This window comes from Phodopus roborovskii, unplaced genomic scaffold (genome assembly GCF_943737965.1).
Source record: "Phodopus roborovskii unplaced genomic scaffold, PHOROB, whole genome shotgun sequence".
NCBI lineage: Eukaryota > Metazoa > Chordata > Mammalia > Rodentia > Cricetidae > Phodopus > Phodopus roborovskii.
Genome location: NW_026126625.1, coordinates 7,529,281 through 7,652,889, shown reverse-complemented (window position 1 = coordinate 7,652,889; position 123,609 = coordinate 7,529,281). Strand labels below are relative to the sequence as shown.

The 123,609-nt window shown below is 40.5% G+C and overlaps 2 protein-coding genes and 1 pseudogene across 3 annotated transcripts; 1 reads left to right on the top strand and 2 right to left on the bottom strand.

Moving 5' to 3' along the window:
• Window positions 1-36,699: 36,699 nt before the first annotated feature.
• Hdgfl3 (HDGF like 3) lies at window positions 36,700-93,796 on the top strand. Its single transcript, XM_051206653.1, has 6 exons — window positions 36,700-36,885; window positions 74,520-74,596; window positions 79,474-79,612; window positions 80,068-80,223; window positions 85,549-85,695; window positions 93,117-93,796. The coding sequence occupies exons 1-6, from the start codon at window positions 36,802-36,804 to the stop codon at window positions 93,120-93,122; spliced, it is 609 nt and encodes a 202-aa protein (XP_051062610.1). The 5' UTR covers window positions 36,700-36,801; the 3' UTR covers window positions 93,123-93,796.
• Window positions 69,983-70,690, bottom strand: LOC127238178 (high mobility group protein B1-like; annotated as a pseudogene).
• On the bottom strand, window positions 75,764-118,767 carry Tm6sf1 (transmembrane 6 superfamily member 1). Of its 2 annotated transcripts, none has more exons than XM_051206649.1 (10): window positions 118,444-118,767; window positions 114,737-114,840; window positions 111,838-111,935; window positions 108,846-108,949; window positions 106,417-106,499; window positions 105,698-105,819; window positions 103,509-103,613; window positions 101,810-101,902; window positions 101,543-101,662; window positions 75,764-75,856 (listed from the first exon to the last, which is right to left on the bottom strand). In XM_051206649.1, the coding sequence occupies exons 1-10, from the start codon at window positions 118,533-118,535 to the stop codon at window positions 75,836-75,838; spliced, it is 942 nt and encodes a 313-aa protein (XP_051062606.1). In that variant the 5' UTR covers window positions 118,536-118,767; the 3' UTR covers window positions 75,764-75,835. The 2 variants fall into 2 exon arrangements, with proteins under 2 accessions (XP_051062606.1, XP_051062605.1); XM_051206648.1 differs by lacking the exon at window positions 75,764-75,856 and adding an exon at window positions 94,180-95,813 and having other exon boundaries at window positions 118,444-118,763.
• Window positions 118,768-123,609: the final 4,842 nt, after the last annotated feature.

Below are 123,609 nucleotides of genomic sequence, written 5' to 3'. Positions count from 1 at the left end.
CCCAAAATGGAAAAATTTGTATGCAATGTTTTCTATGATTTAATAAAGATATATGGCATAACTTTTGTTTAAAAGGCAAGTATTTGTAACAATGGTTTTGTTTATCTGTCTTTTTTTTCATACATACAGATGCAGAGACACTGCATTTGAGAGCGCTGAAAGCCCACAGATGACAAGACATTGCAACACCAAAATAGATAGTAGTAAAGAGGTCAAAGAGATGAAGTGGGTCATTCATTGGCAGGATGAGCTGAGTATTGATCTTTAAGAAAAATAGATACCGTGATGTTTCATAAATACAGACTGTCCAAGATAAGCCCAGACTGACACTTGAAGAACATTTGTCTCAGCAATGATTCTCTACATTAGCCTGAATATCAGAAAAGCCATTTAAGCCATTTCATCACTTTTTGCCTACCCTCACAAATCTAGTGTCCCAGTTAAATTGGCATAATTGAAGTATCTGGCCCCTCTATCAGTGCAGGAAGGTACAAGTCCATTAGATAGTGAAGTTGAGAACTACGTAGTCCCAGTTTGCATCCTGTTGAGTTTCTTGGTCGTCATAACTCCTGAAAAGCAGTGAGTGACAGTCCATAAAGAACTTGAACCCATTTATTCAGCCAGTCTCCCTCCCATATTTGATGCCCTTCATATTTTACTGAGTAAAAGATGTCATTAGAGGGAAACTGCTATCATTTATACTAGTCCCATATTAAGCCATTTCATCTTTCCTGGGTGGCAACAGTGGCATCCTAAATGATCTGTTGTTTCTATTCTTACACCCTATAGCAGCTACAATGATCTTGATCAAATTAGATCATGTAGTACCCAAGCTCAACCAGCCCCCAACTTCTCCATCCTCTTGCCTATTACCCTGCCTTTTGCAGTAGCTTTTCCAAAACTTAATTTACAAGATCACATTCCAGCTAAGCTCACTTCTTTCTTTAGATAACTAGATAGGTATTTGTCTACCCCTGCCCTTGTCACCATGTCCATATTCATATCCACCCTGTATTATCCTATCAGCCTAGACCTGCAGAAGAGCCACCTAGTTTTTGGTGTGTCACCAGAGTGACCTTCAAATCCCTATGAGAAAGTGATCAGGATCCTTCACTACCCACTTTTCTGTCACAACTCAGTCCCATCTCAGTCTCCCAGAAGATCCAGATTTCCCTAGCTCTACCTGTATAGGGTTTTTTGTCTTTTGTTGTTGTTGTTACTATTCATACCACTTAAACAGTTATATAGGTTTGATTCCTTCATGAAACAGATTTAAAATACAGGAGGACTTTATCATGAGGAACTTCTTTGAGACTGAAAATGGATGAGGGAAAGCAGGACAGACGACATATATGGTGTAGTTTTGCCAAGGTGCATGTTCTGAAGGGAGAGCAAGAGGGAAAATATGGAAGTACCCACTTTACAGTCTAGGCAGCCATGGGTGCTTCATTGTAAATGTAGCCATGACCAGAACACAGTGGTTGGAGCCCTTGGCCAAGTGTCACCTCTCTGAAGTCCCTATGTCCTGTTCAAAGTGAGTTTAAACCTATACTTAACTACACTCCACAGAAGTGTTCCTCCTCTCTGAAGGCTGTCACTCCAACTTCCTACTTCTGGATCGAGATGTGAGTTCTCAGCTGCTCCTGTGGCCATGCCTTTGTACCCCCATCATGGACTCTCACCCTCTGAAACCATAAACCAAATTAAATGCTTTCTTTTGTATGTTACCTTGGTCATGGTATTTTGTCACAACAATAAGAAAGTAACTGAGACACTTCTCTTGCAGAGGACCCGAGTTTGGTTTCCAGCACTCCTGTCTGGCAGCTTGCAAGCTTATGTACTTCCAACTCTGATGGATCTGATGTCCTCTTCTGGCTTCCAAGGGCACATGCACTCACATGTACATACCCAAACACAGAAACACGCATATACATAAATCTTTTTTTGTTTAGGACTAGGTACATAAATAACCCCACACATACACGGAGCTTAAGTGTTGTCAGTTGCCTATAGTTTCTTGAACCTCCAGTCTTCTGAGGCCATCTTTCTACTTACATTTATTTTAAATAACTGAGTCTCCACCCAACACTTGAAGAACATTTGTCTCAGCAATGATTCTCTACATTAGCCTGAATATCAGAAAAGCACAAACCTCATTCTGAAGACAGACTTTCAAGTCAACAAAATTTCAGCCCCCAGACATCTTTGCTCTTAATCACAAGATCTGACCATTTACACTTCAGTCAAACTCCAAAAGCATTTTACTCCCTATCTTGGTCAAATGTTCAAAAACCTCAGGAATACAGCTATGTCATTTTGTCTGTCAGGATATTTTCCCCTGACTAAGCTAATAGATTAATGGTTCTAGGATGTTCCTGGTTTCTTAAAACCTTTATTAAGAAAGCTGACAAAACACTGATGGGAGTTTTGTTTGTTGTGTGTTTTTCCTTTTGAGACAAAATCTCCCTAACATAAAATTTTCCATTTTAGCCATTTTAAAGCATTCACATCATTGGCATCAGTAATGTCGATAATCAGTAACTCCAGAGCCTACACACACAACACAAAGCCCTCCTCAAATTCCGGTTGCTTATATTTTCTAATACGGTTGTTTTTGTTTTTAATTAAAATTTTCTTAAAAATTTAGAGCAAACATGTCCGTAGGTCCTTCCTTTGGAGACTTCCTCCTTATTGGAGGTGAGCGGAACCTGGGAATCTAAAGTGTCCACAGGCACTTGGACAGTGTTTCACATAGGTAAATTTGAAGCAATGTCTTTGATTGTTCTCAAAGCGCGAGCCAAGACAAGGACCAACCACTACCTGAAACCTGTAAGAAAAATAAGTTCTAATAAACTAACTCAGACCCTATATCATAATAATTCTGCAGAGACAATAAGCAAACCAGCTTAGAAGTATGTTATTAAACTACCAGCCTCACTGGGCGGTGATGGCCCATACTTTTAATCCCAGCACTCGGGTGGCAGAGGCGGGTGGATCTCTGTGAGTTTGAGGCCAGCCTGGTCTACAGAGTGAGTTCCAGGACAGGCTCCAAAGCTACAGAAAAACCTGTCTCAAAGACAAAAAAAAAAAATCTATCAGCCTCAGGCAATCTATACCCCATTCAGGTCTCTCAGCTTGAGTAGCTCATCTGAAAGACACATTGCAATACAGCTTCTGATATTGTAGGTCCAAGGAAGGGCCCTGGACTGCAGGTGTGTAGTATGTCCTCAGGTGATGCTGACATGCTGAGTCTTGGGACCACACCACACTTTAAAAGTCACTAGTTTAGACCACATTTTCTCAAACTCAGCAGTATTTATGGTTCAGATCAAGTCATTCTGCCTCTGCCTGGGGAGGTGGGGGTGGGGGAACAGTAACTGTCCTACGCACTGTAATCTTTAGCTGCTTCCCTGATCTCTACCCACTAGAGGGCAGTATGTTCCTACAACAATATGACTACTAAAATGCCCCTATCAGGTAAGACAGGCATGAAATGGAGTGGCTGTGCCATTCACACCTTCAAAAGGACAGTGAGTGAGTGGGTACCTGGCTCAGGCAGCCTCTCTCTGCCTGTCCTCACACCATACAGATCATGAGATGTCTACAGATCTCCCCATGAAAGGAAATGAGACCTGGGCCCAGCAGCCTGGCAGTGGTGAGTAGGAGAAATGTGTGTCGATGAGTTTCTGGACACCAGCTGTGTCTTCCTGAGTGGCCTCCTTGATCCCTATCATCTTCCACCCCTCACCCACAACTTCCTCTGAAGCTGTCAATTAAGCCAGCCAGCTTTGCCAAGAATCTTTAAAAGTGGCTGTAGGGAAACTACAGAGGAAGGGTTCCTCCTGGCCACCTGATACTTTTACAAAACACTGTCATTGTATGTGGTGGTACATTTCATAAAGACATTTTCAAAAGTATATCATATTCTTGGACTGTAGTCATGCTCTGCACCTCCTTCCCTTCACTCTAGGGCCTTTCCTTCCCCCAACCTCATGTCTATTTTCTTATATGCGTGTATAATATCATTTGTTATATCATCTACTCTCATGTTTATATATGTGAAGAGTGTGTGTGTGTGGGGGGTGTTAGGTATCTATATAAAACCTAGGATCCGCAAATGAGAGAAAACATGTAAAATCCACCTTTCTAAGTGATGCATTCTCATTAGTCATAATAATGGTGCTTTATCTTTACAGAGAGGGCCAGGAATACCGAGGTCAGGAAAAAAAAAAGAGAAAAAAAGTGTTTAACAAAGAAACAGTGTGGCTTTCCAATCAAAGCTGTTAGCAGTTCAGATTATTAGGGAGGAGTGCCCTCTGCTGGAAAGTATAGGTCACTGCAATGTGCACTGTGCTCTACACTGGAGTCCTCCAGATTTAGGAATGTGAGTGGAAAGTTCCCCTGAGGCTGCCACCCATGCACTCCAGCTCCAAGGGCAGCTGAGAAGAGGACATGTCCCCCACATGATCTTACTCCCTCTTCCAGGAGTTAAACACCTTAAATAAAACTTTAATCCAGGACTCCAGTCACTACAGTGTTTGCCATTTGCCTTGCAGGGACAAAAGTAGACTCTACGATGGGGAGAAATACATTTGTCTGGAACCTATCCTGCTTACTGACCCTGTTCCCAGGTGTCATCCTCAGCACATGGTGATATGAGGCCTTAAGCATTTACTCTGGAGTCCCCATCCCCTTATCTGTGACATGGTGGCTTCAGATTACGTGTTGGGGAATTCTAGAGAACCTCGGAAGTGCCTCACACGGCATTATTGAAAGACAAAAAGAGGAGGCAGAGGGCAGCTGCCATCCAAGACTTCCCTCGACCTCCTTCAGATAGAATTCCCTCAGTCTCCATCTGACTGGGGCTTTATGGGGGGGTGGGATTTCCTCCTTTGATGGGGTGGTAACTAAGTATTTTAAATTGGGGTTTTGCTTTTCCATTGTGGTTTTCTTGTAGCTCACATTGCCCTTCAACTCTTGATCCTCTTGCCTCCACCTCTAAGTGCTGGGCTGAGAGGCATGTGCATTGTATTCTCCAAGGCTGGTTCTTTAAGGCGGTGCTGATATCGTTTGTTTGTTTTCCATGTCTGTAGTGAGAATTCCTTCACTGTAATATGTGTACAATGTCTGCCTGCTCCTCATAAGGTCCCAACAGCAAATGAACCAAACTATGAACCCACCAAAGTTCAGCCTGGAGAATCAGTGAGTTTATTGGGTTTACCGACAAAGTGTGAATAAGAAGCATAGGTGACCTCAAACAGTAGCACTGGGAAGTCTTCACACACCATTGATGATGGCATCCTGTAGCCCCATAGAAAGAGAAGCCTTTCTTTAACTTCTGCATGCCTCTTCTAGTGCCTCCTAAGACCGAGAGACTCTAAGGCTGCATGCACCTAGAACAAATCTAAATACAAATGGCTAGGAAGAGTAGCTAGGATCTCAGTAAGGCACTAGTGATGCCCCACTCTGTCCCATCAGTCATCAGGCTAGATCTTCGGGGCTTCTTGGAAGCAAGCACAACTGATTTGGTGAATATGGCAGTTGTTTTGTGCAAAGGACCACGTTCTAGAATACATAATTGCACACATGTGTGGTCTAGTGTGTACTATTGCAATGCAGGCATATGGCATGCAATGACCTAACCAAGCATGTTCCCTCCTTAGACATGGATTATTCTTGTGCTAGTGACCTCTGAACTTGTAGTTATTTTGTAATGTATCAGAGGTTGTTCTAGACAGTAGTTACTCTAACTCCTACCTTCCCATCTCCCCTAGTCTTAACTGGTTTTATTCATAGATGCTTTTCAACTTATGATGAAGCCATCTTCTTCTATACCATTTAACCTAATAAACAGCACAGGTGGCCTGTCCCACCTTAACTATGCTCAGAACACCTGAGTCAGGCTAGCGGGACATCCATCTTCTGACATGCCTTTCCATTATAAAGTGTTGACTGTCTCGTTGTATGAGTAACCTTTAGAACCATCATAAAAGCCACAGATTGTTTACTGTTTTGTGTACTGAAACTAAAAAGGAGACTTTTCTCTCCAAAACCACTCAGAACATATATCTAAAGTCCCTTGTTGTCTGATCCCTGCCCTACACTTCCCTCTTTCCTGCTTTTCAAGCTGTGCTGTAGAGAGCAGGGAGGGCAAGGGCGACCTACTTTTCCAATGAGCTGCATCCAGTTGCTCAGTGTGTGGTGACACTGGCTCCTCCCAAAAGCCATTTCATGACAAGCTCACTAACTTGTCCTAGACCCCAGAGTTGCTCTGCATCTTCTGGGAAGAAACTGTGGTTCAATCAAATACAACCTCACTGGAGCTGGTCAGTAAGACTTGTGATTATAGCATTTGGGGAGGCTAGCACACTCATAAAACATCTCTAAAGTGTCGCCATACAAGCATGAAAACGAGTTCAAATCCCAGCACCTCTGGATTCTGGGTAGGTGTGAGGGCACACGTGTAGTGCTGGTACTAGAGAGTTGGAGACAGGTGGCTCCTTGAGGCAAGCTAGATAGGTAGACTACCTGAGTAAATAGGGAGGGGGTGTTAAATTCTCAGTTCCCACCAGGTGGCAGGCGAGAACAACTCCTTAGACTTGTCCTCTGACCTCCATGGAATGTGAGCACGCAGGCATGCACATGCATGTGTACACACACACACACACACACATACACACACACACACACACACACACACACACACACACACCCCTGCCTGATAGAGTACTTTCCTAGCATGCGTAAAGTACTGAGTTCAGTTCCAGCACCAGAAGAAGTAAGAGGTCCCACAGCTGAAATATAGTGGCCAGCTGAATCATAGACACTGAAGCTGGGTCTGCACTCTGTGTAATTGGTAGTTGTGCTTCATATGCGGGTTTGCAGACCACACGAATATACATGTGCCACTGGAGATACTACTTATTTTCTTCCTTAATGTTAAAATCCGAGGATTGTAAAACAGATAAGATTTTAAGTTCTCACTAGGTCTAGTGGAACCCTTTGGATAAACAGTAGCTGCTGGGGAAAATCCACTTTTCATATACTTGAGAGGTTCCAGAGCTAACATCACTGTTTTGTGATTAATTATAAACTATCAAATTATTCCTTTGGTTTTGGGAAAGTACCAAGTAATTTGCAGGGCACTTCACATGAACTCTCCACCCCCATGCCAGCAAGTATCTCAAGAGACAGCAAAGCTGGGACTGCAAACCCAGTCCAAAGCCCATGGCTTGGGAGGTTATAGGCCCTAGTTGGAAACTCATTATTGTTATTTAGCTAAATTGACATGGAAACCCCCCCCCAAAAAAAACTGCTGTCTAAATATCAATGTTGACACAGACGAACACCACTCACATTCTTAATCAGGGAAGCTTGTCTTTGCACTGAATGCAGAGACTCACAGCTGCTCAGCGTGCTCAGAATATATGACGGTTGAGCACTGGCCCTAAGCGGGACATTTGTGCAAGCCCCTCTGTTCAGGAAACACTGCAGAAGAGGGAGAAGAGTATTCGAGCCTGAAGCTAAGGAGAAGCGCTGCAAAATGCTATTTTCAGGGCATGGAACAGCCATTGCAGACAGTCCCATAGCAGCTCTGGTTGCTTGCAGTGGGTCAGCTCAAGACTGGGGCCCTAGCCTTCATTGACAAACTATGGGCAACTGATGGGTTCTGGGAGTGGGAGATAGCCATTGCCTTCGGTGAACTGCGTACGTACTCAATAGTGACCCACTCAGCTCCAAAGGGTAGTTCCAAACCCATGGCCAAATAAAGGGCCCAGTTTAAAAACCAATGTGTCACAAAACAAGAAGGCAAGACTCTGGGCGGGGACCTATGGGGCACAGGGAATGGAGTAACAGGGTGTCGCGCCCGAGTGACCAGGGTACAGAGCTGGCAGAGGGTGTCGGGATTGAAAAACTTAACAGACCACCACGAGAAGTGAAGAGGAAGCTGCTGCCCTTTATTACAGAGAGTAATGGGCTTATAAACCCAAGCCAGGGGATGGGCTAAGCAAAGGAGGAAGTCATGCACCACCCACACCTGGGGTCAAGGCACGGGCACTGCACACCGGAAAGTTATGAGAACAACCTTGTTTGATCAACCTTGAGAGCACGAGAGTTCTACAGCTGGGTGGGGAGGAAGAGAGCTGTAAGGGAAAAGTACTTAAATTTCCCAACAACAGGGGTGGGGAGAGACTAGGAGAAGGTGTTGAGAAAGAGGCAGCAGAATGCACAAAATACGTGTATGACATTGTCAAGACCGAATTCAGTTTTTAAATTGACTTCCTCCTAACCTCATCTTGGGTTATCAATCTGCTGTACAAGGCCAAGATTATTTCCAGCTGTGTACCTCGGTGTAATCTCTGTGCAGCTTCTTTGGCTGTGATTAGCCACTCTGGACACAGTGCATACTGTATCAGAGTTGGAAAATCCCACTGTCCATCAGTGTCATGTGAACTTTTCCTGGGGAAATGTGAACAAACCCTCACCCCAAATAGGACACCAGCTACAGACCAAAGTAACAATTCCACCCCGGTCTAGTTGGATGAACCAATGAGTTTATTAGGCTTATCTATAAGTTATCCCCAAATAGCCATATCAGTAGAAAGCTTCACCCAGCAAGGATAACTTCCCCATAGCTGCAGAAATGGCATCTCCCCACACCCGCTCAGTCAACCTTCCACATTCTGTATAGTCTAGGTCCTTTTGAAACACATGCCACTGGGGCAGAATTACATCTAGCTGGCAGGGGCTTGAGGACGGGTGGCTGGGATGCCAGGTGGGTGTTTAATGACTCTCCCCCACCTTCTTCTAAGCAGACAACAACGAGCCAATCTTGAGAGTCATCTGTGAGTGGTCACAGCTGCCCTGAGGATGGTGGTGATAGGTGTCCTTGGAGGAGAGTTGCCCTACAATGGGTCTTGCATAATGGAGACTCCGTAACTCTTCAGGCAGGGGTGGAGTAGAAGAGTGAGGGGGCTCACTTCATCTGTCTACTCAATAAGAGCAATGGAAGTTTCCTTAGGCATAATTGCCATTGGGTCTGTGAATAGGTCACTAGGATTGATTTATCCAGTAATGGTAAGGTGCCTGGAGCGCTTGCCTTCTGGTTACACACTGGTTGGTGGTGGGTCCAGGTGCTCCACACAGGGGGCATCGTTACTTGTCAATAGCACCTGATGAGACAAGGCATGGGGCATCCACTGTAGGGACCCACATAGATTCACACAGTGAAAAATGAGGTTACTTCTCCCTGCCGATACCCACAAGTGACCTCAGGCCTCCCTGGTGCTTATGCTTGAAAGCAGAGTATTAGCTAGAACCTTCTCTCCCTGTTTCTTTCCTCTTAGCATCCTCTAGGGTCAACAGTGAATAGGCTGCAGCTGGCTCCAGCCGAAATTCCTCTCAGCTGAGGATCTCTCTGAGGAGACTGAGGGCAGAAGCTACCAGCACAGTTCCTGGATCTTCTTAGGCTGTGCATTTGAAGAAGGCTGCAGCATCATAGCTGGATGTATTAGTCAGGATTCTCTAGAGGGACAGAATTGATAGAAGGAATCTATAGATATATAGAGAAGGGATTTATTAAAATCACTCACAGGCTGTGTGGGCTAGCTATCCAATAATGGTTGGCTGTTTACCAACAGAAGGATCAAGAGTCCAGTGGTTGTTGAGCCCATGAAGCTGGTGTCTCAGTTGTTCTTTGGTAGATGCTGGAATGCAGTAGGCTCTAATGCCAGTGAAGGAATGGACTTGTCAGTGAGAACAAACAGGCAAAGAGGGCAGGTGTGACCCTGATTAAAGGTCGATCTTCCCACATCAAATGGTTTGATTAGGAAGAAAATCCCTCATGAGTGTGCCCAACCACTTGGGTTTTAGTTCATTCCAGATGTAGTCAAGTTGGTGGCCAAGAATAGCCATCACATTGGGTATAGCTCCAGCACTCCATTGTGGGCTGGGAGTAACAAACAAATAATTCCTTCTCCATCTTGTAGGTGATATAGACACTTCTATTTGACATTGGGAGAGGGTTTTGACAACAGCCTCTGTCCTGATCCTGGCACTCACGGGGAAGTGGCCCCAGCCTCAGCCAGCGGGAAGCTCACCTCCTCGCCACTTGGCTCCTCTAGATGGCAGCCTCCATCCCTTCTGTGTCACACGGAGCCTTCCTGACAGTAGCACTCTGAAAGTCTGTGTCAACACACTGAGCCACACAAAGCCAGGTCTGGTTCCTGGGGCTGCCACCTGTAAAGCCAATACAGAGTGTTGGGGGGGGGGCGTCATGGGTGTAGGGGTATGCAAGGATCCTAAAGTAGCCTACATTCAGCCATTTAGGGTCCCTCTTAAGAGAGGTCCTCCGAACTACAGCACCCTCAGGTGAGAGCCCAGTGGGAAATGAAGTCAATTCCTTTTCAGAAATAGGCTGCCATGCAGATTTCGGGTCGCACCCATCTATTCAGGCTGTAAGCCTTCGAGGAGGCTGCAAAACTGTCCATATGTAATCTTAGCGCCGCTTGCAATGACTCTTTCGCCTTGACTCCTTAAGAAAGGGGACCCCTCCCATCCTGGCTTTGGATCTGGTGCAGGGAATGCTGGGATATTTTGTTTCTCTTTTTATGCTATTATCCATTCTGGGGTTTTATTTGTTTGCTTGTTGTTTTAATTTTTATAAAATATCCATTTTCTGGTCTTTAATGCCAGGGTTGCTTTTATGATCACTAGAATTTCTGATTCCCATTGCCTCCCTCACTCCACTCTGTCTCCAGAAACAGCCATTCTCAACTATTTTAAAACACAGTAATCTATTTCCAGGGCCTGGAGAGATGGCTCAGTGGTTAAGAGCACTGGACAGACTTCCTGAGTACATGGGTAAGTTTGGTTCCCAATACCCACACAGCAGCTCATAATTGTCTGACCTCCAGTTCCAGGGGGATCCAGCACCCTCTTCTGGCCTACAGATCCTAGGCACATACAAGGTTCACATACATGCATGTAGGCAAAACATTCATACACGCGGAAAATAAAGTAAATCTTTCTCAAAAACCAATAATTTCTTTTCCAAGTGAAGACATTTACAGAGTCCAGAAGAGGCTTTGGGTCCCCCTGGAACTTGAGTTACAGGTACCTGATAGCCACCCAACTACCCACCGCCAACAAATCCCAGTCCTCTCCAACAGCAGCAAATGCTCTTAATACTGAGCTATCACTCCAGCCTTCATTTCTTTTCATATTGTTATTAGAGGACTATGTATATCTTTGTATATATTCTACACATATACACATGGTAGAAAGCAACATATGAAGACAAATAGCACATGTCTGTAATTACAGCATTCAGACAGAAGGGTTACACATTGAAGGCCAACCTAGGCTACTCACTGAAACCCAGGAGAGGCCTGGGGTGGGGATGAGAGGGAGATCAAGCTAATTATTATATTCATAACTCAAATAGTGATTACTTGTTTGCAGTAGCAGCATTTGAAATTTTCTTCAGCAATTTTGAAATACATAGACCATGAAGTATCTGTCTCCCTATGCCTGACTTCATTCACTAAGCAGAGTATTTTCTAACTCCAACTCTGCTGTCATGAGTTGCAGAATTTCTTTCCTTTGAATGGCTGAGTAGTATTCCATTGTGTGTATAATACACATTCTCTTTAGTTACTTGTCTGTGACGGATACTGGTTGATACCATGACTCGGCTATTGTGAATAATGCTGCAACCAACATGAGGTGTCAGTATCCTTTTGACATTGACTTTTAACCTTTTGGGAAAATACTCTCTCTCAAGTGGGATTACTGGGTTATATGGCCATTCTACTTTTAGTGTTTATGAATCTCCAAACTTTTCCATGCCTGAGTTACTTTAGATTTCTACAATGTACAAATGTTTCTTTTCTCCACATTCTGACCAATATCTGTTACCTCCCACCTTATGAAAATAGTTGCTCTGGAAGGCTTAAGATACCTCACTGTGTCCTCTTTCTTTCAGACCTTCACTGTCATGGGTCGCAGGTACACTCCCTGGAAGGACCTGTCCCAGTCGATGCTACCCTATCTATCCTCAGGGTCTGTACCTGACTGAAGCTGACATCTGATGACTTGAAGGAACAGATGTACACACTGGCCAAGCAGGTGTGATCCTAGGGACTCACATAGTGGCACAGGTCCATTTCTTGACAGGTAATACAATTTTGAGAGTCCTTAAATCCAAAGGCCTTGCCCCATCTCCCTGAGGATCTCTACCATTTGGTTAAGAAAGTGGTTGTTGCCTGCAAGCATTCTGAGAGGAAGAGAATGCATACAGATTCTAAATTCTGTCTGATTCTGAGAGCAGAATTTACCTGTTGGCTCCTTATTATAAGGAGTGGGTCCTGCCCAACTGGAAGTGTGGGTTGTCCATATCCTCTACTCTAGTGGCATAAATTCTCTTGTGTATATGAGCAAAAAATAATATTAAACCAAGTGTGGCTGATAGCACCTGCCTGTAATCCCAGCATTCAGGACAATTAGGGTAAATTTTTGGATAGCCTAGGCTACAAAGTAATATTCTATCTCAAAAAAGGATTATTACTTAAATTAGATAAGATCAAATTAAATTAGAAGGCCCTTAGCAAAACAAAGAAAGTGGCCTTAAAAAGTTAAAGGAGACAACACATAATAAAGGCATGGCCACCATGAATTTTTGTACAGGAAATGCAATTCGCAAGGTTAGACTACAGGAAATTATGAGCAACCCACAAAAGACACGGAAGCAGGAGGAGATGGTTTTCATTTCTCTCAGCACGTGACATGTCAGCAAGCAGGACATGAGCAGGCCCATGTAGGCTCTGCATTTTATAGTCAAGATTGAATTCAACATCCTCAGTGAACACTGATATATTTATAAAAATTGGCCTTTTATAAGGCCCCAAATAAAACCTGTATAAATAAAAAAAAAGCATGAGAAAACCCCTCCCAGTGTGTTCCAGAGTGTAGGAGGTATAATAAGGAAAGAGGTGCAGTAATGGTGGAAACTGGGACCCCAAACATCCCCACATGCCACTGATGGGATGTGAAATGGTACCACACTTAGCAGTATAGTTTGGCAGTTTCTTAATCTGTCAGGCATACATCTGTGTGTCCAAATCTTTCACTCAAGACACTTGTTGAGGAGACAGTGAAATTCTTGTCCATATTATCTAAGTACAAATATACATACAGTTTTGTCTAGGATAGCTAAACACTGGTTCTCACTGCTGGGGCTTGACAATGGCCTATCTCCTAGAACTTGTACAGAAATCCCCAGATTGAATGTTAACAGTATTAAAAGTGTATGAGATGAGGATTTGGCTTCTGCCGGTAACCTCAACACCAAAGATGCAGAGACAGAAGGACCACAGCAAGTTCAAGGCAATCCTAGACTAAAAAGTAAATTTGAGGCTAGTCTTGGCTACAGGGTGAAACCCCATCTAGAAAGAAAAGAAGAAAGGAAGGAAGAAGGGATGAAGAGAAGGAGAGGGGGAGAGAGGGAGGGAGGAAGGGCAAGCAAAAGAGGTACAGACACCAGATACAGCCATGGATATGTACTTCTCTATGCCATGTCCTGTTTCAGGGCCCTGCCAACAAGAAAGCCATTATCAAAACTGAGCCAATGTCAGTACCATGATCTTGCTAAATAAACTACAAGCTAAATAAACCCATTTTACTTTATAAAGTAAACCTGCCTTGGGTATTTCATTATGGTAATGAAAAAATGATGAATATGCCACCCTAATTCCCTTTAACAGATGAATGGATAAACACGTTGTTGTGTATTTATATAATGAAATTCAACTGAGCAATAAAATAATTAACTGTATAACATGAATCCTAAGAACAAATCAGACAAAAGAAGTACATTTTGTATGGTTCCATTTGTATGAAATTCACCATTAGAAAATGCACACTGATTGTGACAGAAAGCATATCATGGTTGTCAAGGAGATGATTATTATACAGAAATTTGGAGACTTTGGGTATGTCCATATGTCCTCTTGGTTGTATTGATACTTCCATGATTATATAATTTGGCAAAATGCAGTAAATTACATGCCTTAAACCCATGTAGTTTATTGACTATCTATTAAGCCTCAGTTATTTAAAAACCCAACCCAGTGAAAACTACATGGAATTTACACGAAGAAACTCTTAAAAGCTTATTTTTTTACTTTTTAAAAAACACATAAAATAACTATAGTTTGATAGACAGTTAATCATTGATAGGGATACAGTATTTTACAAATTGGATGAAGTAAAAATACCAGGAAATATTTAGGAGGTGATGGCACAGGCCTTTAATCCCAACTCTTGGGAGGCAGAGGCAAGAAAATCTCTGAGTTCAAGGTCAGCCTTGAGCAAATTCCAGGACAGCCATAGCTACACAAAGAAATCCTGTCTCAAAAAAGTGTATGTATATATATATATATATATATATATATATATATATATATATATATATAATTGTACATATGGTTATTGATTTACTTTTTATGTGAGGTTGAAAAGTGATTCCAAAATTACTGTAGAACAATGAAACATGTGAAAACATCCAGGATGTCCAGAAACAGAAGAGCAACATCTGTACGGGAACAAATATATGAGTCAAGCACACAGGTAAACCCAAGAGTAGACAGAACCTGACATAGGCTAAAGGGTAAAGAGGTGGTAGACCAGAAGGAGGAAGCAGTTGGCTCATAGGACTGTCTAACAGGCTGACTGCTGGTTACTTGGCTTTATCAGTACAATTGGCGAATTGGACACTGCAGCAGCAAGGGGCCATTTCCAAGGGCCAAGTGGCAAGTTTGTGCTGCTGTTTGCTGGCAAAGGCTTCAGTTTATCCCAAACTATTGGTAGGTTAGGCTGTTACTCTCACTCCACCAAGAATGAGAATAAAATTTAATAAAAATTAAACTGTCAAAGGACTACAGCAAAGCATGGATGAACATTTTCATATTTATGGAGTGAAAAAAAGTAAATGAAGAATGAAAATTTTAAATGTATAATGGGAAAGACTGGTCAATTTCAAAATTTAAAACTTTGGTTGGGGCCAGCAAGATGGGTTAGCAACTATGGGAGCTCGATGCCAGACTGATGACCTGAAACTCACATGGTAGAAAAAGAGAAATGACCCCTGCAAATTGTCCTCTGACCTCTACATGTCACACTCACACACACACACACACACACGATAGACAGATTGGTAGTAAAATGTAATATATATATAAACTAAAAATGGATGCAAAATATGTATAAGCAAGAAAAGACTAATTTCCTCAGTTTGCTAAAAGAAAATTTCTTACATATCACTAAGATAAAGCTAAATAAACAAGTAAGTCAAAGGATAATGCTCATCAAACCTGTGAGGAAGCAGCCAAACCTTATTAGGATAAATGTGAATTGAAGCATGATTTTAATGCCTGACAGCAACTGTAAGGATTCGTTTGCTCTGACAGTTTTTACAGATTGGAAATTCTGAAGTTGCTGAACTGGGCAGGTCTGGGTGGGGCCCACCAAGAGGCTGCAGTTTTTTGACAGAGGCTACCATCATTGAAAACTCCACTTCTTGTAGATCAGTTAAGTTCCCTGTATTGGTTGTTTAACTATATATGAGGTGTATGTCATAAAATGTTTATCACCAATAAAGTATTCCTGAATATGCAACAATCAAAAAAAATCATTCAAAATCAAATGTGCCCCGTCATGAATCCAAGATGTGATTGACAGTACTTGCCCACCTTACATGGTGCTCCATGCCACCCTGGTTCAGAGCTTAGGGTTATGTGCTCTTTACATTAGCACATCACATCGTACAAAGCCCTACTTCATTTAACAACTATTTACATAACAGTTCCCTATGTGTCCAGTAGGTATAAACAATAACTCATAATGACAATATGGAATTGATAACCTTAATTCTGTAGAAGAAATTAAGACATAGAGACATTAATTAACACTAAAACTCACTCAGTATGAAAGCGAGAAGGCCTAGCCTTTCACTAGAAATAATCTGCCTCAAATTTTAGTGTTTCTTATTTTTGTTTTGTTTTGCTTTGTTTTTCTTGAACACACAGAGATCTGCCTGCCTCTGTCTCCCAAGTGATGGAACTAAAGGCATGCCACCGCAACCCAGCTTAAATTTTCATGTTTTTAAAGCCACTAAAATGAAATGGTTTTAATTGTTTATTTTCTTGGGAGATCTCTTTCCTACTGTATATATTCTCTTTTCAGGCAAATTACCTACACTTAAGATTAGGTCCAATCACTTGGATCTCCATGGGGGGGGGGGTTGGAGGCAGGTGGGGATGAGAACAGGGAAGATTAGGTGGGGAGGGGATGGAGGGGGAGAATACTGGAAGAGATGGCTGGAAAAGGAGGGCATTTTGGCATGAAGTAGAAACCCAATACAAGGGAAATTCCCAGGAATCTACCAGAATCACCCCGAAAAAGACTCCTAGCAAAAGGGGATATGTAGCCTGAACTGGCCATCTCCAATGACCAGGCAAGACTTCCAGTGGAGAGATTGGGACATCAGCTCAGCCACATAACCTTTGACTCACAGTCTGTCCTGCCTATTGGATGCTCTGGGCTTGGTGCCCTAGCCCAGTTGCTGTCAGGGAGGCTTCATCCAGCAACTAATGGAAACAGATGCAGAATCCCACAGCCAAACATTAGGCAGAGCTCAGGGAATCCTGCAGAAGAGCAGGAGGGAGGCTTGTAGGAGTCAGAGGAATCATGGATACCACAAGGGAACCTATAGAATCAAGTAACCTGGGCTCATAGGGGCTCACAGAGACTGAACCAATGACAGTGTGTGGTAGTTTAAGTGTAATTGCCCCCCCCCATAATCTCACAGGGAGTGACACTATTAGGAGGTGTGGCTTTGTTGGAGTGGGTGTGGCCTTGTTGGAAGAAGTGTGTCACTGTGGGGGCGGGCTTTGGGGTTTCATATATTCAGGATACAGCCCAGTGTGTCAGTTGATTTCTTGTTACCTGCACCATGTCTGCCGGTATGTCATCATGCTCTCCGCCATGACAGTAATTGACGGAACCTCTGAAACTGTGAGCTTCCTCAATTAAATGTTTTCATTATAAGAGTTGCAGTGGTCATGGTGTCTCTTCACAACAATTAAAACCCAAACTAAGACACAGGAAGCCTGCGTGGGACTGACCTAAGCACTCTGCATATGTGCTACAGCTGTGTAGCTTGGTCCTCTTGTGGGACTCCTAACAGTGGGAACAGACGCTGTCTCTGACTCTTTAACAGGCCTTTGGGACCCTACTCCTCATATACGGGTCACCTTGTCCAGCCTTAATACAAGGGGAGGTACTTAGTCTTGCTGCAACTTGATATGACATGTCTTGTTGATAACCATGGAGGCCTGCCCTTTTCTGAATAGAAATGAAGGGGTAAGGTGGGGGCAGTAGGGATGTAGGGGAAGGAGCTGGGAGGAGAGGAGGGAGGGGAAACTGCAGCCAGATATAAAATAAGCAAATAAATAATTATAAAAGATTAAGTTCAGTCTATTCAATGTGTCCTTTGAAAATATGATTGGAAGTGCCTTTCCATCTGTCTCACCACATGGCTGGGGCACAGAGCCACCACAGGAAGCAACAGGATGGATCTGCATTACTACTTTCGAGTGATGCTCTTCTCCTGGGCAGGAAGAGAGCTCGGAGAACCAGGTCTTCCATGCTGCAAGCCTGTCTTACATCGTTGTCTGTTGACATGATGTGGGTAGTGATACTCCAACCAGCCCTGTTGGTGAATGACACTGTGCCATTAGGAGACAGCCACATCATGAGACTGATTCCCACTAGTGACATCATGTTACATTCCCAAGATGTTTTCTGTCCCAACAGTGCCTACCACAGTGGTCAGGGCAAGATTCATCCACCCTATGTCATCTGCATACGTGTAGGTTCTCTCATCCGTGCTTAGCTGCTATCAAGTAGGGCAAATTGTCTTGGCTCACACATGTTCCTGTCACAGCAGAGGGAAAAGTCAGCATGTAAAGGGGCTGAGCAAGTACACAATCAGATATGAAAATGCCAGCAGCCTCTTTTCTTTCTTTTCTCAGGCTTCCTGACTTGTCTTTGATAGGTAAGTAATAGAAAGACAGACCACATGGCCCAGGCAGTACCTTCTGTCTTCCTAGACTGCTGTGGGTGGGAGACCCTGTGTCTCAAACTATCCATGTTTTGTCCAACTCTGCTCCCTGGATTGCAAGTTCTTGAACTGTTTCAACAGTAAAGGATACTGTGAGTGAATTCATTTTGAATGAGTGCCACACTGCTTCTCCTGAAGACTCCCTTTTCTTAGATTTTTCCCACTTTGATTAGTTTCTGTGAGCATATTAAAGGCTCTGAGAATTCCTAAAGATGTCTCATCTGTGTTTTAACTTAGCATTTCCAAAACTAATTTGACTATGAACTTCATTTATATGCCCTCCTGGTCATAAGCCCTAGCAACAGGAATCTTTGTTCTAGACCCCACATGTAACAAATATTCCTAGGACCTACAGAAAGGTAGCATTTATTACTTTTCCAGCATTTGCATCTGCAAACACAAAGGTGACTGTGTGAAAACATAATGAAAGTGTGTGGGTGACTCTTCTGAGAGTGTGGGTGATTCCAGCTGGCTAAGAGTCTGCAGGAGAGCCAAGTGGGCAAAGCACTTAGGTAAGAGAAAAGGAAAATGCATGTACCAAATCCCTTCTCAGCTAGCTAGAAACAATCCATCTTTATATAACTAAGTACCTTTTCCTGGTAGAGAGACTATCTTTTTCTCTTCCTTCTTTGTATTCCAAGTGGGCAAGTTATTCAGCAATAGGTGTGCCCAGAGTGGTTGAAAACCATTTTTCATCCTCAACAATTCAAATTACGTCCTAAAAACTATGTCTCATCAATACCCTGAACCTTAACTGGATGAGTATTTTGTGCTAAAAAAAAAAAAAAAAAAGGCAAATACTTTCTTTTTCATAAAAATTATGTCTAACCCTATAGGTACAGTAATGGCACACATACCTTGCAGTAACCAATGTCTCTCTAGTTGGGCTTAGAACCCTCAGAACAAGAGGGATAGCATGTGTGTTACTGGAAACCTAGCTAACTACTCAGTGCTTGTGAAGTCATGGTTATTGGAGGAGACTCTACAACCACTAATTTATCAAACCAGCAGAATCCCTATATAACAGTCTGTAAACATTTATCCTGATACCCACAGATAAATATAGTCCCTCATCAAGGAAGTTTCTCTTTGCAATAGATTTACAGACATACACAGACACATCCCCAAACACACATATAATTAAAAATAAATTGCTAGTAAAAGGGATTTATAAATGTTGTATGGTTCCAGATATCATTTTAGGAGATAATAAAAGTCACTATCTAGAAAATAATACATAATGAAACTAAAGTATTTTGTAACATATTCTGTGGTAATGATCATTTACAAAACTAACTCATTATAATGATATGCATGGCATGTAAATTGCTGGTCTGTTTCTAAATCTTATTTGAAAATGTTATTTGCAATTCAAGTTTTTACAGCTCAGAAAAAGCAGTGTGGTTTTCTTTTAATTTTTTTAAAAAAATTTATGTCCATGAGTATTTTGTCTACATGTACATCTGTGCACTGCATGCATGTCTAGTGACTGGAAGAGGACATTGGATCCCCTGGAACTGGAGTTACAGATGGTTGTGCGTCTTCTTGTGGGTGCTGGAAACCAAATCCAGATCCTTTGGGAGAGTAGAAAGTGCTCTTAGCCACTGAGCCATCTCTCTAGCCCATCATTTAGTTTTCTGTCTTTGTTTTTAAGGAAAGGCACTTGCTTTGTTGTACAGTCTGGCCCTGAACTCCTGGGCCTAAGCGGTCCTCAGCCTTCCAAATAGCTGAGAATCCTGGTGTGTGCTCCTGTGTTGCACTCTGAAATAGCTTTTGAAAAACATCTCTTATGGTTTGTGTTCCTCAACAGTCCATGGTGATTAAAGAGCTGGTTCCAGGGTGCACACTGCCACCACTGCTCTGTGCCATGATGGGTCAAGCCAAGAACTGACAGTCAGAGCAGGCCTCCTTTTGCCTATGAACAGCCTAGAGAACAATCTTCCCTGGACCGTATGTCTTGGAGAAGTTGATGTACAGCACTGTTTCCTGCCCTGCTTTCATTTCACTTTGACCTACCACCAATATCCTTCACGATTCTTTATCTTTCCATTTTTCTCCTCAGTAATTGTATGGGTTGGTATGCTGACTTTTCTGACATTATATCCAGTATCAGCCCAACATCCTTTTGTTTCTACTGTGAGCTCCTGGACCAACGATGCTTTCATTTCAATGTTCTGCATCATCCACCAGCATCCTATGATTGTGGAAATGTAGGTTCCAGATGGCTAAAATGGCCTCATGCACCACTGTTTTGCTGAGGAGACTATTTCCCACTGATCTGTGTGTACTCTCAAGATGCATTCTTCTATAACATTCCAGGTATCCATTACCAATGGTTGGAACTGGCACAGTGGATAAAATGTATTTGCCTTCCCTAGCCCATAGCTGGGTCAGTTTATGGTAGATTCTCAGCATACTTATGTGAATAAAACAGCCTTTCCTTTGGGGAAGTTTCAATGCTATTAATAAGTGACCTTTGATGGCCTGAACAAGTATCATTGAAGCATTCTCTCTCCCATTCCTGGAGTCATTTTGAAAGCTATAAATGCCCTTCACACTTTAGGGACTTGTTCAAAGAAGGAAACATTAGACATATAAGCTCTTATGTGGAATTCGCCTCACATTTCTTTATTTTTAAAATAATCTTGTTTTAATTTTACATACCAATCCTAGTTCTCCCTCCCCTCCTCCTGCTTCCCCCACCTGTTCCCCCCTCTGTCCCCATGTCCCACCTCCATCCACTCCTCAGAGAGGGTGAGGCCTCCCATGGGGAGTCAACAAAGTCTGTCACATCACTTTGAGGCAGGACCAAGCTCCTTCCCTCTGTATCTACACTGAGCAAGGTATCCCTCCATAGAGAATGGGCTCCAAAAAGCCAGTTCACGCACTAGGAAAAAATCCTGGTCCCACTACCAGTGGCTCCATAAACAGAGAGCCTAGTTCAGTCCTATGCAGGTTCCCAAGCTGTCAGTCTGGAGTCAGGGAGCTCTCACTAGCTCAGATCAGTTGTTTCTGTGGGTATCCCCATTGTAATCTTGACCCCTTTGCTCATATAATTGTTCTCCCTCTCTTTGACTGGAGCTCAGCCAGTGCTTAGCTGAGGATCCCTGCATCTGCTTCCATCAGTTACTTCCATCAGATGAAGGTTCTATGATGACAATTAAGGTAGTCATCAATCTGATTACAGAGTAAGGCCAATTCAGGCACCCTCTCCACTATTGCTTGGAGTCTTAGCTGGGGTCATCTTTGTGGATTCCTGGGAATTTCCCTAGTGCCTGGTTTCTTGCTAACCCCATAATGGCTCCCTCTATCAAGACATCTCTTTCCTTGCTCTCCCTGACTGTCCTTCCCTCAACAAGACCATTCCCTCTTGTTCTCTTTCTCCCCTCCCGTCCCCTTTCCACCCTCCGCACTCCACATTCCTATTTTACTCAGGGGATCTTCCCAGGGATCTATGTGTGTCTCTTAGGGTCCCCCTTGTTTTCTAGCTTCTCTGGGGTGTGGACTGTAGGCTGGTTACCCATTGCTCTATGTCTAATACCCACTTATGAATGAGCACAGACTGTTTGTCACTCTGGGTCTGGGCTACCTAACTCAGGATGTCTTTTTTTCTAGTTCCATCAATTTGCCTGCAAATTTTAGGATATCATTGTTTCTTACTTGCTTTTCCCTCTTGGCATAACGTTCCAATATTATGAAAACTAGTCCCCAGATGTGAGGGTTCCACTTCAGTTCCTCCTGGATTTCTCTAAGCCCTCTGTCTGAAATGTGTGGTGTCTTCAGCAATGGGATCTTAACTTTCAAGTCATAGAAGATAAAGAATTGTACTGCCCTATATTGTTTTGTGAATCTCTTGGATCACTCTGCCAAACAAGTCTGAAGGAAGATTTTCCATTTCATTTGCGTGGTACCTTCATCTCCTGCTCTCTCTCTCTGCGTCTGGCTGGTGTCTCCTTTCTCACCTCCTATTTTTTAAGTCATGGTTCCAAAACTCAATAAATGCTTTTATTTTGAAGTAAACTTTACTCAAGAATAATAGTTATACTGTAGAAAATCTTGTGACAAGCTTCATGAATTAGTATAAAATGAACATACTTGTGCAGCCAATCCCCCATAAGAAATAAATACCACTTAACAGCCCAAAGCCTCCTATGCCCTTCCAAATTCCATCTTCCCTCCCAAAAGCAGCCATTGAATGCCACAAACAAATTCTGAACTTGATGTTAGAGAAATTACATGGGGTTTACTCTTTTACAAGCCTGACTTCTTTCCTCGATAGTCTAATATAATCCATGTTACTGCATGCGGTGGCCATTTGTTCCTCATTTCTATATGCTATTATATGATAATCTCACTGTGTGTTTTTCCACTCTGGTGCTCGTAGACAGCTGGTTTATTCCAAGGTCTTGACTGCCATGAATAATGCTTTTAATAAACCTGTTGTGCCTGACTTCTGTTGCACACATATTCACAATTCACACTTATAAACATAAAAAGTAAACTATTTCAACTGTGGTGGATAGCTCCAACTTTAGCAAAAATTGACTGGATTATTTCAAATTTGTTATGGGGAGGTCTTTTTTTTTTTTGGTTTTTTGAGACAGGGTTTCTCTGTGGCCTTGGAAGCTGTACTGGAACCAGCTCTTGTAGACCAAGCTAGTCTTGAACTCACAGAGATCCACCTGCCTCTGCATCCCAAATGCTGGGATTAAAGGTGTGCACCACCACCACGCTGGAGGAGTCCTTTCTTAATCTCAAGGTTTTGTGACACTTTTAGTCATCTGTGGTTGAAACCTTTATCACAGCATAGTGTTATAATTATTCTGCTCCTGTTTGGTCTTTGTTAATTTCTCACTATGTCTAATTTATAAACTAAACTTTGTCATAGTATGGATGTGTGGGGAAAAATAAGACTTTGTGCTGATATCCAAAGTGTAAGATGTCACCCCAAGGATAAAGGGCGACTGGAGTGAAGGGGCGTTTCCATTGTGCCATACCCTTACCAGCACATGGTATTTTCCCTCTTATAACACTTTTTGCAAAGAATTTGCTCAAATTCTCCACCCATCTTTGTTTTGATAGTTTTCTTACTAATCTGCATTTCTTCATACAGTCTGGATATAACACTCTTAGTACTTCCGTCTTGAAGATACTTTCTTACCCTCTGTGGTATCTTTCACTTACCATCTAAATTAATGAAACTTATACTGTATCAGTCCTTTCCTTTATGGTTAGAGAGCTTTTGTATTGATGGACATATGCCCTGTTTTAGAAATTTTATCTTCCTTGATATCATTAACTTGTTTGTCCACATTTAAACATAATATTTTTCATATATTATATGAGATAAAATTCAAGATTTGATGTCAGAGAGGTTACACACACAATATCTCACCCACATGGCTGCCAAAACAAAATCTGAACAAGGACACCACCAACAGACATGTCAACATAGAAGGGGAAAAGCTTAGAAGCCCCATCAAAGAGCTATAGGCATCTAAAAAATGTTGAAAGCAGAAGAAATAGTCTTCCTTAGGGAAGGGAACATGAATTCACTCTCTAATAGCAAACAGCCAGTCTTGAAAACATATACAAACAGAAACACTATACAGATTGAGCAGGTTGTATTTATGTATTTAGGAATATGCATAAACATATACATTTATACATGCAACAACAATTGCCAAAGGCTATGAATTTAAGAAAGCAAAGTGGGTGCATGGGAGGGATTTGAAAGATGGAAAGTAGGGGAATGATGTGATTATGTTATAATCTTGAAAAGTTTAAAAAATGCATATAAAGAACAAATTCAAGATTTGAGAGAGGAAGTAGCAGCATCTCAATTGATCCTGAATCATTTATTTAAAACACAGTACTCTTTCCGAAGTGCCATCTTTATCCTTACAGGTTGCAGCTCGTCATCAAGGGAAGTCTGGGTAGGAACTCAAGCTGGAACTTGAAACAGAAATCATAGAGGAACTCTGCTTGCTGACTTACTCACAGGCCCATCTTCCTAGCTTGTACACTCCAGAACCAGCTGCCCAGGAAGTGATGCTGCCCCTAGTGGACTGGGCTCTCTGACATCAGGTAACAAGATAATCCACTGCAGACATGCTAACAGGTCAATGTTATCTGGGCACCTCAACTGAGACTCCCTTCTCAGACGACTCTAGGCTGTGTTAAGTTGAGAGTTAAAGTGCACTAGGGCATCTACTTTTTACTACGTAGCTCAGGCTGGCTTCAAACTAGTGGTAACCTTCCTATCTCAGCCTCCCGGTTGTATATACTTAGGTTACAGGTATATGCTACCACACAGGCTCAAAAATTCATACATGTGTGGATTAGTATCTAATCTTGCAATTTTCTCTCATTGTCTGTTAATCAATGTTCATGCTAAAACTTAATGTCTTGGTCACTGTATATTGAACTAATACTGGAAAAATATCAATACCTAGTAGCACCAATCCTACAAATGTGTTCTTCAATATTTTCAAGCTTCTTTTTGTACTCCACATTTTATATAAATTTTGGAAGCAAAGATCTGCATACCCCCAAAAAGCCACTGGGATTTTAGTGTGGCTTAATTAGAACCCATATGTCAGTTTAAGGTGGAATGACACATGTATAATATTGATTTTCAGGGCCGTAAGATGATTCAGCAATTAAGAGTACTGGCTGCTCTTTCAAAGGACCCGGGTTCAATTCCCAGCACCCCCATGGGAGTTTGCAACTGTTTGAAACTCCAGTTCCAGGGAATCCAAAACCTATGGCAAAACACCAATGCACATAAAAAAATATTGGTTTCCAGGCTATGTATATGAAATTTCTCTGATATGTTAGTATTTTCTTTAATTTCTCTATAGAATGTTGGGTAGCTTCCTATTTAGGATTCTTATAATCTTTGCTGTTATAAGTACATTTACTTTTTCTTTAAAATAAAAAGTTATGTTTATGTGTATGAGTGTTTATTTGCATGTATTTCTGTGTACCATGCGGATGCAGTGCCCACAGAGAACAAAAAAAAAACAAAAAACAAAAAAAAAACACCAGATCCCCAAGTGGGTGCTGGGAACTGAATCAGAGGTTAAGAGCACTGTGTGCTCTTCTAGAGTAGCTCCAGCTTCTACAATTTTTTTTTTGAGTAACATTTTAGAAATAAACTTGCTGAACTTACTTCTTAATTTTTCTCTTCCTTCCTCCCTTCCTTCTCTCCATTCTTCCTTCCTTCCTTCCTTCTGTTCATTTGTTTTTGTTTGTTTTTTGAGGCAGTTTTTCTCTGTGTAGCCTTGGCTGTCATTAAACTTGCTCTGTAGATCAGACTGGCCTGGAATTCAGAGATCCAACTGATTCTGCCTCCTGAGTGCTGGAATTAAAAGTCGTGTACCACCACTCTCCAGTTTTACTTATTTGTGACAGTTACTGGGCTTTAAAAAATTATGACATGCATAATTACATGATCAGTTTTTTATTTAAAAAGCAGATTTATTATTTTCCAACTCTATTTTTTCTTACCATATTTCATAGGACAAGAACTCTAAAATACAAGTCTCAAATACAAGAAATAGAGGCCTTTTTTGTTCAAAAATCTAAAGAACATTTTTAATTTTTTACCACTGAGTGTGATATCTTCTGCACATATTTTATAGATATCGTATTTGGGAGTAAGAAAATTGCTATTTCTAGCTTGATCTAGAACTTAAATATTGAACTTAAACACTATCCCTGAATCCCTTTAAAGAGTCAAGATTTTCTTCTCCTATAATCTATTAATGTAATGACTCTGGTTGTTTACAAATGCTGGCTTGCTTTCTAGATTATATGCTAACTTGCTGTGATGGTTTATCTTTTTATATATAACACAATTTGGTTTCATATTTAGTTGATTTTCTTTCACCTATATTATGAGAGGCTGGTGTGAAGTTTTCCTTTCTTGTGTTACACTTGTCAAATGTTGTTATTAATATCATACTGTTTCATTAAACAATTTGGCAAATTCACCCTCTTTGTAGGCTCTACTTTTGTATGGTATTGGCATTGTTTAAGTCTAAAAATATTTAATATTATTTACTAGTGAAGATATATAAGCCTGGATTTTTCTTCAACAGATTTTAGATTAGAGATGAATTTTTTTCTCTGGGAGATAGAGGACTATCTCACTTTTCTTTCTTCTTGTGGCATCTTCGGAAGGTTTATTTCCCAAACATTGTCCATTTCAACTAATATTTCAAATGTATGGGCACCAAGTTTTTCTCAATGCCCTTTATGTTGAATATCCACAAGATTTGAAATTATGTACCATTTTTTATTTATCATATTTGTTATCTTTGTACTTTATCTTGATCAAATTCTACAATGGCTTTTGCATTTTATTTATCTCTGGCTTTGTTGACTCTCTGTATGATACATTTTATCATATATTTTATTATTTTTAGTTATATTTTGTTTTTTCCTGGCTTTTTGAATAGATCATTGCTTTTCAGTCTTCTTTCTATGATAATGAATTTAAAATTCTCTAAATAGTTTTAACTTGAGCTTACAAGTATAGATGCATTGTGTTTCCACTATTATTCATTCAAATATATTTTAATTTTCAATGTTATTTCTTCCTTGAATCATAGATTATTTAAAATTGGAAATAAAAATATTGTCTAATTTCCAAGTTCCTAGGAATTCCCTAATATTTTTGTTATTGAATCATAGCTCTGTGATCAGAGGCTATAACATGCATAATTTTAGTAAGCTAAAATTACAAGATATTGGAAATTATGTTACTACCCAGCATATGGTCAATTTTGGTCAATGTCCCATATGCATATGAAAGTGTATACTTGATAGATATTTGTCACTGTGTCCCAAATACATCAATAAAGTTACATTTATTACTTGCATTTTGTGTGTGTGTGTGTGTGTGTGTGTGTGTGTTTGTGGTATATGAGTTTAGGTACACATCTGCAACTCATGGCAGTCAGACTTTGACAAGGTCTCTCAGTGTTCATCTATGTATGAACTAGGTAGGTGGCCTTCAAATTTCCAAGGATTCTCCTATCTTCACCTCCCATCTAACCATAGAAACATAGATGCATGCTACCGTATCTGGCTTTGAATTCTGAAGATCTGACCTCATTTATTCTTGCACAACAAGTGCAAGTGGGCTTTACCCACTGATCCGCCTTCCTAGCTCTACTTGTATTACCACCTTACTAGTGTTTTTGCAGTCCTAGCGAGTAAACCCAGGCCATTTACATGCTAGGAAAGTGCTCTACTCTTGAACTATAACCCAGCTCTGTCACAGATTTTATAAAACCTATGTATGCGATGGTTGTAAAATTTTCTGGTCTTCTTTATTTTGAGAGATGTTATTAGCCTATACAAACCAAGCATTTCATTTACTGGTTCTTTTGTTTTTGTATAATATCTCTTTGTGGCAGTATTTCTCTAATATGCATATTAATATTTGGGGGTAGGGTAATTCATTGCTGGATGGGAGGTTCTGTTCTATGCACTGTGGAATGTTTGATAAAAACTTTTTCCTCAGTAAACTACATGGTAATAGCATTCTCAACCCAAATTTTGAAGATCAAAAGTGTTTGCAAGCGAAGTCACATCTCCATTTTGTGGTGGATACTCCTGGTTACGCACTACCAATTTATCGGAATGTTTTGTGCCTTGCAGTCTATTTTGTTTGATACAAATAAATCTACTTTCTATTTGAATCCGCAACTGCCTTCTTTGACTATCACTTCACTTTTCAATGTCTTTATTTAAACTATTTCTCTTGCTGGGAGTGGTACTTTATATCTATAAGCCCAACACTTAGAAGGCTGAGGCATGATGATTGCAATTAGTTCAAGTTCAACCTGGGTTACAAAGTAAGACTTTCTCAAAAAAAAAAAAAAAAAAAAAGAGAGAGAGAGAGAGAGATAGAAGAAAAAGAGACATCTGTTAGCAGTAGAAAGTCTTTTTAATTCAGTTTGACAATCTTTTAATTAAATTGTTACTTTATCTTTGGTGTGATCATTGATACATATGAATTTATGGGTTCTGTGTAATTATTTCTTATTTTGTGATATTTTTCTCATTTCTTCCCATTTATTAGTTTGACCAATCAATTATTATTAACTTAGTAATTGTTCTAAAATTCTTATGTGTCTTTGTTAAAATGTAGTATCTTAATACCTTTGTTAATTCTTCATGCCCTAAGAATGTAGCTTTATTTTATGTGCTTTGGTGTGAAGATGTCAGATCTCCTGGAACTGGAGTTATATATAGACAGTTGTGAGCTGCCATGTGGATGCTGGGAATTGAACCAGGGTCCTTTGGAAGAACAGTCAGTGCTCCTAATGCCTGACCTATCTCTCCAGCCCTCGAATGTAGACTTCTTTACTTCATTTATCACACAATATCTTTAAGATTTACTTTTTAAATCTCTCTCTCTCTCTCTCTCTCTCTCTCTCTCTCTCTCTCTGTGTGTGTGTGTGTGTGTGTGTGTGTGTGTGTGTGTGTGTGTGTGTGTGTGTGTTCACCTCAGTACGGTATCCATGAAGGCCAAAGACATCAGATTCTCTGGAGGTTGAGTTATAGATTCATGTCCTCTGCAACAGCACTACACACCCTTAACCACTGAGAAATCCTTCCAAAATTTTAATTGCTGCATAAAATTACATATGTTATGGGTTACCGTGTGATATTTTAAAACTTTTATCCTTTGCTCTTATGTGTCTCAGTGTTTTTGTCTGCATGTCCATGCAGCGCATGTGATAATGACTTCAAGGGCCAGAAGAGGGTGTTGGATCCCCTGGGACTGGAGTTACAGGTTTTGAACTGCCTTGTGGGTGCTGGGAACTGAACCTGGTCCATCTGTAAGAGCAGCAAGTACTCTTAATTGCTGACTCATCTCTTTAGCCTTCCCTACTCCTTGTGGTATTTTGATTCAGTGTATACATTTTATATTTCTTATGAATTATCTTCTGTGTGTATTCTCCTGTGTGTGGGGTGTACATAGAGGTGTATGTGCATGCCTGTGGAGGTCCAATGTTGATGTTGAGAGTATTCCTCGATTGCTCTGTAACATTCATTAAGGCAGGGTCTCTCAACTGAACTTAGATCTCACCTTGATGATATTGCTACTGTACAAGCTGGCTTGCTCAGGGGATCTGTCTCTATTTTACAAGCATCCCCTGTTAGCAAAGAACTACAGACAAGCCACCAAATTCACCCAGCATTTATGTAGGTCCAGGGATCTGAACTCTGGTCCACAGGTTTGTACAGCAAGTGCTTTATTCACTGAGCCATCTCCCTGGTCTTTCTTAGGAATTCTTTAAAAATATTTTTAAAGTTAGTTTTATTGATGTGTATAGGTGTTTTGTCTGCATGAATGTGTCCACATGCTTTTCCTTATACCCAGAGACTAGAAGAGGGGATCTGACACTGGAGTTGCAGATGGTTGTGAGCTGTTGTGTAGGTGCTAAGAATCCAACCCGGGTTCTCTGCAAAAGCAACCAGGTCTCTTAACCACTGCATCATCTATCTTATAGGTCACTTCTTATAAATTCCCAATTTGCTATACATAGCTCAAATAAGTAAATATTGACTAATTAAGATACTTCATTTTTATCTTGATTTAATGCGATATTATTTGTTCTCTCAATTGTTATCTCTCCTGCATCTTCCTGCCTCACTTTAGCATCCTTTTGGTTTTGCCTGACCATCTCTCATAGTGTTTTGTTTAGTGTAAATTTGATGGTGATAAGTTCTCTGGATTTCTTGTCCTACAGTTTTTATTTCTCCTTTATTTGAAAGCTAACTTGATTTAGAATTTTAGGTTGTGACTTTTTTCTGTTGATAAATCAGCACTTTGTCTTGTTATCTGTGAAGATAATGGAGTTTTGTCCATCTTCTTTATATGTATTATCTATGTGTTCCAGTGATTTTATGATATTCTTAAGTGAAATTGTCTTTGTATTCATGATATTGGCATTCAAAATGCTTTTTAATCCATGGCTTCGTATCTATCTAAGTCAATTTAGACTACTATAAAAAAAGTACTATAGGCAGATAGGTTAAACCATAAACATTCATCTTCACAGTTCTAGAGGCTAGAAAATCCAAGATCAAGGTGCTGCCAGATCCAGCATCTGGTGAGAGTGCTCTTTCCGGTTCACAGATGCCGTCTTTTCACAATATGATAGAGAGAGGGGAGTGAAAGAAACTCTGGACTCCCTCTTCTTGTAAAGGTATTATTAATCCCTTAGGAGATCCACCTCATACCCTATTCACTTCCCAAAGGCCTTGTTATGTATCCTTCCCTGGATACATATGTCTTGCCTTGCACAAATGTCTATTCACCCCAAACAGGAAACGAATGACAGACAGATCAATGATTCCACTCAAGTGTAACTCAGTGATCAAACGAGTTTATTAGGGCAGCTGCAACACTGAAAAGCCAAACCTGCTTACAGAAAGCCCTCACCCCATTCTCCCATCCCCATCCCTACCCCCCACCTCCCCACCCCTGCAGCGTTTTTTAACCACAAGAGGTCTTTGTGATTTTTGTTAGTTTCGGGAGCTTCCTAAGACCAGTAAGTTTCCTTTACTTCCTGAGTCTTCAGGAGCCTCTTTCTAAGAGGGAAATCCTCCAATTCAGAAGAAAGAGCTACCTACACAACAGGCCCCATCACCAATTGTGATCACACTGAGAATTTTTGTTTCAACATGCAAATTGAGGAGGGAGTGCACACATTTATTCAATCCATAGTGATATTTCTGTTTTAGAAAACTCCTGGTAACAAACAAATACTATTTCTACCTCATTCTCATTTTGTCTCATCACTTGGGACTCCATATCAGACTACAAAAAAATATCTCACAGGTACTTACAGATACTAGCAACAGAATGCTGAAACGACTATATAAAATTCCTCAAGTTTTCTTTTTATTTCTGAGCTCAACTTTTTCTTCTGACCATTTAGGTCACTAACTCTCTTTGACTGTATTAAACTGCTATTAAACTCTTTGTTATCTTTTCTTAAATTATTTGTTCTCACATTAAAAATTATATTTTTAGGACTAGATGGCTCAGTGGTTAAGAGCACTAGCTGTTCTTCCAGAGGTCCTGAGTTCAATTCTCAGCAACCACAGGGTGACTCTCAACCATGTATAGTGGGATCCAATGTCCTCCTCTGGCAAGCAGAAGAACATGCAGACAGAGCACTCATATATACACACACACACCTTTAAAAAAATTACTTTTGTATGCAACGTGTATGTAGGCCAGAGGTCAATCTTGGGTGTTGTTCCTCAGAAGTCCTTCAGGAGGACCCAAAGCTCACTCATTAGGCTAGTCTATTTAGCCAGCCAGCCCCAGAAGACCCCAGCACTGGGATTACAAGTGCATGGCCAGGACACTCAGCTTTTTACAATGGTGCTGGAGAACTGAATTAGGTCCTCGTGCTTATGTGAGGCCCTTCCATCTCGAACTTTCATAACTTAAAAGAACTGCCACTATTGTCCTGTTTGTGATTCTGTAATTGATTGGGGTATGGTTCAGTGGGTATAGCTTGCCTTCACACTACCGTACGACTATCTCCAGTATAGATTATCTAGGGTTAGAGAATCCAGTATTGCTTCACCCACACAGCTGGTCACTCAAATGGGGAGATGGTAAGAGCTGGAAACTGATTGGGTTTCTCTCTTCTCACTCTATCACTTTGTCTTTTCAGTGTTTTACTCACCACCTGGCCTGGCTTCCTTTCTATTGCTGTGATAGGACAATTTGGCCAAAGGCAACTAAAGAAGCAAAATATTTCTCAGGTGTATACTTCCAGGTCATTCTCAGGCATACACTTCCAGGCCACTGTCTATCACTGAGAGGAGTTTGGGGCAAGAACTCAAGCAGGAATTTGAAGCAGAAACCATGGAGGGATGCTGCTTTGATGGCAGCCTTATTCTTAATTAGCTTTCTTATAAGTCCCAGAACCATATGCCAGAGAAATGTTGCCACCTATAGTGGGCTCCCTCCCCCAAACAAAGTAACAATCAAGATAACTCCCCACAAATATGCCCACAGGCAATTTGATCATATGATCCATCAGTTGAGCCTCCTTTCTCAGGTGACTGACGAGGCTGTGTCAAGTTGACAATTTAAGCTACCCAGGACACCATCTCTCCATATGCCCTACTCCCTTCCCACACCAGCAAAATAGTCACAATTCTTGACATGGTATTGGGACTCTAAGAGGATTAAAAATAAAAGCAATAGGCCCAGAACTATCAAAACATCACTTCCTTTACATCCTCCACTTCACATCCCCTCGAGAAACCCAGAGTCAGGTCTCCCAGCCTCCCCAGAATCCTGCACCCCTACCTTAATGGCTTTGCATCTGGCACTATCACTCTTTGCCCTCTGTGGTCCCGGGTCTCTAGAAAATGACTGGTGCCCACCCGTGTTCAACAGATATTCACTGAATGAATGAATGGATACTAATATTAAACTAATGCTTTCAGCAACGTGTACACCAACATTAGCACAATACTAACAAAAATTACAGGAAAATTTGTAGATGCGCTGAGCATTTAATATGTTCTATATCTTAGATCTCCTCTCTTCAAGTAGCAACAAACTCATTAAACCTATCCACTTTCTTCCTCTGGCTGGAAAAGGACAGTGAACAAGGAAGAGTGGAAATGGCCTCAGATTCCCCAAGACCTGCAATAATCTCAGGCAGTCCAAGCAGCAGCATCTGCAGTTTTACTCTGCCCTAGATTATTGTGAGAGCATCCTCTGCTTCTCTACTTTCTGGCCTCCGTGTTGTTGATTCTGTTACCCATCCCACTCTGCCAATGCTGCCTGGCCCCTATCTCTCCAATTCTAGCCCATGTAGGCTTTATGGTGCCTTCTGCCCATCTGACACTGCCATCAATGCACATTAGATGAGAGAGTTCTCTCACAGCTGTTTGCTAATGACTTTCAAGAAGATGTCAGTGTCTGTAAGTTCATCCTCTCTCAAGGGTGGTAAGACCTTGGGATTGAGTTGCAGGTATTTAAGAGATGCTTCAAGGAACAAAACCAGTTGAAATGGACTCATGCAAGGTCACAAGTACTCTCACCTAACACAGTGACTGTGTGTGCTACAATAGACTCACCTTTCCCAGAACCCCTTCTCAGCTACTTTCAACCCTGCCAATTAATGAGCAGTTACTGTACCGTACACTCAGCATTGTCTAAATTTTAGACACACAAACACACACACACACATATTCCACTTCACACAATCTCAGGCAAAGGAATAGATTTTGAGTAGTTGGAATGGGTGAATTTAAGGGCAGGATGTGAAGGAACTACTGGAACTTTACTGGTCGCTAACTTAAGATATGAAGGAGAAAATGAAAGCAGAACCAACCCAACAGAACACATGGATGGATAACAGTGACATAGGATTGCAAAAACAAACCATGGAGTCAGAGGTAGAGAGGAGTATTAGCCCAGGGGAATTTCTGAATACTGAAATTAAAAGTGATCAAAGAACTGTAGAGATAGACAGGCTCTCAGCCAGGCACATCATGACAGTCCTGATGATCATCCAAAGACACCCCATAAGGGGAGTCCCAGCTTTTGTGTCACTAAGTCTGGCTTGGTTAGGGCATGAGAGTCGGGCCAATGAAAACAAGAAACCAAAAGACTGGGAGAAATGTCTGCCTTCTCAAAATGACCAACAGCCTGTCACTTACCCTGTTTACATTGCTTCCAACTGCTTGGTTAGCTGCTTCCCCATTTACAAACTCCAATTTGTCCTGTCTTTAAAAACTAGCCAAACACCATACAGAACAGCCCTCCTCCCTGCTCTTTTACTGTCTTTTCTCCACTGGTGTTTGTTTAGTATTTATTAGAACCGGATGTATTTATTTAGTGAGAGTGAGCTGTCTGCACTTTCTGCTCCCACATTTTTGCCTCTGATGCACTTCAAGTCACCACTCTGGTTTCTTTCCCCTTCTATTCAAACAGTTCCCAAAAGGTCACCAATGACTTCCCAGTCGGCATAATAAATGGGCCCATCTCCTCCAGCAGCTCACTTATCCTCTCTATGCCATCTACTTAGACGTTTCCTTTCTTCAAAAATGCTTTAACTCTCTGGATCCTAGGACACTGAATGTCTTCTTCTTGACCCCAAACTTTTGGTGACCTGTCTCCAAACTTGGCAATTGAGTCTCTCATTCTACATGCTCCTGGACTATGCCGTGGCTTCAGTCACCACTTGTATACTGTATCACTGTAATCTCTACATTCTGCCTTAACCAACAGCGCACTAAATATGACACACAGAAATCTCAACACATCCAAAACTCATACAAGATCTTCTCTGCAAAGCTGCCTATTCTTCACCTACTTCCTAACCTCCCCCAATGCTGACAACCCTGTCACTTAACCTATAAATCAATGAATCCCATTAGTCTCCATTCTTCCTACCTACTTGACACTCATGAGTCAGCAAAATGTCTGAGACCATGTCATCTCTCTCCTGGTCAGAGTCCCTCAGTGAGGGTCCTGGTCCAGTCTCATCTACAGATCCACCTCTATCCTGGCCACCTGAGTGAGTACTCTGTCTAAACCAACTGTGATCATGTTATTTCCCAGCTTAACTTCCTTCTACAGCTTTCATACTGATAAAGTCTCTCAATTCTCTGTTCTACTCATTACCACCCTAAGCCCACCAGGAGACTAGGCGATTCTGGCTTTGCACAGTTAGGGCTTTGGTGGCCTGTCAAGAGATGTGGATTTGACAAAAGAATCTAGGAAACACTCTACAGGAACCTATGATAGGAGTGACATGATTTCTAGAAGTAAAAAGCACATCATCAGACCATCACAGCTAAGGTAAAAGACCTAGACTAATTTTGCATTGGAAGAGAAGGTGAGCCCATAGAAAGATTGGGGGTGGTGGATGTGGGAGAATTACGAGATACAAAAAGGAAATGCACTAGCAAAGAAATGGCCACATGAACAAAGTACGAAGAACAAAGTAAACACTCCACAGAGAAAGTCTATAGACTCTACATCCCTGGTCATTGGAAGGCTTTGTTAAAACCATTCTACAGCACAGGCAAGTAAAGCAGATGGCAGATGCTTGGAAAAACCACCTTCTACAGAGGGGAGAAATGGCAAGGAGGATAGTCCACAAACCAGAACTGTTCTCTAAACTAGGTGCGGGCCACAACAGCATCAGTGGACCCTCTCAAGTAGGTATGTTCATGGTGACGGAAGAGGCAGCGTTCATTCATTCATCAGGCAAACTCAGAAAAGGGTGAATTAATTTATTTATCTCTTACAAAGGAGGATGTTATAAAGATTCTGGCTCCCAAAATGTCTCTGAAAGCTGTCAGTTGATTCCAAATAAAATGGTGAATGCACACATTTGTTCTAGACCTACTGACCTGTATAAAGAAATCACCAAAAGCTGCTGTCCAGCATGCTGCCAGAATCGAAAGCAAGTGACTTGTCAAGCTAAGTCCTTTCCTCCAAAACAGTTGGCCCCTGAAGCTCCCACACAGAGAAGCATAATGGCTACAGGCACTGAACCATAGGTCCATGTTCAAAACCTGACTTTGTCATCCTGTCGGTGAGGACCGGCCTTGACTCCAGTGAAGCCGCTGCCCTAGGTGGGTCACACTGCATTGTTAAGGCAGACCTGGGGCTAGAACCTAACGAGTTCGCTTGCTCTTTCCAGCAGCCTAGAGACCAGGCAGAGTCCCCTGCGCGGCCATCCCCATGCCTGGGGCGCCTTTGTCGCCCCCCCCCCACTCACCAGATAGCACCCGCGTTAGTGGCCCGTGGGTGGGGGGCAGCCGGGAGAGGGGGGGGATGCAGTCCGTAGTGGGTGGGCGCGGGCAGGAGGGAAGAGGGACGGCCGGGTAGTGATTGGCTGGGCTACATCAGGCAGCTCCGGGCCAAGAACAAAAGAGATCAGGCGGCGGGCATCCTCGGAGTAGGCGCTCCCACCCGCCGAGCACCGGCACCGCTGCTGCGGGAAGACGCGCCCACCACCAAGCCCGCCGACTGAGCCGGGCGGCGCGCGCGGTTTCTCCGCGAAAGCCGGCCGTGCACCTAGGAATTAACCGGCCGGCGCGCAAGGGGAGGGAAGCGGGGCGGGCGAGTGGGGGGGGGGATGCTGAGCGCGCGCGAGAACAATAATAAGATCGTGTTTGCGGTCGCTGCCCGAGGAGGAATTCGGAGGAGGCGCGAGGCCCGGAGCTCGCAAGGAACCCAGAAAGCTCGGCGGGGAGGCGGCGGCGGCATGAGGCTGGCGACGCGGCTCCTGTGAGCTGCACGCGGCGGCAGCGGGAATCGGTGCGGCCGGACGCGTGCTCCCCTCCCCCGCAGCCGGGCGGGGATCTGCGGGGCCTGCGGTCCCCCCGCCACACACACTCACACTCACACACACTCACACACCCCACTCGCACGCACACACCGCTTGCCTCCGCCGCTGCCTCGCTGCTTTCTCTCGTCGGAGCGGCCGGCTTCAGGCCCGCGGGGAGCGCGGCGCGGTCCGTCGGCCCGCGCAGGGAGGGGGCGGCCTCCCGGCATCTTCGCGGCGACCAAGGACGAGCGGGCAAAGGGAACGACCGGGATGGCGCGTCCGCGGCCCCGCGAGTACAAAGCGGGAGACCTGGTTTTCGCCAAGATGAAGGGCTACCCGCACTGGCCCGCCCGGGTGAGTACGGCGGCCGCGCGCGCGGGCCCGCCCGCCCACCATTTTCCCTTCATGATGGCGCGCCCGCCCCCTTTCCCCATCACCTCGGCGCGAGCCCGCCACACGGCCGGCAGCGCCTGGGCCGAGCCGCGAGCCCCGCTAGGAACCGGGCTCGGGCCCGAGGCGAGGGTTCCGCCCGCTCGGCGGCCATCCTGACGCCCACTTTCGAAGGCGGGTCCGGCCGGACAGGCCCGACGTCGCCATCCTGCCCGGGAAGCGGGCCCGGGGTGGAGGCGCCGGCTCCCAGCACGGCCCTGGGTAGACGTCGAGGCAGGTAGGGGAGCAAAAGGCTGTCCCCCAGCCGCCGAGAGCCGTGGGGTCGGTCCTGGAAAGGGGTTGCTAGTCGTGCGGAGGCCAGCGGGAAGCTCGAGGCAGCATCTTCCACCTCGGTGCATCCTTCACCTTCCAGACTTGTTGAGTTTTTCCTGGGCGCGATTCCCTGTGCCCCGCCTGCCCTCTCATTGTCCATGTGCCTCCCCGGTGCCCCTCGTTCTTGGAAACTGACATCAAATAGCCTGTCACAGGCTGCTGAGTTCAAGAAGCGCCTTGTGCCTTTTCACCTCCATATTTGTTTTAGGTCAGTTTCCGAACCTTATTCTTGGCCCCGAACCACAGCTCTCTTCCTAAATAGCAAGGCTGTCGCTGGGTTTTCTCTAGAAAGCATCTGCATTTGATACCTAGCATTCGGTATTTTTATTACGCTCTGCTCTCTGACTGAGAAAGGAGCACTACCGGGTGTGTGCGCGCTTTATGTTTTAAAAATAAATCACTTTTACCCTTCATTTTGTAATAGTTGGCAATTGGCAGCCTGAAATAAATATAGTTAAAGGATAGCCAGGGCATTTTGAAGACAATGCTGGTATCCTTGAGGAACAAAAATAGCCAAGGGAAAAGCTGACATGAAGTGTGAATTCAAGTGTTGTGTGGTAATAAAATGAAGATAACGAGACCACGGGGGAAACACACTCATTCACAAGAGGAAGTGGCATCAAGAGACGCAGGCTGAAATTTAGTGAAGTGGAGGGAATGGGTGGACATAATCGTTTTTGTACACGTTTGTTTTGGCATGGTTTTAAAATGGAAAGGACACTGGGCTGGGAATTTAGGGGATCTGGTGTGTGGTTCAGGCACTGTTAGGAAGTAATCATTTTAACTGCCCGCACGACCATTTCTGCAGCTGTAAAATAATCATCTCCAGGTCCTCCTAACACTAACAACTTAAGACATCAAGAGGAAAAAACAGCATCACTCAGCCTCCATTAGGCTGTGAGAAGTTCTTCTCGTATGAACTTAAATGTCGAGGTAGAATTACTGGTTGTTTTGTTTTTGGTGTTACTAATACAAGGGCAAGATTTGTGACTTTAGGAGTCTTTTAGAGAGCCCCATCTGTGTGCTTGCCAAGTAAGAAATACCGATTTAAGGTTGTAGGTACATGCTCAAAAGTGAAAGGTCACGGTCATTCCTTACAATCTTGCCTGTGGAAAATATCTTCTCGTGGTCCAAAAGAAAATGCTTAGGATCTCATTAACATAGTGCTCTCACAGGTTGGCCACTTGTGGTAATCTGTGAAACAAAAAGTGCTACGGAAGTATCTCTGGTTGTATATCTAGTTGTACAAAAACATTCCTGGAAGATAGAATTCCAAACTGAGATGAGAAAGAAAAAGCCCACTAGGTTTTCAGGTTTAAAACGATGTGTGGAAAAAAAAATCTGTTCACATTTAACTCTAAGAGAAGGTTCTAAGGCTATGGAAATTATTTTATAATAAGCACCATTTCGCATTCTAAAAAAGGTAAAGATTGGGAGAAAAAGGTATTTTGAGGTCCTATTCTCGATTACATAGGGTTGATCACGTGTATTCTTATCTCAATTTAATGCAGCATTATCCTACTTATACCTACTTAAAACTTTGTTAGTTGATATTTAAAAATACTAACTGGAAAAGGAATCTTACATTTCCAATGCTTTCGCCTTCTATGAAATGTAGTGATGTGGGGATTGCAGTGTGTGAGGCCTCAAAGAATCACACCTACAGTGGGAAGAAAGTTTGGTATTGTAGGAAGGAGTGTTTGAAAAGTCAGAGCTGGTCTGTACAGGGATGGAGGAACAGTTTCCTTACCTGTGAGGAAGATGTTTGGTTCAGGAGGACCCAGAACTTGAGGAAAGTTGGATTCCCCCTCCTGCCTGGTCTTGACACTTAATGTCTGGTTAGACTTATATTAACTTTCTGAATTTCGATTTAGTAGTCTGTAAAATATAATTCTCACAACATAAAGAGTTTATTAACTGTGCTTTCCTTTCTCACAGTTCAGAAGCACAGTGTTATATATGGGAGACAGGGAAAGAACACATTCAAATGACTTCTTTTAACAACATACTGTTTTAATTATTTTCTATTGTTAATCTCTTTATGTAATTTATAAGTTTAATTTTTTCATAGTAACATGTATTTCAATAAAAGAATGTTTACAGGCTATGGTACTGTCTCCACTTTAGACATCCACTGTGAATTTTGAAATATACCTTGAGGATAGGGAACTTCTATATCCCAAAGCAATGTGCTTGAATACTCCTACTTTTTCCATTATAAATTTATAACTTACATTGTACCATTACACCATTTTAAGTTAATATCTGTCAATTTGCAGCTCTTTAGTAATGTGTTTTCTCAGTATTTTGCCATGGAAAACTGCAGAGATGTTCAATTACTCAGTGAACAACCATGTATCTTTCCCATAGCTTTTTATTAATTATACTGTATTTTACCACATAACTGTTCATATATCAATCCTTCTATCCATATGGCATTCTATCTTAATTTGAAATATTTCAAAGTAAGTTACAGACACTATTATAATTTACTCTCAGTTAAATATGCTTGTCATTAATTACAGGTTAGCATATTTAATGAATCTTTATTTTTTAAATGTGATCAAATTTACACAGAAGGAAACTTAAATGTACATTCAACAAATTTGAGTAATATATGCACAGATACAATACAAATACCTACCAAGATGTAAACTAGTACCAGTAACTAGGAAATTGCTCTTTTGTCTCTTCTTGGATAGTTCCTGTCTTCTTCCCTTCTCTCCTACTATTTGTCTGTGTTATTTTAACATTAAAGGCAGCTAGGTATTTCTGTGGAATATTGTATATGGCTTTACAAACTATAAGTTCATCTGTGCATAAGTTATTTCCAGGCATGTTAGCCCATGCCTTTAGTCCCACTGCTCAGGAGGCTAACACAGGAGGATAGTTTGAGTCCAGAAGTTCAAAGCCAGTCTGGATAATATAGTGAGCCCCCCCATCTCATAAAGTGTCAATATATTTTTATGTGAATTCTAAAAAACACTGTTGATAAGTAATTGATATACTCACTTTGAAAATCTATCATTAACTACTGAAATTGAACACAAACCTTTGTGGCCTAACAACCTGTTGTCATAGAACCAAGAAAAAATAAGTGTTTTATGTCTACCAAAAGATGTGTATAAAAGAGTTTGTACAAGCCAGGTGTTGGTGGCATGTGCCTTTACTCTTAGCACTCAGGAGGCAGAGGCAGGCAGATCTCTGTGAGTTCGAGGCCAGCCTGGTCTACAGAGCTACACAGAGACATTCTGTCTTGAAAACTCACACACAAAATAGTGCTTGTACAAGCAACTTACTCACACTAGGCTAGTAGAATCAAACAAATGTCCCCCTCACAGGAGAAGGAGTAGACCACTATGTTGTGTATTACTGATACCCACAACAAAAAAAAAGTCAAGTAAAGTTGAGGGAAAGAAGCCAGGCATGGCAGAATATTGAGTATAAATCTGCTTACATAATGTTCAGAAACAAGCAAGCTGGCAGTGGTGATGAGCATGCAGTGGGAAGAAGCACTGTGCCTGCCTTCATCTGTTGGTGTTGGATAAGCTAGCACTCACAGAAAAGCTCATCTAGTTGCACCCTTTAGACTCATGCAGTGGAGTCCCTTCTTCATTTTTAGAAACACATTTTGGGGCAGTATGTGGTAATGTGCCCCCTCTCTCACTGATCCTGTAAGCTATATGGATTTGATTTCACCATTTTTAGTTTTCAGAGTTTGGCTTTTCTTCTGCTGCTAGCGTGTGCTAGTGTTCACTTAGCTGTGTGAAGCCCTGGACTTCATCCCTAGGTGCTGGAAGACAGAAAGAAATAGATTTCCTTTGCTGTTTTAGAACTTTCTCCTAGGAATCCTTTCAGTTCTGGTTTCAGCTTCATATGTTTACCTGCATCTGTCTTTCTGTTCCTTTCTTACTAAATCACTTTTGGTCTTGTTTTGGATCTGTCTCAGCCTCTCTCATTTTACCTTACCCTCCTATACTGCTTGAAGTGCTCAACTCTTACTGAAATTTTGTTCTGTTTGAGGCACAATGCTAGGTACAATTTAAAATTTAGATTAAATTTGTGGCACGTTATGAGCATAAATATAAAGTATTTTAATATAAACATTTAGGAACAATTAAGTTTCCTCACTGTGGCACTGTCCAGGTGGTGGTGTTCATATAGTTGCTTGTTTGCCTTTGGCAATAAAGTACTAGAATTAAGACTTTATTTCTGGAAAGCAGGCCACCTATTTTCAAGAATTTAAAATCTTTTAAATCTCAAAGTAAAATATCCATAATGTTCACTACTTTGGCATGAGTCCAGAACAGTTGTCTTCAGGTAGAAAATAGCACAGGCTCTTTAAGCCTCTTCCCCAGAGACTGCATTGACTTTGCCAAGAAACAGGCAAATTGTCTTATTTCTTTTACATAAACTAAGAACAAATATGCAACTTAAATCCTTAATACCAATCTGCGAATTAATTCTCTGTTGTGAAATATTTAAGGTATTGTTTATGATTCTTTTGTAAGATGACTGATAGTTTAGAATTATATACAACGTTATTGGAAATGTCCTTTAGTATTAAATCAGGCTGATAAACAGGAGAAAGTTTTCTATTGTATCCAAAGGTTAGATCAGAACCCAGTCTGATTTGGTTATTGGTATAGGCCATGGCAAAATACCTTTCTGATCACTTCAAGCCCTGCTACTAAAAACATGGTCTCCAGGTTGTCAACTGTCACTAGTGAAATAGGTAAAGAAATTATGAATAAGAATTTGAAAATGAAACCTGGCAGTGGTGGCACACTCCTTTAATCCCAGCACTTGGAGGCAGAGGATATGAGGCTAGCCTGGTCTATGGAGTAATTTCTAGGACAACAGGGCTACACAGAGAAGTCTCATTTAGAAAAACAAAATAAACAAAAAAAAAAAAAGTAAAAATAATTTAGGCTACTTTAGTTTGTGAATCTAATTATTTTAAACCAAGGCTTAATTTTGTGTGTCTTAACTTTTACTTTCTAATTAGTTATCTTTATTTTATTTGTTTAGCATTTTTTCACTTTTTTATGAATTTATCTTTTGCATTCCAGTACCCATTTCCCCTCCTTCCTGTCCTCCCACTCCCCCCCCCCCACCTTTCCCACCTCCCATCTGCTCCTCAGAAGAGAATAAGGCCTCTCCTAGGAAGTCTACTAAGTCTATCCCATCCATCATCTCATTGAGACAGGACCAAGGCACGCCCTCCCTCTTGTGTCTATGCTGAGCAAGGTATCTTTCCATATAGAATGGGCTCCATTAAGTCAGTTTGTGCAGTAGAGTTAAATCTTGGACCCATTGCCAATGGTGTCATATATTGTCCCAGCAGCAACATTGTCACCTATATTAAGGGAGTCTAGTTAGGTCTTAATGTAGGTTCCCCTTTGTCAGACCTGAGTCAGTGATCTCTCACTGGCTTGGGTCAGCTGACTCTATGGGTTCTCCCTTCATGGTCTTGACTCCTTTGTTAATACTATCGCTTCTCCCTCACTTAGAATGTACTCTAGGAGCTTGGCCCAATTGCTAGTTGTGGATTTCTGCATCTGTTTCCATCTGTTTCTGGAAGAGGGTTCTAGCTTCTCTGGAGTTGTGGATTGTAGGCTGGGTATCTTTTGCTTTATGTCTGGTGTCCACTTATGAGTAAGTAATACTATATTTGTTTTTCTGGTTCTGGGTTATCTCCCATAGAATGTTTTTTTTTTTTTTTTTTTTTCTAGTTCTGTCCATTTGCCTGCGAATTTTAGGATATCATTGTTTCTTACCACTAATAAGTACTCCATTGTGTAAATGTACCACATTTTCTTTACCCATTCTTCAGTTGTGGGGCATCTAGGTTGTTTCCAAGATCTGGCTATTACAGATAATGTTGCTATGAAATAGTTGAGCAAATGTCCTTGTGGTGTGAATGTGCCTCCTTCTGGTATATGCCCAACAGTGGTGTTGCAGGGTCTTGAGGTAGGTTGATCCCTAATTTTCTGAGAAATTACCATACTGATTTCCATAGCAGCTGTATAAGTTTGCACTCCCACCAGCAGTGGAAGAGTGTTCCCCTTTCTCCACATCCTCTCCAGAAAGCTGTCATTGGTGTTTTTGATCTTATCCATTCTGATTGGTGTAAGATGGAATCTCAAAGTGGTTTTGATTTGCATTTCCCTGATGACTAAGGATGTTGAGCATTTCCTTAAGTGTCTTTCTGCCATTTAAGACTGTTCTGTTGCAAATTCTCTGTTTAGATGTGTACCCCATTTTTAATTGGATCATTTGGTAGTTCAATGTCTTGTTTCTTGAGTTCTTTATGTATTTTAGAGATCAGCTCTCTGTCAGATGTGGGGTTGGTGAAGATCTTTTCCCGTTCTGGGGGCTGCCTTTTTTTTTGTTTGTTTGTTTGTTTGTTTGTTTGTTTGTTTTTTTAACCACGTTCTTTGCTTTACAGAAGCTTCTCAGTTTTAGGAGGTCCCATTTATTAATTGTTGTTCTCAGTGTCTGTGCTACTGGTGTTTTATGTTTTATTTAGGAAGTGGTCTCCTATACCTATGTGTTCAAGTGTATTTCCCACTTTCTCTTCTATGAAGGTCAGTGTGGCTGGATTTATGTTGAGGTTTTTGATCCATTTGGACTCGAGTTTTGTGCATGGCAACAGATATGGATCTATGTGAAGTCTTCTACATGTTGACAGCCAGGTATACCAGCATCATTTGTTGAATGTTTCTCTTTTCTCTTTTTTATTTTTATCTTCTTTGGCAAAAATTAGGTGTTCATAAGTATGTGGGTTAAAATCAAGGTCTAAGATTCGATTCCATTGGTTCACCTGTCTGTTTTTATGCCAGCACCAAGATGTCTTCATTACTATAGCTCCATAGTAGAACTTAAGTCAGGGATGGTGATGCCCCCAGATGATCCTTTATTATACAGGATTGTTTTGGCTTAATTGTTTCGACTTGTTTGTGTATCTTAATTTTTACTTTCTAATTAGTTGTTTTTATTTTATTTATTTGTTTTGGTTTTTTTAAACAGGGTTTCTCTGTGTAACAGCCGTGGCTGTCATAGAACTCTCTTTGTAGACCAGGCTGGCCTCAGACTCACAGAGATTTGACTGCCTCCAACCCCCAAATGCTGGCATTAAAAATGTGTGGCACCACTGTGAGGCCTGTATTTCATAAACACCAACAGAGTTTTTTAATACCAAGCGGTCCTTCATGATAGGCAAAGTGCTACTTATAAAGGATTCTTGCAAGTTACTAGTGGTCTTTTCATCTAATACAGTTGACTTAATACTTCAAACTATTTGAACTATTATCAACTTTTTAAAAAGAAAATGGATTAAATTTCAGGTGGTAGATACTAATTTCTCTTGAGTAAAAAGTTGAATTGTGTGAATAATACTCATTATGGAAAGATTAATATCACTATACCTAGTTATAAACAACATGAATATGCATTTAGTATGCTTATAAGTTGTAATCGTTCCTGTTATATAACACAGGTTATTCCAATTTATAACTATAGAACAAGACTCAGGAACATTGTTTTTGCTAAATCATTAATTATCTCTTTTGATGAATATCTAGAAATTATACTTTTGAGTCATGGGATATGTATGGCATTTAGAGCTTTGGATTTATAGTACTAGAATTGCTTTAACAGAGAAGTTTTGGTTCCCATATGTTTACTAGCTAAGAAAAAAAAAAGAGTGCCTGTTCTCTTCCTAGTTATTAAAAGTACATGACTCAACTTTTCAAGAATGTCTAGCATGCATGTGGCTCTAGGCTCTATCTTCAGCACAAATAAATAAATAAATCTATCAGCTTAAATGTACACATTTCCCTGAATTAAGTTATTTAATTATGGTTAGCTTAATTATCTCTGAGAATGTATATATTACATATATATCTTTATAATAGAGTAAGGAAAATATAATACTTTTTATTCCCAAGACTTTAGCTTAAGAAATGATCTCAAGATTAACAATTAACAAATATTTTTGTCCTTGTTTTCAAAGAGTCTGATATTTCCCATGCTGACCTCAACTCCATTTTGAAATAATGATAACTTTAAACTTCTGATCTTTCAGTGAATACCCTCCAAGTATTAGGATTATGGATATTCATCACCATGACCAGTTATAGAGTGCTGGGAATCAAACTCAGCGCCTCAAGATTCCTAAGCAAATACTCTATCATCTGTCTTAATCCCTGACCATTAAGAATGCCTCAAGAATTTATCAAGTGTGACATTAGCTTAGATGAAAGGACTGAAGAAACATTTGGCAATATGTAAGAACATTGTGTAGATGATTCCTCGGTAGATAGAAAGATCCTGCATCTATGAAGCTGCCAATCTTAAATCAGAGAACATTTATTATAGTGGTTTGTATTATATCTCTCTATCTCTTTAAAAGCCCTTTGATTCAAGGGAATATAAAAATAAATAAGACAGTAGTTGTGCATTTAGAAAAATCTGTGAACTATTAAAAATCAATTCTGAGTTAATTGCACAATATTATTGACTTATGTGAAGGATTTAAACTCTGTGTGTACAAGAGAACAGATACACTCCAAACCTTGGATGGTGGTAATTAGGAGTTTCTAGTTTGCCAAAACCTGTAAGTTCAGTTGTAAGACTGACTTACTAGCCAGTATAGATTCTAACAATTTATTGCATTTCTGACCCTGAGGACATTTTTCTGAATTTCCCTGTGTCTGTATGGTAATCTTTTAACTTACTTAAATAGAGTTAGTAAATAATTTTTTTTAAAAAAAAAAAAATCTCTTCCCCACCCAAATAAGAACTGATTGCAGTTAGTCTTGTAAATAACTGTAATTACAGAGAACCACATGGAAAGAAGGAAGGAAGGAAGGACAGAAGGAAGGGAGGGAGGGAGGAAGGAAGGAAGAAAGGAAGGAAGGAAGGAAGGAAGGGAAGAAGAGAAAAGGAAAGGGAAAGAAAGAGTTTATCTGATAACTGTATCTTCAGAGGGGCCTTAGACTGGGCTCTAAAGACAAGCCTCTTACCTACCACTGTTCAAGGCTGTTGGGTTGGACATACTTTTACAGTAAAAAGGATGATAACTTCTCAGTTCTTTCCCCCCAGGGATGCACTACTGACCTATGCATGGAAGAACTACTAAGTGATTACTCAGGTACCTTCTAAAAGCATCAACTTACATAATGCAAGAAACTTAGTAAAAAATCTCAGTAAATGCTTGCATGCCTTGGTGGATATGTTTTGGTTTGTTCAACGGACTCCTTTTAATTTTGTAATAATCATTTTGGCACTAGCTTCTGGGAATTGTAGGGACTTCCCAAGTGTAATGAACCATTTCTAGAGATTCCACATAGCTTCAGAATTTGGGGGGCCAAGTTATATGACCATGTTGATGGGTCAGTGGATAAATCAACCTTTCTGTTTGGCCACTGGGGCTCAAACTTCATGAAATTCTGATAATAGTTAAAGGCTACCCAGAAGTGGAAATGCCAGGTTTCCACAGAATGGTACAATCAATAGTAGCAACAGTGTTTCTTGTATGGACAGTAGAAAATTATTGATACACAGTAGTAAATTTCTAATGCAAAATATGCTTAAGATTAAAGTTGTTAAAAGATTGGTTCAGTAGTGGTTAGCACATATAAAAATAAGTTTCACAGAAGATTAAAAAAATTATGTAGGCAGGAATGTCAGAAAATAACTCAGCTTTAGAACTCTTCTTTTTTGATTCTGAAGTAGAAACTTGTACTAATGACATCTTTAATTTTAGAGGAAATGCAAATCTAGGGGGAGCAGTATTATAAATTTTCAGTGAGGTTTTTGAATTCACATATTGAATGGATCGCAAATAGATGTTCACTCTACCTGTCTTTGATTCTCAGTATGAGACCAGCTGTTTTCAAAGTAAAATTTTCTACTTCATTGGACTTCTATATGAAAATTAACTCACTAATTTTGAAGATTTAGAGTCTGAAAAACGAGTAATTGTCGATTAACTTGGCAATTTTTTGTTTGTTTGTTTTTGCTATATTCAACAGTAAAAAATAAGTACTAATTCCCAGCACACACACACACCAGAATTTTTTAAACCAAACCATAGTTCTATATGTGATGCAGCTTGATAATTTTATATTTAGTTTGACGTAAAATTAGGTTGAATACCAGTAAACCAGTTTTTACTGATTTAAAAGCATGATTTTGGTCTGTTAGACTAAAGGAAGTTAATCTAGTGTGTATTATATGTGTTTATATGGAATAATTGTTTGGTTTTAGAAATAATGATGATTTACACATTCCTTAACTTTGTATTTTGAAACAGCTACAGTCTTACATGAAAGTCATGTGACTATAAGAAATGAAAGTGTTATTGTGTTAGATACTTTAATCATTTAGGCCTATATATTCCTTGTTTTCAAAAAGCTTTAAAATACAAGCTGAAACTTAAACTTTTACCTTCCTTCTAATTTTTGAACTGTAATACATCTGTAACTACCTTGAAGCTATTATAATTTCATGTTTGTGACTTGTTAATGTTAGTAAGTACCATGTATTTGCTAACTGCAGATTTATTTACAGTGTGACTATATAATGTTCCTTGGCTGATATTCAGGCTCTGGAGTTTGCTTGGGTTACAGTGTTAACACTGTTCAAATGTCAGACCCTCTGTGACTGTTATGGTCACAAAACTAACAGGTCTACAAGGCAAGTTTATTGAATACAGACTGTGGAAAGGGAGAACCCACTTCCAGAAGTTACCGTCTTACCTCTATAAGCACTAGAGCATTCACACATGAAATAAATAGATGTGAGAGGGAAAAAGTGTTTAAAGGAGAAATTTCGATGCATTTATATAGTATTTGTGTGCCATTAATCAGCACAGAAGCCCTATATAATAAATATCATTATTCCTTCTTTTACAGATGGGAAAAAACTGGTCTAGAGAGATTCTAAGTATCTCCTCCAAGTTGCCAAATTATAGTAATTGATATACTGAAAACCTATCTCCAGTTTTGGCAATGCAAATTCATTCAACTTTTCATTCAACAGCTATAAAGGCAAAGTTTATACATTTGGAATCTGGCAAAGACCATGTCTTCAGACATTGCTTAGATAGCAAAGGGGAGATGGTGTGTGATACCAGGTATTCAGAGTGCAGAAAAGATACTTCTGTGTTATATAAGAATATTCACAGAAAAACCCTTCAATAAAATGGCATTTAAATAAAGCCCCTTAGAGGGAGATCACTAAATCCCCAATGAGCCTACTTTTATATTTTGTTCTCTTGCTTCTTCCCTTCTTGCAGTAAAATGGTAGCACTCTCAGAAATGTACCATTTAAGATGACTTCCAGTGTTGTTATTTTGAAGATGAGAAATTTAAATGTATTAATCTAGGCAACCAACTAAATTGCCTAGAATTACAGTCAGTTAACAGAAAGTGCTTTACTAAAATTGGTGTTCTTTATTCACTTGTATAACATAAAGGAAGAGGTGAAAGCAAATAAGGAAATCACTTTGGTTTTGACAGGAATCATGACCTGGGCTGGAAAGATGGGTGAATGGTTAAGAATTCTTGCTCTTCTAGAGGATTCAAATTTGGTTCCCAATACCCACATTGGGTGGGTCATAACTATAACTGTAGGGGATCTGACAGCTGCTTCTGACCTCCTTGGCAACACACACACACACACACACACACACACACACACACCCTAGCTGGCACACAACACATATACACATATAATTATTTTAAATAATATTTTACATATCAAGAATCATTAGGGAAATTAAAAGTATGGGAAAAAGATAATTCAGACTTGGAGTAAACTATGTGCTTGCAATTTTTTTTTTAAGTTATGGTATAATACACATACTATAAAATCATTTGTTTCAGACAGGATTTTGCTGTTGTTAGAGCTGTGTCCCGGGTTGCAAAGAAAAAGATCATCATTCCAATTAAAGAGTCTCAAATGGGCAAAACTTGACTCTTAATTAAAAGGGTATATAACTCACAAAAGCAGAAGAGCAGGGGGTTGGTGGTGGCAGGAAGTGCTCTTGGATTTTATTCTAATGCAGGTGGTGACTGTGTCTTTTCCCCATTGGCTGGGGTCCAGTCTCACAGTATTTCACTATTGGCTGGCTTTAAAAGAATCAACATAAAGGAAATGAAGAAAAGCTCCCTGAGGTGTGCCACTTATTTTATTTAAGTTCTGAGAATGAAGCATGACCTTTGTGTAAACAAAGGTTTACCTAGTGGGAATGATTGTAAATTTGCATTAAAGTCTTACCAGGAAGGGGATTCCCTGTCTGAAAACAAGTTTTAAAGTGTTTGATAGAAAATTTAATATTTAATGTTTTTATACAGTGTAGTACAGGCTGGCCTAGAACTTTTAGCCTTCCTGCATCAGCTCCTTATTAATGGAGCATGTACCAGCTTAATAACTATGCACAAGTGTACAGTCTAGTAATGTAGTATCACCTCCATCTATCTTTAGAACTTATTTCCTCCTGTAAAGCTGAAACTCTGTATCCGTTAAACAGTAACTCTCCATTTCCTGCCTGCTAATACTGGTCTACACATTCTGTCTCTATGTGTGAGATTTGTTTAGACATCTCATATAAGTAGAATTATACATTACATATGTGTTTGTGACTGGCTTGTTTTACTTAGCATAATGTCCTCAAGATTCATCCATGTTGTATTAGGATTTACTTTTCTTTCAAAAACCAAATAATGTTCCTTTTTGCGACTGGCATCCTAGGACAGAGACCTGATTCTAGTGAGGTCCAGTAGGGTAGATGTTTCCGAGTTTTCTTGTCTGGCTTGGTCCTGCCACCCTTCTCAGCCCCAAATAAACACACAAAGACTTACATTAATTATTAAACTGTTGGCTGATGGCTTGGGCTTCTTACTGGCTAGCTCTCTCTAAATTATTAACCCATTTCTATAAGTCTATGTATTTCTACATGGTCTTGGCTTACGGGAGAATGCCTGGTGCATCCTATTCTCCCAGTGACTGCATGGGGACTCTTGAAGTCTTCCTCTGCCTATCTTTCCTAGAATTCTCCTCGTCTCCTCTTCCTACTTATCTTCCTGCCTCATTGGTCAAACAATATTTTGTTTATCAACCAATAAGAGAAACATATATACAGAAGGACATCCCTCATAAGGTAAGTATGGCCACTTTTGCTCCAAAACCCAAACAGAACAAGTTTTGATGAAGTATGTCTTTGTTTGTTTGTTTTTGTTTTTGTTTTTGAGACAGGGTTTCTCTGTATTGTTTTGGAGCCTGTCCTGGAACTCTCTCTGTAAACCAGGGTTGCCTCGAACTCACAGAGATCCACTTGCCTCTGCCACGAGAGTGCTGGGATTAAAGGTGGGCGCCATCGACACCTGGCTGATGAAGTATGTTGTAATTAGGGTCACCGTAGCTGTTGATCTTAAAACTATAGCATACATTGATAATTACTTCCTTTCGCTTACCCTTTAAGGAGCACATGCTCATCAAAATAGTTTTCATTTTATTTTTATTTGTTTATTTTTGTGTTGAAACTTGTTGAAATACAACAAAACTACCTTTGTATTTTGGACTTAAAAAGAGATATCCATCAAATAGTAATATTAATACTGTGTTATTTTTGAGGCATTTGTTAGATGATTTTTGCCATTTGTCTAGTATCATTTAGTGATATGCCCCTGTTTTTAGAGGTATGTAAGATAATTGCAACAGTCCTAAATTAGAAATTATGTAGATTATCTCTGTCATTGCATTATTTCTTCCTTGCCCAGAGGCTTTGTGTTCTTTTGTGTTATGCGTTATCTTCATCCAAAGCCATCCTTTTTAGCATCTTACCCACATCTATGCTCCTTAAAATGTTTTTTTCAGTGAAGGAAAATAGAATGTTAACAATGATGACATAAAATAAGAAACGCTAGAGTGGAGTCTACAAACATCCTAGACACCTTGCAGAATCAGAGCTAGCCAAACAGAAGCCAGAACAAAAATAAATTTGTTAGAGAGAAAATATAATTAATTAATGAAGTATACTGTGGGAAAGTCAACTTTCTGAAACATGAGTTCCAAAAGATAGAGGAGATAATTCAAGATTATTAGAGAAAAGCTCGAAACTTACTGTAAAAGAAGATGTGAGTTTAGAACTAGGTAACATTTTGACATGCTTTACAAAATATGTTGTTAAAGTCTTAGACTTATAATTCTGAATATTTCCAATCAATGAACTGTGTTGGGATTTTGGATTTTAAGTTCCATCTATAGGTTAATTTAGGAAGAATTGACATAATAGGTTTCTTATCCATGAATGTAGTTTACATCTCTATTTATTTAGACCTTTAAATGTCCTTATAATTTTCTGCACATCTATTTTAAATGCATTTTAGTCTAACTATGATTTTTGCTGATATGTGTGTTTCAATATGTTTTGTTTTTGTTTCTCTTCTTTGAAACATAATTAAAATAACAGATGGCCAAGACAAAACATTTGTGAACAATAATAAGATAATGGGACTTGATTAGATAGCAAAATATAAAAGTGAGTCCAGAAACTCACTGGTCTGTGGATAATGAAATCCACAGTAGGTGACAAGTGTGAGAATACAGATAGGGGAATGTTTTAAAGTAATACTGACATGCTTAGTGATATGTATTGTATTAGGGTTTTTGTTTTTGACAAATAACTGAAGTGGTTTAAAGAACATTTTGTTTTAGCGGTTTAAGTCCATAGCCATCTGCCTTTATTCCTTTATGACTGAAGGAAGTAGAACACCATAGTAGAAAAGGCCTGATAGAACAGGGCTCTACTTACTTTATTGTAGCCAGGAAGCAGGGAGGAGTAATGACATGGGGCAGGAGCCAATTTATACCCTTCAAAGCCATGCCTCCAAGTACCCACTTCCTCTAGCTAGCCTTCACCCTCTACAATTCCATTGTCTCTCAATAGTCAGTTTGTTGATTGGGTCAAAGACTCATAATCTAATCATCTCTGAAAGTGACCTCACAAGCATACCCAGAGAAGTACTTTTACTCACTTCCTAGTCATCTTTAATCGTAATCAAGTTGACAGTCAAGATTAGTATCATATCAGATATCCGGATGAGCTGTCATAGCATCTACATAAAGCCAAACATCTATTTTTACACCATATACAAACGTCAGATGAAAGTGTGAAGAAATTTTAGAATGTCTGAGAACATCATTATGTCCCAAGAGCAGGGAAGAATTTTGTGACAAGAACACAGATGAACTGTAAGAGGAGAGATTCGCAATTTGAGCTCATTAAAATAAACTTTTAAAAATTTCCATAATAAAGTTACAAAGGTAAACCACAGATGGGAAAGGATGCGTGTAACACATGGAACCTGTAAAGCTTTAGTGTATATAATGAACCAAGTAGACAAAGACAAGCAGCTCAATAGAAAAATTAACAAAACTACATGAACAGCCAATTCCTCAAAGAAATACATAATGCCTATAAGAAAAGTGATCACAGAAATGCAACTTAATATCATTATGGGAATGCCAGAAATCCATAAATTCATAAATATCATACATTGCTGATGGTGTGGCTCGAGATTCTTTAAGAGGACGGATGGATTACTTAAGGGACCAGTACTTTGGAATGCAATTTATATTGTGAAATTGATTGTTGTGTGCTTTCTGATTCAGCACCTATAATTTCCATAGCACATAGATCCCCCCTCTAGAAGACTAGGAATATATATATTTGGGGTTTATTAGAGGGGCTTACAGAATGGTCCAAGTATTCAATAATGGATATTCCCCACTAGGTCAAGGATTCAGTATTTGTTCAGTCCATGCGACAAGATGTCTTAGCAGTCTCAGTCTGATGCTAGAGTTCCCAAAGAATCATGGAGAGCTGCTGTTCCGAAGTCTTTGTTGGAATCCCAAAGAAGTATGTTCTAATACTAGTGAAGAAATGCCTCACCAGCATGGTAGATGAACTTGCCAGTGAGAGTGAGAGCAAACAGACAAAAATCAAAGCCTCCTCCCATGTCCTTTTATGTGGGCTGCCACCAAAAGGTGTGGGTATTCCCACCTCAAATAATCCAATCAAGAAAATCCACAGGTGTGCCCAGTTCCTGGTTGATACCAGATCAGATGTAGTCAGGTTGACAACTAAGATTAACTTCCACACTAGACATTGTCCCTGGTGTTAGGATTAAACACTGAACAATGTGGAAAATGTTTCTGTTCTTGTGACATGTTTAGTTTGGAAGGGACTTGTGGATAAGCCAGCAGGCTTAAGAGGATGCTTATGATGTTATGCTGAGGAGATAAGGATAGGGAGAGTGTGTATATGTGAGTGCATGATCAAGGAGAACCAAACTGAAAATGCCAGTGTTTCAGCAGATTTTATTATTCTGTGGAAGAAATCCATATAACTCGCTGAAGGGAAAGCAGCAGTGAGGTTGGAATAGTCAATAAGAGCAAGTAGGTGAGTGAGGCTCGTGCAGGTTCCCCTTTAGATGAAGAGACACAAGAGAGGAGTTCTGCAAAGTAGACAAAATTTGCCTTGTTGTATAGTATCTTAGGTTCTAAAAGCCTAGTTAGAATGTTTTCAGTGGTGAAAAGTCATTGGGGATTTTCAAGCAGGCAAATGACAATCTGATTTATATTTAGGAACTGAAGAATTGAAGCGAAGTGCACAGTTGGGGAGGGTAAGGATTGGGCATGTTGAATGAAAGGGCCTTTTTTTGGAGACTTGTAGAAGTTTGGGCCTTAGATGATTAACAAGGACTGGGGAGAACAGTGGACTTGGAAAGAAGTGGCTATTTTGATAAGATCAATTTTTTTAGGACAACCTCCTATGAGTGAGATCTTAGGTTCAGAAAGCCCTGACATTTGTGTGTTTACAAAATGAGACTTATCAATGTATAGATGACATTTTAAGCCATGAAGACCTCTAGAGTAAGTGAAAATAAAGGTGACTCATGAGAGGAGGAGGTCATTGATGATGGTGTGTGTGTGTGTGTGTGTGTGTGTGTGTGTGTGTGTGTGTGTGTGTAAGAGAGAGAGAGACAGAAAGGAGAGATTGGTCCTGGAACTTTAAAAAGAAGAAAATGTCTCCAAAGACATAGACTATGTTGGGAGCTCTTTGTGCTATAAAAATAACAAATATGGGGGTAAGATGGCAGAGAATAATAAAAAAGACAATTTTGTACAGAAATGAAGAAATTATTTGAATAGGGAGTTTGCCAAAGGACAAATTATAATTGCCAATAAAACTATGAGAAGACATTTAACCTCACTCGTCAATCAGAAAATGCAAATTTAAAAGAGAATTAACACCCAAATGCTATCAAAGATGGGAAAGGAGATCCTTTTTATATCTTGGTGGAAATAGGAGTTACTACAGCCCTTTTCAAAACAGTCTGCTAATAGCTATTAAAATGAAAAATATATCTAATGTATACCCAACAAAATCCTAGCAATCTGGTATATAAATGTAGGCAAAAAGCACAAAAAAGCAAGGTATACGTCTTATCGCTAAGGGAAAGGTGATGCATGGATTACATAGTCACTGATATTACTCAGTCAAAAAACAAGTTAATTGGATTTGTGCCACTTGGTCTATGCCAGCTTCAAGAATTTTCATAATGAAGAGAAAAATAAAGTTACTTCTGTCTCTGTGTGTGAGAGGCATCTTAGACACCACTCATCCCCCTCAGAAAACAGCGACCACTGTCTAAGCATACTTACCTGAGAGTGCACAAGACGGGAAAGTAAGCCTGTCTCTAAAACAAACAAACAAACAAACAAAAAAAGGGATATCCATGATCAAATAGCACACATGTAGAAGATACCAACAGATAGTCATCACAATAACAATTTTAAAAATAAAGTGCTAGTTGGTAAGTACTCACTGCCTTTGTTGGTTCAGATGGGAAAACCCTTTACACTGGTCAAGGTTCAATTTACACTATTTCACTTGTGAGAAATATACAGAACTGTTATTTTGTGCTTTTCACTAATGTTAATTTCCATGTTCATTTTGTTACTTTTGCTTTTCCATTTTTAACCACTGCCTTGATTTTGAGTATAAACTAAATAATATGAGACTAATAATGAACATTGGGACAGTTTAAAAGTTAAATCTACAAACAACTACCAGTGCTCAATTGAATGTAGATTATGGACATACTTATCTGATATCCTCTATTGTTAAACATATTTTCTCAGTAAAGAAGTTTACATACTTTTAGGTTTTAAAGAAGAAATAATTAAATTATTATTGATTTTTAAATTTAAAAGGGAATAACATGATGCCCATCAGCATGTTGGGTATCTGTGTTTTTCCTAGCTACCATTCATAAAATGTTATGTGTAACCTAGTTAGTTTTCTCTTACATTTTTATCTTCAAGCATAATTTGATTTAAACTATAATTTAACTGATATGATTTCTTTCTTTTCTCAATTTTCTCTGTTGAAGCTATGTTTTGTCTCTACTTACATGATGCTGGTCTTTCTCCTGCCTCCTTGGGTGAAATCTGTTAATGAAAAGTCCTGAAATCAGTTCCAGTTAAACACACACAAATCAATAATAAATAGAGTGAATCCTGTGTAATGATTAAAAACTTCACATTTTATTTTCAGCCAGTTTTTCCTATCTAAAGTAATTTGTACATACCTCCTGAAACACTTCTGACCTTACCTATCTTATAGACTCCTTTCTCCCACATTCTTACTAGCCATATTCTTCAGCCTTTGGTCACCTCAGGGAGGAAATGATGTAGAAATGGCATTAAATTTTTTATACAGAGTTTGGGTACAGAGTGTTGAACTCTGAACATATTAAACTCCTTCTGTGCTGTTGAAAGTTCTTTCTCATATTTGACTAACAACTGGGTTCCTGCTACCTGGACATGGCAACTGTTTAAAGCTGATTCTTGTTTGTGAATTCTTTGCAATTTCTTCTTAATTACTCCCTAATTGTCTTTCTGATATTACTTACTAATCTGTGGTATGTTACCATTCCAAATTAAATACTTCCATGATAACAGATTACTCTAAAATTTAGTGGCTTAAAACAGCACACATTTATTTCATAGTTTCTGTAGGTGTGGCTCCTTTGACTCTGTCCTCATGAGAGCACAGTTATTTTAAGGCTTAAAAATGATGGATCCACTTTCAAGACCCATGAGTAGGTGGAAAGATTCAGGTCCTCATGGTTTGTTGACCTACGAGTTCATTTCTTCACAGCTGTCACTCAGAAGATATCCTGTACTCAGTACCTTGTGGGCTGAATAGAGCAGATTAAAGTCATTGTCCTGATTAACTTAGAAGTGCATCCAATCACGTTTGCCATGTTCAATTCATCACTAGTATGTAGTTAGAGCTAGCCTGCACTCGAGGAGGGAGATTTCACACACAACAATGACTCAGGAATGGAGTCACTAGGAGCCATTTTAAAAGCAGCCTGCAACTCTCAAACCAACAGCATTCCTGGAATTACCCCTTGATACAAGTAAATGAATTTCCTCTTAGTGGTCTTTTCCCTGGTCATTTTTTGGTGTTTTCAGTTGTTTTTGTGGTTGTTGGGTTTTTGTTTTGTTTTGTGTTTTGTTTTTTGTTGTTGTTGGTTTATTGTTTTTTTTTGTTGTTGTTTGTTTGTTTGTTTGTTTGTTTGTTTTTCCCTGCAGTCACTACCTTACCTCCAGGTGGCCCTCTTGGACAGGATTTAATAGAATCTCTTACAGGTCCCATGGGTGAGCTGTGGAGTTTGGCATTCTTTACGGGAATCCATGGCAGTCACCCTTGATTTTATCTTGATTTTATGCTGCCATCAGAGTATAACTAAATGATTCTGTTTGCAGCCTCTCTGAAGGGTTTTACAGATTTGAGTTATCTAAAGACCAGAAGACATACTTTGTGCTCTTAGGGGACCTTTTTTTTTTTTTATAGGTTGAAGTCCTGGAGAAAGGGCAAAACAGAGCCACCAGAATCTCCTCCATCTCTTGCCATCTCCACCCTGTTTGTTATGCTAGAGGAAAATGTACATGGATTTTTGATTGCATTCTTCCCAAATGAGTGATTCTTCCCTTTTTTTTTTTTTTTTTTTTCTTTTTTTCTTTTTTTAACATACTGTCTTTTATTTTGGCTCTCCAGTTAAAACTGACACTCAGGTAGCTTTGTGTTCACGTTCTGTCTTGTGGTATTTGCCTTCTCCCTGCTCTTTTATTTGGGGCTATTTACCCTCAGTGTCACTAACAAGAAAAATGGTTACTAATTTATTAAAACAAACCCTGGAACCTTATGAAAAGAAGGGGGCAGGCTAATAAAGATTGGGAGAGCAGAGTGAGAAAATACTAAATATCTCATTTTGGATTATGATAAATATCTTAATTGTAGAAATACTATTTTGATCATGTTTTTGAAATAATTTAACTGCTGATAGAATTTTAAATGATGTATTTAAGTTACAGTTTACAAGGAAAAGATGCATATAAAGAAAGAAAATTATATTTAAAAGGTACATATTACTAGCATAAATTATTTTAATTGAACTAATAAATCCATGCTAGATAGTGGTGGTGCACACCTTTGATCCCAGCACCCAATTGGCAGAGGCAGGCAGATGTCTTTGAATTCAAGGTCAGCCTGGTTTACAGATTGAGTTCCAGGACAGGCTCCAAAGCAATACAGAGAAACCCTGTCTCAGCCTAAATAAATAAATAAATAAAAGTCCAACTGTAAAGCCTTTATAAGAGACTTACTTTTAGAATAGAAAGAAAAAAAATAGTCCCAATTTGGAAAGGTATATTTAGATAAAGCAAAAAGATGACCGTATTTATATGACATTAAAAAAAAAAGTACAAATTGTCACATATCTTGTAACCTGGATTCACAAGTATCTCAAGTGAAATAATTACCTTCACATGGTCATCTTTATTTAAATTTTAGTGAGAGGACACTCACAGCTCAGAATAAAGCATTAGGTTCTTTCCCCTATTAAGATGTCCTATAGAAAATCTTGCCTATGTTTAGGAAAATTTCACTGGAGGAAGACAAGCTAAGAATCCTGTCTGGGAATCTGGAAAGTTTCTAGAAATAAAGATTCTTTTTTAAGAAAAAATTATACTAAAATATAAAACAAAAATGAACACATAGGGATTGGACAGAACAAGTAAGCAGAAGGAAACAGCTTGAGAGAAGATACAAGGAACACAGACCCACTCGTTCACACACTTAGGACTCCCATAGAAACATTAAAATGGAAGCCATATATATACTCAGAGGACCTGATGTGGACCTGTGCAGGCCCTGTGTGTGCTTTCTCTTGCACACTGTGAGTTCATATGTACATTGGTCATGTTGATTTAGAGGGTCTAGTTCTTCTGGTATCCTCCATCCCCTCTGGCTCTTACATTCTTTCTGCCTTTTCCACCTGGTTCCCTGAGCCCCAAGAGGAGGGATTTGATGGAGGTATTCCATTTAGAGCATTGTGTTCCAAGGTCTCTCACTCTCTGCATAATGTCTGGCTGTAGGTATCTGTACTTGTTCCTGTTGGCTACAAGAGGAAGCTTCTCTGATAATAGCTGAGCACTCGTCTATGAGTATAGCAGACTGTCATAAAGAGTAATTTTATTGCTATTTTTTTCAGAGAACAGTATTATTTGGTTTTTATCATAGGTCCCTAGCTGTCTAGTCTCAGGTGTAGTCTTCTAAGCAGTGGATAGGGATTCTATCTCATGGAGTGTGCCTTAAGTCAAATCAGATATTGGTTGGTTGCTCCCACAAGCTTTGCCATAGCACAATCCACCATTACCATAGCATATCTTGCAGGCAAGACATCGGTATAGATCAAAGGTTTTGTGGCTAGAGTGGTGTTTACATTTCTCTTAAAGTAGCATGCAGGCTGAAGGCTCTATATAGGTACCAGTTCAACTTCTCCATGTTCAGTGAATTGTGTAGGTGTTGTCTTCAGCAGTGGAGCCTGGCCATCAGTTTGTGAAGAGCAATCTATTTTTTTGACAATAGCCTGGGTTATTTGGGGATTCCCATGTGACTCCCTTTGGCCAACAACTTAATTAGATGTAACCCAATCCCAGTACTGGAATCTTTATTTGGTAACAAGAGATGGCCAGTTGGGGCTCTGTCTCCCTATTATTTTGGTGATTTTATTTAGCTCACCTTCATATATGTAAATATTTTTATTTTAGGAGGTTTTTTCTATATTAGGTTTCCATACTACCCCTCAGATGGTCCTTAATTTTGGCTAGCTCTGCTCCTATTCCCTCCCTCATCCCTTTTTCCTCTCCCTGCTTGATCCTCCCTGTTTCAGCCGCCCCCCCCAAACCAAAACTATTTCTATTTGTCTCCCCTAGTCCCTTCTTCAGATTGTAGCTTGGTTATCATTGACTTAATAGCTAATATTAACATATAAGTGAATACATACCATATTTGTCTTTCTGGGTCTGAGATACCTTATTCAGGATGATTTGTTATTGTTCTATTTATTTGGCTACAGATTTCATGATACCATTTTTTGAACAGTTGAGTAATACTCCAGTGTGTTAATGTACATGTACTCTTCATCCATTCTTTAGTTGTGGCACATCTAAATTATTTTCAATTTCTGCTATGTGTAGAGCAGCAATGAACATGTTTGAGCAAGTATCTCTGTAGTAGAATGAAATGTCCTTTGGGTATATGCTCAGGAGTACTATAGCTGAATGAGCTAGATCTATTTCTATCTTTATGATGAGCTGCTATACTGATTTCCATCGTGGCTATATAAGTTTATACTCCCACCAGCAATGGATGATTATTCCTCTTATGTCACATCCTCATCATCATGAGCTGTCACTTGTTTTATTGATCTTAGCCATCCTCAGGGGTTTCAGATGAAATTTCAAAGTAGTTTTGATTTGTATTCCTTGATGACTAATGTGCTGACCAGTTTTATGTTAACTTGACACAAGCTAGAATTACCTGAAAGGAAGGAACCCCAATTGAGAAAATGCCTTCATAAGATCAAGACTATAATCAGTGATAGATGGGGGAGGGCCCAGCCCATTGTGGGTGGTGCCATCCTGGGTTGGTGGTTCTGGGTTCTATAAGAAAGCAAGTTGAGCAAGCCATAAGGCACAAACCTGTAAGCAGAACCCTCCATGACCTCTATCTGCATCAGTTCCTGCCTTCAGGTTCCTGCCTTTGAGTTACTGTCCTGAATTCCTTTGGTGATGAACAATGATATGTAAGTGTAAGCCAAATAAACTCTTTCCTCCCAGGTTTGCTCTGGTCACATGGTATTTCCTCACATAGTAACCCTAAGATAACTAAGGATATCTTTAAGTGTTTTTCAGCCATTTGAATTTCCTCTTTTGAGAATTCTGTTTAAATCTGTACACCATTTTTAATTAGGTTGTTTCTTGTTATCTAGTTTTTGAGTTCTTTATCTATTTTGGATATTACTTCTCTATCAGATATTTAGTTGGTTAAAAAAAATTTTTCCCCTTTCTGTATCCTGCCAATTTGTCAAATTATGGTTCCTTGCTGTGCAGAAGCTTTTCGGTTTTTATAAGATCCCATTTATTTATTAATTGCTGATCTTAGTGCCTATGCTAATAGTGGTCTTCTCAGAAAGTCTTTTTCGAGGCTATTCCCTACTTTTCTATCAGATTCATTATATCTGGTTTTATGCTGGGTGCTTTGATTCATATGAAGTTGAGTTTTGTGCAGGGTGATGAGTATGGACCTACTTCTACATGTATGGATTCTTCTACATGTAGCTGCTTGTTGAAGGTGGTTTGTTTGTTTGTTTTTGTTTTTCCAGAGAATATTTTTGTCTGCTTAATCAAAAATCTGGTGTCCATGGGTATGTAGATTTATGTTTGGGTCTTCAATTCAATTTCATTGATCAATGTGTCTGCTTTTGTGGCAGTACCATGCTGTTTTTATTACTATAACTCTGTAATATTACTTGAAATTGGGGATTGTGATACCTCCAGAATTATTATTCAGGATTGTTTTAGCTCTCTTGGGGTTTTGTTTGTTTGTTTGTTTTCATATGAAGCAAGCAGAAAATTGTTCTTTGAATCTATGAAGAATTGTGTTGGGATTTTAATGGGGATTGCATTGAATCTGTAGATTGCTTTCAGTTGGATGGCCATTTTTACCATGATAACCCTACCAGTCCACAAGTATTTCAGCTTCTTTCTTCAGTTTTAAAGTTTTTATCATACAAGTCTTTCATTTGCTTGGTTAGTTTTAACCCAGAATACTTCTATTTCTTTGAGGCTGTTATGAAAGGTATTACTTCCTGATTTATTTCTCAATTCATTTGTCATTTACTGATTCTGATGAGTTAACCCTGTATCCAGCTACTTTGCTGAACAGTGTTTATCAGCTGTTGGCGTTCCCTAATAGAATTTTTGGGGTCACTCATTTATACCTATCATATCACCTGCAAATAAGGATACTTTGGCTTCTTCTTTTCCAATTTTATCCCCTTGATCTCCTTCAGTTGTCTTATTGCTCTAGCTAAGATGTCAGGTACTATATTGAATAGGTATGAAGAGAGTGGACAGCCTTGTCTTGTTCCTGATTTTAGTGGAATTGCTTTGAGTCTCATCCCTAGCTCTTTAGCAGACCACCTGCTGAGGCCTCCCCTTCCTGCTGCCCCCATCTCCAGTGGATCACACAGATCTTTCCCTCCTAAACCATCCCCATTGCTTTCTCCCAGCCTCCAACCAGCAGCAACCTATAGGCACTCTGACCAGGGAAGCTAGTAGACTAACTGCAGATTTTCACCACTCCCTCAGCTCCCTCAAAACCAATAAATACTTCAGTCTTATCCCCAGCTCTGCAGCAGACCACCTGCTATAGCCTCCCCCACCCCCAATCTACCGTGGAATAAAGATTCTTTATTCCTTGTGTAGAATTGGAGGCTCTAAAAGTTGTCTGCAGTGGGAAAAAGTGTTCTATTTAGTCAGCCAGGGATTTCATTGGCTCTGTCCTTAGAAAGCTTAACTAAGGAATAGTCCTTGGCACATGTAGACCAAGAATAGTCGTTAGCACATGATAGGTTGTCTAGCCATTCTTTAATGAGGATTCCATGCCCATGCATTTTTTTTTTAAAGACAAGCTTTGTAAGAAATGGTACAAAATATGAAATGCATCACCATTTTTTGTACCTGTGTTTATTTTTTATTTTTTTTCAAAAGAAAATGTAAATTTGTAGCACTACTTACTCTACCCTGTAGAGGTAACTGGTAGTCACCCTTTATGATGTTTTATGTTTACACAAACATGCACAGAGTTTTATGGAATTATCTTTTTTTTTTTTCCTAGTATGTAGCTGCTTGATGTTGATAAATTACTAGCTTTCCAAGTCAGTACAAAATAGATTGTGATTTGTCCTTGAGGGCTTACAGGAATATATACTATTTAACATTTACTTATTTAACCATTTCTACCTATGCTAATGGCCTTATGTTTCTTTGGCTTGGAAAGCTCAAATGGACATATTTATTTCTGTATGTTTTTGGCCTTTTCCACAGGGTAGACTGTTTGTTACAGTAGAATTGTCAAACTGTGGTGTGTTTTTTAAATTTTACAATAGAAGGAATGGTACCAATTTCTTAGATATTTGTAGTAACTTATATAGTACTTGTCTATGTTTTGGCCATTTCCCTGTACCCAGTTTCAGACATATTTCTAGGTTAAGTAAACAGTTTATTAAAAACAACAAAAGTAGCCTAAAATTGTTGTTCATACCTATAATCCAAGCACTTGGGATCCTGAGGCAAGAAAATTGTTAAATTTAAGGCCAGAGTGAAACCCTGTCTCTAAATAAATAAGGAAAGCACAGTAGAGAAAACATGAGAAATGTTTTTGTAATCTCGGAGGTCCTTAAGCAAGATCCAAACTCCTAAGCCACAAAGGAAAATGATTAGTAATTTTAATAAGTAATGTCTGCTTTATACAGTGACATGTGCATGCATGTCAGGAGGCTAACATAGGAGAACTAAAAGTTTGAGGCAACCCTATGAAACACAGGAAGAACCTGTATCAAAAAAAAAAATTCTGCATATGTGAGGATAGATGTGCATGTGCCACAGCATGCATAGAGATCAGAGAACAACTTTCTGGGATCAGTTCCTTCCTTGTGTTGTGAGTTCCTAGAATATAACTCAAATTCATGTTGCCAGGCTTGGGCAGCAGACACTTTAACCCTCTGTGCTACCTCTCAACCCTCATTCAGCACTTTGTTTCTATCTCGAAGCACACAGAGTTAGGATTCAACTTAAAACTTCTTCCATTCAGGCATTGCTGTATGCAGTGGGATTAAAATAGTAATACAAAACTTTTCTCTAAGGGATTACTTCAATGTCAAGAGACAGATACATACAAACATACATTCGTATGTCAAAAAAGTGTTAAAAATGATAAAGCAGAAAGGGGAAAATGATAGGGAAAGACTTGGTTTTTAAGTAGGTTGTAAAGGAGTCTTTCTCATGAAGCTGAACAGAAATTTGAGTGAAGTAAAGGAGTTGAGCATGGTCACTTCTAAGAGAAGAGCTCTTGCCCAGAGAGAAGCCTTAGTTTCTTTCCCTAGGCCCTTCCCCTTGTGACATCTGACCCTTTACCACATGTATCACTCTCTGTCACCAACCACACTCTCAGAATGAATAAGCATAGAAGTTACTCAATTTAGCCACCATGTGGAATACCTTCATCTCCATATTATAATTACATTTCCCGAATGTTGGTGCATTTTATTCACTAATTCATTCCCCTAGTGAGGCAGAAATTCCTACTGTATACTTGTGGAGGTGACTAAACACCCAATACTGGGCAGATGTGAGAGGCAACAGATTATCAATTGCATTACTCAGCCTGGAGTGAATAAAAGACCATATACTACACAGGGCCAATGGTAGTTCTACTAAGAAGCAGTGGACAGTGTAAAACATAGTTTCAGTAGAATCAGGTTACCATGTGGTTGCTGCAGGAGGATGTTTGGTTGTTAGAATGATTTCAGGGGTTGACAAGGAACTGGATGCTGCTACTTGAGAATAGCAGGAGCTCTGCTACCTGATGCTTTTGATTGGAAAAAGATTCTTTGTATGAGGGCTGTATCCATGGGAACAAGTTGGGAGAGCTGTCAGCTAGTCCAGTAGAGACCATTCTAATTATATCAGATGTTGTTGAGCTTTCAAATCTTATCATATAAGCCAGTTGTTTTCAACCTGTGGGCCATACCCCTCTTTCACAGGGGTTACATACATATCAAATATATTTACATTATGACTGATGAAAATAGCACAGATACAGTTATGGAGGTAGGAATGAAAATAATTTTTATGGTTGGTAGTCACCACAAATGAGGAACTATATTAAAGGATTGCAGCAGCAGGAAGGTTGAGAACCACTGCTGCAAGACCTGTTAATGTGTTAAACTCTGTACCAGCAACATCAGAGAAGTTAGGAGGTTTTAGTACCTAAAAACAGAACAGTGAACTATTCAGAATACCACAATAGTGTTTCACATAAAGAATGGTAACTTTGAGAAGTGAGAATTTGGGGTTTGTTTAAAAACTAATCTCAGGTTGGGTCTGGTGGTGCCTGTCTTGAGTACTAACACTCTGAAAGCAGAGGCAGGAGGATCTCTGAGTTTGAGACCAGCCTGGTCTACTTAGGGAGTTCCAAGTCAGCCAGTGAGCTCCATGTTCAGTAAAAGACCCTATCTGGAAGGAGTAAAATAGAATAATAGAGAAGACACCTTATGGCCTCTGCACAGATGTGCATAGTTACATACAGAGGAAAATAGTTGTGAGTAGCTAAGTGTGTACAGCATGCCTGTAAACTGAGCATTCAGAAAGCCTAGTCAAGCAGATAATGGAGTTTAAAGTGTGGACTACCTACCTAGCGAGACCTACAAAGAAAAAGAAAAAAAAAATCTCAGAATTACAATTTGTTTACATTTTCCTTAATTTTAAACATGTTGAAGTAATACTAGCTTCCCGGTAGTTTAACATTTAAAAGTTCACAAGAAAAATCCATTTTATTTTAAATAGCAAAACATTTGTTTATATTGCACAGTAGTGGTTCTATTTAGCAGACAAATGCCTGCTTTTATATCAAACCAGTCTGGTCTATTCCATAATTCATTTTAACTCCTGGAATTTGATTCCTGTTTTTAAAATGCTTGTGAAATTTCAATTTCGATAAGAATTTTTTTTCTAAAACTACATATTTAACAGTACTTCCTTAAAGAATTAGGAAAATGAGCTTGCATTGGTACATTTTTTGCAGTCCTAATACAAAAAAAGCTGAAGGTTTAGAGTACTTTCATGTTACTACAAACAGCACATCTACACCATCTACAAGAGGCTGACAAGTCTTACAGTCTATGTCAAAATTGCCTAGGTGCTTCAGAGAGTATAGCTCATGCATGTGTTGACTGGCTCAAAGAGTGTTTACAGTCAGCAGACTAATTTTGGATCATGATATGATTAGAAAATCTGGCCATGATTTTTTTTTTTTTTTTTAATTTTCAGGAATAACCTAGACAGAATTCTTTCACACTGAAATGACAGAGTTTTTGTTTTTGTTTTTTTCTTTTTCTCTTCCTTCCTTCCTTCCTTCCTTCCTTCCTTCCTTCCTTCCTTCCTTCCTTCCTTTCTTTCTTTCTTTCTTTCTTTCTTTCTTTCTTTCTGTTTTTTCAAGACATGGTTTCTCTGTGTAAGTGCTGTAGCTGTCCTGGAACTCTGTAGACCATGCTGGCCTCAAACTCATAGAGATCCGCCTGCCTCTGCCTCCCAAGAGCTGGGATTAAAGTCCTATGCCATCAACACCCGACTGTTTTTGTTTTTCAAGATAGGGTTTCTTTGTGTAGCATTGGCTGTCCTGGAACTAGCCCTATAAACCTGGCTGGCCTCAAACTTAAGAGATCCACCAGCCTCTGCCTCTTGAGGGCTGGAATTAAAGACATGTGCCACCATCACCCAGCTTTGACCTTTAGGGATTTGATTAAAACAGCAGCAGTAAAGAAATACAATAATTTTTCTATTTATATAATATAATTATAGTCCTCTGATATAAAATTTTTCTTTTGCAAATTATGACAACAAAAAGGAAATTGAAAAGGAAGAATTTATCTCCTTTTAATACCACTGACTTCACACTTAGATGTTTATATTTTTATAGTCTGTCTATAAAAATATATATATATAATTATAATCAATGGTAAACATAAAGTATTTTTGTTTTTTTGTAACAAAGTCATGAGTTTTTTTTTCCATTATGATGTTAGTTTTTTTTATAATTTATTCTTTTAAATTTTATTTTATATTCCAACCACAGTTCTCGCTCCTGCACCCGCATATTCCCCCCAGCCCACTCCTCCTCATGGGTAAGAGCTTCCATGGGGAGTTAATAAAGTTTGGCATAATAGGTTGGGGCCCTTAGATAGCTTCACAACTGTCTCCCACATATGGAGGGTCTAGTTGGGTCCTCTGGAGTCTTCTCAGCTGTCGGTCTAGAATTCACGAGTTTCCACGAGCTTGGTTCTGCTGTCTCTGTAGACTTCTCCCTCTCTTCAGCTGGATTCCCAAAGCTCAACCTGGTTCTTGGGTACGGATCTCTTCATTTGGTTCCATCAATTACTGGATGAAGACTCTGATGATAGTTGGAGTGTTCACCAATCTGATTACAGAGGAAGGCCAATTCAGGCACCCTCTCCACTATTGCTAGGAGTCTTAGCTGGGGTGATCCTTGTGGATTCTTGGGAATTACCCTAGCACCAGTGGCTCTCTTTATTAAGGTATCTCTTTCATTTTTCTTCCATTGTATCACTCCCCTCACCCCCAACTATCTCATTCCCCCCCCCCATGTTCTCATCCCCACCTCTTACTACCACCAACCACCCTGCCCCCAGTTTAACCAGTAGAGCTCATCTATTTTTCCCTCCCAGGAGGATCCTTATGTTCCTCTTAGGTCTTCCTTGTTACCTAGCTTCTCTGGAGCTGTGAATTGTAGTGTGGTTGTCCTTACGAGTGAATACATACCATGTTTATCTTTCTGAGTCTGGGTTACCTCACTCAGGATGTTTTTTCCTAGTTCCATCCATTTGCCTGATTTCATGAGGTAATCATTTTTTTACAGCTTAGTGTTACTCCATTGTGTAAATATACCACATTTTCCTTATCCACTCTTCTGTTGAGGGGCATCTAGGTTGCTTCCAGGTTCTAGCTATTATGAATAACGCTGCTATGAACATTGTTGAGCAAGTGTCCTTCTGGTATGATTGAGCATTCTTTGGGTATATGCCCAAGAGTGGTATGGCTGGGTCTTGAGGTAAGTTGATTCCCAGTTTTCTTAGAAACCACCATACTAATTTCCAAAATGGCTGTACAAGTTTGCACTCCCACTAGCAGTAGTGGGGTGTTCCCCTGACTCCACATCCTCTCCTACATAAGCTGTCCTCAGTATTTTTCATCTTAACCATTCTGGCAGGTGTAGGTTGGTATCTCAGAATCATTTTGATTTGTATTTCACTGATGACTAAGGATGTTGAGCACTTCTTTAAATGTCTTTTGACCATTTGAGATTCTTGTGATGAGAATTCTCTGTTTAGCTCTTTACCCCATTTTTCAATTAGGTTACTTTGTATTTTGGTGTCTAGTTTCTTGTGTTCTTGAAGATCAGCCCTTAGTTAGATGTGGGATTGGTGAAGATCTTTTCCCATTCTGTAGGCTGTCTTTTTTGTCTAATTAACAGTGTCCTTTGCCTTACAGAAGCTTTTCAGTTTCAAGAGGTCCCATTTATTCATTGTTATTCTCTGTGTCTGTGCTATTAGTGTTATATTTAGGAAGTGATCTCATGTGCCAGTGTGTTCAAGGCTACTTCTCACTTTCTCATCTGTCAGGTTCAACATAGCTGGATTTATGTTGAGATCCTTGATCCACTTGTATTTGAGTTTTGTGCATCACAATAGATATGAATCTATTTGCAATCTTCTACATGTTCATCTCCAGTTAAAGATTTTTTTTTCCTTTTTCCATTGTACCATTTTGGCTTCTTTGTCAAAAATCAGGTGTTCATAGGTGTGTGTATTAATAAAATCAGGTGTTCATAGGTGTGTGGATTAATGTCGGGGTCTTTGATTTGATTCCATTGGTTCATATGTCTATTTTTATGCCAATACCAAACTATTTTTACTACTATAGCTCTATAGTAGAGTTTGAAGTCAGGGATGGTGATGCCTCCAGAAGTTCCTTTATTGTACAGGATTGTTTTAGCTATTCTGAGTTTTTTGGTTTTCCATATAAAATTGAGTATTGTTCTTTCAAGGTCTGTGAAGAATTGTGTTGGGATTTTGATGGGGATTGCATTGAATCTGTAGATTTTGGTAAGACTGCCCTTTTTAATATGTTAATCCTACTTATCCAAAAGCATGAGAGATATTTCCGTTTCCTGATATATTCTTTAATTTCTTTCTTTAGGGACTTAAAGTTCTTGTCATACAGGCCTATTTTATTGATTTCAGTCCTCAATTTATTTCCTGTAATCTACTCCTCCTAGATGAGTTTGCTTCTTTTTGTTCTAGAGCTTTCAGATGTTCTGTTAATTTGCTGGTATGGGATTTCTCTAATTTCTTTATGTGGGCATTTAATGCTGTGAACTTTCCTCTTAGTACTGCTTTCATAGTGTCCCATAAGTTTGGGTATGTTGTACATTCCTTTTCATTGACCCAGGGGTGATTCACTTCAGCATTATTCCATTTCCATGAGTTTGGAGGCTTTCTTGAATTTGTGTTGTGTTTGAATTCTAACTTTAGGCCATGGTAATCCAATAAGAATTAAGGGTTATTCCAGTTTTTTGTATTTGTTGAGATTTGCTTTGTGACAGAGTATGTGGTCAATTTTAGAGAAGATTCCATGAAGTGCTGAGACGTTATATTCCTTTTTGTTTGGGTAGAATATTCTATATATGTCTGTTAAACCCATTTGAGTCATAACATCTATTAGATCCATTGTTTCGCTGTTAATTTTCTGTCTGGCAGATCTGTCCAGTGGTGAGAGTGGGGTGTTGAAGTCTATTAGTGTATGGGGTTTGGTGTGCGATTTAAGTTTTAGTAATGGTTCTTTTACAAATGTGGGTGCCCTTGTATTTGGGACATATATGTTCAGTATTGACACTTTTTTTTTAATAAAAGAAATTGTATTTACTTAGAAGCATTCAGAATGTCAACAAAACAGCTGCAATTTTTTTTGCAATTACAGAGTGGTATTCAGTTAACAGAACAATTATCTTCGTATAAGCTGCATCAGAGACAACTGAAGATGGAACAAAAACCCAAAACAAAAAAAGAAAACCAAAAAAAAAAAAAAAAACTACCGTCCCCATATATAACTAATTTGTGCTGTGCACCAAGAACCTGCTTTAAATTTCCATGCCAATTTACAACCCCCAGACTGTGCCAGGCAAGGTTAGTGGCTATTGAAAATACCACCAGGACAGGGCTATCTAAAGACACATTCGGTAGTGTGTTAACTATACAAAAAAAGACACTGTACAGTTTAAAAACAAATCTTACACAGCCTTACATTTCAATTTATTTTCTTTAAAAGGTGTGAGTTGTGTACAGGGGGGTTAAATGCTTTATAGACAAAAAACAAAACAAAACAAAACTGCGCTAGAACCAACTTATTCATCATCATCATCTTCATCTTCCTCTTCTTCCTCCTCTTCCTCATCCTCTTCATCGTCCTCATCATCTTCCTCTTCCTTCTTTTTCTTGCTCTTTTCTGCCTTGACCACCCCCTTTTTCGCTGCATCGGGTTTCCCTTTTGCTCTGTAAGCAGCAATATCCTTTTCATACTTCTCCTTCAGCTTGGCAGCCTTCTTTTCATAGGGCCTCTTGTCATCTGCAGCAGTGTTGTTCCACATATCTCCCAGTTTCTTTGCAACATCACCAATGGACAAGCCTGGGTGTGCTCTTTCGATGTTTGGGCGATACTCAGAAAGAACAGAACAAGAAGGCCGAAGGAGGCCTCTTGGGTGCATTGGGGTCCTTGAACTTCATTTTTGTCTCCCCTTTGGGGGGGATGTAGGTTTTCATTTCTCTTTCATAACGAGCCTTGTCCGCCTTTGCCATGTCTTCAAATTTCCCCTTTTCTTTAGCAGACATGGTCTTCCACCTTTCTGAGCATTTCTTGGAGAACTCTGAGAAGTTGACAGAAGCATCCGGATGCTTCTTCTTGTGTTCCTCCCGGCAAGTTTGCACAAAGAATGTATATGAGGACATTTTGCCTCTCGGCTTTTTAGGATCTCCTTTGCCCATGTTCAGTTGATTTTCGTCCGCGAGGCACAGAGTCGCCCAGTGCCGGTCGGCTCGCACTTGCCCTGGCGCTGTCTCTATGGAGCTCAATGTACTGCAATGGCTGTGAGAGCGGGAGCCAGATACAGCCTCCTCACTCTTTCCGCTCTGTAACATTCCAGTATTGACACTTCTTGAAGGATTTTCCTGTAATGAATATTGAATGTCCGTTATCGTCTCTTTTTGACTACCTTTAGTTTGATGTCTATTTTGTTAGATATTACACCAGCTTGCTTCTTAGGTTCATTTGATTGAAAAGTCTTTTTCCAAGCCTTTAATCTGAGGTACTGTCTGTCTTTGAAGTTGAGGTGGGTTTCCTGTATGCAGCAGATGGATGGATACTATTTTTGTATCTATTCTGTTAGCCTATGTCTTTTTATAGGTAAGTTGAGTCCATTGATATCAATGACCAGTGATTGTTGATTCCTGTTATTTTTTTGGTGGTGGTGGTGTGTTTCCCTTTTTAAGGATTTGCTAGTGTGGGATTATCTATTCTATTATCTATGCTTTCCTGGGCACCTCTAACCTCCTTGGGTTGGAGTTTTCCTTCTAGTGCTTTTTGTAGGGCTAGATTTGTGGATAGGTATTGTTTAAATCTGATTTTGTCATAGGATATCTTGTTTTCTCCATCTATGGTGATTGAAAGTTTTACTGGGTATAGTAATTTGGGTTGTCCTCCATGGTCTTATAGAATCTGAGAGTCTCCATACAGAAATCGGTGTTATTCTGATGGGTCTGCCTTTATGTGTTACTTGACCTTTTTCCTTTGTAGCTCTTAATATTCTTTCTGTATTTTGTGTCTTGATTATTATGTGGCGAGAGGAAAAAATTATTTTTTGGTCCAATCTATTTGGTGTTCTGTAAGCTTATATCTTCATTGGCATTTCCTTCTTTAGGTTGGGAAAGTTTTCTTCTGTTATTTTGTTGAATATATTTTCTGTGCCTTTGAGCTGATATTTTTCTTCTATTCCTGTTACTCTTAGGTTTGGTCTTTTTTATGATATCCCAGATTTCCTGGATGTTTTTGTCTTATGACTTTGTTGACTTCATTGGTTTTTTGTTTGTTTGTTTGTTTGTTTAATCAATGAATCTATTTCCTCTATCACATCTTCAATGCCTGAAATTTTTCATCTCTTGCATTCAGTTGGTTATGCTTGCATTTGTAGTTCCTATTCATTTACCCAGATTTTCCATTTCCAGAATTCCCTCAGTTTGTGTATTCTTTATTGCCTCTGTTTCAATTTTAAGTCTTGAACTTGTTTAATTATTTTTTTTTCTTGGTTTTCTTTACAGGATTTATTGATTTCTTCCAATTTTTTTTTTTTTTTTTTTTTTTTTTTTTTTTACTTTTTCTCCATTTCTTTAAGGGAATTTTTTCTTTAAAGGCTTCTGTCATCTTCATAAAGTTATTGTTAAGGTTGTTTTCCTCTTCGTTGGGATGTTCAGGTTCTGGTGTTGCCATATTGCTCTTTAGGTTGTTGAATGTATTTTTGCATTGGCATCTACCCATCTCATCATACAGTCAGTGTAGGCAATGTCGGACTTTTGATCCGATCCTTGCAGACAGTGCTTGTGTCACAAGTATCCTCAGTTGGTCTGATCAGTGTGGTTGTTGTCTGTGTCTCAGGGAGCCATTTTTGATCAGCAGTCTTAGTCCTCTCTGCAGTTGATGTCTGTGTTTCAGGGAGCTGCTGAGGTCATGTGGGATGGGTGGGTTGGGGATCGGAGTGAGACTTGTAGATTACAGGGTTTGGGGGTGCATGTAGCCTGCCTGCAGGAGTCTTTTCTGCTGACTGGCTAGTAAGGCTCATGATCTTAGATTTTTTTTTTACCATATGACAACAAAGATTGAGAACCACTATTTGTCATACCTAGATAAGTGAATTAGTCAGTTTGTGGGTGGGTGCTGAAAGTCCAAACAGCATGTCACTAGTTTTGGTGAGGGCCCCTACCCTTCATCACATCACAGTGAATGGTAGCATAATGGTAGAAATATATCAAGAGGGAAATAGTTTATAGAAAGATAGGAAATGACAGAGTAATTTAGGAGTTGGGCTCTGGCTTTGATAAGAACTAACTCAGGGATCCTATGAGAACTGCTGTATTCTCTTCCCAGGACAACCTCCCAGTAGCTTCCAGCAGAGGTACTACTACTTTATATCCTCCCACTGGGGAACAAAGCTTCCAACCCATGAACTATTTATTGAGGGATACTCTCAGACCATATTTAAACAATAGTATTAGGTATAAAAGTTTAAATATGATAGAGTTCTACAGGGGCTCGGGAAATGACCATTGGTAGGGAAACATAAGAGCCTGAGTTCAGATCCTAGTGGAATAGAAACAGGCAGATCTCTGCAGCTCATTGGCTGTCCAGCCTAGTGGAATCAGTAAGCTTCAGGTTCAGGGAGAGACCATGTTTCAAAAACCATAAGTGAAAAACAGTTGAAGAACGGTACCTGCTGTCTGTCTCAGGACTCCATGTGTGTACACATGCATGCATACAAACAAGATACAGCTCCTAGACAGTTTTGTAGGCTAATGGTAATAATGAGTATCTGTCATGTGTTTATTGAGCACCTGGTGTTAGGAATTCTAAACCCTTTCATTTGATAGTCACCATAACAATATGTGTGTCGTGTGAAGAAATGAAGAAACTACAGTTGAGTAATTAGTGCCAGCTCACACAGCTAATAAGTTACAGTCATGACTTGTACCCATATTTAGCTTCCAGAGAAAAACATGGCCAACAGGTAGATTTGCCATGTTAATCTTAAATTTCAGAGCTTCTCATTTGTGAATGCAGGGGTTGAAATGTTCAAGGTAGAATTGGAAAGCTGTATTGTAACTAGAAATCATTTCTAGATAAGCATTTTGGAAAATGCTGATGACTTCTTGTAGTTTATTTTGTTATTGTAAACAAATATTCATTTTTGTAATTAAACAATATGTGTCTCTGAAAAATGGGAAGCTGAGCCATCAGAGAAGACTGTGAAAGAAAATAGCATACTGGTGTTTATCTGTAACCCCAGCACTCAGGAGGCAGAGGCTAGAAGACTGCAAGTTGCCAGACAGCCTGAGCTACATAGTGAGTTTCAGCCCAATCTGAGTTACAGTGTGAAACCCTGCCTCAACAACAGCAACAGAATCTTAAAAATAGCATGCTTAAAAATAATTTCATCTAGTTTCATGTTGTTTAATCATGTTATAAGGAGAAGAATGACCATTTCTTGGAATGTTCTAAGGAATTTGGACCTTACCCTCTCTGAATGAAGTTTTCAACCTCAGTGGTACTTAAGAACTCTTGGGAAGCTCTTGGGAAGATCTGACTAATATTTATTTTCAAAAATCCCAGAAATGGTTCAGATACATAACTAGGAATGGTATATGGAACAAAAAGCTATAGAATCTGGAGCAAAGAAATGAAATAATAAATGTGTATTTTTAAGGATTACATGGATGGAAAGAGAAGCAGCATGGTCCAGACCAATGATCACATAATAATTCATTATTACTTCTCCATAAATCCTATGCTGAAACCTATCCTAGGAATATATGTTTGTCATTGCTTTTGTTTCTCTGTTGTTTATTTCACTAGAACAGATTTCCGGGAGTAATTCTGTTGAGTCAAAAGAAATGACTAGTTTGTCCTCTTTAAATTATTGTAATGGATATAACCAGTTTCTAGTTTTCAGTATGCCAAAAAGATATTTAGAATAATTTTGATAGGTTTGAGAAAAAAAGAACTATTAGAATTTTTATTACTTTAATATTATTTTGAAATTGGCGATAAATTATCACAATGATGTTTATATTGTGTTTACAGTATTATTTCATAACTGAATTTATCTTTAATAGATTGATGAACTCCCAGAGGGAGCTGTGAAGCCTCCAGCCAACAAGTACCCTATCTTCTTTTTTGGTACCCATGAAACGTAAGTTAACAAAATAACTTAAAGTTTCAGCAACTGTAATTTGACTCTACTAGATTACATACTTATACATGATCTATACTATTTTATATGTTGTTAAGTCATTATATCCACTTATAAAGTAACCAAACTTAAAACATTTTTATTACTGTAAGTTATATTAGTTATTTTTGCATGTTGTAGCAAAAAACACAACAGAAGCAACTTTAGGAATAAAATGCTTATTTTGTCTCATGGCTTCAGGGGTTTTCAGTCTATCATAGCAAGGTATGGTGGGATCTGTGTCAGCAAGAATATTTGATGATGGGTTTTTACATGGTAAACTAGTAGGACATGTGGAAAAAGGCAAACCAGAGGTAGACATGAGTATAGATTAAAAGGTATGTTCCTAATGACCTGTCATTCAGGCCTCACCTCATAAGACTCCGTAACTTTCCAAATTAGCATCACCATCTGGAAACTAAATGTTCAAGTGTATGAGCAAGGGAGAGAGGGGGCATTTCAAATTCAAACCATAAAATAAGCTTATTCATAGAAGACTTGATTACTGAAAGTACATCTTTGCTTTGAATGCTGTTTCTGTTTCTATTTTAAGTAACGGTTACCAACCCAAGGTCTCCTTTCAGGACACTTGAAAAGTCCTAGAGTGATTGACTTTACCAGTTCCAGTAACCCCTTTTGGAACTCTGTATATGTCCCCTTTAGAGAAGCTTCTTTCACTTATTTTTTATAGAACAAAGTTATGTTCTTTCAAGCTCTTCCAACTTTAGCCCTATAACAAATGAACTGCCTTTTAAAGGTTTTCTAATTAGGTTTGTTATATATAGATCCAAGTAATATAGACATTTATTTATTTCTTTTGCAATAATACAGAAGTGGGCACAGGTCAGGATGGATAGACAGATTTGCTCTAAGAACTCCACACCCTCTCTCAGACCCTACCATTCCATGTATGCTTTTTTGTGAAAGCCTTGCTGTGTAGACCAGATTGGCCTTGAACTCCTAAGTGCAGAGGTTAAAGACATTTGCCTTCTCACCCAGCTTGTTTGCTTATTTCTAAATATTAACATGCTTCCATTGTACATATGCATCTTCTAGGGAAAGGGAAGGAGAGAGAAAGAGTGAAAAACAAGGATGCCTTGTATGGAAATGGCAAGAAAGTCCATAGATCACTTCTGCTTGCATTTATTCCATTGACAAGAATTTGGTCATGGGGCCACACACAGCTATGAAGAAGCTGTTCTAAAATATAAGAGAAGTAATCTGTTAATGAAAAAAAGGAGAGAATACATTAGGGGATAATTGGCAGTTGTGCCACACCCTGACTATATCATTTATTTTCATTTAAATGTTAGCAGAGTTAGCTTGCTACTCCTCCCATTCTAACTTCTCTTCATTCAGGTCTTGAAAGCACTGGGATAAAGTCCTGAAGACAGAGTTATTTTCTTATGTGAGAAATAGTGTATATCTTTCAGGAAATAAATATTTTGTAAGGGCTTTTTGGTATTGTTTTGAGTTTAGTTTTTTGGCACAGTTTTTTTGTTGTTTGTGGGGAGTTTTCGTGTCTGTGTGTGTGTGCGCTCCTGCATGCGTGCATCCATATGTGTGTGTTGCTGGGCTAGCTGCAAGTCCTCAAGGAGGCAAGAACTCTACAACTAAGCTAAACCCAAGTCCTATTTTTATATAATAAACAGTGTATATGCTGTATCTTAGGTTGCTAGAAAGCTTAGAAGTAAATGTTTTACCTATAAATACATAATGTTTTGTGATATGTATTTTATCTCACTCCTGACTTTATTTTATGTGCATACCATTGTTCTGATATTTCCTTAGAATAACCTGTTCCAAATTATCTGGTTACATTTTTGGGACAGAAGTTAATTAAAAAAAAAAAATCACACTTCTACTGAATGCACCATTTACTAACATTATGTATTTACTTTTATTCCCTTGGTAAGTATTTGTTTTGTAAGGCATTCTGTAAGTCACTGGAAGTAGAAAGGTGCCCTTAATGACCTGCCAGTTGGCACATACAGACTTTAGGCAGCTTAACCTAGTTATTTTCTCTGGATATATGGATCGATGATTGTAGAAACTCAAAAGCCAGAGTAATAATTCCTGCCAAGTTTCCTTGAAAGTGAACTAGCCATATACAGTATTCTTTTTTCCCTCATGTTCATCTTGTTCTTCAAATAAGATTTCAACATACCTACCCCTCAAATTTTATTCTTGGTTTTGTGCATATTCATTTTCCCTCCCCCACTCTCCCTGGACCCCCATCTCCTTCCCTATTACTCAACTTTGTGTCTTTTCTTTTTAAACCATCAAGACCAATTTGTGCTGGCCAAATATTCTGAATGTGTGGTGCCTTAGTTAGGGTTTCTATTGCTGTGAAGAGGTACTTTTATAAAGGAAGAATATTTAACTAGGGTGGCTTACGTTTTCAGAGGTTTAATCCATTATTGTCATGGTGTGAGATGGTGGTGTGCGGGCCAACACAGTGTTGGAGAAGTCCCTAAACACCACATTGGGTGTGGCTTGAGCATATGTGAGACCTCAAAGCCTGCCTCCACAGTGACACACTTCCTCCAACAAGGCTATGTCTACTCCAACAAAGCTACACCGCATAATGGGAGCTACACTCCCATTAGGGGCCATTTTCTTTAAAACCAACACATGTGGTCTTCCTGGATTATGGTTGACTTTCAGGTTACATTCTTAGATAGAACTGTCTTTCCTTCTCCCTTATAGACAGGATCTCACATAGCCCAGAATGGGCTCAAACTCCTGCCTTCACCTCCCATGTGCATTATAAGTGTGTACCAACACACAGTATAAATAGAGTTGTTAGTTTATTTTTATCAGCTGGACAGTGTAAAAGATCATTGCTATACCCAGTCAGAAAATGAAATGTATGAATTATTTTAGAATGTTGACTGAAAGGTTTCAGTATTATCTTTTGCTGATTTCTGAATTCCTGTCTCTAGCTCATAGTTTTCTTTACTCTCCAGAATCATCTTTCTAATTCCCTATTTGATGTCTTCTTTTGATTGTCTTAACTGGGACTTCCGATTTTACACCTAAAAATGAGCTTCACCCCAGATCTTTTCCTTCAAAAGAAAAACATATCAGTGAATAACAACTCCAGCTTTCTTATTTCTCATTCTGAAACCCTAAAGATCGCCTCAATCCAGTTTCTCCATCAAAAGTTCCTTCCTAAGAATGAATTCTGGATTTGACTATTTCTTCACCAACTACACCGTGGCCTAAATTGCCATCATTACTTTGGCTCAGTAACCTTCTATTACTTCTTGCTTACATCCGAGTACCTAACCTTCACTTGGTTTCCAGCATAACAGCCAAATGATGCTACTAACACATCTCAGAATCTTTTGTGGCTTCCCATGTTAATACCTTTGCAGTGAGCTCCAAGGCCCTAAATAATCTTTTGCTAACCTGTTATCTCTCTAACCTTATCCATACTAGCTTACTCCTTTTACTCTAGCTGCATTGGCCTCTTTTGTGTTTCTCAGACACATAATTCTTGCCCGGGTAACAACATAGATGGTTCCTTCACCTTGTTTACTTGGATGTTTCCTTTCCAGTGATGCCTTCCCTTCATCTTTAGAGCTAAAATCTATCCATCTGGGATAGCTAATTTGAATTGCCATCTAGTCTCACCAGGGAAAGAGTTTCAATGAGAGATTATCTAGAGTAAGTTGGCTTGTGGGTATGATTGTGAAGGGTTTTCTGAACTGGTTATTTGAGCTAGAAAGGCCTACCTACTGTGAGAGCATCATTCCCTAAGATAGATGGAGTCTGACTATATGAGTGGAGTGATTTGAGCATCATTGTGCATGCATTAATCCATTGCTCTCTGCTCTTCACTGTGGATGTGATGTATCTAGCTGCTTCAGATACCTTGACTTCCCTACAATGATGGATGATAACCTCAATTGTAAGTCAAATAAACCCTTCCTTCCTTAAGTTGCTTTGTCAGGATGTTTCATCACAGCAACAGGAAAGAAACTAAGACACCATCCTTCTTTGAATACAAGAAATATATATTTTGTTCACATTGTGATAGTTGTACTGTCAGCACCTGTGCTTCCTGAAGGCAGCTGTGGCTGTGCCATATTCTCTGTGAAATTCCCAACACCATTGCAACAGTGCCTGACCAATTATAGTGTCTAACTGGTACATAAACTTAATTTGAAATGTCTTGAGGATGTCAACCAAAGCGAGCCTCAGTAGTTTCATTCACTAGATTAAGATCACAAATAATCTGCTAATGATTCTTTTTTAGAGTGCTCCAGTCTGTTAGCTACAGAATTTAACTACTTTTTAATGCTTACAGTTAATTTAGTTAAATATTTAAATTAGATATGATTCTGTTTACTTTGCTACTTCTGGGTTGCCCCCCTACCCAATTTACAGAAATAATACTAACTATTCCAAAGTAGTATATAGAATTAAATCAGTTTTTATTTCAGTATTTAAATTCCTATTATATGTCTCACAAGACCTTACCTACAGTAGATTGCCATAAATACTAGTTTAAAATGATGATTGAAGCAATCAAAGTAAATAACTCTAATTCTACCTGTGTAATTAGAAATCAATTTTAAACAAAGCAATATTAATGTAAAGTCAAAATTGTACAGTCCAGAGTTGCTGGCTTTACATACTCAGATACCCATTTTTATTGCTTTGAAATATGTTTCTAAAGCATCTTGTGACATGTGCTCAACCCACAGGGTTATATATACTTTAAATATGTTTATTGTAATGTGCTTTGACATCATATTTGATCCTGATGTTTAAAATACCTTGTATTTGAAGGTCAGCGTATCAGTTCTATTTCTGATCTATCTCTGCAGTGCATTTCTAGGTCCTAAAGACCTTTTCCCATATAAGGAATACAAAGACAAGTTTGGAAAGTCAAACAAACGGAAAGGATTTAATGAAGGATTATGGGAAATTGAAAATAACCCAGGAGTGAAATTTACTGGGTACCAGGTAATAGTTTGCATCACAGTCTCTTGTACTCTTATTCCTTGCTTTTAACTCTTATGTGTCTTTGTAAAATGTCCTTACCTTCCATTCATTTGAAGTCACAGTTCTTCTTTGGCAATAACAACATTATTTTGATTATCTACCAACTCTTGCCCAGAAGAGTCTGAGTTAAGTGACCATTGAAAAATTGACTTTGGCAACCATTTGGTTCATTAATTGAATCAAAATTTCACATGCTACTGAGGTTAGCTTCAATTTTTGACTACAAGCAACCCTCCTACCTCAGCCTCTCAAGTAGCAGGAATTAGAAATGTGTGCCACTATGCCTGGCTGTCATAGTCCTTTATTTTGAAAATGTTAAAAAGTAGGCCAAAGCCTTTGAAATTGAGACAGAGTCATTGTTTCCCCAGTTTGTGTTCTTTTTCAAATTGTAATTGGCTAAAAAATTTTTTCCTTAGACAATTCAGCAACAGAGCTCTTCAGAAACTGAGGGAGAAGGTGGAAATACAGCAGATGCAAGCAGTGAAGAAGAAGGTGGTAGAGTAGAAGACGGAAAAGGCAAAAGGAAGAATGAAAAGGGAGGCTCAAAACGGAAAAAGTCCTACACTTCAAAGGTCACTGAAAACCTCCCTCCTGCTAGTAATGTTTCATGCATATTCACTAAAGGCTTTCAAATTGGGTGGGAGGTATGGCTCCTTGGCAAAGTGCTTGCCTAGAACATGTGATTCCGCCCTACCCCCCCCCCCCCCCAGCAATAGTATACCAGAGAGAAAGACAGAAAGCCTGAGGTATTAGGGAAGCTGCTACTGACTCTGCAAGGCTAATCTGCCCTGAAAGTACTACATGCTTGAAGAAGGAAGGTTAAGCATGCCAGACACTGAGTTGAACTAGGTGCACAGAAGTAAGGAAATACAACTCCATAAAAGGGGAAAGGGGGTATACAATAAACAAGTAAATAATGTAAATTGTGAAAGGCGTTAAGAAGCGAATGAAAACACAGTAGAAAAGTGAAGGTGAAGTTTATGCTGAGACTTGAAAGAAGGGTATGGGGAGGGAGCCATGTGTGGCAGAACGAAAGAAGCTGCAGGAAAACTGAGAAGGGGAAGGTCTGACTCAGCATAGGTGTCTCTAGATCTTTACCCAGGTAAAGGCTAAACAGTGCAGACTTGTAAGCTGTGTTAATGAGTTTGGATTTTATTCCAAATGTAGCAGCAGTGGCAGTGGTGGGTTTACAAATGGAAAGACTAGATTTGTTATATAGTTAGATATGCAGTCAAAAAAAAAAAAAAACTCATGAGATTTGTGAAAATTTAGCAACTGAACATGAGATAAATGGATCCTTGAAGACCTAATACTGGTTCAGGATTCAGTTGAGGCTGTCACATGATTGAATACTTGAAATTATTTCTATTTCAATTCTTGTATTTATTGATTGAGAAAACAAGTACCAAGAGCTTCTCAGACTATTAAAATTTTACTTTGGTAATTGTTAAAAACCCACCTTACTGACATATAGGTAAAATTGTATCTATGTATTGTTATTTCCTATACCTACTTGTGTTACATACTGTGTACCTTGTTGATTACTAACATGATTTCAGGAGCTGGAGAGATGGTTCAGTAGGTAAAATGCTTACTGCACAAGCATTAGGACCAAGTTTAGATAACCTAGCCCTCCACCTGTGCCTGTAACCCTGAGCTGGTAGGGTAGGTGACACAGGATTGGTCCCTGGAAGGGGCTTTTTAGTCAGCCAGGCTAACCCAGTTAGGGAACTCCAGGTTCAATAAGAGACCCTACCTAAAAATGTGAGATCAATTCAAGCCCTTTGAGACTATCTGTGTTTTGTATACATATAGGCAGCTCTAAATAGTGGGAGGGGTAAGGGTGAGACACACTCGCACACATATGCACATATACCACAATAAGGAAACAAAAATGATTGCTTTTGATGGGTATAAAGTTTATAAATGATACGAAAAATAAGAATTTCCCCTCTCAACCTGTTTCTTCCATTGCAGTTATTTTTAACATGAATTTCTTTTAGAATTTGTGCTCCATTTAAATATACATCCCTTTGAGTTATTTTTACTTAATTGATTGCCTACTGAACTTGTATGGGATGTGTTTGCAACCCTAAATTGTATAAAAACTACACAAGACTTAACAATGGCTATGTTGCCTTGAAATGTCACTATTTCATTGCATGTCTCAAAGATCAACAGTACCAAGAGTCATAGTTAGGACAGAGTTAACATTTTACAGCAGTGAAGGTGAGGGCTAAAGTTTATCTGTTTAAAGGATGATTTAATTTTAATTAAATAGAAATTAATTAAATAGAATGCAACTTTCATGATCACTTAAGAAGTATATTTAATTATTTTGCTCTTGCTGGTTTTGCACAATGCTAGTAATTAAACTCAAGACATTGTGCATACTAGACAAGAACTCTACCACCTGAGCTAGTACCCAGCCCAGAATTCTTACTTTTTTATTATACATTTGTGTGTTGAAGTGGAGGTAGGGTCCTTGGGGTTTTTTGTTTGTTTGGTTTTTGTTTGTTTGTTTGGTTGGTTTTTGTTTGTTTTTGTTTTCCTTGTAAAGGGTCTATCTCTGTAATCCAGGCTAGCCTGAAACTCAATTTATATCAGACTAGCCTTGAACTCATGGTAGTCTTCCTGCCTCAAACTCCCAAAAGATGACATTACAGGTATGAGCCAAGAAACCCAGACTCTAGCTTTTTAATGTTAATATCACATAGTGAGTCTCAAGCTTTCGCATGCATCAAACTTCTGTGAAATGCTGTTGACATGCCTTAAGACCCCCAGAACTGCTGTTTGAGAACTTTTGGGAAAGGACAGGGAATCCAATTTATAAGTCTGCTGATACGGAAATGACATTTGGAGAACCACTTCCTACTATAACCCTGTTATTCTGTCTCGATTCCCAGTGTTTTCTTTTTGTTGAATATGGTGAATTTCTTTTAAAGTTGAGTAGTCTGCCTTTGCACTTAAAAACTAGTCTATAAACCTGTAACATCCCAGTTAGGTAAAGGGATTACCGCACATCTCTATTTACCTAATTTCATTTGCCTGTGAGAGGGAAAAAAACTCAATAAAATCAAAACAAAAAGCCAAAGTACAGCAGATCTGAGGAAAACTACATGTCTTTTATCAGCAGGTGTATAGCTGATTCATGTTAAGCAAATACTATCAGATACTGGGAAAATGTAGATTAAAAGTATTTTATAGGCAGACAATTAACAGTTAAGACTTATTAGATCTTTACAACAAATTAAACTAGTAGAGATGCTAAAAAGAGCAATAATTTTAGTTAACAAAGCAACAGACATAAAACCAAGTCAGGACCACACTGATAAAACAGGTGATAAACACCAATTTAAAAGAAACTTACAGGAATTATGATTTGAAGAGCTTTACAAAGTTAGTTTGGCAGCCACATTTCCTGCTAAAATACTAAATATTGTTACTCATTAGTAGAAGTCCAATAATGCCTAGTTCCCAGTATAGTGGAACTTGGTATTTGGTATTTGTATTATGCCAAGTGCTGAGAAGCATAAACTCAGGTTACTCACAAACACCCTACACAGGCAATGTATATTATGATGTTGCACATTAGGCTAAGAGTGGCAGGTCAGGACTATTGAGGATAACTGGATAATACAGTTAGCACATTTCAACTGTTACATAATATTTACTAGAGTGAAAACGTTACTTTTATACTGTTATATGGGGTCTTTAGCTGAACATGCTCCAAACTTTGTAAATAAATCTTTTTAATCTAAAAGGTAAAATTGATAACATTTTAAGCTAACATTTTGGATATGGTTGGTAGTTTTAATCAAGTAAAACAGAAGCAACCTAATTATATGTTCTGTTATGTAACTAGATCTTTCTCTTTGTAGTTTAGATTTATTTTATGTGTGTGTTGCCTGCATGTATGTAATTACAACACGTGTGTATTGCCTGCAGACACCAAAATGGGACATTGGATTCCCTGTAACTGGAATTATGAGTGGTTGTTAGCCACCATATCAGTGCTGGGAACTGAATCAGGTCCTCTACAAGTAAGGTCTTTTAACCACTAAGCCATCTTTCCGGCCAGTCTTTGCATTTACAAAAATGGATGTGTGTAAGGGGCTAGAGAGATGGCTCAAAAGTTAAAAGCACCTACTGTTCTTGTAGAGGACCAGAGTTTGATTCTCATCACTCACATCAGGCTGCTCACAGCTGCTTATATCTGCCCATGCACACACACACACATACACATAAACAAAAATAAAATTATTTTTAAAACCTGATTATATGACAGTGCTCCAGTTTGCTAATTCATTTCTGGAAGGCCACAAAATGATTTTGTTTAGTCAGTTTACCTTAGTTTTTGATTTTAAGATACTTGAAGATTGCTTAAAAATTATTTCCCCTCTCCTGTCTTTTTTTTTTTTTTTTTTTTTTTCCCCTAGAAAAATGACCTCAGTAGCCCAGGTTGGTCTCAAACTCATTATGTAGCCCAGTGATGCCCTGGAACTTGTGATCCTCTTTCCTCTATCTCCGGAGGGCTGGGTTACAGACATTTACCTTCATTCCCAGTATACATAATGCTGGAGATCAAACCCAGAGTATCCTGCATGCTAGTCAAACACTATAACTGAGCCACAATCCCAGCCCTTAAATCTTAAGAGAGATACGGACTTTATAAATAAAAGGGCAAGGTGGTCATGTTTAAGGGATTGCATTTGAACAAGCAGCTTAGCTTTCGTGTTTTCTACCTAGTGGTCATTCACACAAATCATCATTTATTGTTTATATGTTTTGAATTAAACTTGCTTTTTACTTTAAATAAATAAATAAAAAGCTTCTTAAGAGCAATAATCATGCTGACTCATTTGGTAACTACCTTGCCACCAAGCCTGGTAACCTGAATTAGACTGAGGAACCACATGATGGAAGCAGAAAACTGTCTGCCACAAGATGTTCTCTGACTGCCACACATGCCAGGGCAGGTGCATGCACCCATATAAATACATAATTCTAAAGCATTCAAAACAGTTTTAAAATTAAATGTTAAAAATGCTAACATCTCACTATTATAAATAAGACACACAATTGAAGCCATCTTTTTCTAATTTTAGTACTGTTTGGCCAAGTGACTTTTGCTGCAAACTATAATTTGATTTCAAATGCAAGATGACAAAGAAAATGGACTGGGTTCACCAGTATATCCTTAGTGTTTAATTACCCATATTTAAAGCTAAATTGCTTATATTGTGCTTTGTCAGGGTCGTTCTATGTATGTCCCTAGCCATACAGCTGCAAGAGGTATTTTACCTTCGATTCTCTGCACCTTGGTTTCTATTACTATAATATGACTTTCAGTTCTGATGTATCCTAAGGGGGTAGGTACTCACCCTGTTGTATTTAGCATGCTGTGGGTATCTGGATAGTTTAGTGTTTTGTTTGTTTGTTGTTGTTGTTGTTTGGGGGGGTTGGTTGGTTGGTTGGTTGGTTTTGGCTTTAGTTTTGGGTTTTATTTTTTGAGACAGGATTTCTCTGTGTAGCTTTGTAGACCAGAACTCACAGAGATCTGCCTGCCTCTGCTTCCCAAGTGCTAGGATTAAAGACATGCACCACTACTGCCAGCCTATAGTCTAGTTTTTAATATCATGCTTCTTGTAATAATTAGGAGGTTGTCTAGCCCATACCTGCTTTCTTTCCAGCTAGTTAGTTAAGGCCCAGAGAGATAAAAATGGCTTGTCTGGCATCACCTACCCAGCCTTGGCACACTGAATGTGTTCTTTGCATGTGCTATGTGGAGCCACATAGATTACATGCAAACCAGCTCTCTATGCACCTCTTTATTTACATTTGTGCATTTGGAGCTCTGCTTTTGACTCTAATTTTTAACTTGTCTAAATGTTTAGAAGTCTTCTAAACAGTCCCGGAAATCTCCAGGAGATGAAGATGATAAAGACTGCAAAGAAGAGGAAAACAAAAGCAGCTCTGAGGGTGGAGATGCCGGCAATGACACAAGAAACACGACTTCAGACTTGCAGAAAGCCGGTGAAGGGGTGAGGATGTGCTGATGATTTCCTTATCCCCTGTTAACCTAGAAGACATTTCTCTTTGGACTCAGTGTCCATGGCTTAGCATTGGTAGACATGCAGTTTGTTACATCCATTCACAAAGCCTGAATGAATGGCCAGATGTTTAGAGTCTGAGGACATAAGAGCCATGTGCAAATTATACCTTCCTGGAAAATTGGAGCTCTGAATATTTATTTTTCAAACTACTTTAGCAACTTCTGAGTATTTTAAAAGTAGTTTGCAAATTATTGAAGTTGAAATTTACTAGTTCTGTTTCTTTTATCACAAAGTCAGTGGCATATTCAAAATAGAATATAAATATCCAAGCTGTATTTGAATACTGATAATTAAAAGACCTATAGAAACAGATTTACTTACTTTGACTCTTGTTAACTTCTGTTGACTTTAGCATTAAAGACAAGTCCACATTTGTAAAAGTGGTAGTAAAGGTAGTTTGTGCACCTGGGCATTTCCCAAACATCTTTCTCTCTAGACCAGTTGTCTTCAAATAATAACCTATGAGGACTTAGCACTTACTTGCCCAACAGGGTTGACTCCAAGCACAGCAATGGATGAGGGATGAAACCTGTGAAGTACACTGCTACTTCTCTATTAAACTCTTGATTTTATTTTGTTCTTACCTGTTCATATCAGTCCTGGTTGCCTCTCAGCATTTTCTTTCTTCGTCTCAGGTATCTGTCATTACCCTGGAAGTACACTTTTAGTTGTTCTCTTACTCCTGTCACTCAGGATATCCTTCCTCAACTTCCTTCTCCCTCCTCTTATTTTTTGAGGCAGGGTATTGGCTGTGTAAGTACTCACTGTGTAGCTCAGGCTGGCCTCAAACTCATGGCACTCATGCTTCAACCTCTTGAGTGCTTGGTCTGCAGGGTGTATCACCACACCGTCTCCTTCTCTTGCAGCATTTAATACCATTAGACACTTTCTCCTCCTGACTCTCTTCCCAGTCACCATTCTTTTTGCTCCCTCTGTCTCCCAGAGCTCTCCTTCAGACTGCCATGGTATGCTTCCTTAAAAATCCCCTCATCCACCGGGCATGCACATGCCTCTAATCCCAGCACTTGGGAGGCAGAGGCAGGCATGGAGGCCAAGTGGTCCATGGAGTGAATTTCAGAACAGCCAGGGCTACACAGAGAAAAGCTGTCTCAAAAACAAGACAAAAGTTCCTGTTTTTATTTTTATCAACATTGTTCAATTTGGCTTCTTTATGAATATTTTTTAGTGATGATATTTACTCACTACTGTGCTTTTCAAGGTTCATTAATTTACCTATATATAGTAGCAGGGTTTTTTTTTTTTTAGTTAATAAAAGTTATTACACAGGGGTGGGGGGATGTCACAGCTGGCCAGGGTGCATGTATAGAGGTCCCAGAACAACAGTCAGGAATCCATACTTGCACACGAATCCTGGGGATCCAGCTCAAATCTTGCACATATATGAAAGTACCTTTATTCACCAAACCTTTTTGCCAGCCCTTATTCATTTTTCAATGCTGTATAATGCTCACTTTATGTAGCATATATAATGCTATGTGAATATGCCACAATTTGTATATTCAATCTACTATTAATGGGTATTTGGGCTATTTCCAGCTTTGGGCAGTTTAGAACTATTTTCCAAAAGCACTTTGTCTCCTAGTGTACATGCTCAAGTCTTCTTATACAACTAGAACCAAAGATGCTGAAGTATAAGTTTATGGCTTTCATTTTACCAAGTAACTTTCTGGAGGAGTTGGCCAGTTTATGCTCAGACCAAGAGTGTATTAAAGCTCCCAGAGTTAACTTGGTGTCATCTGACTTTGACTTTTGACAATATGTTGGTGTAAAATAATTATTACAGTATGAATTTATAATGCAGTATGATCAGTGATAAGTTTCTTTTTGTGTTTATCAAATGGACATGTTTCTTCTTCATGATACCCATTTCCAGGGTTTTGCCTGTTTTCCCATTAGTCTTTTTCTTACTTGTTTATTGGACTTTGCTTATGCTATACAATACTGTTTCATGTTTGTGTCTTACATGTTCACTTTCTTTTGCTTTAAAAAAAAATACTTCCTTGATTTTATTTAGTCAGCTGTTGCTATTTTCTGTCTTTGAGCATAACCATTTTAACCATCTTATTGAAATCATCTGTCACATAGCAGGAGTTTCTGCCTGGGCTCTCTTATGTTCCTTTGGTCAATTACCCACTCTTAATTATAGTAGCTTTCTAATGAGTCATAGTATTTCATAAAGCTAATAGCCTAATATTAAACTTATTTTTAAATATCTAATAGTTATTAACTGGGATAGAATGCCAAAGGACATTTTTTTCTTAATACAGTAATCTTTAAGAATGATTTAATAGATGGATCATCAAAGGAAAGTTGCTGGAGCAGTGTTCTTTAAAAGACAAAAAAAGCACGAGAAGAGTACATATCGTGAGGGATTATTAGGGCACAGATACAGAGAAGTAGGTACTTGGGAGGAGAGCTCATAAAAATATTCTTGTGTGATTGCTTCTGTTTTGTAAGGAAACAAGGTCATCATTTGAGAGAGTGCAAGAAAAAGTGCTGAAGTTTCACAAAAGAGGAAGAGGTTTAAAATAGTCACTTAGAAGAATAGGACAGTGTATGGATGTTAGAAATGAAGGTGATTGTTAAGGCAGTGGGACCAACTTGGGGCTGGTGGGCATAAATTTGAATTAAGCAGTAGGAATGATTGCTCCAGGCAAATAGAGCTGTGTAGGCACACAGAGGCCAGAAAATTCATTTCAGCTGGAGTACAGTACAGGAAAGAAGTTGAGGCCCAGGAGCTTGGGGTGGGGAGTAACTATAGAATCTAAAATATGTTATTATTGATTGAATTTTTTTTTTTTTTTTTTTTTTTTTTTGGTGTTCAGTTTTTGCAATTTCTCATACATTCTAGATACTAACCCCCTTGGAAATGTGTAGTTGGCCAAGGTTTTTTCCCACTATGGGTTGTCTTTCCACCTTTTTGTTTTATATGATCCAGTTTATCATTCCTTGGTATTATTTCTTATGATATTGAAGCCTTTAGAAAGTTATAGCCTGTGTCTTGAAATACTCTACTTGTTTTTCTTCAGTTTTTTTAGGTTAAGCATTTCATACATACATATAATGTGTTTTGATCAAACACACTTCCTATTTCCTCCCCTCCAGTTCCTCCTCTATTCCTTAACACCCCTTTCTCCTCTCAACTTTATATGTTTTTTTTCTCTAACATTTTCAAATTACTAGGTCTTATATAAAATTCTTTGATCCCATTTTGTATTTATTTTTATACAGAGTGAGTTATATATTTAGTTTCACTCTTCTATAGGTATATATCCAGTTTTCCTAGAACCATTTATTTGAAAAGGCAGTTTCCTCCTAATATATGTTTAGACAAAAATAAAAATTGGATGACTGTGTCTGTGTGGCTTTATTTCCTGGTCCTCTACTCTATATTCCATTGGACTTCATATCTGTTTTTGTGCTGATACTATGCAATTTGTGAGGCTCTGTGGTATAGTTTGAGATCAGGTATTTTGAAACCTCCAGCATTATTCTTTCTATTTAGGATCACTGTGGCTTGTGGGGGTCTTTTTCATTTCCATCTGTATTTTAGGATTTTTTTTTTTTTATTTCATTGAACGATGTCTTTGGGGTTTTGATAGGAATTGTATTGAATATGTATAACACTTTCAGTAATGCAACCATTTTCATAATAGTAATTCTGCCAGTCCATGAGCTTGGAACCCCTTCAGTCTCCTGATTTCCAGTTTCTTTCTTCAGTATCTTAAAGCTTTCTTTGTGAAGGTCTCCCACCTCCTTGGTTAGATCTATTTCTGGGCATTTTACTTTTCATGGAACTATTTCAAATAAGTGGCTTTCTGTGATCCTCAGCAAACTCATGAGGGTATAGCAAGTTTTCTGATTTCTATATGTTGTTTTTGCATCCTGCTACTTAATGTTTATCTGGTCTAAGGACTTTCTGGTGAAATCTTTGAGATCTTTGAATGTAGGATTGTCAGCTGCATATAGGGATGATTTCTTCCCTCCCTATTTTCAGCCCTTTTATTTCTTATCTTATAAGTAGTAGTGTCCTAAAAGGCACTTACATTTGGAATCTGTCTAGTTTCATTCTATTGTTATGATAAAACACTGGCCAAAAACAACTTGAGGAGGAGAGGGTTTATTTGGCTTACATTTCAAGTCACAATTCATCTTTGAAGGAGGTTAGGGCAGGAGCTCAAGCAAGGCAGGGGCTTGAAGAGGAAGCCATGAAGGAATGCTGTTTGTTGGCTCACAGACTGTCTTTCTCACTGATTTGTAGTCAGCTAGCTCCATGTACATCCCAGGACCACCTGCCTAGGGATGGTGCTGGCCACTGTAGGCTAGACCCTCCCACATCAATCATCAGTAAAGACAGTTGCTCTGGAACATGGCCACAATCTGATCTGCGTAGTCTCTCAGTTGAGACCTCTGAGATGATTCTAGGCTGTGTCAAGTTGACAGCTGGTGCTGACAAGGATGGGATCTGAACTATTCACGTTTTGGTTCAATACAATCCCTTAGACTATTTGGACCTCGCACAGTTTTTTCTTGTTTAGAAATACTGGTTTCTACTTCCTCATGCTGATCTGTTTAGTGTATTTTAATCATGTCTCTGAATATCACTGTCTTTTTAGAAGTCTTTAAATGTCAAGAAGCTGTTATATGGAGCATTTAAAATTATAATTTTCACTTAAATAATCAAATTTTATCACTGGCAACAAATACTGTATTTTTTCCTATAAATTGGTAAGTCACTATATTTTTACAAAGTGACCATTATTAAAGCTTTTTATTAGTGTATAATAACTACACAGATTCATTGGGAAGTTTTTATTCATGCATACCATTATTATATTTACCCAGGCCTGGTTCTTGTCCCCTCCCACCTCCAGCTTATCCCTTTCCTACTATAAATCTAGAATCTATGGGGTTTTAAAAAATAATTTATTTAAATTTATTTTGTTGCATTGGTGTGAAGGATTCAGGTACCCTGGAACTGGAAATAGTTGAGAGCTGCCATGTGGATGCTAGGAATTGAACTCAGGTCCTCTGGAAGAGCAGCCAGTTCTCTTAACTGCTGAGCCATCTCTCTAGCCCCCTAGAATCTATGATTTTTTTTTTAAAAGCCTTATTTGCCTTTGTTTTTGTTTGTGTGTTTTGTTTGTTTTTCGAGACAGGGTTTTTCTGTATAACAGTCCTAGCTGTCCTGGAACTAGCTCTGTAGACCAAGCTGGTCTCAATCTCACAGAGATGTTCCTGCCTCTGCCTCCTGAGAACTGGGATTAAAGGTGTGTGCCACCACTGCCCAGACAGATATCCAAATCTTAACATCAGTTTTTTTTGTTTGTTTGTTTGTTTGTTTTGTTTTTTTGTTTTCACATAAAAATGGTACTCTGTGAAAAAGTCCTTTTGGCTTCTGCCTGACATATTTTGGTTATATGTTAGCTTTGCTGCCCCATAAAACCTTTCAGTGTGCCTTACATCAAAATGCCTCAAGGTGGAATCTGATTGGATCCTCCAGATGTCAGTAACATAGCCATGCAAGACATAAAAGGTGACACCACAAAGCATGAGCACCACATTGGCTCTTTAGGTAGAGGAAATATCTATCAGGCCTGGCAAATACCCAGAGTCCTGTGTCCAGTATAGACACTATTCTGAATTAGAATTGAATAGAAGTGAGTTCAGAAGTTATCATAGACATTTGAAAGTCTCTTCAGTGCATTGACAGTACTTTGATACTACCATTGGATCTGCTTCAAAATATTCTTTAATATGAGTTGATCGGCTAAATTAATTTCCTACCACATAAATATAACGTTTATTACCTTTCACATTATATTAATAAAATTTACTGTTGACGGTTTCTTTGGTTGATTAACAATTTTTCATTATTTGGGTGTCTTCCTCCTTCCAAAGGAAGAGAGTCTTCCAGAGTATCTGTGAGTATAATCATGTCTAGTATCTTCATTTATTAATAAATAAATTACCAGGCATTGAATTTTTCAGATTCACATGTTGTAAATATGATTTTTTTTTTTTTAAAAAAAAAAAGTAAAGATCCACAAGCTTCCTTGTTTGGGGTAGGGACAAAGAAAGCTAAGAAGTCTATCTCTGTCCTCTGGGGAATTGGTAAGCCTGAAATCTCCTCCCCTTGGGAAGGTTCTATAGTGATTTGATGGGATGAGTATGCAGGCTTTGGTTAGGTGGGAATATCCACATGCACGTGTGTTGACTGAGTTATTTATGAAGTAACAAGCTGTTTTAGAGAAAAAAATATTTAAGGTCTGAGTTCCCTTTTTGTCCGTCCCATGAGAACTAGAAGTGATTAATATTTAGGTTAATGAGATAGAAAATAAAGATATCATCTCCTTGGGGAAATATAATCTGACACAATTTAAAGTGGGATTCAAATTTAAATGGAATTCTTGGGTCTATAAGAGGGCTCAGTGGATAAAGTTACTTGCCACCAAGCCTGAGGACCTGAGTCTTGATCCCAGAATCCCCATGCTAGGAGAGAACCTACTCCTGTAAGTTGTCACCTGACCTTCATGTGTGCACTATAGCATGCACACACACATAAAATAGACATATTCAAAAACAGAATATAATGCTACATTAAAACTTTAATTCTTTTAAACAACAGGAATATTTATCTTAGTCACATATATGCCGTATAAATTTTAAAAGATATCTAGACTTTGTTTCATCTGATGTTAACTTTTGTACTTTGTTATGCCTTGTGTGCCACATGGAACTAAAGTATTTTGGGTGATCTGTGCACCGTGTGATTTTCGGGTTTATACAGCTTACCTTTCTTTCTAACAGTGCAGTCCTACAGCACAAATTACATTTATTTTTAGTGTCTGTGTAGACCCAAAGCAAACATTTCCTTAAGTGGCACAGCATGCACACCACTACACATTCCTCCCTACCAGAGAGTAGACAGTTTACTTCTGTTTTGTTTTTCGAGACAGAGTTATTTCTCTGTGTAGCCTTGACTGTCCTGGAACTCACTCTGTAGATCAGGCTGCCCTGGAACACAGAGATCCACCTGTTCCTCCCAAGAGCTGGGATCAAAGGCTGGCACCACCATTTCTGGCTGACAAAGTTTGCTCTTTAGGGTTTTTGCTTGTTTGTTATAACAGAACACTAAAAATAGCATTTAACTTTTGTCAGGTAAAAAGCAAAGCCTCTGAAGACATTTTTGCTAAGTATTGCTGCCATCATAATGCTGATGCTGGTTCAAACCTTGCAAAAAATAATGCTGTTCCCCAAAGGTGTGGATAGCTTCCCTCCTTAGTATCCTAGCTCATCTAAGGCTTGTTCTATTTGCTTTTTTACAGACCTAACTACCATAATGAATGCTGCATATTGAGAGAAACCACAAGAAGGTTAAATGCTTGTCTAATTCTTGGATTTGATATGAACCAACACATAGTCTTTGTTGTCATTGACAGAGCCCCACCCCTTGTGTGTGTACATTATTCACGCTCCTCTCTGTTCTGTTGAAGGGGGAAAAAAAAAGACATTTTGACCTTTTTTAAGGTTATTGACTTAATTTTATGTTATTTGATTGCATGAAGTTGCCCTTAACCACTGAAAATTATCAAGATTTTTGCACAGACTTTTCCATGTCTAGGCTCCTTTTCCAAGGCAGTTCTGGTCATCAGCTTCCTGCCTTTATCCCACCATCATCAAATACTCAGTTAAATAGTAATTCATATTTTTTAGATGAGTACTCAACATAATACTTAAGGATGGGATTTTCTTTCTAATAGAACCCCCAAACCAACTCCTAGATACATATTGTTGGTATGCTGGAGGTAAAATTAAAGTCATCTTTCAACTTTAAGGCCATGTGTAAAGTTTAACTGTATTGTACAATACCTGTCCTGTATTAGAAATAGCTAGTTGAAACTTACACTTCTCAAAACTCATGTTGCTGTGTACACAAACTGAGTGTATATGTGAATCTAGTGAGTCTTTTTGTGTTATACCAAAATAAAGGAAGGGTTTATTTTTTTCCCAATGCCAATATGATTTGAGCTAATCACTCAAGCTGGTCACTTTACACTTGAAAGCTGAAATTAGCAGGAGCACCATGGGAAACCAGACAAAGCATTGACGCTTGAACATAGTAGACTTTTAGAAAAAACTTTTCTTTTGGAACTAGAATTAGAGTAGTTAACATTCATCCACAAATGATTATTATGTATACATTATTGTTGCTATTGTGATAATAGAATCTTATTTATTTTTATGCCAGCTTATACTGTGAGAACACATTAGTCAGCTTGAGTTTCATCAACTCTGTTATGCTTGTCTTTAGAACATCTTCCGTGTATGTTTGAGGTTTGTAGCTGAAAAGTTTACTGTTAAAAAAAAAACAAAAACAAAAAAAATGTATTGTTTTTACAGAATAAATTTATTGGAATGTGTACTGAGAGTAAGATTTGAGGTTGTAAACAACTGAGTTAGTGTTATTTGGCTTCATACGTGTAATGTGAAGTATCAGTGTAATTCCTATATTAAAGCAAATATTGACAGCAAGTTGACATTAGAATTAAGTGCAGGTGAGGATTTTATTTTTTCTATCTTTTTTCTTTTTAAATATTCTAGATGTTAGGTTAATTGAAAACACTGGAAAGGACAGGAGTGAGTTGACTTATGATCTGCCTGCACGTCTAAGAAAACACCAGCTCAGTGGACCCAGTGTTTACACATAACCTCATGTGCATACCCTTTTCTTTTGGTTCTTACTTTGTTGAAGAACTAATGAACGTGAAGACAGAATTTAAGAAGACCTAAAAGCCCAGTGTCTTTGGGATGATGAAAGTGATGCTGGGCTGTGAGAGTTAAATGCTATCTACCTACGCCTTCAGGGCATACTGAGGAGGCTACTATGTTTTGGGCTTGTTTCTGTCGTTTAGCAATTAATGGTTTCTCTATTGTACTTACACAGTTCCAAGTATGGGAAGCTCACTAAGAGACAGGGTGCCACATCAGGTTTTACCTCTAAAAGGTAATTTAAATATTTTATTCAAAAATAAATGAAATTCATCAAAAGAACTCTTTACTAATCACACTAAAACATGGAGAATGTAGATAACATTTTAAATTGGAATATATAACAGATGTCTTAAATAAAAAGTTCAAAATTTGTCATGAAAATGTATACATAAAATGTTTCAAATTTAATATTTGTTTTCATAAAACACCAAAAATAATTTTATTGGAAGTATACACAAACACAAGAGAAATATTACTACCCACCAATAAAACAAGTGTTCATGTAAGGCTAATAATAAAGTTGATTTGTGTCATCTTAGCTATTTAAATTCACAATAGAAGTTTTGATAGCATTTTTTAAAAATATAAGTAAGTAATATACTTTCCTTATGAAGACACTTCAAGCAACTTAAAAATGTGATGATCTGGCATTACAGTAAGGTTGTCAATGACTCATACATTTTATATGAAGAAGTTATTTCTCCAGCCTGTAATTGCTGTTTTGAGTTATTTCATATGCATAGTGAATGTGGTTAGTCACTTCTGAATAGTTTCATTTTTATGCTATTTATAGGCACTGGAGTTGTAATTTTCACACATAATATGTGCAATGTTAAGATCCATGGTCACATTCACAGAAAATTTTTGATTTATTCTTTAAATAAGCTGTTTCTCTCAACTTCGATTTCCCTTCAAAAATGAGAATATACCCATACAATACCATTATTTTCATTCACAATACATTGTAGAGAAAGAATCTACTCTCGTGAGCATCATGGGAGGAAGTGAAGTGGAGCATCGGTTCCATGTAACAGGGTCAGAGAGAACATGAGGTATATTTATTCCACCTTTTCATCTGCCTTTGTCCTTATGAAGAACTCGGGATTGTAGGTACAGCGGTAGGCCAAGAGCTGAGGAAGAACTCCATATGCTATGTTTAATGCTAAAAAAATGATTTTTGCTTCTTCAGGAACTCTGTAGACATAAGCAGTTCTAGCATGAAGGGAAGCACCAATGTGTGAAAACTGAGCCTGTTTATATTAAAACAAACAAAAGAATAAGCATGAAATCTGTTTACGTGGATTAATGATGAATTCTGGGTGACTCATTCAGACCATATGCCCTCAAAGCCTGTCTTAAAAGCAAAATACTTTCAGATAATCTAGTCTTAATACATAGTCTTTCCCTAAATTTAAGGTCATTCTTTATTTAAAAAAAAAAAAAAAAAAAAAAAAAACTATTCAGATAATGTATCCTATTTAAAGTGTGGTTTTATTATTCCAGGTGTGTGTGTGTGTGTGTGTGTGTGTGTGTTTAAACTTATCCAGTGCCCAATACCAAACAATTCTAATTTGAATTCTAGGAATACTACATGGACACTCAGCTAAGTCTTACAGATTGGATTCCAATTAAAAATGAAGTTGAGTTTAAAAGCTAAATTGTAGTTAGTATAACGAGTTACTTAGAGAGAAGCACTGGGGGGGGGGGGGAAGTGTCTCAGTGTCACTGGGCAGACTGACTACTAGAAGCCAGAGTTCAGAGTCCCATCAACTTGTAGTTTTATTTGTGTATTTGGTTTTGTGCAACTTAATAGCATTATGGTTGTTTGTAAGATACACTTGGCAATAGCTTGACTGTGGAGAGCAGTGTGATTATAAAATGGCAAATATGTACACAGGCAACCTTTTCAAGCCAAACTGAAATCTACTTAGAATCGTGAGGGGTCAGCATATTCCAAGTTTCAGAGCAGAAAGGCAAGGGCCTCTCTATTCATATACATAGACTCTATTCAGAATGTGCCTGTTGAGTTTTACTTGGCTCGTTTGTTCTTAGTACTTTTCATAAGCACAGAGAAAAACTATTAGAAAAGTAATACAGGCCATAGCAGGATTAAAAACCAAGAACTATTTTCTCAGAAAACTTGTGTTATTAAAAAATGCAAACTCCAAATCTGCTTTTTTATGTTTGGCTGAAATTCAAGATACACATGAATAAAGACTGAGGATTTAAATGTAATAAGTAGTAAATTATTGATATACTATTATCAAAGTGAAAGATAAAGAGTACGATAATCTAAAGTGGTAGAAGTAACAAGAATGAATCACTAGAAAATTTGTTTTTAATGTATTTGTTACCTTACATTTCCTACATTGATTATGCTAAATGACTGACAGATAAAAGTGCTACTTAGCATTTGATTTGACCTTGACAAGAAAAGGGCAAGCTTTTATAAACAGCATGTTTAGGAATTTGTATCAATGGCAGATATTTTAATGGGCTACAATTTATAAATTACTGATATATTCTGGATACCTCTAATATGTTTTTGCTACTCTAGAGATAAAAATTAAATCCCTGTGGTGTGTTGACAAGGACCAACAATCAGATTACCTGCATTGTCTCCAGGCACTTAGAGGGCTCTGCCCTCGGACACACCTCCCTAGGGCAGATGGCCAAAGGCCCAGCAAATGTTTGTATCTCAGGGCTACACAGACAAAAGACCTTGAGAATAAAGGGCACTTTGGAGACTGCCTTGAGGAGCTGTGGTTGTGGACAGTCTGGGAACTCTGAACAAAAACTTGGCTCCTGACACTATTTTTCTCTAGGTCGTACTTTAAATAGCTGTTTATCTGACTATATAACAGTTTCCTTCTGGACTAGAGGCCAGTTTTGAACTCTGGTTTTGTCAGATTTGTGGGTTTAGTGATTCTATCCCTACAGATTATTGTGTACATCATAAACAACCAGAAAAAATACTCCATAGTTTCCAAGAATAACATGAGCAGTTGTATGTAATTGTGTAGACAAGCCTGCCTGAAAGGTCAGTGATTCAGTGGGCCCTTTCCTGCACTAACTAGTGCAGCTAATACCTCATTTTCATGAACAGTAAGGTCATGGTAACATTTTTAAAAATTATTTGTGTCCTTAGATTAGATTGTACGCCTACTGGGCAGATACTATGTCTAATGTTTTGTGTGGCACCTATCACATTGTTAGAGTTCAATAAACGTTCAACAACAACGGTCTTGTGACTGTCAGAATACAAAAGAGTCTTTAAAGCATTTCTCTAGCCCTATAGTAGCAGGCCATTCTACTCAAAATGATTAACAAGGAGTGAAGATTGTAACAGTCCTTATCAAAGGGTATGTGTGTGTGAGAAAAGAATCCTGAGGTCAGTTGTCTGCCACTCCTAGGTGTGTTTGTAGCAGCCAACTGAGTGGGCTCCCACAGTAGCTTCCTCTAGTGTTAAGTGCTCAGGATTCTGGTACAAGGAAAACCGTATCACCTCAAGAGGCTTCCTTCCCCAGACACATACTGGTAAGGAGTGCCCAGCACACTTGCTTCCCTACAAGGCCTGAGGAACTCAGCCAGTAAGTGCAGTGCTGCTGAATTCTGCATCTCAGTTATAACTGCAGTATTCAATGATGTGGCTGAGGTCCCTAGTCATTTTCCTTCAACTTAATTCTAAGTTTTCTACCTTGCAGAAATAAGAGATAACTGTTTTTTGGTCAGATTGAATGTTTAGAATGTAAAATGAGATAATGAAAGTAAGCAAAGGCTAAATTGTAATAGTTCCTTTTCTTGACAGAGAAAACTGGAAAAGGATGATCCTATCCTCCCTAATCACAATCCTGGCTCTAAAAAGAAGTGAGTCTTACATGTCCACATGAACTTTAGAGGGCAGAACCTCTAGGTATTGGGACAAAGCCCTATTTTAGCCCCTATATTACAAGTAGATAATCCAGAACCGTGTTATTTTAAGGTTTTCTGAGTAACAGTGTAGAAGATTATCACACTGACTCTAGAGCACATGGATACATTGGGTTATTGCTCCACCACAAGCTAGGTGACTGGGCCCAGCTAGGTAGAGGTGTGGGTAGACATATAATACTAAATACTAAATGCCTGCTCATGATCAGGCACTCTGTTGATAACCTGGGTTCCTTGTTATTAGATCCCCTTGTTGACCTTTTAACTCCTCTATCAAAGGATAAGCATGTGAGAAAGTGAAGGGTGTAAAGAAGGTCAAAGGTGTTTGGTAGTAAAGCACCAGAAGTGGGTGGCAGAAAGATTTATATTAGTAGCCAGTTGTCTTCCTAAACTGTATGGTTTTCTTAAAGGTTTCTCTGAAGGAAAATGAAATTTCCTTAAGATCAAGCTACACAGCCCTGGTGGGGGGGGGTAGTGGGGAGCGCACACACCTTTAGTCCCAGCACTAGGGAGGCAGAGGCAGGTGGATCTCTATTAGTTCAAGGCCAGCCTGGTCTATAGAGCTAATTCCAGGACAAGCTTCAAAGCTACAAAGAAACCATGTCTCGAAAAACAAACAAACAAAAGATCAAGCTATACCACACTTGGCCATACACCCAAATCATCCTACATGTTACTACAACCATAACTGATCCAGGAAAGTCAACTCTTTTCAACTAGACTGTCCACAGATGGACCTCTAGATCCCTGATAGCCAAGAGTGGAGGAAGCAGTGTGCTAGATGGATGTTACATAACTCAGCCCCTACCCATGGATGTGTGGTTACATAATGCCCACTAGATATCTGTCCCTAAGCTTTTGCCCACTTTTTTTTTTTTTAAGGTCATTGTATGTGAGATACACTTTGGTTAAATTGTAGAATTAATATCAGTAAGGAGGCATTTTTCTCTAAATTCTTTCTGGGAATCTATATCAATAATTATAAACAGGAGTCATATTGCTTTTACATGTCAGGCACTATCATTAGTTCCTTATGTAGGGCCCTGTTTAATCCTCAGCAGCTTTACAGAAAGGAAAAAAAAGTTAAGTAACAGTGGTCATTGAATTAACTAGTGACAACAAGGGGCTTGAATCAGCTCTTGCTGTTAATCATGTTGACTGTTAACTCAGGTTTTTGATTCATTTTCAATGATTCTACTAACAGCGTGCAGTAGCCATTGGCATCCAAGGAAGATTGGTTACCAGACCTTGGGACATCCCATATATGTCAGAATCCTTGGATCTTCAAGTCTCTTGCATCCTATGTACATCTTTCTGCATGTCTTACATTAAATGACTTAAGTGCCACACAAGTGCAGATGCAATGTAAGCAGTCGTACTGGTCCTTTAGGGAGTAAGAAAAGATCTACTTTTGTTCAGTGCTGATCACCATCCTGAGCCTCACGTACTTCACTTAAGCTGGTTGAGTCTGCACATAACTAAGAACTGACTATACTCCACTTGATGGAAAACACTAATTAATGAATTGATAAGGCCTGTCTCCTCAATTTATGCTTACAACTTTAGTCCAATAACAAGCACTGTGTATAAAGAGACATTTTAAGTCCCCCAGTGGAACTTGACCTAAAATATAGCCTGATTTTTATTTTTAAATGTTTGACTGAGCTTGTACTTTGTGAAGAGATTTGGGAGGTTCTTAACAGTCTGAAACCAAGGATCCAAACCTAAGAAAATTTGAATTTTTTCCCTATTCTGGTCTCCACAGGCACCAGGTACACAAATAGTGTATAGACACACAAGCAGACAAAACACACATATCTATTAAGTAAATTAAAGAAATTACAGGTTTTTTGGCTTGAGCTGGCTGATGCAAGCTAAGGCTATTGACATTGACAAAGACAATGGGCAACAGGAGAAATGGGGAGGATCAAGAGTCCTATTTTTAGTCTCTGGCATACTACCAGGCATAGTGAGAGGTTGAAACAGGAGGATCTTGAGTTCAAAGCTATCCTGGGCTACAAAGCAAGACTGTCAAACAGGAAATAAGTTTTCATTTATAGACTGATACTTGTTTTGCAAATGTGCTTAAAAACTCCAGTGTGCCTGTTTGCATCACAAAAGTGCTGCTTTCATTTTACTCAGGAGTTTCTCAAAATGCCTCAGAAAATTTGTTGCGCTAGTGCGACATTCAGGTGAAATGGTTAAGTTTGGAATTAATGTAGGAGTCAGCAATCAGGGCTGAAGAGACAGGTCACCAGCTTATACTTGCTATCAAAAGATGGGAAAATAAAAGCCCAAGCCAAGGCCTTGAGGATTGGGGATTTAGAGGCTGACAAAGGAGAGCAAAGTAGCTAAACATTTCTCCAGGAATATTTCTTCTGCAGGGTTTATCTCTTTCTCTATGACTATTCTAACTAAGTACCCCAGGAAGGGTTTAACCCGATTGCATAAGTACTGCACTTTTCAACACTGAATTCTGGGGCTTTCTGTCATCGTGGTTACTGTACCATGACTGTATAATTGTTGTGCTTTACTTCTGAGTGGGTCCAGTCTCATTTCCAGGTCAGTATGGTTTTAATTAAACACCTACTATTGGTCAGGGATTTGGTGAGGCACCAAGGTGAGGGACTGAAGGGCAGGCTCAGCTTTTTAGAAACAGAATTTACACTAAACCAGCCTTGTTGGTTCTGTTGAGCATTGTGTAGCAGAGCTCTGGATTCTTCATTTAGATAGAATAGACAGCTTAAGAGCACAGTTTTCAACTCTTACCAGTAGTCATAATGTTCATGATTGGGAAACAATTCTTATAACACAGCAGTGCCACTTGCTACTTTTTGTGACCCTGGGGGGGGGAACCTTAATTTCACTAGATAACTACATCCACCAGGTGGTATCGTGTGTGTGTGTGTACCACATGCATGCATGCCTGCCTGCCAATAAACTATAAAACTATTTCCTACTCACACATTGAGCAGACACAGATTTCATAATTCTCATGACAGCTAGGTCACTAGAGAACTTTCTCAGGGGAATATTCTTATCTGAGTACCTGAGCTAGCCCTCCAGCATGGACCAGCGTTATGTCGGGCATCCATGAACATCCAGGAACCACTAAGCCATAAAGTGCAATCACAAAATAAGGGACAGAATAGAACATGTACGCCAGCATCTGTGTAGCAAAGAAATGAGCAAGTTAACAGCTTGACCTTAACAAAAAGCAAAAACATGAAACATTTTCAAAGATAAATGCTAATTCCTATTCCTGTTTAGATATCTCATTAACTTTAGAAAAATTTAGGATTTGTAGCTACTTGACCTGAATTTTAGGATAAGCAGCAGGGTCCTTTAGGTAGGGCTCTTGAAATTGTGTGTAGAGTCGGCAGAGCTCAGCTGGGCAATCCAAAGCAATCTAAGAACAAAATGAGTTCATTACAGTCTTATCTGGTTATTGGGTTTGCTGATGAGGCTGTGTGCCAGCTTCAATCATAAGCTGCTTCAGTCCTCAACATGAACTGTGTGTCTTTAGAGACTCATCAGTAACAGGAAAAACAGAAATATTCAGACTTCTCCAAAGGACTAAGCCTGGGTTAATAGTGGAGTATTGTTTTAGGGACTCTGATATTCACAGCTTCAGCATCTGGTTTAGTGAGCCAAAGCACAGCTCTTGGTATAGATGACCAGTCTCAGGTGGAATATCTAGCCAACTAGTCTGCCAGAAGAAAAATAACACTTCATACTAAATTAATCATACTATGCTTTGCAAGAGTCAGAACTATCATCTGCCTCTCTCCAGTGCCTCACACAGCATATGGCCTTTGGAAGCACTAAGGGATGACTTGAAAGCAGGGTCCGCCTGTGAAGTCCCTCCTGTCCACGTTGGAAAAGAGCAGAGAGCAGATTTCATCCCTGCAGAGTACACTCTAGGCCACAGGATAGATGTTGGGACACCACTGAGACACTTCTCCCTCAGGCACCGTTCCTCATATCCTTGGCCATAAATGAAATGTTCCACCTAGATGATAATGGAGATTACAGCCTAGCAAGAGTTGGACCTTTGCCCAGATGCTCATCTGGGAAAGCCCCACCCAAGACACATGCACTCATCTTTCTCAGGGGCAAGAGAAAGGGCATGGAAGGATGCTGTTGGGTCTCATTGTGTGGTGGTGTTGACTTTGGGAATTAGTGCAAACCAACCAAAGACCAGGTTCCATGGCTTGGTCTCAACTTGAGCAATACCAACAAGTTTAGAATAGTTGGTAATTGTTTCGGATGAATATGATTAGCAAATAATTATAAGACAGTAAATACTTCTCCTAAGAATAAATTAGAAAGCTGGATCATTGTGAAGGATCACTGATGAATTAAGACTACCAAAATTTGTTTATTGAGCACTTCCCTCGTACAAGGCACTGTACCAAGAGGGTAGTCACTAATTTTCAAAACGATATAAGATACATACTAGTAGTTCACAGAGAACCAAATAGGTCAGAAAGATTGCCCTTTTTCTAAGGCACAACTAGCAAATGGCTAGTGTTCCTCACTGCTACAAAGGGGAAAACCTGTGTCCAAAAGCAAACAAACAAAAAACTAATAGAGGGCAAAGAGAAAAAACAAAAACTCATGAGCCCTCCATTATTCAACTCCAAACCTGAGCCTAATTCAGCATTATCCTTAGCTCTTAGTGGTGAGAAAGTCACAAGACCCTGTGCAGTTGAGAACTGCTACTCAGAAACCTTTTCCTTGGTCCCATCCCCCTTACTCTTGGGAGTACATAGATGTTCTGCGGTCTTAGGGTATCACCCTGACCAAAGATTCCAGAAGAAGAGTTTGTCAGTTTGATTTTACACACACACACACACACACACACACACACACACCATTTATATGTACACACATTGTATACACACACTATACATGCATACATACACACATACACTATACATTCATACATTGCATGAATACACAGATTTTTTTTCCTGTTTGGAATAGTATATTGTTTTTGATGTTATGCTTACCAAGCCTCTGAACAGGCAAAATCCAGTTGCCAAGAAAAGGCACACAACCAACATTAAGTCCAATGGTCTTCTCAGCAGGGCCTTTGCTTGAGCTTCTTGAAGAACCTAAAATAGAGTTTGTTGCTGAAGAACAATCCCAAAGCCAGAGACAAGTCTGCAACACTAGATCAATAATAAGTCTGGAAGATTACACAATTCACATTATAGACCACTGAACTTCATGAGTATCTTTCCCTCCAGTGCATCCCCTCTTCTGTGAAATGGAGGTACTAAGCCAGGTGATTTGAGGTCCTTCCAGCTCTTGTCCATAATTTTTCTTGAAACTAAATTTCTGTGATTATAAAAGTAAGCTACATGCATTTGAAAAATGAAATTTTAGAATGTAAATCATAAGTTGCCACACTACTGTTAGTAGTTGGCACATTTCCAGTCATGTATGGTTTTGTTTGTTTGTTTGGTCCGTTGGTTGGTTGGTTGGTAGATTGGTTGGTCAGCTGGTTGGTTGGTTGGTTGGTAGATTGGTTGGTTTTCTGAGACAGGATCTCAGTTCTGTGGCTGAAACAGACCTGGAACTCCCTGTGTAGCCCAGGTTGACCTCAAATTCATTATTATCCCGCATCTTACTCCCAAGTGCAAGGATTAGATTTCATATGTGCCACCATGCCTGACTCATATATGCTGTATACATTTATATATAAAAACATATATTAACAATCTTTTTTGCAAAAATAGAATTTAGAACATAAAGAGTTTTGCATCTTCACTGAATAACTGCCTGTGAGCACATTCTCACATGATTAAAAACTGAAAACACCATAGAGACACCATACTTGTCCTCCCACTATAAGGCACTGTAACACTGTTAGAGAGGCTCTGCACAAGAATCTCTGCAGTGTATCTATGATGACTGTCTCAGGTTGTTGGCTTTTGTTTGTTCTGAGTATGGTTCCTAACAACACCCTGTAACAATGCCAGTATCTGAGCTTTACCATTCAAATACAACACAGATGGTTCTATCTGTCTTGTTATGCAAACAATGTTCACACACTGACACAGAGCCCTTTCAAAGCAGTAGAGCCAGGACTAGGGTTACAGTTTACTCTTTCTTTTTAACACCCACTCACTCTTCAAAGACATGTATGAGTTTGCATAGCAGTAGCTAAATATTTACAAATTAACTGCGTGTAAATTATAATGTACACAGCGAGAAGTCAACCTCTGTGGCAGAGTGGTTGTTCAGCACACTAGTGGCCATGAATTCAACCCCAGCACTCCCCTAAAAAAGTATTTTAATGAATTCTACTTCCAAGAATAATTTTAGCTAGATGTGGTGGCATGCGCACTTTTAATTCCAGCCCTCAAGAGACAGAGATAGGTGGAGCCCTGTGACTTTAAAGCCAACCTGGACTACATAGAGAGTTTGAGGTCAGCTAGGGAGGGCTACATAGTAAGACCCTGCCTCAAAAATAAATAAACACTTTAAAATTAAAAAAAAAAAAGTTTTGTAGGTTGAGTAGTCATGTTCTAACTAGTAGTTTGTCCTCACATATCTGTTAAATTTAAAGAACCCTACCCAAAGATCTCACATATATACTGAAGAGAAAGAAATCACTCTCTTAGAAATGAAGACTTAAGCAGACCCACAGGGCTAGCCTTGCCTCATGTGGACCACCTCAGCAGTGAATGGAAGGGGAGGAATCTTGGGAGTGCTCCTGCAGCCCGTGTCCTGGGGCCTGCATCCCCAGGAATCAGGCCCTATGGTCTTCATGCATTACCTCGAACACCTCAGCAGTAAATGGTATTACTAAAAGAAGTGTCAGGCGCTCACATGGAGGCATTGACAACCCAGGCAAATCACATGCTCAGAACTTTACCTGTCACACTAACACAGAAGGGTGACAAGAGCCAAGGTGATACCTGCAAGGGAAGTTCCCCAAAGTGTAGCCTGAACAATAGAAGCAGATGGGTTCAGACAGAAGCAGACCATCTGCCACGTTAACAAAGGTGCTAGCAAATGCCAGGCTATCGACACAATCCTATGGACTGAATGGCCCAAATGCTCTGTCCTCACAGGAGATGGGAGCCCTGAGAGTCTGAGAACATGTAAGAGATACCTACCAGCTGCCAGAGTGGAGCCTGAGTTTACACGCCAGTATCAGATTGGTTACATTTAAGTGTAATAAAATTACCTTTGAGGGATAATTATAGTTTTCTGATGGCTGATTATAGATTCTGAAGCCAGCCCAGACCGGAAGACATGTATATGGTATGCTTAAGAAGAATGCAGGGCAAATCCGTGTTCCGTATTTTCCTATTTAAAAGTGAGAGGAAAAGGTAGCCAAAAGTCTGTTGGTTCATAGCTAAACACAGTAATATTTAAACTACCTTCCACATCAAATCACCTAAAATTTTGCTATGAACCAGGCAATATTTTTATTAGATAAGACCAAAAAAGATCAAAACCATTAGCTGTTTTCTTAACAGTGATGTCCTATTTACAATATTAAAACTATATTAATACATATATCCTAATTTTCTGCATGTCTAAATGACTTCTTTTACTTCAGCCTGGAAGAATCTTTATTTTCAGGTGCATTTGCCATAAGTTCTGATAGCATGTGAGAAGCGGCATATAATGCAAAGAGCTGCAAGCAGGATCCGTGCATTAAATGCTGGTTGCTTACCTAGCTGTTCAGTACACACTTCTGAAAATGGCTCCAAAGCACTTCTTAAAAGATGAGCACACAGAGAGGGGTAGGAATAACTCCACAAAATAGTTTTTATAATCTTGGAATCTATTATAAAGCTTAAAAACAACTTTTTCTATCTAAAAACCCCAGTATTGCAAAGAAAAACAAACAAAAATCGGCAACAACAAAAGCATGGGTGTTAAAATAGGGTTTCTTACCTACAATGTTTCCAGGCACAAAAACCACAATGCTCATTATAATGGATCCGACCCAGTATAGGCCAATGGTTCTGTAGCTTTCCCTACAACAAAACGTTCTGATTCAGGGTGCTTGTCTTGGGATACAAAAGGCGACCCTCAGAATTATCTTTCATTCTAGTTATAGAAGTCCTTGAATAGAAACGCACTGAATTAAGTGATAAGCACAGGGAACCCTGACAATCAAGGATCACTTCCATATGTGACACAGTACAGAACCTTCTTTGTGACCTTTGTGGGCTTGTGCACTCATGCATGCAAATGTGTGGTATATGTGTGTGCACATGTATATGTAGGCCTGTTCATGTACGTGCTTGTAGAGACCAGGAGGCTGTGTCAGGTTCCTTTCTCAGTCATCATTCACCTTATTTTTTTGAGACAGGGTTTCTCACTGAGCCTAGAGTTCTAGCCAACTCCGCTACACTTTTGCTGGAAGGCAAGTCCCAAGGACCTTTTTTTCTCCAGGTGCAAGCCCTCACATCCAGTTTAATGTGGGAGTGTTGGGGATTGAACTTGGGTCCTCATGCAGCAAGCACTTTACTCACTGAGCCATCACCCAGTTCCCTTGGTGTCCTGTTAAGAAGGAAATTATGCTTTCTACACAACACTCATGTTCACCTATGACATAGTCTTTACAGATTAGGAATGGATTTCCATATTGCATATAGGAAGGGAAAAAGTTGAAAGATGGCACTTTAGGATATAAAGTGGAATTTCTGTGGCAACACAGAGTCTTAGCTAAAGCCCCAGAGGTGATACATCCCTGTCTTCTAAAGGGGCTGCTCTAATCTCAATGGTGGCCAATGTTCCTTCAACTGATAACCCAGAAACAATTCCACACCAGAGGCTGAGAGGAATCAAAAGGAGGAGTCAGTGTGGAGAGCACTATGTGTTTTCTCCTCTGCTATGGGCCCCAGGCCAAATGGAGCAACCCCACCAGGGGTTAGTCCCAGATTGCCACAGGAAGACAGACAAGCATAAGCTGGTATACTAGAGGACATGATGAGGGGAAGGGAGAACAGCTCATGAGGCTTCACTGTAGCCTCCCAGGGAGCAGAACTGAAAGACCTCTCACTTAGGGCTACACACGGGCTAGGGAAGCTGAAACTGTCTGCAAAAAGTCCACACCAAGACTGCCTTCTCAAGCCATGGGAAGTCACGATGGACAGGGAGTAAGAATTCAGCCGAAGTTGCTGGTTACTTCTGCAGGTGGTATGGCACACAGGTTTCTGCCACAGGTGCCCCCAAAGAGCCCATGAGTGCTGTGAGATACAGCTAGCATGTCACAGCAGAGAGTACCAGTACCCAAAAAAACTACAACTGTCACAAAATCTTCCCTCGTTTCTTTAAAGACAGACATGCTCCCAGAAGAGCCAGGCACAAAGAATTGAGGGGTATGATCAAACCCAAAGTCTGAGCAATTCCCCAAGCCCTAGAGCCACACCCAAACTTGAGGAGAAACTAAACTGAATGAGATGGAACTTTGAGTTACAATGTGCTGGACCTTGAGTTCTAACACTGAGGGGATGAGGAGATGGCTCAGCAGGAAAGGCGATCCTGCACAAGCATGAAAACCCAAGTTCAGACCTCTAGCACCCACGTGAAAAGCCAGGCATAGTGATGTGCGTCTGTGACGTCAGCATCAGGGTAAGGGCAGGGACAAAGGTGCTTGGTGACCAGCCAGTCCAGCCAAAACAGTAAGCTTGGGTTTAGTGACAGACTGTATCTCAAAAAATAAGGGGGTGAGCCAATGAGATGGCTTTAAGCCTGCCAACCTAAGTTAGGTCGCCAGGTTCCACATGGTGGAAGGAGAGACCCCCATCCCTGTAAATTGTCCTTTGACCTCCACATACCTACCAGAGCACACATACATACATACATGCAAACATACACACACATGCACACGCACATGCACATACATATGTATACAAAATAAAATGTAATTTTTAAATATAAGGTAGAGAAGAAATTTAGGAATACTCCCAACATCAACCTCTGACCTCCATACTAGCTTGCACGAATGAGCAAGCACACAGTTCCACACAGGCATACACACCCTGGCCTGGAACTCACTCTATGGACTATACTAGCCTGCATTTCCCCACCTCCTGATGTGGAATTAAAGGTGTACACCATCATGCCAAGAGAAACTTCTTGTGAAAACATAAGCAGAAACCTAAGAAATCACTCTGCCTGAGCTGCCACCCAGGTAGAGGGACAACTCAGAGGGATTTGTTAAAGCAACCGTGATAGAAAGAAAATAAAGCTTTGTCCAACTCATAGACCATTCCTGTCCTGGCATGCATGTATGTACTCGCCTCTCTATGTGTTTTCTTTACATACCGCTTATCAGTTGCAAAGATGCACACACACCAGGAGAGCTAACTTACTCCCATGCTATGGCGGCCACCATCACCAGGTACATCAGGTAGTGAACAGAGCCATCCCAGTAGCAGATCATATGCCCATAGGCCGTGTTCAGATACGGTTCACCCTAAGGAAAGCATTAGAAAGATTTCCATTTTAAGTTAGACTCGCATCTTTAAATGCAGGAAAACAGACCTGTATCGCAAATAAAACAACAGAACTAAGTGGCATTTGTTCACTGAACTGAAACCGCCTCCACACAGTTGGTAGGACTGCGAAAGTAAGACTTTACCTTTGGGCAGCCAAAACCAGGGTCTGCCGTGGCATCAAATGGGAGAGTTCCTGACAAATTGGCGTTTGATTACCCAACAAAGGTGGCTGTGTGGGCAACCCCAGCCAACTGGAGCAAGGCCAAACTTGTGTCTGCAATCGCTTGACCCTGGCCACAAGGGTGGCCCAGGGAGGACCTGTTCACTGGTGCCACCTGCTGACCTTAACCAGTCATGCTGATCTTGTGGTGGGCTGGGCAGTACATGGGGAGGTGCCCATGTCCAACTCCACACACAGCTTCCACCGGCCCTGTAGTCGGCCTCCCCCAGGTTTGTGCTGGCCAGGTCCATCTGTCTGCAGAGGAGAAAACATGTTTCAAAGCCTCTAGACTTGCCTGAGGTCACCTAGCTACTAAGGAGCATCATTTTCACCACCAAGAGCCATGCTTCTGAGCTATTTTTAGTTTCACAAACACAAGATTGTATGATGAGCTATGCACGTTTCCCTTCTCCAGGGTAGTCATGTTTCAGGTCCCATCAGACTTGGATTCTAAAACATTTTTTTTCTTTCTTCCTCTGGAACCATGCTCTCCCAGATTTCTTCTCGTGTCTCCCTAATATGCTCGCTCATATTCCTTTAACTACGAGAGATCTGAAACTGTATCAACCAGCTGTGAGACTCTGTGATTCCCCTCAGGCAAAGACATCAGATCAGCTGCCACCCTCCCAAAAAAGCCACACCCAAACTTCTAGCTCTATGCCTGGCCACAGCCTTTTTCTCATACCCATGGTGTGCTGACTGCATAATTCCAACTGATTTCATGCTGCAGCCATTCCTGCCTACACACTCAGCTCTGAAAGCCACCACAGGCCTCTTTGGGAGGGGGGGCTTGACAGACACCTGTGGGCCCTTCAAAGCCACCTGACCTCCTTCAACTCATCTGCTTCTGCCTTCAGCCAAGCCCTTCCTGGCCTCTGTACACTCAGCTCAGCCAGCTCCAAGCTCTTCGATGCAGTCTTTGGACAAATCTCACTTTAGGTGACTTTCCCTTTTCATCACAGCGTAGGCCAGGCCTTCAGAGTCACACACAGAGCCACTACTACATTTCCAAATAAGCACCCCACCTCTCCCTATTCCCACCTACCACAACCCAGCTGCAATACAAGACACATGCAGGCCCCCTCTTCCTGAAAGCCTGCAGGTCAAAGCCCATCTCTTCCACTGGATCCCCAGATCTTACCACTATCACACATCAGCTTCCTTTCTTGTACTTACTACCAAAATTCTTGCCAACACCACTGGGTTGATATCTTTCCCCCTGAGCAGCATCCTCTGGGTTCATTGGTCCCCCCCCCCAGACTTCCCTCTGACGCTGCCCACCACTGTCCCATCAACCCCCACAGAAGAACTCTCTTCTCCAACTTGAAGTATCAACTGTATTTGGATGGCTCCTGAGTTATCCCTCAGAAGTCCTGACCTGCTCAGCCCTGCCAGCTGGGACACTAGTAGATGTCCCTCAAGCACACAAAACTCCATATGTCCCCAGATGAACTCAGCATTACCCTGCAAACACCCCTGGCGAGACAGGCACTACTAAACCTCCTTTCTAGACCTTTGCCCAAGTTGTCCCCTCACCCTGGAAGGACTTTTCCTTCCAGTGCCGTATAGTGTGGTCCTCTCCCATGACGACTCTGAAATGCTATGGAAGTGCCAGTAACTCAAAGAGGGCTTCCTGGACATTCCCAGAGCCCATTCATCTGTGCTGAGAGTGTACCTCTGTCATCATACCCAGGCCAGTGCCATCCTCCTTCACATTAGACGGTGAACTCCCAAAGGCAAGAACAGATTTGGATTCATGACACTCTACAGAATTTCACTCCTCAAGCCTCCAACTTAATAACACCAACATTCCAACAAACCCCCAAACAGGAATTAGGATATCACCTAGGCCTTCCTCTCCATCACCCCCAATTGAACCTGAAATCCCATTCAAAATCCCTGAAACTTGTTCTCTCTCTGCCTCTCTCTGTGTGTGTCTCAGTGTCTCTCTGTCTCTGCCTATCTCTCTCACTCTCTCTTTGCTCTGCATTGCCTCTGGGCATCTTCTTGCCATTGCTGGCCTTACAGAATGGATTGGACATCCCACTTCATGACATGATCCCCATGCCCACAGGCTTGCATTTTTCTCTGGCTCAAATGCTCCCTTCACATACTCCTGGGGAGACATACAAAACTCTCCATTATTTGAAACACAGAAAAGCAATAGACAATACTATTTTCTCCTCTGCTTCCTATTTTCACTTGGCCTCTCCAGGACTGGATTCAGCCCACTATAAATTAGAAAACAAGACTAGTGTTCTCGGATGCCTGGAACCCACCATGTTGTCAGGCTGCCCTCAAACTTCCAGCAGTCCTTCTGCCTTAGCCTCCCAAATACTGAGTAAGATTACAGGTATACTAGACTGTGGTACCTGAGAAGTTTAAGATGAATTTGGAATCTCTGGGCTTATAATCCAGTAATAGAAACCCAAGTACTAAATTCATTTGTAGTTCTCCACTTAAAGGAAAAACAGTTCTGGTGTGAAGGAGGTGAGGCAAAGAAAGAATGGTCTCCCGGCCTTCCCTGTTCTGTGGCTGGCTTGTCATGTGCCTGCTTAGATTGGATGAGGCGACTGGGACGACGCTCTGACAGCAGCCTGTATTTGAGCCACCTGGTCACAATGCAACCCTTGAGCAACTCCATACCTCTCTCAGGTAATGTGTCATGAACCCATCAATGATGCCATCTTGCTCCAAGCCTATGATGAGGTTCACCACGCTGGTAAATCCGAACACCGCATACACTAGAACAAAGGAAGTAGCAGCTGAAATTGAAGGTCATGGGAGACAAGGATGGGGCATCCACAGGCTATCATGGAGTGCTGCTCATGCTTTCCCAGAAAATGCTAGGGGCATCACCACACAGACAAGCAGACTGCACCTACCCACACCAGCTGGACATTACCTGTCTTCATGGACCTCCCTGCACTAACCCACGGCTCTCACTGAGGGAACTCATGTCAGAGACAGAGAATCATGGTGTTCCAGAAGATTCTTCCAGACTACCTCCATCATCCTCACTCCCTTATCATGAAACACACAGCCCACCTGAGCAGCAGGAGCTATGGCAGTAACCAAACAACCAATGAGACACTCAGGTGGCCTAGAAAAGATGGGTCATCTTAGTGTGCATGCACGCCAACTAAGAGTGTGTCCAACATGATTGGCCTGGTCCTCCCTGGAGGACCTCAAGGCAGGTAGGTGGCTGATGTGCAAGTGACAGTCAACAATGTAAGAAAAAGGCAACTTTTTTGTTTGTTTTTTGCTTTGGTTTTGTTTGTTTGTTGTGTTTTGTTTGTTTGTTTGTCCTGGCCATCCTGAAACTTGCTCTGTAGACCAGACTGGCCTCAAACTTGGAACTCTGCCTGCTTCTGGCTCTTGAGTGCTGGGATTAAGGGTGTGCACCACCGCTGCCCAACAAAAGGCGCATGAGGTGCTGGAGAGATGGCTCAGAAGTTAAGAGCACTGACTGCTCTTCCAAAGGACCAGGGTTCAATTCCCAACACCCACATGGCGGCTTACAACTGTCTGTAACTTCAGTTCCTAGGAGACCTGACACCCTGACACAGATATTCGTGCAGGCAAAACACCAATGCACATAAAAATAAATAAATTATTTAAAATGCACGTGAGATGGGACAGCTGAAGATGCAGAGAGAAAGGCTGCCTCCTTTACAGAGCCCAGGCAAACTGGGCTTTCAACAGTACAAGTGTCCAACAGCTAAGGACCAGAGCTTTTTAACAGCTGGATAGCCCATCAAGAAAACTGCATTTTCAAGTTAAAACAAATTGGTGTCTGAGGCTGTGGGATGGGAAGGGGCAGTAGAAAACAGTCTGTGAATCTAAAAGCTGTGAAGAAAACAGGAGAGTGGGAAGCAATGGGAGTGAGTGGTCCCTGAGTGTACTTCCCCAGTCCCCACGGCTGCATCCTGCTGATTACCAGGTGAGTAGCCATCATGTCTCCTGGAAAATGAGGCACTGGGTGTGTAATCCACCAGCTGCTGGTGACACCCATGGAGGGTCAAATACTGTATAAAGGCATAGTCCTTGCCTTCTGGTAGGTGAGGAACCTGTCCCAGGGCTTGACCCCAAGGCTCAAGGGTCCTCAAAGCTGGAACAGAACCAAGGACACAAGAGTGGTTGCCTTGCCTCAAGGATGGGGGTATGCATCAGTAGGCTAAGTGTGGGCTCCCTGGGTGGGGAGGGGGGAGTGGAAGGACAGACAGTAGTGGGAGACTGTTCTGGGGCCAGATCAAAGCAGGCAGAGTGGGCGACATGGATAGGGACCTCTCTGAAGTAAGAAAGGCACACGAGAGCCTCAGACAGGGAGAAACTGGTCATTCATAATTCCTTCGTCCTCCTCTGCCAAGGCTCACAGTGGTCAGAGAATGCTTCCCACGCCTTTGATGAGGGCACACAGCTTTCTCTGACCTTAGGATGTAGCTGGAAGTGACAGGGGTCAGCTCTAACCAAGGTGTTGGGGACATCCCTTTCCTTCCTTTAGCCCTGTGTATCCTTTGGGGAGCTATAAGCAGACATGATCACGGTCCTAAATCTACAGCCTGGAGCAGGGTGTCTCACCAACCCACAGGCAGTGAGCCCATTGCTAGAGTCACAGAGATGTGAGGTGTGTTTGACCTCAGTAGAAATGTAATGAATAAAATACCCAACAAAATACCTAGCCACAGGAAGTATAACGAGATCAGTTACAGCCTTGCCTGAGGCAGCATGTGTAATGAAAGGGGTCCCGTGTTGTTCTCCATGATCCTGACCACATTTCTGGCATCTCTAGTTACCAAGTGGAAGGATGTTTGTTATGAGTATTAAAATAATACTTCTGAAGGGCTCAGAGCCTTGCCAGGCACGTGATATACTCAACCAATGGCTTTTTTGTCTGTTATTTAATATACATGTTTATCCGTCAAGTGCTGATCAAAGTCTCTAACAAATGCTAATGTTTGACCAGCTCCCCGTGGTATTATTTTCCTCTTTAGACAAATTTGTAGACCAGCTTTCTCAACCTGTGGGTCTCAACCCCTGATATGCAAAAGATATCCTGCATATCAGATATTTATATTACAATTCATAAGTAGCAAAATTACAGTTATGAAGTAGCAACAAAAATAATCTTATGGTTGGGGTTCACCACAGCAGAAGGAGCTGTATTAAAGGGCTGCAGTATTAGGAAGACTGAGAAGCACTAGTGTATACTGAGGGTAAATTCAACCCCACATGTCAGCAGCCAGCTGAAGGCAGAGAGCCCAGCCTGGAAGCTGAGGTAAAAGCATGCCGGGGGGCTCAACAGGGTGCCTGGAGGAGGCCCACCTGGCCCTGCCAGTCACTCTCTGGCAGAACTCTATTTAGAAAATGCATGCCACAGCCTCAAAGGGGAACTTAGAGAGAAGGGCTTTGTCCTGAACAGTCCTACACGTCCAGTTTCTGTCAGACTCAGAACAGTCACAGCCCCGAAAGAATATGTACCCAACGCCCAGCTCCTGCCAGAGTGGACAAACCCTCTGAGGAGTCTACCTACCAGCCGACCTACCATAGAATAAAGGGTCCCGCGGTGGTTTTCTTTTGACAAGGACCCGAGCCAAAAGGGCCACCAGGAGCAGGATGAGGGCAGCAACCCCAACAATGGTCCAGGAACTGTAAAAACCAAAGCAGGGAGGTGGTCACTAACCACAATAAACACAATGGTGCCTGGAATTTCCTGGCTATTGAAGGCACTTGCTCCGTGTGCCACAGGAGGCTCCTGGGAGCCAGCCTCAGTGCTGACACTGAAAAGTTCCTGCAGTTTATCTACAGCGTGTTGGCCTCTCTGGGCCACAACCCTATAACACTCATGGACCAGAACCCAGGCCCCTCATTCCTTTCTCCTTCCCACCTGTGTCCAGTGGCTGTTCTTCCCCACCCTCTCTTATCCCTAATATGTCTGCAGCCCAGCTGCCCTTGCCTGTTGTTTCTCCAACCCTTCACCCTGGAAGCTAACAGACCTAACCACTAAGTCTGCCACCTCCCCTGGGCCAGCCAAAAACCCTCAGACTGAGCCTCAGTATGATTGCACAAGCCCTCCAGAGAGAGACCTGTCATTTGCAGTGTGCTTCCCCGTGTGGTAGGCACTGTTGCTGGCCTTATGAGACTCCAGTTGAACAAGACAGGACTCTGTCTACGTGAGGTGCTTACCTCCATGAGTTCTGAACTCTGCTTGCTGTAAGGTCACCCTGGCCCTACAGAGATACCCAGATTGCCGACACCAGCAGGGCTTCCGATTCTGGAAAATAACTACATGGTCCTCTCTGTCAGCTATATACCATCAGCTCTCCACTGCCACTCAGAGATGCTACAAGCACCAGTCCTCAGCAGGGGCACCTCCACATCATGGCCTAAACACCGGGATCTTCAGATAATCTTCACCACATACCTCGGTGGGAAAGAGGAAGATAATGATGTAGGGAGGAAAGGGGACGCGGATGAATGGATGGAAGGAGAGATGATGGACAGGTGAATGGTGACTGGGTAAGAGACATGGTAACAGATGGAGGGGTGGTAGATGAAAGATTGGATGGGTGTATGGATGAATTCTAAAGTATGATGAGAAGGAGACTGGTTGGGGGGTTTCTGATGCCTCACACCAGTGGATTCTCCAGGCTCTTCACAAAGGTCCACAGCAGAGGAAGGGGAAGCTGCCATGGCTCACAAACAAGCATGATGCTGCTCTAAGACACCCAGGGAGGAGAGAAGCAGGTGGGTGAGTCTAGAGGCAGATGCTGGTCAGCAGACATCTCTATCCCTGGACACCAGTGGCGGAGCTCACAGCCAGCATGCTCACAGGGGGGGCTCTGATGGAGTATGACAGGCAGCATGAATTAGTTCAGGCTGTCCTCTCATGCTCTCTACCTCTGAGGTGGGAACACAAGTGAAGAGAAACTGGGGCAGTAGGTCATTTCTGCCTCCCAGCTCTGTCCCTGGAGACCCTCTGGGGAAAACAATGCATGCCCAAGGCAGACAGAAACAGGTCTAACCGAGACTCCAGATGATGGGTAGAGTGAACTTTGAATAAGCCATGGGTTGTTAACCTTGAGTGGTAGGGAGTTACTCTTTAATGAATCAATCCCCAGGGCTGCTATACAGCCCTTTCTAGGCTGCTCTCCCAGCAAACACCGGGCTAACCCTCCCTCCCACTTCCTTCCCTAGCTAACACACACCCCAGAACACCTGCAAGGTTCTGTCTCCAGATCTCCCCATAACTGAACATATTTGGGTGCATGTGAGAGACCCCCTAACCCCTTTCTGACCCCTCACCCTATCTGACCCCTATTCTATTTCTCAGAATTTCATAAGGCCTTGGGAAACAGAAGCTCAGGTCATGAAAGACGAATGTAAATGAAAGCCTGCTGCACACACGGCTGGGCAAAGCAGTACCCAGATGAGCGGCAGCCTGGGAAGGTGAGCTCTGGCCACAGGAAGGAACTCTGTGGGAAAAGTGAGCCATGAGTCTGAGGGGGCTCAAAGCAGAAGTGTCTGATTTGGAGGGAGGGAGGGAGGACCCACAAATGAAGAAGTGGCAGTTTCATTTATGCAGAGCCATCAAGGTGTCTTCAGCAATCAGCAGTGGGGAGAAAGGAAGAAGGGACAGCCACAGAGACAAGAAGGTGGACCAGGTGTTAAAAATCAAAGAAAGTTGATGTTCTAGGGAGGAGGCAGCTGAGGCTCAGAGATGTGTGTGGAGGCGGGGCTCAGAGAGGAGGGAGCCTTCCCCACTGCCTGTGCTGGAGGAAGCCAGTGCCAAGGAGAACTCAGAGGAGGGCACAGACACTAGAGTAGCCCTGTGACTTACCAGGAAGGGGACAGGAGGAAGAAGAAAGGGAACAACTACAAGGAAGGCGTTATGGACTGCCGGGTCTATCCTATAGGAGGATGGGGAATGGCTGCAATGAATTCACTCCAGGGCCCGGCACTGGTCACTAACACACAGTGATATGTCATCAAATCCTCACCAGCAGCAGCAGTCTTCCCCAGACAGCTCATACCTGCCCATCACAGCCACTTCCTTCCCCTCCCTGTGCTCACAGAGGTCTGCCGAAGCCTCCCTGCCTGTCTCCAAAAAACCTTGCCAGGCTACTACCCACATCCCAGTCACCTTGTTTTGTTGTCCTCATAGCATCCTATTCCCTGCTTATTTATCTATTGATGTCTATTTTAATTCATGGCTCCTCAGCCATTCCTGGGCTGGTCTCAGCTAGTCCTCAACTCCTGCAAGGGATCCAAGCACAGAGGGGTGTTCAAAAAGTGTCCACTCAACTGCTCATGGTACTACTTAGGAGCCACTGCTTCAGGAGATGCAGCAAAGGTCCAAGGGCAGATGCAGCCTGTGCCTAAAATAGCTTCTCAGCGCTCACGTTGTCTGGATGAGGTGACCACAGCGATGGGACATAAACCACTGACTGTGCGCACTCTGATAGCAGTATGGAGGTCTGGTGGGGCTTGCAGGGCATAGACTGATGCAATTTCCTTAGTGCCAACTGCTGTGGAAAACATAGAAGGTTACTTCCTCCTCCAGCAGACGGCAACCGACTTCAGCAGAGCCACCTCTGGCGCCTTTCCACTGACCATTGGTCAGTCAGTGATCCCTTTGGAGAAATGGAAGCGAGACTGGGACCCAGAGTCCCTACAGACACTTTCCTTAGCACTGAACCAGCTGCCTTTGTTCCAGGCTAGCATCCAGCGCTATTCCTTTCACAGCGCCTCTCCACAAAGTTCTCACAAGATCCGTAGAGTGCAGATACTGTCCATTTGACAGACCACAACACCTAAAGTTAGGCCTCCCTGTTGCTAACAGCAAAGTGAGGCCCAGAAAAACAGGGCTATTTCTGCTAGTCTTTCACAACAGTTCTAAAATTTAAAAAAAAAAAAAAAAAAAAAGTAAGTATGTGAAAGTCTATACATGGAAAACCGATCCTATCAAATAAGCCAGGCTCATGCCTCCCGCGTTGCTCTGAACCCTCTGGTATCCGAGAGCCGCGGAGGCAGGAGCATTGCGGTATTGGCCTCAGTAATCCCTGCTATCCACTCAGAACCAGCAAAGAGCAGGTGCCCAGCCCTTAGACCTTGAACTGCCCTAGCCTAAAGGAGGACCTAGGGCCAGGTGACCTGGCTGTCTCCCTTGTGCTGCTGGCGTGGAACTCCTGGACGCGACCCCAGTCCCACGGAAGTTGCAGGCGCTTGTCCACCCCGTACGTGTTCACTCACTCGTGCTGGGCTGCCAGGTGGTTGAAGATGTAGGTGACCGGGATGGCTGAGAGGGACAGCACGAACACCCCGGTGGCCGCAGAGGCACTCATCGCTGCTGCCGCCGCCTGGTCGCTTGCTCTTCACCGCATCGCGCGCGGGTGTTCCCACCTCAGCTTCCGCCGGCGGCGCGCCCCTCGCCGCTGCCCTTCCAGGCGCCCCTTGCCGCGTCCCCTCCGCGCGTCCCCGTCGCCCGCAGCTGCCCCGCGCGCGCACGGGCGCCACCCGGGTGCGCTACGGCCGCGGTAGGATCCAGTGAGGCGTCCCCGCCCAGCTCCTACGGGAGGACACCGCGACGAGACAAGCGCTTGGGACACTTGCTCTCAGGGAAAAGGGGAGAAGGATGCGGGTTACAGCCAGGAGATGGGCATCCTCGAGCTGGAGCGGCGCTGGGCTGAGCCAAGGGCCAGCGGAGGGTGGAGCCAGACCCGAGGGTGTCAGAGCGTGCATGCCCGCGAGATCCGTTCAGAGACCCACAGGGACAGATGCTCCAGGAACCTTGGCACCTCCCTGTCTCCTAAGCAGCCATAAACGACCGCAACCAAGGATCTTGTGCCAAGTGGAAGGAAATATTTGGTTTCCACCCTGGCTACTCGCTCACCAGCCCTTGACCTTGATCAAGTTACTGAAGCATTCCGTATCTTTTCTCTGTGTGTGAAATGGGGATAGCCTGCTCCATCGTACGATTGTGGAAAATAACAGAGTTAACAAGTATGAAGTGCTTGCCCTGCACTGCTCGCACACTGGGTTCGCTTTCCTTCGTGTAGCAGGACTGACACTCAGAGGAACGCCCTGGCTTAGGTCCCTGGGGCAGCATTCATTCTTTGCCTGTAAGTGTTCTTGGAGGCCAGGTCACCACCAGCTGGCCTGGTTCCCAGGGCTACAAAGACTAGAATACAAGGGCTGTTGTCGGAATATTGCCAGACAGATGGCTGGTTGTAGAGAATGGCGGTGACGGCTGTTCTGCTTGAGCTGGTGTTCCAGTGGGGGTGCTCAGAAAGCCCCCTGTGGCTGAGCCTGGTTGGTATTGCCTTGGGAAGGGGAAGAGAAGTGGGCTCCTGGGCAACAACGGGAGCAGCAGAGTGCACGTCTTCCTGTGTTTCCGTGACAGTCTCTTTTTAAACGTGAGGAAAATGAACCACCGGTTGGCAATAACCTGCTCCAGGCCGTTCAGTTGTCCCAAAGCCCACTCTTCCAATCCCCGTTCTATCTTTCTTGAAAACGCAGCCAGCAGTGGGTACATAGAGAAAGCAAAGCCTCTACACAAACTGTGGCGTCTCCAAAGCTTCTCCCAGGGAAGGAGGACAGCACCTTCCCAGGGAAGAGGAACCTGGACAGCACCCTGTTCCTTGATTGCTCCTTATACACCTCCTTCATTCCCTGAAGTGCCTTCTCTCCTCCCAGCCAGGTCCCTAGGCCAGCTCCCCAAGCCAACCCAACCCTCCACCACCTCTCACCTGGCTGCCTGTCTTCCCTGTCTACTTTCGGGACCTCAGTACTTACTCTTCTTTCTCATCTGTGCTCGGTTTGTTTTAAATTCAAAATTATATTTATGACAATTGTTTAGTTGAGGCCAGGAGTGTAGTTGCTTGCCTGGTGTTCACAAACCCCAAGGCTCTATACTCCAGCACTTCCATAAACTGGATTTGATGGCCCATATCTGAATTTCCAGGAGATGGAATAGAGGGATTCATGAGTCCAAGGTCATCCTCAGCTGCCTAGCAAGTTCAAGGCCAGCCTGGGACACTGAGACCCTGTCTCAACAGTAACAAATAAGGCTCAGGGACACACCACAGAGCATGCCATGTGTGAACTGCACATCTTTTGCTCTGGGGGAAATGCTGAAACATGGTGGGAGAAAGAGAAGAAGGTGAAGATGGTAGATGATGAGGGCTCCTCTCAGAGAACCTCAAATGCAGGAAGTAAGGGCGAGGAACGGCTGACCCAACGAGAGGAGCATCTTAAAAGCCTATGGTGCGGCCAGCTGCTTACCAGAGAAGACCAATCAGGAAGCTCCTACAATGTATCTGTAAGAGATGATAGGACTAGAACCAAGTCCAGCAACAGGAAACAAACGTGAAAGATGTCAGAAAGAACTGGACAAAGTGGGAGGAGACCATATAAGAGCTTGCTCTGGCTTTTCAGTACAAACAGGGAGTCATAATCTGCCAGCAAAAGAGGCAAAGGTTGTAGATACAAGTTTGAGTTCCATCAATACAGAGACAGACCTTAAAACCAAGATTATGAATTCAACATAGGGGAAGAGTCAGACAGGCAAACAGGAGCTGCCAGAGAGGGGTCGATTAGCATTGCCACCAGCAGAGTGGTTTATTAGCACCTACCCTGGCAACATGATCAACCGACACCCCAGGCCTGAGAGCTGTCAAAGCTTTGAAGTTTATGACAGGCATATTGGACTTGTGTTTTTAGTGGGTTGTTTGTTTGTTTGTTATTCTTGAAGCTGAAAATATAAATAGCAAATGGGAAGGTTTCAAAGGGACATTCCCTGGGCTTTTGAGTAGTCATGGTCCAGCAAATATAATCCCATCTGCAACAGGTGCACCATGGATTAAAAAGCAGTCCCCATCATTGTCTCTTGTCATCCTCACAGCAGGTCTCTAAAGAATGCAGAACCATTTGAGGACGGAGACACTGAGAATTCAAAGAAATTAGCTGACTTTGCTCAAAGCCAAAGAACAGAAAGATGGATAAACTCACATCTTTCGGCTGCTGTTCTTAGGATGCCACAGCCAACCAGTGAGCACTGGGAATGGTGCATTAGGGAAATGCGGGTGCATGCACCCCATGTTTACTTGGGTAACTTGTTGCTCTGGAGGTCAGAGTCTCACTCAGTGCATCAGAATTTAAGTTTAAGAGAAGGAAAAATCCAGCTTTTAGAAAAGGCATTCCTCAGGAGTTAAGAAAACTGGCTGCTCTCCCAAAGGACCTAGGTTCAATATCCAGCACCCATGCTGCAGCTCACAACCATCTGTAGCTCCAGTTCCAGGGGATCTAATGCCCTCTTCTGAACTTCGTAGGCACCAGGCGTGCACATGGTGAGCAGTCATACATGAGGACAAAATGCCTATCCACACAAATTCTTTCGAGTTTTAAGGCATGCAGGTAATGCAGTTATCTTTTGTTTTACAGATAGCTTTTTGTTTGTTTTTCAAGAAGTATCAATCTTATGAACCACGAATGCTAAGACTCTACCTATAACCAAGCACCAGATTGACTGCAAGTGTTGGGGGCAGGGGGAGAGAAGTAACAGAAATAGAAATCTATCACCATTTTTGTAGCATCAATTCAACAGCTGACTAGTGAGGAGTTAAGATGAAGGTCCCTTCAACACACATGCTTCCACCAGTGAGGAGAAATGAGAGTGAGACTCCGAGGAGCTTGGTCACATAGGAACTAAGAAATAACATTTATCAATGAGGGATGAGGTCCCTCAGACAGTCTTTCGAAAACTACAACAAACATCAGCCAACTTTAGTCCCCGAGCAGTAGGGCCTTCCTTTCCTCTCTGCCTCTTTTCCTGTGTTTCATTTGTAGTTGAGTTTATATGACTGAGTTTGTAGCTCAGCAATAGAGCATGTGTCTAGTATATACCAGGCCCTGGGTTTGAGTTCCAGTATTGCAAAAGGAAAAAAAAAAATAGCCGAGTATGTGTTCTTACAAAAGCTTACATGCTCTGGATGAGAGTGCATGAGGCATTCAGGATGCTCTGTGGGGTGCACTGTGGCAAAACAAATGACAGGAAAGTGATCAAAGCAAGGACTGGATGACTCATGGGGTGGATAATGAGGACACTGTATGATGATAGAAACAAGAGAGAATAACCCACCACTTCCCTCCCTAAACCTCACGGATAGAAGAATCTCTCAGTGCGTATGATTGCCTAACTCTATAGTTGCCGCCACTGGGCTGAAATTATTGATAAGGATCTTGGGGGTGGGGTGAGGTTGCTGTGTGCCCAACCCACAATAGTGCCAAGCATAGAACATGCACAACACTGACTGCAGAGAAAGGAAGTGTGGGTGCCCTAAATAGAAATGATGTAGAAAAGAGCAGTATGCAAATAAAATGAGAACGTAAAAGGTTTGCAAAGGTTCTGTGCAGTTGCCAGTGAGGTCTGCAGTTTTGCCCTGGGTTTCCTAGCAACTAAAGCAAGGAAAAGAAACATACTCAATTATAACATTCACGGTGCCTGGGGAAGATAAAAAACAGAGTAGTTGCTCAGAAAGACTCTTCCATAGATCTTATTAAGGGAGCATTCCTTCAGTAAATATAGACTGTGTTCTGGACAGCAGCTGTTCAGTACAGCCTCCTGTAGGTGACTGGCATCTTGCCAAGTGTCACTCAGTATACTGGAGTGGTCAAAGCAATTTCATGGAGATAAAAACTCTCTGAATATTTAGACTTGGTTTAGAGGGAGATTTGTCAAGATCAGGGGACAGTGATGTATCAAAGATACCTTTCCAGCACCTATAGCAGGTAGACATCACCACCTGAATGTGACACTCTTTCCTTCCCAACAGAGCACACTGGCAAGTTTCTGTTGGTAAAGTGTTTGCCAAGCAACCCTGTCTCGAAAGGCCAAAAACGAACCAAACCAAACAAACAAAATCAAAGACAGCATTTAACTGGGGCTGGCTTACAGTTTCAGAGGTTTAGTCAGGTAACATCATGGTGGGAAGCATGGCGGCATGCAGGCAGACATGGTGCTGGAGAAGGAGCTGAGAGTTCTACATCTGGACCCACAGGCAGCAGGAAGAGAGATACTGGGCCTGGTTTGGCCTTTTAAAACCTTAAAGTCTATACCCCAGTGACAGACTTCCTCCAGTAAGACCACATCTACTCCAGCAAGGCCACACCTCCTAATCCTTTTCAGGTAATGCCATTCCCTGATGACCAAGCTTCCACAATGAGCCTATGGGGTCATTCTTGCTGAAATAACCACATCAGTCAATCCAGACTAATCAGTGAGGTCTAGGTCAGTAAGAGATTCTATCTCACAATAACAAGGAGGACTGGTACCTGAGGAATATACCCAAGATGACTTTTGGCCTCTATATGAACATACATGCATCTATGTGCACTCAGAAATATGTGCACACACTCCCA

Bases quoted from the DNA above. Each gene is read 5' to 3' on its own strand.
- Hdgfl3 (XM_051206653.1), top strand. From the start codon at position 36,802: ATGGCGCGTCCGCGGCCCCGCGAGTACAAAGCGGGAGACCTGGTTTTC. The intron at 74,597-79,473 runs GTAAGTTAACAA...CTATCTCTGCAG, and splicing joins TTTTTTGGTACCCATGAAAC to TGCATTTCTAGGTCCTAAAG. The intron at 79,613-80,067 runs GTAATAGTTTGC...TTTTTTCCTTAG, and splicing joins TGAAATTTACTGGGTACCAG to ACAATTCAGCAACAGAGCTC.
- Tm6sf1 (XM_051206648.1), bottom strand. From the start codon at position 118,535: ATGAGTGCCTCTGCGGCCACCGGGGTGTTCGTGCTGTCCCTCTCAGCC. The intron at 108,950-111,837 runs GTATGGAGTTGC...TGCTTTCCTTAG, and splicing joins TGACACATTACCTGAGAGAG to GGTGAACCGTATCTGAACAC. The intron at 105,820-106,416 runs GTAAGAAACCCT...ACTTTTAAATAG, and splicing joins TGTGCCTGGAAACATTGTAG to GAAAATACGGAACACGGATT.